This window comes from Gallinula chloropus, assembly GCF_964237585.1.
Source record: "Gallinula chloropus genome assembly, chromosome: 5".
NCBI classification, from domain to species: domain Eukaryota; kingdom Metazoa; phylum Chordata; class Aves; order Gruiformes; family Rallidae; genus Gallinula; species Gallinula chloropus.
Window position 1 is genome coordinate 33,226,230 of NC_140090.1, and position 144,179 is coordinate 33,370,408.

Genomic DNA, 144,179 nt, shown 5'->3' on the forward strand with positions numbered 1-144,179 from the left:
ACTCTGCTTTCAGTGGCTGTGGCTGTAGGGCAAAACTGGGACAGAAGAGCATAATCACACTGTGTGCATCAACGCTGCCCTCATCATAGATCCCCCACACAGCACTGTACCAGCTACTAGAGAGAAAATTAACTCTATCCCAGCCAAACCCAGGACATCAGGGAGACCAGACCCTTCCAGGGTCCTGAACAGCAGAGAGGTGACATCAGAACAGCTGCCTGTTGTGGTAATACTCCTCCCTAGCAGTGGCTTTGAGTAAAGAAGGTCAACCCAAAGCAGTGGTGATCAGCAGACTAACAGACTGGTTGGGGTTGGGAGGGACCTCTGGAGAACATCCAGTCCAACCCTCTGTCAGAACAGGATCACCTCGAGCAGGTCGCACAGGACAGCACCCAGGATTGCAAGGTTTGAATGTCCCCAGAGATGGAGAGTCCCCAAACTCTCTGGGCAGCTTGGCCCAGCGTTTTGTCACCCTCTCAAGAAGCTCCTCCTCATGGTTAGGTGGAATTTCCTCTAGTCCAGTTTGTGCCCATCACTTCTTGTCCTGTCCCTGGGCACCAGTGAACACAGACTGACCCCATCCTCCTGATCCCACCCCCCAAGGATTTATCAGCATTGACAAGATTCCCCCTCAGTCTTCTCCAGGCTAAAAAGTCCTGAGTCCCTCAGCCTCTCTTCATCAGAAAGATGTTCTTGTTCCATCATAATTTCCGTAGCCCATTTTTGTCTCCTCTTCAGTAGCTCCCTGTCCTTCTTGACCTGGGGGGCCCAGCATCACATGCAATGTTCCAGATAAGGCCTCACCAGGGCAGGGCAGAGCAGAGCAGGAGGAGAACCTCCCTCAATCTGCTGGCCACACTTTTCTTGATACACTCAAGGATGCCATTAGCTTTCTTGTCCATAAGGCCTCATTGCTGGTCATGGCCAGTCTGTTGTCCATCAGCACTCTCAGCCTTTTCCTACAGAGCTTCTTCTCAGCAGGTCACCCCTAACCTGTGGTGATGCATGGGGTTATTCCTCCTGAGGTGCAGGACCCTACGCTTGCCCTTGTTGAACCCAGCCCAAAGTGGCCCTTAAGCTGTTCCCTTGAGCACAGAGCAATACAGAGAACCTGAAGAGGGAAGAGCCTGGTCCAGCTGCAGCCCACATCTCTGGGATGCTGCACCTTGTGGATGCTGCTTACAGAGAGGGGCTTCATCCCACCAGGAGGAAAGGAAATCTGCTCCTCCATAACATTTCGTACAACGCTTGCTTCCTCTCACAGCCAGGCCAGCAATATAAGTGGGGCTGGGCACTCACTGCAAAAAGCAACACCCCCTCCCCCCCCCCCCCAACCCTGAGAAATAACACCATTTCTTGCCTGGTAAAGACCTGGGGAGAATGCAGAGTTAAACTCCCTCACTGCTCCCCTCTGTTCTTGCAGCCTGTCCAATGCAAATTCCCTTACCCTGCCCCCAAGAGATGCTCATCACTTGGGGGGATAAACACTACAAAAAATCCCACCACCTTTATTCAGACTGCAGAGCATCAGAAAGGGAAGGATCCTGGCTTGTATCAGGGGGCCCCGTTAAGATCATTATTTGCTGTTAGAAAATCTTCAGGCAGCATGCAGCCTGTTCTAAATATAGACCCATTTCAAGCCTTGCTAGGGAAAAAGGGGGAAAAACAAACACCAAAGTAACTCAGAATGAGCAATGGCATGAAAACAGACCCACAGCAGTAGAGATGAGACGCTATCAAGGTGATTTTAAAACCACAAACCTTTGCTCCCCTCACTCATGCAACTCTTCAGGGGAAATATTTGCAGTAGAGCGTTACGCTTTCAATGCTCTGATGCATTAGATGGCTTAAACCTTGAACAAAACCAGTTTCCTGGCCTTCTGCACTCCACTCCCAAGGGCTGGGTGCCTACCTGTTGCAATCGAAGTCATTAGGAGCATATATCTTGCCGACTGCCCTTGCAAGCAGTTGTTAGAAAAGACAGGATGCTGCTGGCAGGGAAGCTCGGAAGGGTATTAGGAAACACTGCCAACAGCCTCAGTCCCTGCTCTGAACAACTGTGCTTTTTCAGAGCCATGGCATATGCAGCAAGACTGAAGATGTCCAGCACAGAACAGCCCCATCCACCCACAGCAAAGAATTTTATCCCCTTGGGGAGCTGCAAGAGCCACAAGTTTGGGTCTCCGGAGCCAGCCTGGTCATCCAGCTTTGGAGCAGTAAAATTCAGCGCCGCTTACACTGCTGAAAAGCATTATCTAGCCATTATGATGCCAAAGGATGAGCTTCACATTTGTCCTGGTTTCTGTCAGGATGGAGTTAACTTCTTTTGTAGCAGTGGATGGAATGCTGTGTTTGGGTGTTAAAATGGAAGCAGTGCTGATAACACCCTGATGTGTTTAGTTGTGGTCAAGCAGTCAAGGACTTTTTCAGTTTTTCATATTTGTCTATTAATGAGAAAGGAGGGGACAAAGCCAGGACAGGTGACCCAAACTGGCCAAAGAGAGTATTCTATGCCAATTATATCCTGCTCAGTATAAAGGGGGGCTGATGGGAGGAAGAGTGGGGTGGCTCTGGGACGCGCAGTTTTTGGGGGACGGTCGGGTTCTGGGACGGCTCTGGGTGGCACAGCCTGAGCTGTGTGGTTTGGTGAGAAACTGCATTGTGTATCAACAGTTTCATATATTTTTTGCTCTAAAGTCCTGTTAGCGTTGTTATATTTTATCTTTCTGCTATTCTAGTAAACTATCCTTATCCCAACCCACGGGCTTTTGGTTTCTTGGGTTTGGGTTGTTATTTTCCCCTTCCTTTTCCCTTCCCTCACCCCCTCCCTCCACTTCTCCCCTTCCTCTTTTCCTCTAAAGAGCAGGCAGCTGCGTGGATCTCAGCTCTCAGCCGGGGTAAAACCACGACAACATTTCAGACAGAGAAGAGAGATGTCCCCGTAGCTGATGCGCTGCCAAGCCAGGAGCAACGCAATTCCCTCCTGACCACGTGCCATGACCCACAGGGTCCCCTGTGCCTTCAGGCTGGAAATGATGGCTCAGGGTGAGACCCAGCGTAGGCTCCCCTAACTCTTGGGCGCTGCTGTGTAGGCTTGGAAAAGCAACCTCTGTGGTCCTGAGCCCCACCAGCAGCCACCTCCTGTCCCGGCTCCTCTCATTTGGAGAGGCTGGTGTCGGGGGATGGAGAATTCCCACCAGTCTCCTTCAGCACAAGTGTCAGAGCTCCACACATGGAGGCTTAGATCCTTTTCAAAAACCCAGCTTGGGTTAATATTTACTCTGGGGCATATTGTCCTTTGTGCACATAATCCCCTCAGGAATCCCGAAGCCTGTCGGAGAATCCCCAGGGCTGGCTCTAAAACGCAGAAGTGCTTTTGATCACAGGGCCAATGCCAGCGTGCAAAGGTGGGTTTTTCTCTATTCCCCCAGCAGAAGGGAATACAAACAGGGGATCTGCCTTCTATCTATGTCACTCGTGGTGTTGTATCCTTACCCCCCTCCCTGCTCACTAAACTGAAGGTGCAGAGGTGACAAGCTCCCTGTGTTGGGGTGCTGAGAATGAGTCTGCCCTCCCAATACCTGCTGCAGAGGAAGGAGCTATCTGCATTTGCCCTGTACCAGAATCTCAGGTGAGAGGAAGCCTGGAGAGCTTTACCTACATGGTATAATACTGCAAACATAACTCCTCTGCCCATGGAAAGAGAGAGAAGGGTTTGTTCAGACCAAATGCTTCCCTAGACAGCACGGGTATGAGCGGCCATTTGAGAACAGCCACTTCGCTCACTAAGCCAATTAAACTAAATCAAATAAAAAGCCAATCTGATTCCAAAGGAGTGACTGTAATCGTGTTTAGTTTCTCCAATTAATCCAGATTAATTTCCGCTGCATGCATAAGATACAGTATTCTTACGTCAATGTATCGCCCCAGCTAGTCACAAGCTCTTCATTAACACGTCCATGGGAAAGCTCATTCTTTTTCTGCAGCTTTTAAACCCTTCCTGGGTGTCAGGAGCTTATGGACAGGCTGTCAGTGGAACCCCTTCCACACCAAACACCCACCCAACTTGGAGACAGCGGGTCCTTCCTCTGCACAGCTGCCTGTTTATTTACTACTAATAAATAAGGGGGTGTGTTTTTCTGGCAGCAACCATTCCCTCACCTACCTATCTCTCACAGGGGGCTGTTGGCTTTGCTTTGAAAAGCCACGCATACAACCTGAAACGAGCCGGCTTGCCTGCCTTCAGAGCATGTGGGGGGAAGCTCACTGGGAGGCTCTACCCCAAGTCAAGTGTAAGAAAAAAATAAATACATAAAGCTGTTCAACCCAACATCAAATGGAGATTGGCAGCAGACCGAGCCACCTTGCAGGACAGATTTGTGTTGGGATTCCTGATCACAGAATCACAGACTTGTAGGGGTTGGATGGGACCTCCAGAGATCATGAAGTCCAACCCCCTCCCAAAGCAGGGTCCCTAGGACATGTCACACAGGTCAGCATCCAGACAGGTCTTGAATATCTCCAGAGAAGGAGACTCCACACCCCCCTGGGCAGCCTGTCCCAGGGCTCCCTCACCCTCACTGTGTAAAAGTTCTTCCCCATATTGGCACAGAATTCCCTGTGCTCCAACTTGAGGCCATTGCCCCTTGTCCTGTCCCCACAGACAGTGATGCTCCGGAGGCCTACAGGAAAACACACCGAGTCGCCTCCCGAGTCTTTCTGAGAGGGACAAACCATTCCAGTGTTGAAAATGGTTTTTCATACAGTTGCTTCTTCCCTGGCTTTTTAGAAGTCTGCTTTGAGCCTAAGTGAAAGCTTTGAAGCAGCACTGAATGTTAACAGGGCTTGCACGTGTGCAGGCAGCTGCTCGGTGCCAGACTGTGGCTGCATTTAGGAGCTGCTCAGAGATGCATACATCCCATTTGCTACAAAATACAGTTAAAGCAGCCCCTTAAAATACCCTTTTTTCCCTTTTCCATTTGCAACAACAGTTCCACCAGCCAAAGACCATCCCCTCTGTTGCAATCAACTTTCCTGCAGGAGAATAAACCACTGGATCAAAAATAGGGACAGGCAGTAAACCACAGACAGAGAAAACCCAAGGAGAGAGATAAAGCCATGCAAAACTTGGTCCTGCTCCCTCTCTCCAGGAGAGTCATTGCCAACTGGATACCTTTACTGGTCTTAGGAGAAATGTTACGCCATGTGTCCTGTACCCAGCCTGGGGAACCTCGATAGTGCATCTCCCCAGGGAGGGTCAGGGTGAAGGAAGCATCACTACAGACCCCAGATTTGCTCTGCCAGCAGCATAGGTGGTGCAAAACTCCCAGGAGAGCAATCAAAGCGGCCTAGCACAGGATGAAACCCTCTTCAACGAGCAGCTCTGTTCCCAAGAGCCCCCTCCCCTCACACTGGCTGCACTAAAATCAGTTTCCTGAGGAATGCAAGCTCTTCTTGTCAACACTGAGGCAGGCCACACCACCATGCAGGCTCCACCTCAGCATACTTCCCTGAGAAGGACTTGGGCTTCAGAGTTTTTCCCAGAGGTGTTCTGTTGGCTTTCCAGAGCAGATACAGCTTCTGAAGATGCTCCCAGCTTCTGCATCCCAGCCTCTTCCCTTGCTCCCAACACTGAGGGGACAAGTCAAGGCTCAGCTCTATGAACTGTACAAAAGACATTACCAGAGATGTTTTCTCCTACTTCCATACAGTCTGGAGGGTTAAAGATCTCCAAAAATCTTTCTGGGAAGAGAGTGGCTGAGAGGGACTCTCCCAGCACACTGCTTCAGCCCCAGACCCCCTTTCCTCCCATTGAACCATCGCCCATGAGAACTCAAGTGCTCAGCGATGAAGGATTTGCCTCTCTCGGGACTGATGTCCTGAAATCTGTGCTGACAGTTCATGGAGGGTGATTCGTTGCTGCAGAGGCTGCAATCCTGCACACCAGCCACGTAAGGGCAGCGTTTAGGGATGCAGGAATCACCCCAGAGCTTCAAAAAGAGGGAAAGCACTGAGGGAATGACCTCCAGCAGCCCCATAGAGCAGATGATTTACAGGAGGAGAAAGATTTATGGCAGAGAAGGGATGGATCATGCTAATCTATGCCTGTCAGAAACCACTGGCTGCTTCTGCCTTTTTAAAAGGAATAGAAATGCCTCAGATGATGTGACCAGGAAGCAGGTATGAGCTGAGCTGGAGGAGGAAAGCCAAGTCAGGGCTCTGAGCCCAAGCAGCCCTACTACAGTGTACTGCCAAGTGGAGGGAAGCTGCTTGGACAAACCAGCACAAAGAGGATTTCTCTTCGCAGATGACAGCTATGTGAAAGCCTGGGCTGCAGTCTGCTGCCTTTCTGTCTCCATTTACTAAGCCCATCCCACTGTTTCACCAGCCAAACTGTTTCCAGTAAGGCTCTGAAGAGGCAGCGTTCCTGGGAACAGCATCCATTGTGGCAGCAGCCAGCAAAGGGATAGTACTCTAGCACTGCAGCACAGATGTCGTCTCCCCATCCTGCGCAAGCAACCCTATGGTCCCACAGGTCTCCTGAAGGACCTTGGCACACAGCTGCTCAAAGTAGCTGCTGAGAAGCCTTTTTTTTAGCCCCAGTCCTCTGGAAACAGCTGTTAGGGAACACCATTTAGAATAATGGAATGCATTGGGTTGGCAGGAACCTTTAAAGGCCATCTAGTTCAACCCCCTGCAGTGAGCAGGGACATCTTCACTAGAGCAGGTCGCTTGGAGCCCCATCAAGCCTGACCTTGAATGTCTCCATGGATGAGGCCTCCACCACCTCTCTGGAAAACCTGTGCCAGTGATCCCACACCCTCAAAGGGAAGAACTTTTTCCTAATATCCAACTTAAATCTCCCCTTTCCTAGTTTAAAACCATGACCCCTCGTCCTATTGCTCCATGCCCTTGTGAACAGTTCTTCCTCAGCTTCCTTATAGGCACCTTTCAGATGTTGGGACCTTACCCCCAGAGCCTTCTCTTCTCCGGGCTGAACAAGCCCAACTCAGGAGGTTAAGTGAAGGGTGCTGTTGGCAACATAGTTATTTCTCAGCAGGGTGGTCGAGGAAGAAGAGAAGTCTGGCTGGAGGTCTGGGCAGGACAGGTGGCTCCATCTATGTCTAAAGCTGGAGGGTTAAACTGAAGATCAGCTAAGCGTGAATGCTGCAGCACTACGAGCACCACAACAAGACACCACTACCTCCACACTCACTCTATGTGCAGGGACTGTCCATACCTGCTCACCAGCAGACTTCCATTGTCCAGTCACTGAAACCTGGATGATTGTGCATTTCATGACCTTCATTTCACTCATTAAAGCCTCAAAAAACCCCAAGCAACAGACCAACCCCCAACCCCACACCAACGTTATGATCCCCCAACAACCCAAAGGTGTAAGAAGCTCCTTTTGGCCCAGTTTAACGTGACTGATACTAGAGATCTACCTTGCTATGCAAGGCCACACAGACTCTTCCAACTATCATCTCCATCTCTCCAGAAACTATTCTCAGGCAGATATGTGAATCTGATTCCACTTCAATTCCAAAAACAACGACACTAAACCAAATCATCTTCTCTTGCCCACCTCTCAACAGGCACAGTGCCGATCCATACACATGGCACGCTTTCCAAGCAAATGCAGTACTCATTTAAAGGAAGAATTAGGATGGAGTTTTCTCCCCAAGAGCTTGGGCACCACCACAATTTTAGAACAGAAGTGCATACAGCACCTGTCAGTCATGACCTGTTGCAAGCTAACATACTCAGGGCCATCAGACAAGTGATACACACCAACCAAATCCTCCTCACTGGTACAATTTTAACTGAAGAAGTCTACAGACGTGTAGAGTGGTACAGGCTGCATCTTGGCACAAAATTAAACACTATCTAATTAGCTACACATAGGGAATCACAGACTCACAGACTGATTGGGGTTGGGAGGGACCTCTGGAGAGCATCCAGTTCACTTCCCTGACAGAGCAGGATCACCTCAAGCAGGCTGCACAGGGCAGCATCCAGGCTCATGGGGTTTGAATGTCTCCAGAGATGGAGACTCACCAACCTCCCTGTCCAGTCTGTTCGAAACAAAGTTCAGGTGATCTGAGAAATGGTAAGCGTACTCATTTGTGCTGAACACGTCACAGGTTTGAGAAGCAAGTGGCTGCTCAAGTTCAAACCCCTTGCAAGTCGTTTGGGGTTTGAGTGTCAATGATACCACACTCTATTTCTGAGCCAAGTCCCAGAGCTAGTACTGATGATATTCAAGTCTAATACCACATTTCAACTCCCCCCCCCCGCCAAAACATGAGATGACTGAATATTTTCTAATACTGGTACACAAGAAAATTTCTGAACCAGATAACAAAAGCCATCCATCTTCATTTCTAAGTCATGGCTTTTGCCTTTTGTTAAATTTAATTGCTTCCCCCGTGGCTTTAAATCAAGGGCAGATTCTATTAAAAGTAATTATTGCGCTGTGCAGCTGGCATAGCCAAGTTGCTTGATAAAGGTTAATCTACTAAGTGATGGCAGCTACTAAATGAGGGTGATGATTTCCATTAATAACTTCACAGTCAAGAGGAAGCTAGAATTGACACCTAAACTGACACGATAGCCACAGCGACAGCTCCGAAGCATCTTGCCAGTTCACTGTTGAAGTCACCACCGGTGCACCTGGCCACACTGGCCACTGTTACCATGGGGTCTTGCTGCAGATAACAGAATGTCAGGAGTTGGAAGGCACCTCAAAAGATCATCTAAGTTCAACCCCCCTGCCAGAGCAGGATCACCCCAACTAAATCACACAGGAACGCATCCAGGTTTGAAAGACTCCAGAGAAGGAGACTGACTCCCCAGCCTCTCTGGGCAGCCTGTCCCAGGGCTCTGTCACCCTCACAGTGACAAAGTTCCTCCTGACACTCCCATGGAGCTTCCTCTGCTCCAGCTTGTACCCGTTGCTGCTTGTCCTATTGCTGCCATCCCTGAGAAGAGCCTGATGCAAGTTTCTGCTGAAAGTAAAGCAGGGGCAGGAGGCTCCTAACGCTCACAAGATGAAGTGGAACAAAATGCAGGAGGAAGAGGAGTTCTGCTTCAAAAGAACCCCTCATTTTTCTCTCCTCTTCCTCCCAAACTCATTTCCCTACAGAGCAGCCCTGAAAACGCAACACATCCAAGTGCTTCCAGGCAGAAGACCACTCATGTGGCACATATAATGACAGAAAGTCCACAAGACCAAAAAATACACTCTATTTTTTTTTTTTTTTTGGCAACTTGACAGTTAACAGGGGGATTTCACCAGCGTTTTGAAGAGCCCTGCCACTCACTCCAGACTAACTCTGTGCTTTCAGGCACCCAGCATTCGACCCCAGACATAGATGTCCAGTGTCTATTCTGGCACTTTCAGAATAAGTCGAGCTTTTGAATGCTTTTAACCAGCAGCTCCTGGAAACACACAGAACCTGGTTTTACAAGGAAGCTGTAGACATTTCACAGAAAGCTAGCTTGGCCTTCTCAACCACAGCAGAAGTCACAAATGCCTCTGAAACTGGGTGAGAATTAGAGGCTTAACACAGTAACAATTGTTAATGTAATACTGGGAGTAACACCCTGGAAAGTGCCACAAACTATGTCTATGAATGAAGTAGAAATACAGCTTTCTGCATGTGCCTGCTCCTCTGCGAAGGGGGCTGCCATCCCCATGCTGGATGGATTAGTGTCAACCAACTCCACATGGGAGGCCAGAGAAAGAAAATAAAATAATAAGAACCCTGGAAACAATGCAGTCAAAAGGGTGGGTTTCAGCTAGCAGCGGTGGTCCACACGGATCAGATCTGGCAGGGTTAGCTGCTGGCTGTCCAGCCTTAAACCATTAATTCCCAATCCAGCATTTAAGAACCACAGAATCATTAAGGCTGGAAAAGACCTTCAAGATCATCTAGTCCAACTGTCCCCCTACCACCTCTATTACTTAGTAACCCGTGTCCCTGAGTACCTCATCCAAACTTTCCTTGAACACCCTGAGGGACGGTGAACTCCAACAGCCCCCTGGGCAACCCATTCCAATGCCAACCACTCTTTCTGAGAAGAAATTTCTCCTAATTTCTAACCTGAACCTCCCCTGGTACTACTGGCAGCCATTCCTTCTTGTCCTGTCACTGGTTGTCTGTGAGAAGAGGCTGAGCCCCAGGTCCCCACAAACTCCTCTCAGGTAGCTGGAGAGACCAATAAGGTCTCCCCTGAGCCTCTTCTCCAGGCTAAACAGTTCCAGGTCCCTCAGCCACTCCTCATCAGACTTGTGTTCCAGACCCCTCACCAGCTTCATTGCCCTTCTCTGGACACACTCCAGGGCCCCGATGTCTTTCTTGTAGTGAGTGGCCCAAACCTGAACACAGTATTCAAGTTGTGACCTCACCAGAGCTGAGCACAGGGGGATGATCACCTCCCTGGTCCTGGGGGCCATGCCATTCCTGACACAGGCCACCTGGGCACACTGGTGGCTCATGTTCAGGTGAGTGTCAACCAACAACCCCAGATCCTTTTCCTCTGTGCAGCTTTCCAGCCACCCTAACTCAAGCCTGTAGCATTGCCTGGGGTGGTTGTGACCAAAGTGCAGGACTCGGCACTTTACTATGTTGAACTTCATCCCATGCACTGCAATAGGCCAAGGGGGAGCACAGCTTTACCCCCTCTCCATCCCCGGCAGCCACCACCAGACTCTTGGTCCAAGCCCCTCCCCACACCCCAATGCCTTCTTGACATCACCTCCAGGGACTGTATGACCAGTAGGAAAGGGACTGGGGTGCCTCCAGCTCAGATTTACCCATACTCTGAAGCCCAGGTTCCTGCCATCAGCTGAAGATGCACCAAACTTTGCACAGGTGGCCATAAACCTACAGAACCTGGTCTGAAAAGCCACGAGTGCCACCAGCCAGAGGGGAGAGCCTCCCAGCAGAAGCCTTGCTCATCCACAGTGCCCCCAAGGAAACAGCGAGACTTACAGACTCGGAAGCACCCAAACTGGAAGCACATGGAGGTTTCTTAGAACATTTTAGGCAGTGGTAGGGGCGAAATAAGGATTTCAAGCAAAGGTTTCCTTGCACCTCCCATGGGCAGAGAAGACAAGTGTACCTAAACTAGTAAACATCCACCTGTTCTGTTCCTGGAAAGCACAAGAACAGGTACCTTCAGGATGAGGGTCAAGGCTGTGGAGACTCCAAGTTCTGGCTGCTACACCTTCAGTCCACACAAAGGGTGACTGCTAGATCCCTTCAATGCTTCCATATTTACCTTTGAACTCAAAACTATTTCCCTGTCAGCAGGTAACACCTTTCCACCTCTCAGCCCAAACTGACCCTTGCTATGCACAGTTTCAGCACGAGTCCCCATCTCAAGTAGCTCCCAGACAGCAGGTCCAAGCTCCAGTCTTTCTTCCATTAATGATCAAACAACACGAATACCCCCACCACCATCCCAGCTCCTCCAGCACAGCAAAGCCCAGTCAGAGCATCAGCCATGGGTGCCACAGTGGATGCTGCCCCTCCATCCCAGAGCTCCAACTGTTCAGGGGAGTTTCTCTAAGGGGGCAAACCTCTCTGCTTTGCCCTTGTACCCAAGACAAAGGATCCAAGCAGGACTTGTACACTGGGGCTTTCGGTTCCCCTTTGTATTTATCACTCCAGAGCAATACAAATCTCCTCAGGACAGATGCAAATGACATGTGGATTCAAGTGCCTCTAAATCAAATTCTATCAAAAAATCACAGGATGCTGAAATATTCCCAGGACTAGAAAGAGAAAGGAGTTATTTATTCCGGCAGTTACACCAAGTGAGAGCTGAAAAGGTGTTACATTGCTGCCAGCTTAGCTACGCATTCCAAAATAAATCTGTTTTCTGGGTGGTGGTGGTGGTGAGAGAGTGCAAGCCACCAGGGAAAGCAAAATCAGAATGGAAAGGTGGTGAGAAGAGATATTTATTCAGCCTGTGACTGTCAGAAGGGTCTATTCCAATTAAGGGCCGCTCTGCTGCCCACAGGCCACCCGGGAAGTGTGAGTAGCTTAACCTGCAACTAGCAGGGCATAGATGCTCCTCCATCCTAGATGCTCCTCCCACCAGGTCAGGGAAGCAGCCACGCAGTGACAGCTCGCTCTTAGCACACGTGGGATACCAGGAATGAACCTCCATCACCACTTGTGCAATTCAGCAAGGCAGAGCAGCGCCCGCTAACAGCCTTGGCAGAGGGCAAGGGCTGTGTCTGGGCTCCCAATGAGCAGTTTGCTCTGTAATTACATGAGGGAACAAGCAGCAATTACACCAGAGTCCTCTCGGGCTTAATCAAGCCTTCAGGAGAGAAGTGGTCGCAACTGTCCTGCCACAGTGCCATGGCTCTCGCATCGCTGGTCTGGGAGCAGCAACTAATTCCTTGGGACACAAGAGAAGGCTGTTTCCAGGGGGAAAGGATCCAATCTCATCACACTGGTCAGCAACTGAAGCAATTCCTGGCACAGCGATCAAGTTTAAGACAAGGCAGAATGGTCAAGATGACTCCAACTGCAATCTTTGGAAAGAGTAAGGGGGCATTTTAAGCCAGCAGTGTAGTGGGATAGTCATATCACTGGGGTCAGCACACCAGTGTATCCCACTCAAGGTTTGGTTCTGGAGGTGTTTTTCTCTTTTCTTTTAGTGTTCTCACTAGGAAAATTAGAACCTGAACTTCCCAAAATGGTGACAAACTGGCAACCTGTAAGAGACAGGAGGAAAGCAGAAGCTTTCTTGCTCTTTGCAAATAGCAGGAGTGAAGGCAGAGCCCAACCTACACTGTGCTCTGCAGCTCCACAGAGGCATGCCGAGGAGGAACATGCACCCAGTGAAGGCCAACAGAGCAGAAGTGTTTCTTTTTCTGTGAGGCTGAAAAAAGCAGCTTTATTAAAGGAAAAAAAATTGATGCCATCTCTTCCAGCTAAGCTGCACGTCCGAGTCACAGAATCACAGAAGCACAAGGTTGGAAAAGACCTTTAAGATCATCAAGTCCAACCATTCCCATCTTAAGCTAAACCAGATCCCTGAGCACCTCATCTACCGTTTCTTAAACACATCCAGGGAAGGTGACTCGGCCCCTCCCTGGGCAGCCTGTGCCAGGCCCTGACAACTCTTTCAGGGAAGAACTTTTCCCTCACATCTGATCTGCCCCTGCCCTGGAGCAGCTTGAGGCCCTTGCTCTATCTCACCACCACCAACACCCTTTGGAAAGCTTTCAGCAGCAGGGCTGATTGATGCTCCTCTTCCTCCCCTGTTGTCCTGAGATTTGCCTTTGGATTTTGCTGAGACCAATGGGATGAAGTTTAACAATGCCAAGTGTAGAGTGCTGGACATGGGACGTAACAACCCCAAGCAGCGCTACAGACTTGGGGGACATGGGCTGGAGAGCTGTCAGGCAGAGAAGGACCTGGGGGTATTGGTTGACCGCAGGCTGAATATGAGCCAGCAGTGTGCCCAGGTGGCCAGGAAGGCCAATGGCATGCTGGCTTGTATCAGAAATAGTGTGGCCAGTAGATCTGGGGAGGGGATTGTGGCCCTGTACTGGGCACTGCTGAGGACACACCTCAAGTGCTGTGTCCAGTTCTGGGCCCCTCACCATAAGAAGGACACTGAGGTCCCAGTGGTGGTGGTATTTGGCTTCGTTTTCCCTCCCTGCCCAGCTGGAAGCAGGAGTTTGAAAGATGCAGGTGAGGTCCAGGCTGAAAGTACCTACACAAGTAGCTGTTTAACAAAATGAAGTCAACACTGCCACACGCTCTCCTGCAAACTGGAATAGCTTTGGAAATGAGATGCATGCTCTCAGATGAGTTGGGGTTGTTCAGCCTGGAGAAGAGAATGCTCTGGGGAGACCTTATAGCGGCCTTTCAGTCCCTGAAAGGGCCTACAAGAAAGCTGTGGAAGAACTGTTCCCAAGGGTATGTAGTGATAGGATGAGGGGCAATGGTTTTAAATTTGGAGAGGGTAGATTTAGATTGAATATTAGGAAGAAATTATACACTATGAGGTTGGTGAGGCACTGGAAGGGGTTGCCCAGGGAATTGGTGGCTGCCCCCTCCCTGGAGGTGTTCATGGCCGGGTTGGATGGGCCTTGAGCAGCCTGGGCTGGTGAGAGGTGTCCTTGCCCACGGCAGGGGGTGGGACTTGATGATCTTTAAGGTCCCTTCCAACCTTAACCATTCTATGATTTTATATATATATATATGCTGGATCTTACCTTGGTTTTGAGTTTCCAGGAGTTCATCCCAGCCAGCATTCGCCAAGAGAATGACTTCAATCAGTCTCATCTCTTTCCCATCTTCTTCACCTGTGTCCTCTAAAGGCAGAGGACTGATGGGAACTAGTCCTACTGCCTGGGTCCTGAAGAGATGGTACATTTTCAAAGGCATCTGATGTTAAGACATTTAACATTAAAGGGAAAGAGACGCTCAAATGGAGCCTTTTCTTTCTTATTTTTATGACCACTTTATCTTTAAAGCTCTGGGAAGGGCTGTTAATGGAGAGTAATCACTGGCATATGAGCAGAGAACTATTTCTTTGTACCCCTTACCATGTCTCACATGGTCCATCCCAGCGCTCCCTAGAACAGATAGGCTTGGAGAATTGCTGTGCCTGCATTACAGCTGGAGGAATGGAAGGCAAGGACCACGAGGCATTACCATCACCCCTAAAATAAATGAATAAATAAAAGCCTTTCTACACAGAGTTCCTGGTGAGAAGGAAATTATGGTTTACCTACAGCGGCATCTGCTGCTGCTGCCCTCTAACTCAACTGGAGGTCAAGTAGGGACTGACTTGAATGCAGGAGTAGACCCAAAAATAGGCGAAGCTGGGCATACAGTATCCTCTGCTTACAAAAATATTGTTACAGGCATGGGTTAACCTGCTTTGTTCCTACAGCCAGAGCAAGCCACACCAAAAAGACGATGCTTGCTCCCAAAGATCTCCTAGGCTAAGTGGGACAGGCTGGCAACGCAGGTTTGCAGGTTGACACCCCCACCAAAGCCCTGCAGATGCAGAACTGAGGTGATGCAGGAAGACGAGTGTTGCAGCGACCAGTGCAGGTACCACTCCTTTCTCAACTCGCTCATGGTCATCAAGGGCTGACTAGAGACTGACTGCATGTGTCTGAGAAAGAGGAAAGGAATTCAGGGGGGAAACAAGCAGAAATACTTAAATCAAAATGAACAAAATGAATCAAATGAATTTGCTGGCATGGGAATCTGGTTTTAAAAAAATCCCTCCCTGGAGGAAATGTAAGGCTAATTCCAGACCAGTATTTCAGCTCTGAGGCTGGACACCACCCTGGAAGCATCAGCAAAAGATAACTCTTTAGCAAGTGTGTACCACAGGAAAACAAACCAAAACCAAACAACCCACAACAACCTTTCAGATCTTCAGCTAGAAGCAATAGAGCTCCCTCATCTTCAGTCTCTCTATAAATCAGAGGGAGAAAAAGAACACCCAACTTCACGGACACTTGTGAAGAGGGATGCTCATTGGAAGTCAAAATTTAGAGCTAGCTCAAAAGCAGAACCTCTAATTCTTCACATTTTTAATCGGTTTTGGTCCCAAAAGAAATACTTCAGTAAGTGTGAACTGAACCTGGCAGCTCAGAGGGAGGGAAAAGAGGCACAGAGCAATTCTAGAGAGAGATCTTTAAGCCACAGGAATAAGGCCTTGGACTCTTGAATTGGTTTCTGTGGAAAAGCAGTAATGAAATGTTATGGTTCCTTTAGAGCCACAATAGGACTGGTTGAATTTAAACAATCTTCAGTGAAAAACATATAAAACAACCCCCTTTTTTTTTAACCTTTTTAAAGGAAAAAGCTTTTTACTTTAAAAACGAGGCAGGGAGGAAAAGGTAAAGAGAATCTGGAAAAAAAATGCCACTCTTTTTTTTTTAAAAAATTAAATTCAAAGGGGTTTTTGCTCCCTTGAAGTACCAGAAAGTAAAGATAATCCTGAAAAAGCTGAATGAAGCAGAAGTTTTATGGAGGTTCACGTGTGGATTTGACCTAGATACGGCTGACTTTCTTGTGATTAATCCATGGGTTATAATTTATACTGGAGCACTCAAATTCTAGCTCTAAACCAGAGGGCTGTATTAGTCTCTTATATCCCTTGATGGATTGCTAAATATCTGGGTATTTTAATTATTTTAAACACATCACAACTGGTTATTTTCCCTCTGAATCCTGCTAGGAAGCTGGGTTTTCTTTCATGCCCTGCAAACTGCGTTACACTATAAAGGGACTGGGCCACGAAAGGAATATAAAAGCCTTTGGCACGATGGGAAATGTTGTGGGATGCAGCAGGCTCTTATGCCCACACTACACGTGCTGCTCCACCTGGAAGACTGTTTAAAGCTCTTAAGGTTAAAAAAACAGGTGAGTAGGAACATCACTTCATGACAGCTTCAGACCCGCAGGTTTTGCTTGTCCCAAAGTCTTAAAAACAAGCCCAAAACACCTCCAAAAGCTCACCAAGACCTAAACCAGCATTACTTTTCCACTTCTGCTCTTGTCCAGAGCTGGGTTCCTTCTTTTCAAGAGGCAGCTTCTAGTCTGTCACCCCTTTTCTATGCCATCTCGGATGTCCCCAGGGCTATCCCCAAGCAGCTCCTGAGGGTCTCTGTCCTGGCCTCACCCCATCAGTAACAGAAATTACAGCGTTGAGGTGACCGTCGATGTCTTCATGACATTGGTTGGCATATGCACCCACACGAGACACATCCCAGCATCTGAATTAATTTTGCTCCTAATGCAGCTACCCCAAATCTCACAGGCAGCTTCTCTTGCCAACAGGACCGGCAGCAGGCCAATGATGAACATGTGCAGTAGATGGTGTAGGGAAGAAATGAAGTAGTTTTGCTTAGAAAAATTGAGCCTCCTTAGACACAGATTAATTTCCTACAAGATCCTGTCTCTGAGATCTGAAAGCAAGAAAAATTCTCTCCCCTCCCCAACAGGTCCCATAGGGCAATATGTTCTCACCACACTTTAGGCAACCATCTCGCTCAGTTAGATCTAAAATAATAAATTATAGCACCTCTGCCAGGGCTGAGCTGATCTAAGGCTGGTTTGAAGATTGAAACCCCTGCTCTGGTTTGACAGATGCGAGCATCTCATTGCACTATGATTCCTAACCCCACTTGAGCTGGCTGCTGAGGTTTCCTTCGTTTTCACCAGTTAAACTATCCCAGCTCACCTCTTCTCACCTTTGATTGTTTCATTAATATTTTTTAAGTTACCTGAGCAGCCAGGGCTAATTTATGCCATGAGTTCCCTGCAGCGAATGGCTCCATCCTGCAAACACGCTCACTCAGATCAACAAACCTGCCAGCAAGTGAAACAACCCTCAACCAAAGCGCTGCCTGCAAGGTGACTTGCTTCACTCATCAGTTCTTCTAACAGCCTTTAGTTTGATAATAACTTAGGGTTTTCCTTGCTAGCCCAACCATTTCAGTGAGGTGGGCCACCTACACTAGTACCAGCAAAAAAACCACACCAAAATACAGGCTGGATTCACAAGAGCCTCTTTTTCTTCTTCCTTATGTCCCAACACCCTCTTTGTGAAGGCAGCCTCCCAGGATGCGGGGTGGCATCAGCAAGGGCATCAGCAGCAGAGATGAAAAAGTCATTATCCCACTTTACTCAGCTATACAAAAAAAGACATGGACAGGCTTGAGAGGGTCCAGAACAGGGCCACCATCACGATCCAAGGACTGGGAAGCCTGCTGTATGAGGGAAGGCTGAGAAAACTGGGTTTGGTCAAGCCCTGAGAAAAGGCTTAGAGGAGGCCTCATCACCATGTTCCAGTATTTAAAGGAGTCTCAACCTTCTTTATAGCCACCTCTTTTTACAAGGACCCCATGGAGAAGATGAGGGGTAATGGGTGCAAGTTACTCCTGGGGAGATTCCAATGGGACACAAGAAGAAGAATTTTCACAATGAGAACAATTGGCCATGTGTATAATCTCCCCAGGAAGTGGTGGATTCCCCAGCACTGGACACTTTTAAGCTCTGGCTCAGATGGAGTGCTGGTCCAGCTTGTCTAGATGGCAGTTTTGCCAAGAAAGACTGGAAAGATCTTTAAGGTCATTTCCAACCTGGTATTCTACAGTTACCAAGGCACTCATTGCAAGATGCAGCAGAAAGAGGAGTGGTGATGTTCTCCAATGCTGACTCCAGCACAGAAAATGGCACTTCCTTCTCTATGCTGTCTCCCACACTGTTTGACTTTCGCTCTTTAGGTCAACAGCCTGGTATTTCTGTGGGTATCTCACCCAAAGCTCCTACAGTGAAGGTTCTTCAAAACCTTTCTAATCCTCCTGGCCCACCACCTGCACTGCTATCTTACTGGGAAAGAGATGTCTCCAGGCAGGCCACAGCAAAGGTCTGTAGATCTTTCTTCCGGGAGAGAAGGCAGCAATAGGAGGGAGACAGTAATGTCAGCAACAACAGCCAGCTCACATGGGCAACTCCAACCACTTCATGGTTTAGATATTCACCCAATACAAAATTGCTTTGCCCGACAGGCAGCATTTTAGATAGAAAAGGAGAGTCTTTCTTCTTACTGCTTAGAGCCCAGAAAGCCAAAATCAACATATCCCTGCAAACAGACTGGAACAGGTACTCAACAGCTGAGGAATGTACTTTCCCCCCAGGCTATATATGTCTAAGTGACATTTGATTCTGCTAATGGCAGGCTCATTAGTATTTAGAAAAAGCAAGTGTGGGATAGAAGCTTACTTTGAACAGAATCAGCATTGTGGTAGCCAAAGCTCATTAATTATGAATTTTGTCAACTGCTTGCTGAAATTTGTTCTGCTAGCACAGTGTAATTGCCTGCAAAAGCCATGCTTTGGAAGGAAGAAATACAGGGCTACAAAATAACCCACATCCTTCCTTTTCCAGTAAATATCCCATATTTGTTCCAGAACAACTACAATGCTGGGAGAAGCCTCCAGGGTCATTAAAGGATATTTTCTGCTCTTCTGCCACAACTGGACTTTGATCTGAGGGCTATATGCAATCCCACCCTATATTCCCCACTCCAGACTCTGGACAGGGCCTTAGCCACCGCTCAAACATAACGTTGCACTCGCTCTTAAGATTCTGGCTTAAGTGCTGAACCAACAGAAAACATCAACTAACAACTGCACTGCAGGGCACAGGCAACACTTAACATTAGAATTATTTATAGACCCTACTTTTAATCAGCAAGCAAACCTCCCTACTTAATTTCATTTTCCATGCACACACAGAGGCACACAGACACGCACACAGAGCCACCTTTACAAAAGGAGATCAGCATCTTGATAGAGATGAAGAGGATCATCCTCAACAGAGAAGATTCTTTACATTTGGTACGTTGTGAACATGCAAGTACCAAGCTTACATGCTCTTTGGGGAGCTTTATTTAAATGAGTTACCAGCCAGTTTAACCAGCACCCTAGAAAGCTTTAGCACAGAGTATTGGGATGATGGCTTGTTCCTTACACACAGACAGCTAATAGCAGCTTTTCAGATCAATTACTCTTCACCTTTTCCCTGCTCCCAGGTGCGTTTGCCCTTGTGTAAATCCATTTTTAAAGATTTGCCCTGTCACAGGTTCGCTGGAGACAGCTGGGACCTTCACCGAGGCTCCCTGCAACCCTCCCACCAGTTCCTGGGCTCCTGCACCCTCTATAAATTGCTTTCTGCAAAGGGATCGATCACTGATTCCTCTGTATTCAAAGAGGAGCTGTTGGGCTAAAACAAACTACTTCCATCCTCATAGTAATAAAGAATATTCCATGCTATCCCAACAGGTGCTAATGAATTAGAACTAACTGGGGTAACAATGACTTAGGGGTCCTGGAGGTGTTGGTTGGGATCTTCATTGTCCACCTAGGGTCTTACCCCAGGAAAGCTCTCACTACCTAGCTAATGTGATAGCACAGATCAGATAAGGCAACCGAGATGATGACCTTCATGGTTACATTCCTGCTCAAAGATGCTAAAGCCAAGCTGTGAGATTCAATTTGCCTCCTTTGTTACCCTGATGAAAGCATTAATACAGCTGATTATTACAGAAGCCTCAGTCAGGTATGTTAATGATTATGTTAAGGGTTTCTGTTAATCACTTGTCAATGAACAATGGTATTTCTAGGATCATTTCTAGAGGCAAAGCTGTTGAAATATATTTTCAGCAATGATCTGCATTACATTTTCTCCTAATCAAGTTCCCAGTGATGTTTTGATTGGGTTGAAAGGAGATGAAGAAGTATTACCCAATGTGGCAGAGATCTATTTCTCTTGTTAGGCAGAGCCCCTTCAAATAAAAGGCTATTTGAATAGCATGGGATGCTGGCCACAAGGACAGACATCCTACCCCAATGTGGGAGAGACGTGCAGCCAGGAATCAAGTTTGAGCTGCCAATTCAGTGTCTCTGTAGAGGAGAAATATGGCAGTCCTCGCCTGGTGAGAACATAAGACACAAAATGTGCTAAAATGAGATAGATTCACAAAATACCACCAAGCTACAAATAATGGCAAGTTCCTACTCGAAGGATGTGACTGCAGAATGGGCAACCATCTGTGCTTGGCTTTGAATACCCAGCCTGCCAAAGACTGTGATTAACGCTGTCCAGTCAGATCTTCTCTTGTCTGCTGTCAGCAGCGCTGTCTGTTCCAGAGCCTGCCCTTGGCACTAACAACAGATGTCCCTAGCAGTTCAAAAGCTTGCATGATGCTCTGAGTCTGCATTTTGATTTCTACAGTATAAGCTGTATCACTGGAAGGTATAGGAAAGATGTTGTTTAAAAAAATAAAAAAAAATCCCATTGGCATTGCTGTTAAAATATTGGAAAGATCCTGAAAAAAATCTCCCAGGATATATTTTTCTAATCCCAGAATATATTTTTCTAATTACAGTGCTTTCAATAGGATTGTTTCAATTTGCTGATGCAGCACTGTATGCAGTGACACAGCCTCAAGCCCAGCCAGGTTAGATGACTTTTTCGAGCCCATCTATCAAGCTGCTGGTGGGCAGAATTAAGATTCAGCTATGCTCTCCCACTTTTCCAGGGAGAATTCCACAGCCCCCAAATGAATTAAAAGAAAACAAACCCAAAACAAACAACGAAAACCCATTCCACAACTGAATAAACACTTGAGTAGAAAATAGATAGTCCAGAAATGCAGCAATAGCTTGTGCATATTTGAAATACCTGACAGCTACAGGATCTAAGCTGTGGAACAGTGTGGGTAAGACCTTGGGCGAACACTCTCAGTTGTGTGAGCTCAGAGGAGCAATCATCACAGAAGCATGACAGCAAACATTGGTGTGAAAAGCCTCTACAAAGCCACTGATAGCTGTCAAGTTGGAAAGCAAGCAGCAGGGAAACCAGGGGCAAGCTAGAAGTGATGTAAAAGTTGAGAGTCCCTGGAAGATATTTTTGTTACTGGGTGAAATAATCATCTTGCAGTGCAACTGGTTACCACTGTTAATTAATACTTGATATAAAGATCTAATTTAGGTAGCAAGTCAGAGCACTAAGCAATACTTTGGCAAGTAAAAAAGCATCTCCAGCTACATGCACTACAGAGGGGACCTCCTTCAGGCACATAGACAGGTGGCCACACATATCTCATTCCACCCAGGTCCTCAGAAGACATCATTTTGATGCTAAATGAATTTGAAAGGACCTGAAGAGTGCCAGGGATACTGAGTTTTGTTCCTTCCTCAGCAGTGTCTCTCAGGAACCTGCTGCAAACCTTGGTTACTCTTTGCCAAAAGCACCCATCACACACACAAAACATCTTCCCACCGTTTGTGAGATACTGCACCAGAAGACAACTGTGGGAGCCAAAGGTCTCAATGCTGAATGAAATGAAGAAGGAACAAGAGTCTCCAAAAATCTTAGTGAAAACTGTGGTGAAGGCTGGAGTTGAGGATGTAGTCCAGAGGTTTCTACTCAGTGAGTGCTTTTCCTAGGTAGGAAAGAAGGATTGTGCACCATCAGTTGACACTGTTCAATGCTCTTTAGGGATCTGTGCCTTCAGCATGCAACTCACTGGCATTTATTGTGGCCTACCCAGGGTGACAAGAGCGTATAGCATCCTGTCCGCTCACCTGGTTCCTCTTGGAAAATCTGCAGTGCCTTTAAGACAGGCACAGCTGCTTTGCACAGTGAGTTTAATCTTAAAAAATAAACCAAAACCAGGCTGATGTCTCAGGCAGATTTTACTACCTTTCATGTAGGATTCCTAGCATATCCAAGATGACTTCAAGACTCTTTGCAGGCTGCTTGGTGGATCCCACAGGACCCAAGTCCCTACAATTACTGCTACAAAGAAAGCTTTTGAAATCCCTGGCCAAGCACATTCTATGACCTTGGGTGGAAAGTGACGGGCAGCAAAGCTGCCCCTGATTTTGGACCTGCAAGTCAGGCGAATTGCAAAACTTTGGGTAGCATTTTTCCCACTTGACTGTGACTTACTGGAATATAGCTTACCCATGACAAAAAGTGGTTGGGCTTTCAGAAAACTGAAGTGGAGTTGGGACTGTGGGAACAGCATGGGATTTGACAGTCACTCCTCAACATCATTTCCAGATAAGAGTAATGGTAGGCATCCCGGTTAGAGCTTGTCTTGACTCATCCTTCACAGCCAGACACAAGCCAGGAATGTCCGCACAGGATAGCGCCGGGTTCATCCATGGGAACCAGAACCTCCACCAACCATATTACTGACCCGCTTTCAAATGCTGTGGCAGCTCCAGAAGCTGAGGGAGCTGGGCTTGTTCAGCCTAGAGAAGAGAAGGTTGCGGGGGGACCTCATTGCAGCCTTCCAGTTCTTGAAGGGAGCAGAGAAACAGGAGGGGAATCAGCTTGTTCAAAGGGCAGACTGGCAGGACAAGTGGGATGGGGTGAAGCTAAAGGAAGGAAGGTTTAAATTAGATATTAGGGGGAAGTTCTTTACAGGGAGAGTGCTGAGGGGCTGGAACAGGCTGCCCAGAGATGTGGTGGATGCCCTGTCCCTGGAGGTGTTCAAGGCCAGGTTTGATGAAACCCTGGGCAACCTTGTGTAGTTCCAGGCCTGGAGGTTGGTGGCCCTGCCTGTGGCAGGGGGGTTGGAACACTGATCCTTGGGCTCCCTTCCAACCCAGACCATTCTATGATTCCTGGTTTTTATACTGGGAACTGAGTTGGGTTTCGCAGAGGATTATTTTTTAACTGGCATGTAACTGGGTGGTAAAAATACTTCTGGAAACCAAGTTAATTGAAGGGTGAAGTGGGGATTGCCAGAACCTTACGTACACACGGTCACTCTCTGTGTGATCTTGACGCTTTACAGAAAGGCTAATGCCAGGACAGGTAGCCCCTACTTCCCAATGTAACTGAAGCGTAAGAAGGACTGGTAGGTGCAAGTGGTTTTGCTCATCCGAGAGCCACTTCTATTGGCCCAATCAGGAGACTGATAGCAAAGAGCACTGACTCACATTTTGTGGGTTTGCTTGTTTTTTTTAAAGGATGCAGATGATTCATACCACAAGATAACAATTTATTTTGGGGCAGAAAAATCCTGAAGGTTGAAGACACACAACCCGTCCACTCGATAGCTCTACTGGGATTCCTGCGTTGAGTCCAACTCACCCCAGTTATTTACCAAAGTCAGGCCATTTACAGCCACTTCTGTTGTGCACTCCCAAAAGCTTGAGCCACGACCCCTATTTTAAATTCTAGGAAGAGTTTAGAGAAAAGTAGCTGCTGCAGGAAACTTCTGGGAGCTGTACTAGGTCAGCCACAAGACCCATCCCTTGCCGCACACATTTGGAGTGAAAAGACTAGAAAGAAGAGATGCTGTTACTGTGCAGTTGGAGACCAGCAACTGCTGCTCACTGCCATCTGCCAGCGACTCTCACCGAGATGGTGAGCGGCAGTTTTCCAAACACACAGCTTCCACAGCATCTCCAAAGCCACATCCCACACCCACGTGCAACCAAGGTCAGCAGACACCCTATGCATGGCCCAACCGCTCCCTCCCATTAGCACAGCAAACCCTTTCTCCTGTCACAGCTTGGTAAGGACTAAATATTGGGGAAAGTGACTCCTGGCAGCCACAGTTGGCAACAAAGCAGTAAATGCTGCTGTTCACACTGTTACAATTACAGTCTGTGTTTGATGGATAAGGAAGTATGAGAGGAAGAGAGGTTCTTCTTCTCCACTTCTGACGCAAGCAATCAACAACATTTCCGCTTTCATGCAGAGGATGTTCAGCTTTTACATCTGATGAATGCAGAGAAAGTTAAAAATACACAGTTAAGCTCATCTACTTCTGAAGCTTCTGAGCCACAGGTCAAATTTTACCACTTGCTTAAGTCATTCTCAGGGTAACAAAACAGGAACTGTTTCCAGATGGGCAGGAGTGGCAACACTGCAGTTGCCCATGTTCCTGTGGTGCAAAGGGCATCAATTGCTCCAGGGCAGCAGCCAGGAACTGCCTGTTTCCACCTCATATCAAGGTTAGGATCAAAGCCATTTTAAGGTTCCAACACAGTTCCCCCAGTCCTCTCCCCCCTTCCACACACAGGTCTCGCTTTCGAACAGGCTCCTTGTTCCACAAGCTGCTATCCCATTCAGCCTGAATAATTTAAAATTGGGAACACAAACAGCAGCAACCATGCACACACAAGACAGGATACATGCTTCAAGCCTCTCGTGCTCAAAAGATAAGGTGGGAGACTGAAGCGATCACCTCGCTTCAACTTTCACCTGCTTCCCATCCCTGCTCAGCGGCATTCTTGCATGCCAGATTAATTTCGTCATCTCATTAACTCATTCATTTCCGCTTTTCAGTTGGCTATCAGTTATACCAGAGCATTCATCTACGTCAGGCATGACTAAAGGATGGTCTTATTTTTTTTCTCCACAATTCTGCAACCGTTGGCTTCACCTTCTCGTTTCACCGTGGTGCCTCCAAGGTTGTGCCAACCCACAGAACCTCTTACCATCCTCCTAACACATTAGAAGGAAGAATTTTCCTACAGAAATCCTAAGGAACCTTCTTTGTCACAGCTGCTGCAAAGTGGAAGCATCAATTTTCCACATGACCAAAAAAACCCAACAAAAAAAAACCCCAAAACTTGAATAGTATCGAATCTGATAATAGCTCCATCAAATATTTTGAGATCATGACTAAACTAAAGTGTGTCCAGTAACAGAAGGACTGGTTTGAAAAGGGCTCTCTGAAAGATTTATTCAAAGCTGGGAAAATTGTCAGAAACAAAGACAGCAAATGGCTCTATCAGCAGTGCTTTTCTGGAATGGGTGGTGGAATCACCGTCCCTTGGGGTGTTCAAGGAAAGGCTGGATGATGTACTTCGGGACACTGGTTAGTAAGTAATATAGGTGGTAGGGGAACAGTTGGACTAGATGACCTGGAAGGTCTTTTCCAACCTTTATGATTCTATGATTCTGTGACTGAGCACCCTCTGTTTCCAAGAAACCAGTTATGAACTAGAATTTAAGGAGTCTGCCTTAGAGTGAGAAACGTACTTACACATTCAGGCCAAATAAAGATGTTCGCTGTGGATTTTAGAACAACCTAGATGGGGCTTGATACATTGATAACAATGAAGCACAAGAGATAACAGGGACAAGGAGAAACACAGAAATAAATACTTCTGCAGTTTATGACCAAGTAGTCATAGAATCATAGAATATGTAAGGCTGGATGGGACCTTTAGAGGTCATCTAGTCCCAACCCCCTGCAGGGAGGAAGTACATGAGGGTTAAGGAAGAAGTTCTCTAAGATGTAGAAACTAGCTTACAAATATGATCTCAGGATAACTGCAGATAAGAAAATGCACATAAACAGGAGCTCAACATCCATTCTAAAAGGAAAGTCCCTTTTCGTCATCTCCTGGCAGGCAGAAAGCTCAGTGAGTCAGAAGTACAACCACATCACTGCTTGGAGTTCAGCATCTTCTGGAGTCCAGCTGTAGGAACTCCCAGGTTATTTCAGCTCCTTTTCTGTTGTGGAATGAGATCCCAGCTGTCTGGGCTGAAGCAGCAGCTCGTATAGCTACGGCCCATCAGTGGCTGTTACTGCTTAGTAGATGCCAGGAAAGAAGAGAAGAAGTGAGAGGACCACAGACTTGAGGTTGGGTAGCCTGGCTGAACTAAAAGCTACCTATTTTTACCAGCATGGAGTACATTCCTGCGCACCCCACAAGAGAATAAACCCTTGCAGTCTGCCCCCAACCTTGCTTTTGGTTGCTGTGTGAGCCAAGAAACTAGAACTTCTGCCATGGCTTTGGGTTAAGTGCCAAAACCATGAGTGGAGTTATGCAAATGCTAAAATAACATCAAGTGGAAGTGACAACCTATTAAAGTGCCTTTAATTCTCAGTGTTGTAAAGGATTTATTAAACACTACATTGCAAGGCCAGAATGAGCAGGGAAATAGGAATTTTAAATAACGTGGAGATCTCACTACAGCTTCAATTAGGACAGTTATGAATTGAACCCCAAATATTTCACAAGAGAAGGTCAATGTTGCTTCCTGAGCTGCACTTAGAAAGCAAAGCCCTAAGGGCAAATTAATTTGTCCAGATTTCTGATGTCTTCAACCGTTATTCTCTACTGTTGTAGCTGCTCTGCTGCCCTTTGCCCAGTATCCAGGAGGCTCTGGGTGTAGAAAATGCAATTAAGGAAGCAAGTTGCCTGGATCAAGAAAGCAACAGAGGCTGATGTGCAAAGCCATTTAGGGAAGGTTGGGAGACCACCACTGAGGCAGATGCGATGGGGAATCCTGTAGATATGGTGTAGTGGGTGTAAGCCTCTGGGATAACATTTAGGAATGGGCAAAAAAACATCAGAGTGCAGCGAGGAAGAAAAGCATGTGAACATCAGGGTCAGCGAGGATAAGGAGGGGGAAGAGGTGCAGCCCATGGAGGAACCACAGGGGAGCAGGTATTTCTCTGCAGACCATGGAGATGATTATGATGGAGAGAATGACCACACTTGGAGCCTATGGAAGACCTCACACCAGAGCAGGTGGCTACTTCCTGAAGGAACTGAAGCCCATGGAGAGGCATGTTTATTCTGAAGGGTGGTAGCCAAAGGGAAGGACCAACACTGGAGCAGGGAAGAAGCATGAAGAGGAAGGAGCAGCAAGGAAGAGCCGTTATGAGTTGACCACAATTATGCCTAATCCCATGGGGAACCGGGGAGGTAGAGCATTTGGGAATGAAGGATGAAGTTGAGCTGGGAATAGGTGGGTGTGGTGCAGATAAGGTGCTAGTTTGATTTTTGTCTTTATTCCTCACTATCTATTTTAATTGGCAATAATTAAATTAATTTCCCCCAAGACAAGTCTGCTTTGCCCATTACAGTAACTGGTAAATGATCTCCTTGCCTTTATCTTGACCTGTGAGCTCTTCCATCTTATTTTCACCTCCTGTCCTGCCAAGGAGAAGCAGTGTGAGAGCATCCAGGAGGCCGCCTGGAATTTGTCCAAGGTCAACCCACCACACATGGAGAGAGAAGGGACCTCTCAATCAGCAAACTGCTGTCAGGGGTACACCTGCTTTTGGCTCTGAGCTCAGATTTCATCTACTCTATCTTGTCCCCTGCTCCCTGCACATTATTTCATGTTAAGGTGAAAGCCACGAGAGGGGATTCTTCGGCTCCTGCGATGCTCTTCTGACATCTGCACAACGCCTTTTAGCTGGGAATCTGGAGGCAGCAGAATCAGCTTGCTCACTGCCACTTTGAAAGGAGCAGTCATCGCTGCCTTTCACTGAAGCCAAGAGAAGACAAGGTGCAGCCTGCTGCACTGAAGATACTTTTCACTTGGAAAAGCTTTTTCTTTTATGGATAAAAAAAGGCTCTGCTTTATTGTGAGAGCAAGCAGCTAATGAAGCCACCCTGTCAGGCTCTTGCAGTATGCTGCTTTATTTTGACCTGCACCATTTTCTTCCTCTAAACTATTCTTTTTTTTTTTTAAAATGCCCTTTTTATTTTTCTTTCCATCTTTCACTTAACTCAAACAAACCTCAAATTGCAAGAGCATTCTGGCTTCTGAAACCAAATTCAGCAGCTGTCAGGATTCCCAATGCCCTGAGATGCGCATGACACATCCAGCAGAATGAAAGGAGGACTGGCAGGGAAAAGAGCACGAAGAGGAGCTGAGTGTTATCCTCTGCATTCCCAGCGAGCCTGAAAGATGTGCCCTTACAGGAGCCAGGGAATGGGCACTGAGGAGTCTAAGAGCAAAAAACTGGGCCATGACGCTGCTCGCAAGACCTTCCAGGAAAGCAGTCCTGTAGGAAAAGAAGAAAGATGGCTTCTTTGCATCACAAGACCTCTACTGGTACCATCCAAGGAGATAGCAACGCTCTTAGCTTCTGTATGGTTCTTTTTTTTTGGATCTGTCTCATGATGATGACACATCTTAGAGATCTTTGGTCTCAAGGGCTTTCCAGCCTACTCAGCAGCAATCCAGGATTAGACTGTTGGTCTTGATGACACGACACCTGGCAGTTTTCCATGCCCTGGAGGTTTCAGTGAAAGGCAATTACCTGGTTATTTCACCAAGGGACACCTCTGGGGCAAAGGAAAGGCTGCAAAAGCTTTTGTCTTCCCATGGCTCAAAGGAAGTGACACAACTTCACTGCAGCATCAAGGACGTGAAGTGATCACATGAGCTCATTTCTGCCTCCTTGTTTTAATCCCTTAATTTAGAAGAGGTTTACATTGTGTACATGAAAAAAAGAATAAATTGACACTTGGATGCATGCCTCTTGATGTTCAGCCAACACGATGCAGAGCTGGAGTGCCTCGCTGGCATTTAACCATAACACAGCCCAAGCACATGGCAGGAGTCAGAGCAAGTTTCCTCAGAGGCAAACAGTTGTGGGAAATTGTTCACACAAGTCCCACCAAGTTTTGTAAAGGAGCTACCCAAACAGCCCTGTTGTCAGCAGGAGCAAGGGAAGGCAATGGCTCTTGTCTAACACCTCAGCGGCTTTATCTCCTGATGGAGATAAAGAGGGCCTTAGAGGCACTCCTGATGTCAATGCCCTGCAGAAGGTCAGCCAAATTCACAGGCTCTGTGAGCACCAAATTAACAAGTACCTGAGATCCAGCCTGGCATTAAAACGGTGATGTGACCCAGCCCTAGAGCCTCATCCAGGCCTTTGAAAGAGCATGCACTCCCCAAAACACAGTCATACTCTTAAGAAGAAGAAAAGGAGCAAAAGGCCAACACACAACAAGACATAGCTTTTTAACCTTTCTCCAAGTCAGCCCAGAGCTTACATCTAGCCTGGTGAGTAACCAACAACACCCGCACAGTCACCAAAGACACACCCCATTCCCACAGCACAGCTACTGAGGACCAATTTCAGGATTGCTCAAAATTCCAACTTTTAGTCTCTGACAATCCATTCCAAGTAAGTTTATTGCTCTTGGGGAAATCTTCTAGATATTACAGACACAGTTATCTGTAGAGATATCTGTGTATATATGCACATAGATATTTAATCTCCATCCACCCCAGCATTAAATAACCAGAGGTGCTGCAGCATCTGGGAGAAATGGCATCTTCCTGGTATAGCTATTTAGCTGTAAACTTGTACAGGAGGAGGTAGCCACTTGTTCAGACACACTAGCCATGGAGAGCCAACGGTCTGCAGTTCTGGAAACAGAGAAGTCAACTGATGGGCCCAAAGAGACTGGTTCTTCAACTTCTAACAAACCAGAGTTTGATTGTCAGTATTTTGCACTGTAAACATTTGGATTAGAGCAACAGTGATGGATTTGTGTTTTTAACTGGCAAAATACCCCAGCAAACCTCGAGGGCATAGTTATGTCATTCCAAAGTCTGAATCTATTAATGTAATGGCAGATGCAACGAGTTCCCACAAGCCACTCTCTGATTTCTGAAATCTTTCCTCTCCAAGAAGTTGGCAGGGGGTGTAAACATAGATCGATCCCTTATTTAGACTGCACTGACACAACTATCAGCATGGCAGATTAGCTGTTATTTGAACCACTCACACCAACACTCTGCTTCCCCGAAGTAAGCATCTGCCAGGAAAAAAGCAGGAGGAGATCTGGACCCCCAGGGTTGCTACTGCCCCTGCACAAGAAGCCACAGGAAGTCCAGGAGACCCAATGCTCCTGATACACCAAAAAACCTGCTCTGCTCAGGTGTTCAGCGGATGGCAGGGAAGGTAAGACCAGATATCCATGTGTAAGAGGAAATGCCTTCTTTCTGAGCCACCTAATCAGAGAAAGGATAGCTGGGCAGATGGCAAATGATGAGTCCCCTGGGGTGTGATAAAGCCAACATGGCATTTACTTGAGGGATCTACTTGCCTTTTGGGAGATGCTGCTCTTTGCACTCTTTGCTTTACATTACGCACACCCACATGGCTCCTCTCAGTTTCTCTCTGGGCTCCAAACAGTAACGTAATCCCGTGATAGGCTAATCGCACCATTTCATGAATCATTCATTTCATCAATCATTTTGAGCCTTTTCCCTAGGGCCACCCAGCCTTGCCTACAGCTGCCAAATTTCAGGCTCGTTTCATCTCTAACCTAGTTTCAAAGCTGCCTTGTCTCCCTGCCTTTAATGCTTCCAGCTTGCGTTTTACTTGCACATTTGGACTGGCTGTCCCTGCTCAAGGAAGAGCAGGATGAAGGGGAACAAGAGAGGAGATCCAGACTTTTATTATTGCTTTTGCTAAACTCCGTGTCTTGGAACCAGATGGTGGCTGACTTGTTTAATTCTACTCTAAAAAGCGGACTCAAAAGAGCAAGTAACTTCAAACCAGGCAGTGCTCCACTCTAGCAAGTATCTACGGGTCCCTAATAACTGCAAAGGATTTGCTCACTGTATCTTCATGCAACAGCATGTCCTGTGGTTACGTTAACTGGGATGAGCATGAGGGAAAGAGGCAAAGGGTACTGGCTCACGCTAGGCTCAGCTGTTCAGAGCATCACCTACCAGCTCTGTAACAAGCAGTTGCAATGCTTTGTAACACAGAAGGGGCTGGGGAGGTACGTTTTCAGGACAAATTCATGTGCTGCACTCACAGGGATGGCAAGTTGGAGAGAAGACCTTTGGAGAAGGACAAGCAGAAGTGCTTACGAGACTTTCAGCTTAGTCTTTACTAACTCTGCCTCATGTCGTGGGCTGAAGAAGAGTAAGCTTCAGACTGTACAATGGGTGGCACATCTGAGAATGCTCAGGTTGGGAAGAAAAACCCTAACACCAGGTCTCACAGATGCTTTATCCTAATATTGACATCAAGAACCATAGACAACGAGGCAGCTTTAAAACCCAGAGCAATTTCCCTGGTTGCTCAGAGGTGCACATCACACTCTTATGAAGCCAGGCTCTTGGGCATGTTGGCTTTTGAAGCCCCCTCAGTATCATCAGAGTGTGGGTCTGAATGCAAAACAGATGCCAGCGGCATCCAGGCTCCAGCCTACCAGCATCCCCTCCAGCCCTCTGCTCCAAAGTTGCTCTTCTCCACCAGAACCAACACTGCAAATGTCAATCGATGACAGGTACGAGCACCTCACTGAGCATCCATGCTTTTGTTGGCCGTGGGACCAGGCAACGTTTTTGACAAATAGCGAAGTTCTCCCAAAAATAGGATTTTTGGGGAAACCAGGTTATTGGCAACTTTTTGCTGAGCTGTTACAGCCAGGGAGAGACAAGAAACCTCGAAGTGTCAGAACTGAGCCTGTTGCACGATGGCAGATAGCAACAAAACAGTAATTTCATTATGAAACAGTCACAAGGAATAATCATTTTCAAGGTGATTCAGTCATGTCATCAGGGCAGGAAGCCAAGGCCTAACATTTCAGCTTCAGGCTTTTGTTCTTTTCGGTGTCAGAACGGGATCTGTGACACTCCTGAAAGCATGGGCTAATGGGAACAGCACTCAGCCAGCCATTCACTTCTGGGCCTTCCCCAGACACCCTCTCCTGCAGCAGGTCTATCTGGAGGCTTTTTGGACAAAGGCTCTTACGGGTCACTGAACACACTGCAGGTGTACACATCTGCTACACCGACCCTTTGAAAAAGGCCACTCCTGTTCCTGCAACAGTCTCCCGACGCAGTAACCTCATCTTTTTGAGTAATTTCCTTGCTGCTAAGAAAGATGGTGTGGAGCCAGGGTTAGCTTTTGATAACTGCCTGCTCCAGAAAATTCACCATTAGGACCCGTAAATCCTTTAAAAGTGTTTAGGAGCTCAAGAAGCTGAAAACAATTCCATGGACAAGTACTTCAGTCCCTTCCAAGATGATAACAAGTTTACAATTAATAAAACAACAGTTTTTAACCAGCTTAGAAAACCAAACAAGTCAAAGGCTCTTTGCAAATAGTTTGAGCATTTCTTACAGTCAAAATACTCACCACCAGCTGCACTTGCCAAGTGCCAGCCACTCACTTCGTAATTTTTTCAACACCAGTTCCTGACCTGTGGCACTTCCTCATGCCCATTTCACTTTTATAACCTCTTTAGGAGGGCCTGTCCGAAGGCATCTGGGAAGTCTAGATCAGGCCCCTGCTTTTCTGATGCATCCCAAACACTTCTGAGCTTTCCATGGCAGGAGAGCGCTGGCAAGACCTCACGACATTGCTTTACTCCAGGTATACTTTCAAACTAATTTTAGTTTATGTGCTTGGTGTGGATCTGCAGCCTAGTGCTTTAATTTCTGGGTTTAAGTGTTTCTGGCCCCCGTTCATCTCCATAGCACCTCACTTTGATGACATTATGGGATTTTTCTTTTTTATTTTTTTTATTTAAATCAACACCCTTCAGTTTAGGAGACGGTTATTTTTTCCTCCATTATTCATTCCAGATCAGCAGGCTCAGACAGCAGCAGCACCTCCCCACTGCTCAGTAAAAGATTCAGTCTCCAAAAGCACATGAGATTCTTTTTAAATTCTCATTAATCATGGCCTATAATCCCTGGGATCCTGCCAGGCTCAGAGTTGGAGGAGGAGACCACCAGTAAAACCACGAAGCCTGGCAGGCTCCTAATGCCCTAAACCTCTTTGGTCTCTGGAGGCCAAAATCCCAATTTCCTTCTTGAGCTCCATTTTTTCCAGCTTAACCTCCTTCCTTGAAAGATTCAAGATCCATACTTAAAGCTTCCCTTGCTAGCACCAGTCTAACACCGGTTGTCTAGCACATACTCTCTGCAATGTCTGTTATCAACATCACCATCGCCTTTTCAGAAGCCTCCCCCACATTGAGGACCAACAAAGACTATTACCTGGGTCGCAGCTGTGGGAGAAATCCACTGCTGGTCTTTGCAACAGGTGCCATGTGTGCTGATGATCAAGGCCGATGGATCTAGCACCAGTATCAGTCTGGAAAAGAAATGGTATTTGGAAGGTGAGGGGCATGTACCTAATTACTCTGTGATCAATCTGATAGGTCCCCAAGTTTTTAAACAACATTAGAAGAGCAACCTGAGAAAAAAAAAACATGATTAAAAAGTGTTCTCCTAACACTATTAGCATAGCAAGCTCTTGGTAAAGGGTTGGCTTCTGTTTTGCTGCTTCTTCACGCAAAACCAGAGTTTGGCTTGGTGGCTACTGCTAAAGATTCAGAGCTACAGCTCAGTTGGAAGCAGTAACACAGTCAGGACTGGACTCCGAAGTGCTGCAAAGATCACTGATGTAACTTCTTGTTCCACCAAGAAAGCGACATGGAGACAGAATTAAGAGAACCCAAAGTAGGTGAGGAAGGAAATTCATGCTCTGGGAAGAGAAGCAGCAGCTAAAACCAGGACAAACACATTCAACAAACCACTCGACGTTGGTCTTCCTTCCCTGAGAGATATTTTGAGCCACCCCTGACTGAGACCATCAACCAGCAAAGCTTGTGAGAACATCATAAAGGAGAACAAGCTTTCCCCACCAATGCCACAGGAAGAAAACTAGGAGAACACACCACCTCAGCCAAGACCAGCTGGGAGACCTTGTAGGGAGACCATGTTGCAGCTCTGACTGCTGAACCACTAAACGCCACCAGCAACACGTGCAGACGCTCATTCAACAGAACTGGTCTGAGGTTCCAGTGTTCTGCTGGTGTTGATTCCTGCAGAGTCCCCATTGCACCATGGGATGAGGCAAAAATTCATCCTGGGAAGAGCAGGCAAGAAAAAAGAGGATTTAAAAGGCAGCAGGTCTGAAAGGAGAAGAGACAGTGGCAGCTGTGATGTGTCAGACAGCAGCAAGTTTCTTCCAGGTTGTGCATGAATTAATTAGAGCATCTAGTCCTTAAAGCCAGTGTGGTGGCCTTGCTAATGTTAAACGAGCTGCAGCAAATGAGCTGATCTCTGAATAGGAGGAAGGACAGGAGCAGGGGAACAGGTAAGAAAGCTTTAACTGTAAAACTATGCCCTCTCCACAACCAGGCTTCCTCTCCTCCTCCCAAAGGCAGCTCGCAAGGGATGGCTGGGAAATCTGATTAACAGACATTTTATCAAAAATTATTCATTTGTCATGTGTGAGAGAGAAAAACTACTATCTCTAGGAGTAAAAACTACTGTCCCTAAGAGTAAAAACCAAAGTCATCTGCAGGAGAACTTAAGCTCTGTGCTCCCATGTGCAAAACAAAACACTCCAACCTGGCCAGGAAGGTTAGTCTTGGATGTTTTTCCTCCTCATCCCTTGTTCTCCTATCCATTTAAACAGGTCCTGCATTCCCTAAAGGTCCTTTTATCACACAGCAGGGCAGAAATGAGAGGGAAAAAAAGAAAAAAACAGAATGAATTGGGAACTGGGATCCCACCTCCCCTGTGCTGGCCCTGTATTTATTCAATTCTGACATGTAGTGGGCACGGCCACCGGTGGGAACTGGAGCATTAGCCACACTTACTGCCGGCAATGCCACTGCTCAGCATCACCTATGCACTAATTCTGCCACAAAGGATGTTCTCCAGCCTTAGCGATGTCTCCTTCAGACCCTCCTGAGCCTCTCTGTCCAGCTCACACTTGCAGACGTGCTGACAACTGCACGTTGTACAGCAGAGTCCAGACTGGAAAACCCTTGGGTCCTGATCCCAGCATCTCACTACTCCACGTTAGGACACGGGTTTGGCAGTTAAGGCCTATCCTTCGTTTCAGAGAGAGCAGCCAGAAGTCAGTCTGGTTTGTCACCCACCTGAGATTAGGTTGCTGACAGGAGAGCCTATGCCAGGAAATCTCCACATTCCTCCAGGATGAGCAATAACCTTCGTTCTAACCCGGGTGAGGCTCCATCCAGCTTCCACTGGAGATGTTCTCCACCCTTTCAGAACTGTTTTAGACTAGTTCCATGGAGCACTGAACCCCTCTTAGCTGCCAGTAACTCTACTCATTCCCAGCTGGCCCAAGCAAGCAGAACTGCCGTGAGGCTACCGCTGCAGCATGCTTCCCGTGGTGGTAGGAAGCGTGTCAAGCACCACACGCACCAACATCACTCACTTCAGGTTTAGGATTCCAAGCAACTTGAAAAGCATTTGAGAGGAGAAAAGTCCAAATCAATGTAATTCCTCTCTTCTTTCCTCATCTGCTGCAGATGCTCTGCATTGCAAGCTGACTACTTTTTTACCTTCTGCCCAGGCAAGGCTGGAACAAGCTGCCTCCCTCAGAGGGAGGAAGCTCAAGCATTTTCGGAGCCGACCAGCATACCTGGAGGCTGGGAGCCCACGAGCGTGAGGACACATCTGAATACAAACAGAACCAGGACCCCAGGCTGATTTCAGGCTTCAGTCACAGTGAGGAGTGACTTGCTTTTGGACGTGGCTGTGGTATTTCAGACCAAACTCTCAAACATGGGAGTTGGAAGGGAACATCCGTAGCAACTATCAGTTGTATGTTGGAGCAACATGTGCTTGAGTCAGCGATTTGAGACCAGGAAAGACTTGAATAATGCAGACACAGGAAATATTACTCCCCAGGGGCAGATAAACATCTGCACAGCAGATACTGCGTCAGCTTCTAGGTGTGAGGGTATTTGTGTCCACGCAGCAAGGAGCTTCCAGTACCTGAAATCCATTCTGCTGGGGGAGAAAGTGTTTTCTTTGCCTTTTTTTTTTGTTTGTTTTTGAGAGACACACAGAGTCAGAAGTAGCATATAAGTGTCCCATGCATAGCGCAGAGCACTGGCCTTGTACTGCTTTTGTTACTTCTATCAAAAAATAGATGTTACAGCCCACGCTTGCACTTGTGTCAATCCACCTTGTCCCTTCTAGGACACAAAATATGCTCTCCAAAAACAGCCCAGAAAGTTCTTGTGCCCACCCACACCTTTGCCTAGGACAGGAAGACATATGTGTCTACGTGACATGACAAAGGCTGCAATCATCATCCGAGCTCAGGAGTTTCAGAATGCAGCTATACTGTTTCTTTCCACCAACTTTCAAATGAAGAGTCATGGTTCTACCTAAAATCAGCACAAAGGGGTGAACTCACCCCTATTAGGAAGAAGATGCTCAGCAAAAATTACTCAACTGCAGCAGAAAAACAGAAGACGCAAGGACTCTGGAGTTGTGCCTTCATAATGAAGGAAGGGGTGATGTTCCCCAATCCTGTTGACACAGGCAAAACAAAACCACCACAAGAAAAGAAACCAGCCCTTCTTCTGCTGGACCTTTACTCCACACCTTATCAGCACCTTCCACCTCCTCCTGCTGCGTGCTGCTGGTATGGGTAATCATCGAGGGCTCCTCTGACCACATGTCATTGCGTTTATGAGAGAGAAATCCCTACAAATCAGGTTACCTCACTGCAATCCATCAGGAAAATTAACTGATAATCAAACTGGACAGGAGAGTTGCTTCAGAGAGAGAAAGCAGTTTCTTTCAAAAGGAGGGACATCACATAATCACTAAGGAGCCACCCATCAGTTCTGCAGTTCCCGTGCCTGCTACTTGCTGAGAAAGACAGCAGAGTGCTGGGGAGTGTAGCAGCAAAGCTGCAACTCAAGCCAGTTCACTGAGCAAACAGGGAGGGAAATAGATCTTAAAACCCAGCTGGTACCTTTTTCCTAAAGGAGACAGCTTTATTACAGCCACATGTTTTAAAGATTTCTTCAGCACTAAATGGCACTGCTGTATTCCACCTGATAGCCAGCTCATTTTACCACTTCTGCCTCCGAATTTTCCCCTATTACTGTGATCCAGTTTGGCACAAAGCCATCGTGAGCATGACAGAAGGCACCTAGCTGAATCTCCAGTGCTCAGGCAATGGGTGTCACCCCCAGAGGCCTCTTCCCACAGGTACCCGAAAAACTGAGCTGGAAACAGGGAAGGAAAGACAAACAGAGGGGCAGAAAAGCACATTTGGTCCCAAAACTGACATGAGAGTCTTGGGTGGGCAGTTTGAAGAAGGGTCTGCAGCTCAGTCAGGGGAGGGTTCCTACACTGCAGGGCTGCTCAGGCTGTACAACCCTGCTCAGTCCTTACAATCCCAGACTAGGATTGGAAGGGACCTCAAAGCCCATCTATTTCCAACCCCCCTGCCACGAACAGGGACACCTGCACTAGATCAGGTTGCCTAATCCTGCTTGGTCTTTACAACCCTGCTGATCCAGGCACCAGCCCAGCACATGGATGAACCTTGGCTGTTAGCCCAACTGCATACAAAATGACCCTTCAGTACCTTCTCCACAAACAAAAGCCTGTCCCAGATGACAGCTGCTGTTAGAACAGCTCCGGATCCCTCATTACAGATGACCTGTATATGTCCAGAGCAGTTGCACCCATAGCAGCAAACACACTATGGAACCTTATGTTCTCCCTGCCCAGGACATTAACAGGCCCAAGCACATGGAGAGGACCACATAGAGCAGAAGCAGCCCAGGCAAGTCTCTAGCTTCCTCAAGTACTGAATTGTGAAGGACCAGCCCAATAGCTCCTTTCCAGTAGGTCCGTTATCACAGCTCCACAGATAGGCTGGCCAGGGTGTTCCTGAACCATCCAAGGAATGAATGGCTAGGTACACCTACACCAAAACTGAAGAGCAAACTTGGTGGCAAAGCCTTCAAAACCCAAACCCCATACTGCCCCCTAAACTGCACAGTAACCTTGCCCTGCCAAAGGGTCTACAGGAGCAGAGAGAAAGGAACAAGACTAAGATGACCAGCTTTCTAGGAGAGGACCACATCAGAAGTCTCCTCTAACCTGACCTCATTGGATAGCCATTAGTATCTGACAACTGCTGTCCTTAGCTTCCCTCAGCCCCCCCGCCCCCTCCCATTAGTGGTAAGTAGCCAGTAAAGGAAAGTTGCTGGTGGGCTAAAACTCAAGCCTTTGGATTTGTAGCAGGAGACCTTGTCCACAGCTGCCGCACCCCAGAGGAAAAGGAATTAATTGCCTTTATTACTTTGAATGAATCAATAATTAGTGACAAGCATTACAGAAAATTACAAGCAGCCAGAGAGTAAAGCAGAAGGAACAGATGGGATAATGATCCTTTAATAGCATCGTTAGAAGATGGTACAACACACACTGGACGCAGTTACTGGGTTTCTAAGAGTCCTTCTGGCGAGCTCTAACACATCAGAAGGCGGCTATGGACTGACAAGTGCCCGCCTCCAGCATCTCATGAGCTCATCCAACGGCCATTGGGCATTACAGCTGAAAGAGTTTAGGTAAAGACCATCACTTCATGATGGAGTAGTTTTCCATGAAAAAGAAAAGGAAATGACATCAGGTTCTTTCTCCACATGCTGGATCTTTGAATCTTGGTTTGTCTCATGCTCCAATCTACTTAAAGAAAAAGAAAAAAGGAGAGGGAGAAATGTTATAGCCAGAAATTTGTCTTGTACTTCACAGAACTACCCAAACATCCATGGCCTCGGGGAAAAAAAAGTGTAATCCAGCTTCACCAAGTTGCTTATTAATTTGTTTACTGTGGGAATCACATCACGAGGAATCGGCAAAAAGAAACCTACAGATGCAAAACACAAATCAACACACGCTGCAAGGTCTCAAAAGCAGAGATGTTGCAGCTGTAAGTTGATGGATGGTCTTCTGAGAAATGTATCTGAATTAAGAGCTACAATATGCAGAAGAAATTTGAGGTATGTTTTCCTAAGGAAACATGTGACTGCTGTTAACAGTAGTCCGTAGCCTACACTGTATCTTCAGCAAGTTTGTCACCATGGCAACTGGAAAATTTTCTGTAAGACAATTTTGTTAGTAAAATTTGAAGTCTAGATTTGTGCCAGAAAGGAGTGTCCACACCCATGCCGGTGACTGATATGGCGACCCTTAGAGCAGCTTGTCCAGAAGCACCTGGGTCCTGCCCAGTCCAGGAGATGGGGACACTGGCCAAAGAACCAGGACCAGCCACTGCACTCATCACTGGGGACCAAGTCACAAGAGAAGAAACAGAAATGTGCATGAACATGGGAAATTCCAGGTCAGTTTAAGGGAAAGTCTTCCTCCAAGAGTGCGCTGACACTGAACATAAAGCCCAGACAGCAGGAGGCATCTCTATCTGGGGATAGTCAAACCTTAGCTGCACAGCCTCATGAGCCTGGCCCTGCTTGAGGCTGGGCTTCCAGAAGTCCTTCCCGACCTGTGTTATCCTGACAAGCTCATTTCTTGCACTTGCAAAATGCAACACTGAGCAGCAGGTCGGGAGACAGCCCAGCACCTTTCTATTCCTCCAGTAAAGCCCTGCTGGTTTCCTGCAGGAATGAGATTAAGGGACTTGCAACCAGTGAAGGCTAAGGAATCATCCAAGCACAGCACCCTGCAGAAGCAGGAACAATTTCCTCATCACAGAAGATCTAGAAGAGGTGGAAAAAGGGCAAGGCAAAAACCACTGCTGCTCGGAACAGCACCAAGAGATTGTCCCAGTGATTCTCCTCTCTGCTGAACACCTCTGCACCACAATCCGACCCAAGCATCAGGAAGGGGCCGCTTTGGTTTCAGCCCTTCACCTCTGAACAGATGACAGCATGCTGTCTTCTCTGCTAGAGCATATCAGGGATGTCAGGTGGCACCAAGGGCTGAGCTATCACAGACTCCAAGGCAGGAGGAATATAACACAGCCTGTCATTTCCCCCACGTTTCCTAAGCGATAAATCGCTCTAGCTCTCAACTCTTAAAGCTGATCCGATACGGAGCTCATGCACTATGCAACACATCCATTCTGCAGGGATTTTCCTTCCCTCTGATGCTTCACCCTACCCCCTCCCTCTCGCCAGAAAGCAATAAGCTGATTTCTGAGAACTGTGGAAAGTGGGGTGGGTGAACGGAGAGGGGAAAACAAAGAGAGAATATAGTAAGTCATGAGAATACCCAATGGGAACTAAAATCAAGCAGCTTCTTAATGAGGGCACTGGGGATAAAAGCTCTTCTTTCCATGCCCCGGGAGGGTTATGCACCCAGCTCTGTTGTTATTTTTATAGAAGACACACAAACAAGCATGTGTTTCACTCTGAAGGTTGGATCCTGGATTTCTTAGGAATGAGAAAAGGCTCAGTGCTGCCAGTTAATCTTCAACTGAAAAAACCCAACCTCACAACCCTAATACTGAAGGATGACAGTTTACTTCCTTCTGCTTCTGCAAGGCTGTTAATCAGCTTCTAACAAGTGCCATCACCACAAGCCCGCCAGCAGCGAGCAACGCTGGGCCAGAACTCAGACAGAGAGTCATTTTTAAGAAAAAAAAAGTTGAAAACTCGAGGAGGAAATCCCAGCCCCTTGGCTTGATGCAGAAGGAACTTGATTGTAAAAAAAAAAGAGAAATGCTTTCCTTGTCTGCTTAATGACAACAAGAGAAAAATCGGTATTCAGGACCTACATGTATATAGCAAGCAAAGGCAGGAGCCTTCTTAATTCTTCTGTTTGAGGAAATGAAGCATTGTTGGCGGGACTCCCGGCATCAGTTGCAGGTCAGACTCCTCCCTGCACAGAAGACACATCCCTCAAGCAGACAGTTTTGGAAGAGCAGAGCGTTGGGGTTCTTTTGCTAAGTGTTGAGCTGATTTTAGGGTCCAATTTGTGATTCAGACCCCCAAACACTGCTAGAGCAGAGTCCATCTTAATGCAACCCATAATTCCTTATACCTGCACACACTCACAAAGCCTGTGTGTGCTAAACAGCATCCTTTCAGAACAGGAGTCCCTCCTCCCCCAAAACTTCATCAGGGCTTTGACTGCATCACCAACATGCCCTTTGCTGATGCAGCACCAACACGCTCACAGGCCAAGCTAACTAGCGGCCTCAACACCCGCTGCAAGCCAAGGATGTCACCCGGTGATGAGCTGTTGCACAGTGGCTCGCTCTCCTGTCATCACTCACTCGTGTGCCCCAGATATCTGTTGGAAAGATTGGTCAACAGCACGACATGTGAATTTTACAGTCATCCCAGTTCCAGAGATGTGCTAGGAAATGAATCCAGAAAATGTGATTAGGATGAATCTCGTTAATCACTGATGCAGTTCTTTCACATGCAGTTTGCCAACTCCTGCAGGCATTGGCAGACGGGTGGGTCTGATGGCTGCAGACTTGTAAAAGTTCTTCTCTGGGTAACAATTGCACTGATTTCTTTTCCTCTTGAATATTTAAGCTCTTTTGAATAAATAAAAACAGCCCAAAAGCACCAGTGAGATCATTCAGCCTGGCCATGTGAGGCACAGGATTCCCCTGAAATAATTCCTGGAGCCAAAAATGATAAGATCTGCTTCAGAAGAAGTAAAATCCAGCATGAAAAACTGTCAGCTGCTTGCCTTAGTGATTTTTGCAGCAGTCAGTTCCCCATACTGCTGCCTAAAAAAAGAATCACATTTCATTTCTTACCTGAACTTGATTAGCTTTGCCTCTGCCAGGTTCTTTGAGGGAGAGATGAAAGTCTTTATTATTAAACTGCTGTTTCCCCAGCCTTCCCCAAAACATTCTCAGCTAAGCTACTGCCACATCTCAAAACACAGCACATCTTTCCCATGCCCCACCAAACCCTGCCATCCCAGTACAGCTTGTAATGATGCCAGCCATGAGCACAAAGGTGCCAAAAAAGCCATGAGTAAATTTTCCTGGCCTCAAATGTGTGAAATAATTTGGATACATGTGGCCCCAGATGAAACCTATGGATGAAATGCCCTAGTTCTGGATACAAATGCAATTGAGAAGCCAAATCAATAAACCCAAAAGAAACAAGGAGCTTTCAGGGGTTTTGAAATTCCTCCATAATCTCCTGACGTATCTGTCTCCAAGACTTCCAAAACCTAGGATGCTGGTATGAAACACAGCTCCACAAAAGACACTTACTACCTCTTTTCAAAAGGAAGCAGAAAGTATTAAAACTCTAACTGTGCAGAATATCCAGAGCCAGAAATTTCGTATCACCTCTCAAGAAGATTTTTACGGCTTGATTCTGGTTTAGAGATTTGTTTGGCTTAGATGAAGGAACACAAAGCATTTGTGATGACTCCTTAATGGGGATACCTCCTCCTGAGAGTCAAACAATTCATTTAAGGTGTTTTCCAAATAGAAGGAAAAGGAGGTTGGCCCATTCTGAGCTCATTGACCTCCTTTCCCAACTTTTTCTGGAAGATCAGAGGTGGGCCACAAAGATGATCAGAGGGCTGAAGCACCTCCCCTATGAAGAGAGGCTAAGAGAGCTGGGCTTGTTCAGCCTAGAGGAGAGAAGGCTGCACGGGGACCTCATTGCAGCCTTCCAGTCCCTGAAGGGAGCAGAGAAACAGGAGGGGAATCAGCTTGTTAAAAGCACAGAGACTGGCAGGACAAGGGGGATGGGGTGAAGCTGAAGGAAGAAAGGTTTAGATTAGATATTAGGAGGAAGTTCTTTACACAGAGAGCGGTGAGGGGCTGGAACGGGCTGCCCAGAGAGGCAGTGGCTGCCCCGTCCCTGGAAATGTTCGAGTCCAGGTTGGATGGGGCCCTGGGCAAACTTGTGTAGGCCTGGAGATTGGTGGCCCTGCCTGTGGCAGGGGGGTTGGAGCTCTGTGATCCTTGGGGTCCCTTTGAACCCAGACCAGTCTGTGATTCTATGATCTGTTGAAGAAAGTTCAACCCAAATTCCCCCAGGTGGACCAAGACACAGTTTGGTTCTCTGAAGCCAACGATGGTCAGGCATTTACAACATTTGTCCCCTTCTTCTTTTAATCTTCTGTAAGCCTCAGTGTTTCCACACTAGCTCCTTGGATTAAAGGTAGCCAGAAGGACACGGAGCACACCCCACATTCCCACTGCAATATGCTTGAGGAAGTTCAAAGACATTTAGAAAAGGCAGAGATTCCTATGAGAGGAAAGACAGTGATTCAAGCAGCGTATCGCCTTCACCCGCTCACGGATAAACTACACCAGCATATGGATTTAATGAAACCAGTTTTACAAAGAATGACCTGACCTAGCCGAACGACTGGCTTTTCCTTTCATATCTAGTTTCCAGGAGAGCAGGGGGTATATGTCTCCTTCAGCACATATAGGTTTACCATGGAGATGTGCTTATGAGTAACATGTGTGAGTTTTTGGTGAGTCATCAGTGCTAAATTACATCTAAACCCATCCCATTTCCAGTGCAGCAGCCTGAGTTGAGCTCCACACACAGAGCATTCAGTCCTGGCACTCTCTGCTGGGACAAGAGATCTGCCAAGGATACGTACCCAAGTGAGCAGGAGAAACATTTTTAATCACACAGTGCTAAGCAATTTCCTCTTCCTTTCCCAACTGCTTGAAAACCTTTTAGCATGCCAAGGAATGATCTCCTTTCTGTGTTGCTAAAACTCTTTCAAAACCACCTCCCTTCAGATAACTTCTGAAGATGGCAGGTAAAACATTGGCAGGCCTCAGAGCTGCTCCCACATGGAGCCTCAGAGGTGGGTCAGCAAAGGTGGTTTGTGTAGGATAGGCCTCACCAGCTCTACTGAATCATGAGTGCCTTTCAGTATCATTCCTGTTAATTGGGCTCCAAACATCTTCTTCACAGCAGAGTTTGCAGTATAAATAGGCCCAACTAGGCGTGGGTGGGAGCACAGCACCAGCACAAAGGGATAATTTACTGAAGGATTGGGCATCCAAAAACTCATTGGGGTCTGCCAGTACACAGCCAGGGTGTGTTCCAAACCCCACAGCCAAGTGATACACCCCCACTAAGGGCAACTGGTTTGGTTAAAGTGCAAAGTACCCGCAACACATTAGATAAACTCATGTCTGCAAGCCAAGGGAGATGGAAGCAAAGAAGGCAGAACTACATCTCAAGGCTTGAGCCCTGTGCTAAACTTGGGCCAGGAGATTTTGGACTAGATGACCTTTAAAGGTCCCTTCCAACCTAACATGTTGTATGATTCTATGATTTTTTTTTATTGCATGTTGTTTGCACTACCTGCACACCAGGACACCAGCATTTGTGTAAGTGTATGGGATGGGCTACTCAAGAGCGAAAGCTGTGAGCTCTGTAGCTGGGATGTCTTCCTAGGAGCGAAGCAGCAAGGGGAAAATGTCTTCTGCTACTTTGACAACTGGTCAGACTCTGTTCTGTGAGCCCTTCCATGGATGCCAGAGATTGCCACCCCATCAACGATGGTGCAGATGGTCCTGTGTCACTGAATTCCCCACACCCAAGTCCTGCAAATTCCCAGTGGAAAATGTTAACACGCTTGCAGCCAAAAACCGTGTTCACAAAGAGGTCCTTGATCCTGAGGATCCTTTCCCACCCTGCTATAAAAGCTACACTTGGAATCAAACTCACCCGATCCACATTATTCAATCTTGTCAGAGCTGAAATAGCTGGGCTTACGCCAGTCTCCATGGCTGCCACCTCTTCCCCTTGAAAGGAAGGCGTCAGGAACAAACACATCTTATAAAATAAGAACAGAGATGTAGCATGAGTGCTCTGTGCTTGCAAACACGTGTTCGTTCAGCGTGCTGCGCAACATCGGACAACCTCAAGGACACACACAAGTTAGGAGAGCACAGACCTGGCAGTGCAGAAGGCACACACACAAAGCATACAAACCTCACAGAATCACAGAATTATAGGGGTTGGAAGGGACCTCGAAAGATCATTGGGTCCAACCCCCCTGACAGAGCAGGTTCCCTAGGACAAGTCACACAGATCAGCATCCAGACAGGTCTTGAGTATCTCCAGAGAAGGAGACTCCACACCCCCCTGGACAGCCTGTCCCAGGGCTCCCTCACCGGGAAGAAGTTCTTCTGCATATTGGTGTGGAACTTTCTATGCTTCAACTTAAAGCCATTGCCCCTTGTCCTGTCCCCACAGACCATTGAAAAGTGGTTGGCCATTTCCCCCTGTGTCCCACACTTGGGATATTAATAAACATTAATAAGATCCCCCCCTTAGTCTTCTTTTCTCCAGGCTGAACAGCCCCAGCTCACTCAGCCTTCCCTTGTAGGGGAGATGCTTCAGTCCTTTAATCATCTTTATAGCCCTTCGCTGGACTCTCTCCAGGAGATCCCTGGCTTTTTTATAACAGGGAGCCCAGAACTGGACACAATACTCCAGGTGGGGCCTGACCAGGGCAGAGTAGAGGGGGGGAGGATCACCTCCTGTGACCTGCTGGCCACGCTCCTTTTGATGCCCCCCAGGATCCTATTTGCCTTCTTGACCCTGGGGCAAACTGCTGGCTCATGGCCAACCCGTCACCCACCAGGACACCCAGGTCCTTCTCCACAGAGCTCCTCTCCAGCAGGTCACCCCCACCCTGTACTGATTCTAGCAGTTATTCCTTCCCAGGTGCAAGACTCTACACTTGCTTTCATTAAACCTCACCTGGTTTCTCCCTGCTGCCCTGCTTCACAACCTAGAGCTCTCACTGCTTCCTCGACAGACACTCTCTGCATAGGAAAAAGCAGCTGGCCAAGACCTGAGGAAACAGCTTCTGTATTTTCTTCTCCCTCAGGCAGATGAGCTTCAGATAGTCCAGAAGGCAAACCAAGATGCACCAGAACAGTCCAGCATGGCAGAAATGGCTTACCTTCTCTGCGATAGCTGCGTTGCCTGTTGGGGGTCATGATCGGCATATGCATCATCTGCAAGTTAAAGATAGCTCTTTAAAAAGCTCATCTGTCAAGGAGCCCTCCTCTCCTTCATTTCCACAGGTACCATGCCATCACTGAAGTAATTCCAAACATCATTATTAGCCTCTCTGAAAACAAAGATTTCTGATGACAAAGCAGTGATGTCGCTCAGGAAGCCTGTGGCTTGTGAGCCTGACAGCAGCTGCAAGCTGTAGCACTTTAGGCCTTACCTGCCCTCTGCAGGAGAGCAGAGCGAGTCTGCTTAGTCACACCGGGCACCTCCTTGCCTCATTTAGCACATATTACTCCTTTTAAAGCTCTCTATACTCTTTTGTTGGTCTCTATCCTAGTAGTATGATCCCATCACGATTCCTTTTCCAACCCAAATACCACCAGCACTACAGGAGCTACACCAATAGCATCCACCACAGCTACACCACACCACCTCAGCCAGGCTGAGGTCCCTTCAATGAGTTACAACTCTAGAGCAAGAACCAGGGTAAACTCGCTGCAGCCCTCTGCAGAAAAAAAATACCTCCCTTTTCACATGAAATAATTCCCTTTGGCATTTATTCCCTATTAACATGGCAGGAAATATATTCCCCAGCAGGAATATTGGCAGCTGTACTGAATTTTAAGTGATGGTTAAAGAAGACTTGCAGGAGGATGCCTGCTTGCAAAAGCAAGTGTTTATGCTGCGTGCCCTATTAAACAAGAGTTATGTTTAACCCACAGAGAACAGGCTGAGCAGCCAAGACGATGTTACATATTTCAGTACTTCACATACAGTTTCTCTGCTCCACAAGTCAGGGCTTCCCGTGGTGCAGTCGCTACCTCTAAACAGAGATTCTGAACAAGACAAAATTAAATAAAATGACAAGTTAACCTGCCAATTCAAACCAAGAGAAGGTGACAGGGAATCCTGTTGGCTTCAAGTCATTCATTTAACTCACTTGCACCTTCCAAAGCGGAAGCTGCTCATGTCCTCTGGCACCTTGCTGGTAAAACTGTCTTCTGTCCCTGCAGATAACTCTCAAGCCCAACTGCACCCACTGCAGAGGTGCATATTAAGTGAGGGCACCCACTTTCGAGTGTCAATTCGTGGCCAAAGTGACCCTGGCATGATGTGCCAGCAGGAATTTACAGGCTGGGCTGGCATTTAATCACACCTTAAAATGAACTAAGATCTTGAAAAGGGAACACAAATGTCAGTAGAGCAGATGTTCTTCAGCTGTACTGTGAGCTCGCGCTCAGCCGAGAGCTGGGGTGGTAACAGGGCCATCAGTATTTGTCTCTAGGATGTGCCAGGCACATACTCTGTCCAGCCATGAGGAAAGAGCATTGAGTTGGTGGATGTGCCAGACTGGCAGAGATTCCCACTCTCCCCCAGCATCCACCACGTGAGGTCAGTGCTCTCAGCTGATGGGAAGCACTGCAGCACACAGCTGGATTCTAAACCATTTTGCTTTACTGATCAAAGCCTCCAGCTGAGAAGTTTCAGCTCACACAGCTCACACATTTACACCTGACTTCTCCTTAAAGGAGGATGAGTGCAATTTTTCCACCCCCTGAGGCAGCAAAAATTGGTTTTCCTTGCTCCTTACCTCCTCGCTGCTCATCGATTCGGAGCTGGATGTGCCACGATGGCACTGCACGTTAACGTTCGAGATCAGCTCTCCAGAGACTTCCACGAGGCTCCTGCAGAAAGCAGTTGACTGGAAAAGATCAAGACAGAGCAAACCCTGTGAAGAAAGCTACTGTGCAAACCTTCTCACAGGGAGGAAACCTGCACAGGGGTTTATAAAAAATCAAATTCCAAAAGGAAGGAACTCAAGCAAAACCACACACCTAACAAATTATGGGAGCAGACCAGGGCCAGGCTGATATATTCTGGCAGCATGTGACTACACACAAGTTACTGTTCGCTTGCCAACATGCAGGTTATTGTGTGTGAGCTGGAAGAAGCCGTGAGCCTGCTAGAGGCAGCAGAACATCTGCAAATCTTTGTGATGGCTCTGGCATCACCAAGTGCCGACAGAAGAGCTGTTGAGGGCCATGCTGATGGCAGCTCCAGCTCTAGCAGTTAAACTACCTTCACAGAAGTTGTCACTATGATTTGACAGAAGCTCCAACAAAACCTTACACCCAGTTTGGAAAGCAGAGCTCCTCACGCTACCACTCATACCATAATGCTCTGGTGAGAAGAGTAGGGATTGCATCCATTTAGGATACACAGATAACTGCTCAGCAGCCAACCCGTGTGTCTTTAAAAACCAAGCAACAACCAGCTGTTCCACATTGTCCCATCCGCACACACAAACTGCTTAGCTCAAGAGTAGCAATACTCAGAGATGTTCACCTCCCTCTTCATGGGGTAAACCACCCCTTACAGTAGTAGCACAACTCATAAACTGTGAGGAAAGCTTTTACCGCATCTGTTCAGTGTATTACTAGAACCCATCCTCTTCCTAAAGACTATTCCCATGAAGGACAGCTAAGTCCAGCAGCCATTCACAGAGAAAAAAAGGAGAAGAGCCCAGCTTGGAGCAGCACAAAGACCCAGTGGAAGCCTGACACACAGGACAGCATCGTTGCCCACACGGCCTCAAAAGCTACTCCATGTGCTTTGTAAGAGTTGTGTGAGCAGTTAGGGCACAGCCACCCAGAAACTTGCAGTGGCAGCTATGTTCTGTCAAAAATAACCATGCATAGAGAAGCCTGTATTCAAAGATGAGGTATTCACACCAAAGCTGGTCATCGAAGAATCAGAGCACAGCAAGAGCTTTATCAACAATCACAGAATGGCAAGGACCTCTGGAAATTTAGTCCAACCCTCTGTCAAAGCAAGATCACCTCAAGCAGGTTGCACAGGATTGTGTCCAGGATCACAGGTTTGGGATCTCCCCAGAGAAGGAGACTCCCCAGCCTCTCTGGACAGCCTGTCCCAGGGCTCGAGTACCTGCAGAATGAAGAAGTTGCTCCTCATGTAGGCATGGACCTTCCTGTGTTTCAGCTTGTGCCCGTTGCCCCTTATCCTGTCACTGGGCACCACTGAAAACAGTCTGGCTCATCCTCTTCACAACTACCCCTTAGATCAGTATTGATGAGATCCCCCTCCTCAGCCTTCTTCTGCAGGCTAACCAGCCTCAGCTCCCTCAGAGATGCTCCAGGCCCCTCACCATCCTCGCAGCCCTGATCTGTGTTTATTCCATGCTGAAAAGAGAGTTGGATAGCTGAAAAAGATTAGCACAGAGTGGGAATCCGCACTGCAGAAGATGATGAGCCTTGATATGGTACTTAGATGCATGACAGAAAAAGGCAGGTCAAACTCAAGCCTTTTGATGCTCTTACAGTAGAAAACAAGCACAAGCCATACCTTCCTTTCAATAGCAGGTCCTAAAGCACACAGACCCTTTCACTACACACTGCTCCAAGACACACATTCTCTCTCACACCAGTAGTGCCCAACACATCTCAAGAACATCCTGCATGGAGCAGGGGGTTCCCATCCCACTCACAGCAGAAGTGCTTACCACGAAAGGCCCAAGTTTGAAGTCACATGTGAACGGGTCTCTCCCTGAAGCTTTTGTGCACACAGTCTCACGGATGCTGAACTGCAGCTCTAGCCTGTAAGTGTCACTGTCCCACATGTCAACCTGGAAAAATGAAAGTCCACACAACATAAAATGAGTGCCTGACTTTCTTCCACGTCCACACATGGCAACCTCACTTCTTTGACAGGTAGAAGCAAGACATGATGGGTCAGTGCCCCATTTGGAGCAGATTATTGAGTGTGAGAAAGGTTGTTTTACTGTACTTGGGAGTTGCTCGTAGGCAGATTTGGGAACAGCAGCACAGAACAGGTTTCCACAGGGGTTTTGCTTGAAACCCTACTGCTCAGAATCAGTTGGGGGGACCGCCAGAGCTGTCAGAGCATTACCCTTGCATGCTATCCCTTCTTCTATGGGAACTAGAGTACTAGCAGCTTTGTTTTGGGTATCTGAACTGCCAGGAAGTCCATGGGAAACACAGGACTTGGGAAGAAAGTCACACAACTGCAAAGGCATTGAATTAATGCAGTTGATAGTTGCTGCTTGGCAGCTCAGGTGCCTCGGTGGGCAGCCTGCATTGCCACACTGTGAGCTTCAGAGAGTTCAGTGGCTTTTGTTAACACATTACCATCTTCATAGAACAGAATAATAAAATGGTTTCAGTTGGAAAAGACCGTCATGATCAAGTCCAACCATCTATCCAGCCCTACTAGGTCCAACACTAGGCCAAAAAATCACAGAATGGTTTCATTTGGAAAAGACCTTCACATCCCCTTCTCAGAGTCCAATCAAGATGGGAGGCTCAAATAAAACCCCCAACCCCATTACAAACAGCAAAAACCTCACTTTTTCAATCACACTTTTTTCCCAAATTGAATCAATCTCCAAGTCATCACACATGCCATCTATAGAAAGAGAGCAGTTCTAAGGACGTTCAGAACATGGATGTGCTAACTTTAAATTTGGAAGCTTAACTCCTTAGCTCTGGGCATTCAATATAATTCTTAGCAACACAAATTAAAACAAGTAAGGATTTTCTGCCTGTATTTAGACACTAGTAGAACAGAATTGCTGTGCAGACAACACATCTGTAAACACAGATTGAGTAAAGAATCCTAAATGCATCTGTGGTGGCCTTGAGCTGAACATCTGCACTGCTGGTTGAGACCTTCCGATGAATTAGGTTACTTCACACCCAAAGCAAAGTATTTAGTTAGAGGTATTTGAAAATAATGGTTTTAAACAAAAGGTCCCTCAAAGATGTCTATTGTAGGGGTGGAAAATTTAAACACCCACAGTATTTTTAATTATAAACCAGCATATAAAGAATGTGTGGGTTCCTAAAGCCACAGCCCCAAACCCACCCGCTTCTGAACAACATCAGGAAACTCCCAACTAAATTTGGGCTTCCAGAATTGGGTGAAAAAGAGTTTTCCACACCAGGAACGCATATTCCAGGTAAATTCTCTCTGTTATCTGCATACTCACTTTTGTGACGTGGCTTCTGACAACACCATACAGGTTTGTACCCCAAGACCGAGAATTGATCCTTGCAATGGACGCATTGAGAGCTGCTTCTGTGGCAGGCAGGTCATAGTCGTACACCGGAAACCCTGAGGTGAAGCACAGTTCCAAGGTCAGGGTGGTCTTGTACTTCTCTTTCCTAAAACCCCATAAGGGAGGGGAAGTGTCTCCGCTCTGAGCAACTTACCTGAGCATGAGAGAACGCTCAGCGTGAGCACAGCAATTAAGATCCTCATAGCGTGCCTGTCAAAACCCCTCCGCTCCTTTCCCTAGGCATGGGTTTGCAGGTCACGTTCCTCTGCCTTTATATAAAGGCAGCCTTGGTCCTACACCTGACCTTCCCATGACCACGCTCTGCTACAAACATTGCACTTTAAACAGAATTGATCTGGGAGCAAATATTTGCTGCCAGCTTTTCTCCACTTAGCAGCAGTTCTCTGATAAGAGATGGGCGGTGGTGTCTTCTTCCCAGGACCTCAACTAAAAGGGAACACTGAGCTCCTGATATCTCCATAGCCAGAGGCAGGAGATATTCAGCTCACTCTTAGCCATGGGCCAGCCAACTTGTTCCTTAGCATTGGTCAGCACCTCTGTGGCTTGGCAGCAGCTGACAGCACTTACAAGCTGGAGTTCCCCAAGGAGAGGATAATGCCCCAGGACAGAATCCATCCTCTTAGACCTGATGCTACCACCCTGCCAAAGCAGGGCCAAAGCATCCAACAGAAGCCTCTAGGCACACGGTGGACCCTGGGACACCCCAGGTCTGTTGGCCCAGCAAGCTCCCAGGATCTCCACTTTTCAGTTTGTGCCAAAAGAGCTCCCATGTTGCCTTTACCTCTCACCAAACCTGAGCCCAGATAGCAAACACTGGGCTGTGGACATTTGGTTTCCCTTGTCAGATGCCCCTGATGCTCAGGTTTCAGTTTCAGCAGAGAAACTAATGGGATTTTTGGAAAATGATGAGTCATTTGGAAAACAATTACACCACTGAAAACATGACAAAGAATTACAGACACAGGACAGGACACCTCAGTTCTTGGCTAATTGGAGCCAGATTGCAATGGGACAAGGTGCATGCTATACCCTCTCCAACACACAGCATTCAGCTCTTGGTTTCCAGACACCGGCAATATATCTTACCATTCTACCAGAGCTACACTGCAACTGAGCCACTGAAACACTTCCAGTGAGGTCCAGAGATGCACCTGACTTTTAAGTACTCCCATAGGAGCAGCCCAGGAAAGATATGGAAGCACAGAAAGTACCAGGGCTCAGATTCAATAAGAGGACAAAGTTGCTAAAGATGAAGGTTGTCAGATGGCAGCCATTCACCAGGAGATCTGACTCTTTGGGTGACAGAGGAATCATGCTGCAAGTACTTTAATGCAAAGGCAATGCACCAAGACATAACAGAAACAACTGCCCAGGTGTGGGCCTCGATGGCCACCAGATTCACTTCCGAGATGCTAAAGGAACCTGTTGAGCCAGGGTACGCCCCAGGGAGGAGTTTGTGAGCCAGCAGGTAGAGCTGCACATGAGAACAGAGGCTATACCAGGAATGAGTCCTACCAGGGGGACAATTAGACACAGGGACCTCCCCAGGGCCACATGAGTGGCTGGTGCCATGCCACGTGTGGTGCCATTCCACCAAGCTTTGAGAGAGCTGGACATAGGTGACTATTCCAAAAAGGGGTGGGTGGTTTGTACCGGCCAACTTGGATGTCAGCAATGGGAACATGATCAGAAACACCCACTGAAACTTTGCCCAGTCAATATCTGGAGCCCCTTCTGTGCATCCATGCTCCTCACTCACTGCAGCTGAAGATGTTCCTTCCCAGCTCTGGGACACACTCATCTACAGGCTTCTCCCAGTTCTTCTCAATTGCAGCCAGTGTTACAGGGAGGCCAGTAATATTCTTCAGCCACAGCACCACAACGTGGAGGATTTAACCTGAGCTGGAGATTCCCCAAGAGCAGAGCCTGCTGCGCTACACCCAACCTTCCTGCAGCCAGATCCAAGGCCATGCTGCCCCAGATCAAGGAGGAAACCTTCCGATACACCATCAGAGCCGGACCTACAGCAGACCCTGCAATCACTCACTCTGCTGCTGTGGTAATGACATGCAAGAAATGAGATGGCTCAAACCACTCTGATGGAAAGAACTTGTCATTTGGAGCCACAAGATCTGCTTCCCAGCACGCTTCGCCACCACCTTGCTGTGGCAGTTTGGATAACACCTAGCTTTTAACTTCATCCCTAGAAAAGGAGCCACCTGCCTCTTGCTTGTGGAGACCAGATAATATTGTACCAGAATTCCCAGCTGCTGAGCCACAGTGTTGTAGCCGGTCCTGTAGTAATTTTAACTACTCAACGGGGTGTAAAGATTTTCCTCTTGAAGTAGCTGCTAGGAAATGCTGCCAGCAGGACTGTAGCAACCCTGAGAAGGGCTTGAAAATAAAATTGTTCGCTGAAATGAAAGTTCCTCTGCCATGCCCTGGCTTGGCTTTGCAGCATCCAGAGAGAGGAGATGTTTGCTGCTGCACCTCTCGGAACCCTGGCTCATTAAGTCTGAAATGAACTGGGTAAATATTTCTTCTGCCACTTGTCAGATACATTACACACTCCAGTAGATTTGTGTTACAGCAAAATTGGTTTCATTCGCTGTCCATGTCAGAGGTGTGTTTGGGTTGAGGGTGCTCAGCCCCAAGACAGGAGCTGGGGAAGAAACTACTGGTGGGCAGGATGGGGAGAAGGAGAAGGGAAGGTCTGTGGGGAGAACAGGCTCAGGCACGTGTCAGTGCGAGGAAAGGTAAGTGCTGTCCCCACTGATGGGTAATACAGCCACACGGGTACCACCTGCCAAGTGCTGACAGGCCTGGCATAACCACTGAGAGAGAGATGGTTTATTTCTCTTTGAGGAGGGGGGTTGAGGACATCTCTGCTTTCCATAGATTTAAGAAGTGGAACTGATTTTATGTTTTAGAGACTCAGAGCATCCCAAGCTCTGGGTTACTGATGATTGCACCGTGTCCTTTGGACTGGAGACTAACTGAAGTGACACGCTAGAGAACACCACTACGTTTGTGAAGAGTGCCTGAATTCAACCTGAAGTTCAACACTTTGCAGAAGGCCTCTGAGGTCAAGTTCCCAAACCCATGAGCTCAATTATTGGCACATTCAGAACAGAATGTTGTTGTTGTTGTTTCACCTGTGCTAAGGAAACAACAGGCACAGCCAGGCAGACCAAGGCTCTTCAGAGAGCAAAGTATCCTTCCCTCCTGTAGAAACCAGCTCCTGGCACATCCTGGTAGGGACCCTGAAACGCAATACTAGGTGCTACAAGACATTTTGGTGAGCAGAGCCTTTGCCTCAAACCAAAAGCAGGGCAAAACAAAGTGAAGAAGGTGCAAAAAGTGAGACAATGAGCTTTTCCAACGTGATGCCTGCTGCCACCTTCCACATCCCCAGGAATTATACATATGGGCTTTTACGGCAAGATGATCCAGACACCACAGGGTGCTGGTGTCTTCCTGAGAAGACTTTTAGAGAGATCTCACAGAGCAGACAGAAAAAGCACATGGGTACATACACATATGTACATACACATATGTACATACACATATGTCATTTTAGAAACGACAAATGTTATAGGTAAGCCCTCAAGAATATAGAAGCTCTTGAAACTTGGGGGGGGAGGGAGAGATTAAAGAAGACTGTTTTAATTTAAGGACTTAACTTTTGACTGTACTACCAGCAAGTTCCAGATACCAAGCACCTTGGGGCACAGGGAAGGCCTCGTATCCCATTTAATCTACATAGCAAACAGATATGCACTATTTAAGATAAGAGGAAATCAAAGCACTTCTGTGAGATGACTATTTTCAGACCACGTTCACTCCTAGCAATCAAGCCAGAGCTGTTCCCAGACAACTGGGAGAACAATAATTTCTCATTGTGAGTGAAATTTTGATAATTATAAGATGCATTTTCATTTAAAATGTAAATTGCCCAGTATCATCACATGTGTCTGTACTCTGCAAACAGCCATGTACAGCCCCCCAGCACTGAGGAGCTATTCATGATGCCCCGTTTCTTGACCATTGAGGTGACAGATGAAATTAATGATGTCCCTTCAGACAGAAAGAAAACCCAGCTAAATGCAAAACATGTTCTTTTAAATTTTTACTTTCCTTTAGCTCTCACGACATGGCATTGGTGAAACCAATAGTGTCCATAAAAGTTGTCCCTGGTAGCACCATCACACACAAAGAAAGTTGTTGTGTTGACACCAGCTAAGAGAGGTAGGAGAAAGGCTTCTAGATTAAGAGGGCCTTAGAGACCTGATCCATAGCTCAGAGACACCAGACCCAGCTTTGATTCCCTTCAGATCTTGTCTTGACAAACTAGCGTTCAATTGTACAGCCTATGCAGATGGTGCCCGTGTGCCACTGAATGTTCTTCAGCCCTTCACCACCTGGGATGGAGGATAAGTCTTTTTTCTTCCAATTTCTCTAATTACTCTTGTAAGATGGTACCCTCTGCCATGCTGGCTGTGTTTCTCAACCTCAAATACAGCTTTCCACTGAAAAACACTCAAAGGTTTGGTGGTCAAAAAGAAAGTAAGGTGAAGACAAGGTAATATAGTGATGCCTCAGCTTCCCACACTTAGAGTATGAAGGATGAAACCAGATGCATTTCATCCATCTGGAGTTTATAGCATGGCAGCTTTGCACTCCTGCTCTGGGAGACCTCACTGAGTTTTTCTAAGTCCATACTGAAAACTACTGGAATCAATGTCTTATCATTACTAAAATTTAAAGAAGCATTTCAGTAAGCATAGAGAGGTGGTTCCTAACCCCTCTGACACCGAGGGGGCACCGAACATGGTGGTACACAACCCAAACTGATGCAGTTTCTACTGCTGTTGCTGGAAGTGGACTTTGAGAGTGAAGCAACAGAAAGCCCCCATTACAGCAAACAAAGCCTCAGTAACGCACGCTGGGTGACTGCTCTGAACAATCACGGGCTGCAGCAGAACCTTTGGGGTTTCACTTCATTACTTTGAGCCTTTGAAACTTTAAATATTTATATTTCTGGTGCCTGCCAGCTCAGCAGTGATACATCTTTTACAGGGTTACTGGCACAAATTGTAGCTGAGGCAAGGCAAACATTACCTCCAGACCCATTGCCCAGAGCTATGTCTCATATATATATATATTTAAGTTTTGCTGACTGTACTGATAATTTTTAAGGTTTTCTCCCCATGTCCTGTCCCTTCCCAGCTTCTTGTGCACACCCCCAGCCTCCTCATTGTCAGGGCAGTGGGAGAAGCTGAAAATTCCTTGACTGCTTGGCAACAACTAAAACACCCGTCTGTTATCAGCGTTATTCTCATCCTAAATCCCAAATACGGCACTATACCAGCTGCTGGTAACTCTATCCCTGCTGAAACCAGGACAAGAACTCATGACTTTTTAATATGAATTACCTATGAAGAAGTTATTTCTTTGAAGTTACAATCTTTCAGTACAAATAATTAGAAGCTTTTTGTAATTTCAGGGAGGTGTTAAGGTGCACAATCAGAAAACCCAGAAGTCCAACCACACTTCAAGGGTTCTAGATACTAAAGCTGTCTTTTTCATCTCTGGTTTGTAGAGTCTCCAAGCAGTTACACAAGGTTTTAGACATCAGATAAAAAGTCAGTGGCAGTGAGCTCAAGCTTTAAATCAGCATATATTTTAGATAATTTATTTTGTCATGAGCAGCAAACCAAATAATTAGCTGTAGAATTGCAGAAAGGTTAGGGCTGGAAGGGACCTCAAAGATCATCAAGTCCCACCCCCCTTTACCGTGGGCAGGGACACCTCTCACTTGACCAGGCTGCTCAAGGCACAGCAGCAGCCTGGCACTGAGCAGGGGATTCAACAGTCTCAGGGTACAAGAGAAGCCACCAAGCCTTTCCCATGCTCAAAGGGACTAATCTGGTGTCTGGGGTCAGACTGTGCAGAGGTGAGTTCCATACAACAGAGCAAAGAACCACCCAAGGATTCCCTTCTGGTGCTAGTTCAACAGATGTTGCATAGCCACAGTTCGTGTAAAAAAACCCACGTGGACAGAGCACTGCAGCACGCCAGCCCCTGGCCCACAACAGAGGACCTCTGCAAACTCACCTCTTGATGGGAAGCCATCAAACATCAATCAGGTGCCCAATGCTCCTCTTCCCATATGTGCATGCACCTCCAGGCAACCCAACGGCACAAGCATGGTTAGTAGACATGAAATGAGGAACAGCTCGGTAGCTCCTTCTGCCAGATCCCACCACTAAGCCTTGCTCTAAACAATCCTTTCCTCCAGCATGGAGACCACCACAGACCCTGCTCTCCCAGATTAGACACGGCATGAGCGTCTGCATCCTCTCTGCTGAAAAGACCCAGCTAAGTGGTGTATTTTTTTCAAGTAAGACTCATTTAATTACTTGGAGCAATTAGTTTTATGAATTCATTCACTGACTGTGCTTGGGCAAACCTGATTGCAATGGCCAGCTCTAAGAAAAGAAAAAAACAAAACAAGCCACAATTACTTTTGGGGGATTTCTTTTGCTCTTAAATAGAGAGTCCCAAACTGCACGATGCAAGGTCTTAGGGGAAACACACTGTCTTCGAGGAAAAAGCTATCCCAAGTAACTGTTCTACACAAGTACAGCTCCAGCAAGGTAGGAACACTCTGCATATTCACAGATTCACACAGAATCGTAGGGGTTGGAAGGGACCTCAAGAGATCATTGGGTCCCACGGCAAACTTGGCTCTGTCACCGTTCTTCCACAGCATGTGACAAAGAACATAAGGCTCATGGCCACACACCAGAGGGTCCCTAGGACAGGTCGCACAGGTCGGTGTCTAGATGGGTCTGGAATATCTCCAGAGAAGGAGACTCCACACCCTCCTGGGCAGCCTGTCCCAGGGCTCCCTCACCCTCACTCGGAAGAAGTTCTTCCACATATTGGTGTGGAAGTTCCTGTGCTCCAACTTGAGGCCATCGCCCCTTGTCCTGTCCCCATAGACCATTGAGAAGAGGCTGGCCATTTCCCCCTGTGTCCCACACTTCAAGCGTCCCTGAAGACATGTGTGGGAGTCAGCTCTCAAGTGTTCCCAATCTAAGAGCGTCAGTGAGTATGTACTGAGATAAAGTTTTACAGCTACACTCCAGCATAAATACCAGGAGCGTGGCAGGTCACAGGTCCATGCCAAGTAAAAAACACTGTACAAGCATCCTGGATACTTCATAGATTAAATTCTACACTGATACCAGTCGCAAAACAAAACAACCCAAAAACTTCTCTAACACCCATGCAAAGGCTCTTAAAAATAATGTCTATTTAGTTGTGATTTTCTGGGCAGAAAGAGAAAAAAAAGATGAAACCTGTGAATAAATTATTCATTACAAATTAGCCCTTTCTTTTAGCAACTGGGTGTACTCCAGCCAAAAGGGTTTCTTGTAGACACCAAGAAACTCTTCACCTCCAGCAGTTCTGCTTCAGTGTATCGGCCGCGCCGTCACGACCTCATCCCGTGGTTTTGCTCCTGCTGAAACTATCCTGGACTTACAAATCTGCGATTTCACAGAAAGCAAACTTATTGCAATCAAGGTTTAATTACAGCCCACGATTAATTTCTAAGGTACATAGATCCTTTTTTTTCCCCCCACAATACCTGCATACCAGCCACCAGCCCAGGCAAGCAGAACGCTCTCAGCCCTTGCTTACTCATATAGCCTTGCTTAAGCCACTATTTTTAACTCCGTGTCATTTTAGTGTCTCTGAGACCAAGCCCACGTTGCAGATCAAGCACAATGTTTTTCAGCTATTTACCACAAAGAGCAAATCCACATCTTTTAGACAAATACCTCTTAAAAAAAAACAACAACAAAAAAGGCATTTTATATGATCTCATTAATACTCCTTTTCACAAGAAAGATTTCCTGACAGCAGAAAACTCCTCTCATAAATTAACGGGGAGATTATTAGATTTACATGTTTCTTAGATGACAGCTTTACAATGTTGTTATTGGAAATACATTAACGTCCTACACGCACAGGATGATAATAGGAACAGTGTGAAGCAAGAGCTACTACCCACTTACATGGGGGAACGCAGGGAAATAACTCGACACAAAGTTGCCTTGAGACAGTACGGTATCAGCGCTTTAAATCAACTTAATAATGGAAAAGCAGGAGACAGCCAGGGGCAAAAAGATGTAAGCCACCTCCTCTGTGAGGAAACACAGACTGTGTTATTTACAATGCCCAGACGCTGCTTTTGTGCAGAGATTTTGGGCTGAGATTCCTCCCCGCAGGCTGTGGCAGCCTCAGGCGCTGCCTGCTCCACCAGGAGCTTTGGGTATCAGCAGCACTGCACTCCCCCCTACCCCCCTCCCCTTCCCCATCCCTGCAGTTCTCTGACCCATGCCAGGACGTTTCCATGGGATAAGTTCGTACCATAAGACGTGGAAGGTATCCAGAGGGTCAGGCCGGGGGAGGGGGGGGCAGCAGGACAGCTGTATCCTGAGGGATATCTGAGGGAACAACATTGGGTTTGATGTGTGGGTGCCCAGTGAAACTTAAAATCAGCTGCCTCAGCCCTGTCCGGACAGCCCTATCCTGACCAGCCATCCATGCATGGATGGAGGGCTCCAGAAGGACTTGTGGGACCATAGCGACAGGACCAGCCATTTGAAGGCCAACTTCTGTACACATAGTAACTCCTCACATATCCACAACAGTCTGGTGTCATCCTGAAACCAGGCAGACCCTCACACACCAATAGAGAAGAACGACTAGCACCCACCTCCTTTCAGGACACCTGAGCTGTGCTTATTCAAGACCATGTCCTATTCTAAGGTGTGCTAGGACCCAGCAGTAACAGCAGCCAGAAACGCCCCCCTCATTCTCTCCAAGATGCACAGGAAGGACCTCCAAGCATCCAACCTGTTCCTGAGGCCAGGGACACAGATCAGCTGGGGTCTTACACAGAAGGGCTCTCCAAGGTCTATGTGTCCCAGCTCCCACCAAGGAAGATGCTGCAGCTAACTCAGTCTACCTGCAACCATCTCTATCTGCACAAGAAGAGGTGGCACAGCCCTGGAGAGATCAGGTGCTTGAATATCATGACACTACCTTCATGCTTCCTCAGCTCAGGTTAGTGTGTAAAAGGAATAACAAGCAGGATAGATCCATTGCCTCTTGGGGCACAGCAGATGAAGCCAAACCAATGCATGGAGCCATGGATGAGAAAAGCCTAACAAGCTAAGATGTGGGTAAGCGTGCAGGTAAGGGACTTTTAGCTCACAGCTCACTGTTGTGTTGAAGTGACCATGTCCCAGGAGGCAGCCACCTGTGACAAGATGTTTAATGTTGAGTAATTCAATGACTGCAAAGCTGTCCTTTCACCCAGCAGGATTTCTTTTGTTGTGACAGGGGTCACATTGCCTCTCCTTGCTCTGGGGCTCTCAGCTGGACAGAGATGCTGCTGCTCAGGCCTCAGCTGAAAGGTGGGCAACAGAGCCTACTGGGATGGATTGTGTGAAGACCTTGAAGATGACATCAAGTCTGACTGTTAGATGTTTTTGAGTTGATCTCTGCATCTGCAAGGAGAACCCCAGGCTGCTTCACACAGCAGGGGCTGTGGAAAGCCTTCTCCCTGCTCCTCTCTGAAGTGCAATGCGTCACTGTCAGTGGAAAAGCCACAGGGAGATCAAGAAGAGACACAAATCCCGCAGCACAGCATCCCTACGTCAGCCCCACCATATGTTTTCCTCCCCTTGGCAGGACTGAGGCAGAGGAGGGAGAGGGTGGCAGGGACCTTGTGGGACCCAGGTCCCAGAGCCACACGACCAATTCCTGCTGGACCCTGGGGACCCTGGTGGGTTGTGGCTCACCAATGAGCCTGACAGCCACCTCTCGTGTGGGCTCTGCAGCGACTGGTGCATGTCCTCTTCTGCCCTGCTGCTCTGTCACAGCTGAAGAGAGACCACAGGGATGGAGAGAAGGGTTGGTGCAGAGACTCCCACAAGATCGGGTGGTCCATGCACTCAGGACTGGCCTTCCCTGCCAGGACACCCACAATGCCCAGCCAGCATCCAAGGGGCCACACGCGTGTGGGGAGCAGGCTGACAGCAACGGGCTGCAGTACTGGGCAGTGGCTGACACACAGGGTTTGAGGTTTTCAAACACAACTCAAAGTTACGTTCACCATTTTGCAAGAGAAGAGATCACTGGAGCTGCTGGCAAGTACACGGCAGGTTTTATATATGATAGGAATGAGCTAGAAGCACAATTTCCACGTGCAAGGCATACAAGTGTCACAGGAAAAAATAATTCCTAGAAAGAAAGCTTATCTCAATTTATGCTGCAAGGTAACAGCCGCAGAACTTGAAGAAAGGCAGAGTCCTTTATAAACTTTTTAACAGCAACACACAACTATTTCCACGTGTAAACAAGTAACACTGCTACTGGTAGTGCTATATCCCCCAGGATCATATAGCTCATGGTGTATAGCAAAGGTAGGTGACACGAGGCAGTAAGAAGAGAGCTGTAGCCATTCTGCTAATGCCTCATCACAGCTTTCCCTGTAAAACCGCTCCATTCGCAGCGAGGCAGGCAAGTGGAGCAGCAGTCCCAGCAAACGATGCGTGCCTGTGCTGGCCTCCTCAGTCAGTAAGCTGTAAAAACATCCATGGCCAACAGCACTTCATACCCCTGCACCAAAACAAACCCCAAATCACATAAAACGGTCTCCTCTCACCTTCATCTCAGACCAACACGTTCTTACAGCAGAGGTGGAGTGGGACACGCTGCTGCATGTGCAGGCCCGTGCTCAGGCTGCGGCTTCCAGCCAGGCAGATGGATCTTTCCACTGGTCAAGGTGACTCACCTGGGGAATCTTCTGCTTTTGGCAGAAATTCCCTCTCCACCTATCTAACTACTCATCTGGAGAGCTCAAGGGACACCTGTATACTCTGCCCGACAGACCTCAGACTAGCTACAAGTCACAGCAATGTGCACAGACCGTGATTTGCTGCCAGGCAGAAGGAAAATACCTAAACCTTCAAAATCCAGCCTCCTGGGAGATCCTCCCTCGGCACTAGGGATGAAGACAGGCACAATGTTTGGAAGGTAAATCGATGCAGCGGCATTCCCTCAGTTGGTAGTGTGCCTGGTTACACCAGACAAAACACCGCAGAATTCAGGTGCTGTTTTCTAGACAGAAAGGGGGAAAAGCACCCTCAGCATAGCAAGCAGCACAGTGTGGGAAGCTGACCAGCAATCTCTTACCCGTTTCGAAACACAAACAGATGTGTGAAAGACTTAAATTGCAACACTCCAAGTATACAAGTTACCACTAAAGAAACAAACAGGTATTGCACACGAGGCCTTTGGAAACTCTTTCTACATGAATTTAGTCTCTCCCGTGCGGGGTTGTAGTAGCTGAGATCCAGCGTTGCTGCACAGTTCCAGCAGAGCAGGGAGAAGTCCACTCTGTTTGTGCAGAGTCCAAGATGCAGGGGCACAGTTGGACCAAGGGCTGTCTTTCCTCCAGGGGACGATGTGGAAACACATTGTATTGTGGCATGCCAGTGTTACAGACTTCAGCAGGGCTAAGGGACAGACCATGCAAGTAACACAATATCCGGTTACTACACGGTGGAGAGGGAAGGGAGATTGATTTGTTAAGACAAGCAATTAGCAGCTAAAGGAAACCCATGAGCAGGTCCCTTTGAGTAAAACTGAAGAGCAAAGTGATTTTGGCAGCAGCACTCCTGGAATTAGGAGTGCTTTTTAACGGCAGCTGACGAGGACTAATTGCTGCCATTGAACATCAGGGGAGATGTGGAAAAAGGAGAGCTCAGGAAATGCAGGTGTCCTTGCCAGCAGATCAACAGTCATCTTAACACTCTATTATCATTTTACTGCTCTACCATCATCTTGCAACAAGCAGAAAGGGTCATATATTTTCTTTAATAAATATTAAAAAATTTCTAGTGAGTCCTGCTGAGCCACTGACACTCTGGTGCATCAGTTACCATGTGCTTGGTGGTCACTGCCAGCTCAGAGAAATTATTCTTGAGGAATCGATACCTGTGTGAGCAAAAGAAGAAATTTTTAGAGTAGAGCTCCTAGCACACCTCAACGCTTTGCTTTCATCCTCATGACATCAGCCTGGGAAAACTGGATGTCTTGCACAACACTTGGGATGAAGGAGCATTTATTTTGCAGCACCCATCCAGAACATGGTGCCTTAGCAGAGTAGCAGAGACACTAGTGCTTGGGAAGTGAAAGCAAGAGAAACACCTGCATGCAAAATACTAGAGACGGTCAATCCAGCATCTCAAAGTAAAGATGCTCAGCACAGATACAAATGCAAGATGCTAACCTCAGTGTTCATGTTGTGATGTTAGTACTGAGGACTGCCAAGGCTCAGCTTCAGAATCAGCTCAGCTCATACACCAAGCAGTCTCATCACAACCAGGATGCCATCTAGACAGTTTACCAGGCATAAACCACAAAAGGATTCGTCCTTTATCTATGAGAGGTTGTTCCTATGTGCTCCATCACGAACAGGTATCTTCTTTCCCAGGCTGGCTAACCCACTCATTCACTCTTTTCTACAAAAAGTTTTGATTTCAGGTCCTCCTTGTTGCTGTCCAGCTGGTCCATCATCTTCCTTGAAGGTAAAGGCTATTGCTGGATGCTGTACCTGACAGTGGACTCCCTGCCTTACAAGCAGTAGGATTATTTCTTACCCCTCAGATAACACGACACCAGCTATCTAATATGCCAGTTCAGAGACTTATCTGCAAAGCTGCTGTCTCATCAGATTTTTTCCCCATTTTGTGCCTGCATACCCAGAAATTCCCAAGTCACTGTGAAATTTGCATTTGTGCTTACTGAGTTGCAACTTATTCTTTTGCAGCTACCTTTGATGTGAGCTGGCACTGTTTTCAGGGGGGCTGGACTAGATGCCCTCTTGAGTTCTATTATTCTACAGTCTATTCTCTAACTGATTTGGAGTTTACTGCAACCAAGAAGACACCTGGGAACTGGCCATCCTCATAGACTTCTATTAGGCGGTTGTGGGTCATTCATAACTAAACTGAACTTCAAATCAAGAGAATATGAAGTTATGCCTGGAAAATGGTGAGACAAGTGATTCAGGAACCTTTTGTTCAGGTGCAAGTTGTCTTGCAAAAAAAACCTGTATAGAAGAAGTTGGGCTCTGATGTTCAGGCTGATCCAATCGTTCCAGATTATCCTTGTCAACAGCTACACTTCTTAACCTGCTGTCTTGAACAGGTCAGAGTTCTCTCCATCCATTGATGTTCTGCCTGCCTTGCATATCCCACAGCAAACTTGGCTCCGTCACAGTTCTTCCACAGCATGTGACAAAGAACATAAGGCTCATGGCCACACACCAGAGCTCTGGAGGCTTTGGACCAAGTCTTCTCCATCCTCCATAATGCCACACTTTGACAGTGGGAAAATTAAACCATATTCCTACCCAAAATTCTGTCCTATTTGGTTTTTATGTCTTTCAGAGTTAAAATAAGCCAACTGTGAAGGATCCAACACAGCAACTCCTAACTTTGCAGAGGGCCTCCAGCACCAAGGCAACTAAAATAACCTTGGGTTATTCCCAGCTTTTTAAAGGCAAGGCAGCAAAACAAGATATTTTAAACTGTGCCAAAAATTGGTAGAAACACCAGATGGAAAAATTGTGTTTTTCAGAAAAAAAAAAACATGAGGAAGAAAAATCACCTCTTATTTCTTTTCCATTATTCAACAACATCAATACAAGCATCAATAATTAATATTAATTCTTCTTTCCAGAGACACATCAATTCAACATTGCAAATGCTGATAACTTATTCAAGTCAGAGAATGGATTTCAAGAGGCCTTACCCTGCTCAGGTACCTGCTTCTGGATTTCAGCTGGATTCATTTGATTTTGCTGGAAATCTCTTTCAGAAGGCCTTTCAAACCAGAGAGCTTAATAATAATAATAATAATAATTAAAAAAAAGCAGGTTTACTTTTGTAAAGTCAGTGTAATTCATTCTAACAGATGAGCACAGCTTGGGGTGAAGGGAAAGGAAAAGAACAGAAAAGCGAGCAGTAGGAAGCACCTTAAAACACCCTAGAAAAATCAGCAACAAGAGGATAAACTCCGTTATTTGCCCTCCTGCCTACCCTGTGGGTGCCAGCCGGTACCTCGCCAGCAATAACCAACTGCTGGCTGTACACGGCAGTCACGCCGCGGAGGCAAACGAAGCAGGGTTAATATTGCTTTTCAGGGGAAAGTAATGCTAATGAGTGACATGAGTAACGAGTAATTGCCTCTCCAAATATTATACCAAATGCAGCAGTGCTTGAAAGGACACTCCCAATTACAGTTTTCATCAATGCAATTACTGCAGTGAGCCCTAATGCATATGTATTTCACCTGGTTAACAAGCAGGTGTCACGACAACTACAAGCTTCCAACTATGCTCCAATTTCCTTGTGCTCCTTGTCAACACAGACACATGGAGTTTTGTGGAGCATTCATTCTGACATACAGAGCTGCCTTCAGACCTTCCCAATGCCATAACTGGAGTCCATTTTTCCTCAGGACATCAAGTATAAAGAATAGTTTAGCCTATGATCAAGGTGTATGCATAGGATAGCAGGTCTGGAGAAGGACAATGAAGCTGGTGAAGGGTTTTGGAGCCTTATGGGAGAGGCTGAAGGAATTATGGTCGTTTAGCCTGGAGAAGAGGAAGCTGAGGAGAGAGAGACCTGATTGCTCTCTACAGCTCCCTGAAAGGAGGTTGTAGTGATGTGGGGGTTGGATCCTTCTCCCCAGTAACTAGCAATAGGACAAGATGAAATGGTCTCAAGTTGGGTCAGTGTTGGTTTAGATTGGATATCTGAGAAAACATCTTCACGGGAAGAGTGGTCAGGCATTGGACCAGGCTGACCCGAGAGATGGTGGAGTCATCATCCCCTGGAGGGGTTCAAAAAACACGTAGACATGACATTCCAGGTCATGGGTTAGTTGACATGGTTTTACTGGTCAGATGGTCGGATTTGGTGATCTTAGACACCTTTTCCAACCTTAAAGATTCTATGATTCTGTTATATCCTCAGACTTAGTTTTAAGATATCATCACAAGCAAGAGCTGGTGAGATATCCCTGGAGTGCCTTGCTCCCAAGAACCCTACTCCTGAGCACTGGCCTCCATACACTTCTGGCACTACAGCTGAGGGCATGAACAGACAAAACAGCTGGCTGTAAAGCATTGTCACAGCAGGAAAGGCACAGTTTAGGTATTACTTTTCAGCAGAGAATTAAGGTTACCCTATTTCCTTGCAGTTTTGAGAGGAGCATTGCCAGACACACAGTTGGTCAATCACCGTTTCCATTTCAGTCTTGAAAGCAAGCTATTATTTTGCAATCTAAATTGTTTGAAGGCAATTCAAAGAAGCATTTTAAAGTGTACATGGGCCTTTTCACCCTTGGACTTCCAAAAAGTCTGTTCTTCACACCAAAGCAACTCTCCACATCAGAGGCAAAACACATAATTCGATCAAGCCTCAAAAAAATACCCACTGTGAAGGCTTTTTTCAGTATCAGGGCCATAAAATGTATACTTGTGTGACAACTCTGATAATGCCATGCTCTCTAGTAGATTCATAGCTTTACATTGCTTCAGCATAGGATATTTCTGTGAATCTGTTGAGAATTGGTTATTTCAATCCTAATTAACCCACAATGTGCATGGAGCATCCTTTGTTTACCACAGAAGCACCACCAGCCTTGCCACAGGGTATCGGAACTGTGACTTCATTCTATGAGCAGAGGTTAAATAACTATAATGAAGGGGGATGGATTGAAGCTAAAGGAAGGAAGGTTTAAATTGGATATTAGGGTGAAGTTCTTTCCAGAGAGAGTGGTGAGGGGCTGGAACAGGCTGCTCAGAGAGGTGGTGGGTGCCCCATCCCTGGAGGTGTTCAAGGCCAGGTTGGATGGGGCCCTGGGCAACCTTGTGTAGCTCCAGGCTTGGAGGTTGGTGGCCCTGCCTGTGGCAGAGCAAATGGAGCTCTGTGATCCTTGGGGTACCTTCCAACCCAGACCAGTCTGTGATTCTATGAAGTTGGATTAATTAGCTCATGCCTTCGACACTAGAAGCTAAACTTGATGGAAGTTGTGTTTCAGAGGGGTATACTCCAAGGGCCAATGCCCCTTCTTCCCATCAGTATCTCATGGGCTTGTTACACAGCAGAATATTGCTGCTTTATAAAGCAGAAACTCTTTTCTCTTCTGTTCCATCTAACAGTGAATATAGAAAGAAACATCTCCAGTGCTAAGCAAGTATCTTTCTATTTAATTTCCCAGCACAATATGAAGCTATAGATGGAACCAAAGGTGCAAAAGGGGCACACTAAAAAAGCCAAATTAAAATGGGGTCCTGGAGATAGTAAACAAACAGCATGTGTCTCCTGCTCATTTTCCTCATGGACTACTACCTGCTTTACTCAATAGAAGCACAACCCCCCAAAGCAGTCTAAAACACAAGTACCTTTGCATTCAGCTGTCTGAATCGATGAATCATCCTGAAAACAGAAAGAGGACACAGAAAAATGAATCCAAGTACTAAAGAAGCCTTAACTGACTGCCCCAGCTTTGCAAATCTAAAAGTCTATCTGGAGCTAAGAGATCTAGCCTTCATCTTTGGCCAAAGAGTTGAGTTAAGGCAACTACCAAGTCTAAGGTTGTCAGAAGACTGCCAGACTTTCACCCTTCCAAGGAGGCAGGCCTGTAGGTGGTTTGGTATTGCTTTTAATACAATATATGAACTAGCACCTCCGTTTCCTGTATAACAGTTATTTTTAATTTTTTTTTTTTTGTCCTCTTATCCAATACCAAGTGCCTCTGGGCAGTCTTAGCATAAATACTTGAGGGCAGCAATGTCCACAGCCAGGGCAGAGGAGTGCAGAAGAGTCCAGTCTCTCCTACCCTTTCTTAGCAGCTCTTAAGTGTTGGGAAATAGTCAAATTGCTAGAAACCAGGTATAAAAATCACACTATCATGTTGCTGTTGCTGTTTTCTAGCTTTCTTTATATTTCTTTTTCCTCTTATACTATTACTCTGCAAACATGGTGGCAGCTCTCAAAGTTAAAGCATTGTGATGTCAGTCAAAGAAGAGTAGTCCAAGTCACCAACCTCCAGATACCATCTTCCCCTCTCTAGAGGACTTTCCTACTCACACTATTAAGTACAGACCTCCATATAGATTGATGCCAAGGATATTCCAGATCTAACACTAAATATTCTCCACTAACTGCATAACATTATGCACAACGAGCCAGCAATAGCACTGCTTTCCACAATGAGACCTCAAAACAGTATAGGAAGACAGTATTTTTCTCTTCTGGTGGTAAAATAGAAAGGCTCAAGTACAGAAAGGTAAAATGACTTGAGAAATACTGTGACAGACATTTGGAACAAGCATGTTTAGTGCAACTACCCAGCTACTGCGTGCATAATATATCATCATAGCCCCTGCAATATTGCCGTTAGCATTTTAGCAGCTCATTCAATTAGTTTTGAAGACAGTCTGCAGCAGCTGACAAAAAAAGCCATCATTTTACTTAAAAAAAGGCACATTTATGCTGAATTTGTCTACTCATTAGTTTGCAAGCATTTAGAGCTGCTGAAAACTTGCCTTCTCTAAAGATATTCAACAAAAAGTTAAGCGAGTGAAGACAAAGAAGGGCAGACGTACTCTTCTGATGAATCATGTGCTTTGGTATTGACTTTGACAAGGTAATTTTCCTTCATGACAGCTTCCCATGCCAGAATTTCATTGTCCTCATTTTTTGAGCCTGGAAAACATAGGCAAAGAGAAACACCACCACTACTTTGCCTCTCCGATGCTATGATGGAAAAAGGCAGGGTTAGCGGTTGCCTTCAGAGGCTAAGGATACCCTTCTCTGCACCCGAGGCATTTGCAGCCCCACTTCCCATCTGTGACACAGCTCTGAGAAACATGACATTAATGCATTTTACTGTATGCTCCTAGCAACCAGTTAACAACAAAAAAAGAAAATATGAACACACACACCCCCCTCCCGCCCCAAGCTCTTAAAGTCTGGAATTTTGTGAGTCTTGGTTAACTCAAGTGCTTTGTGAAACAGCAGCCACTTCAACAGACATAGGACATGTCCTCAAAGTCACACCAACCGAGGTTTAGATTGGATATTAAGAAAACTTTCTTGACTGAAAGAGTGGTGAGGCTGCCCAGAGAGGTGGTAGAGTCACCATACCTGGAGGGGTTCAAAAACACGTAGACATGGCACTCCAGGATGTGTTTTAGTGGGCATGGTAGTGTTGGGCTGATGGTTGGAATTGATAATTTTAAAGGTTTTTTCCCCAACCCTAATGATTCTATGAATCCAGAGGTTCCTATCCAGGTTTAAGCTTTCTATTTGCATCTATGTTATACCATATGGGATCATTAAGTTTAACATGTGGTAGGAACCATGTTTTGTGACTTATCGAACATCATTACAAAATTATGAAGCATAGTCTTGTCTAAGAAGCATCTTCAGCCAATGCTGTAAATTAGAGTAACACAGAGCAAGCCACTTTGAGGCACCCAAGTCCCCCAGGATAATACTTCTGTGTTTTAGCCTGTTCCAACATGACAGCACAAACCACAAGGGTTTTCATAAAGTAGTTAGCCAAGACAAAAGAAATCCTATTTTATCCACCCTGTACTTCTCCAGCCTTCCATAGCCTCATTTGTTGTCCCAGGTACCAACAGGTATTTAAACATCTGAATCCCAACCATTTCCGTAAGAGTTAAGGATATTTCAATAGTCCATAGAGCGAGTTCTCCATGCAGTTCTCAGTTCCTGTCACCAGCTCAACCACAATGATATTCTGGCTCTAATTAATTCTTTCATTTCCTTTTACAACTGCAACATCAACTGTAAATCACTTGGGCAGAAATATCTGCAGTTAAACCACCTCCCCAGCAAGGAAACCAAGCAGTGATTTGGCCAGCCAAACCGATTTAGTCAGTGCTAAGGAATTTTACACCCCAAAGCACTCTTCTCCTTAACTAGTAACAAATTCAGCCTGTGCTGCAGAGCAACAGTCAGGTTGATGATGGATGGGAGTAAATCTGTCAACAAAATTTATCCTTTTCTCATCTGCTCCTCTATGGCACTTACGAGAAAACCCTCAATTTGTTGGCAGGGGTGGGAAAAGCTTGTTAAAACAAGCTTTGCCTTGTGACACAGCAACTAAGGGGGAGGACTCAGCCATGCCTATGATTGAGGCAGGTTGCCCATTTGGCCATGCCCATTTGGCCAGGAGACCGTGTTCTCTTCCAGGCACTCACCAGGAGGCAAAAGAGCCTCTGAAGATAACTGTGCTCTACCACGCTGCCCTAGCAGCTACTAGGTGTATTAACTGGGAGAGCTTAATGTCAGGGGAAAAAATCCAGTGCAATTCCAGAAGGCGTAGTGGCAAGCAGAGCTGAAGACCACCTCTTGTGCAATTTACCTACACATTGAGAGCACGTGATATCAAGGATCTCTGGGGAGCAGTACAGGAGGGATGCACTATCGGATGCTAATGACAAACAAGACCATTTACATTTTTCATGTGGACAATGAAGACGGCTTTCAGCTGCTGCAGGCTCTGGATGAATGTATTCAGTGCTCCAATACAAAAAAGCCCCCAACAACCAAATCCCAAAGTGCCACAAACCCAAAATGCACATTGTTAGACAGCCCTAAGATGACAGGATTAATCTGAAGACTTAATTGATTTACCTGTGTGAGGTAGTTCTGCCTCGACATGGCTTGGGCAAAAGAGCGCTGACAGCTCTGCAGAGCACTCATCCAAGCAGGGCAGGTCTTATGGTAGAGCCCAAAAGCTCTCTGACCAGAGCAAAGCCAAAGCTATCGGAAGGTGGGGATCACAGTGCTCAACTGAGTTTTAGCATAAGGAGGAGTATAATTCCCCATATCTCAGAGAGTGCACCTTGAGTTCTGAAGGAAGATTACAGATGAGTAGCAGCCAGGGGCTTTGATTTGAATCTAATGAAGGAGATTTCCAGCAACACAGTGGTTTTGCATTTGATGGAGGAAATCAATGAGCTGCTCCTCATTTCAGTACAACCACCTCCTCCAAAGTCTACATTCCTCTTCAAAACTCCCCGACACACTAACTGCCTGTATTCTCTACACTGTGCCATGGAAGAGTTGCAATGCACCTGCCAGAGGCCGCAAGGAATAATGCTACTCACAGCAAATAGATGGCTCTTTACTTTCATTCTTACAGCAGCATTTGAAACACTTCCTCATGACCATGAATATGTAGGCAAAGATGACAAAAGGGAAGGGGATAGTCAAGCGACTGCAGTATTCTTGGACCAAGAAGTAACGCTGGAACTTCCACACCTGGTCATTGTTCTCTTGTACTGATCCAACAGTGTAACTGGCAGGTGAAGTGAGAAAAAATACATACAGCATTAGTTATTCACCAAAGAACTCCCTCCATCAGTATCAGTGTTTCTCCTTATTATACCAGGGTGTGTTTTCATAAAGTCATCCTGGAGCCGGTAACTTTTAATCAATGAGGAGGTTGAGTTTGTCCTCCTTTTTAGAAAGGAATTTGACAACAGGAGGAACTAAGAAAACAGGGGGAAAAAAAGCCTGAAGTTAGAAATAAAATGGAAAAATAGTAACAGGGAGAAAATATTCTACATAGTTTTACTACCTTTGCTCTAGGCAATTTTCTTCCTGCCTAGACACATGAGAACAGGATGCTTCTTTGCAAGATACTCTGTCTCATTAATTCATCACCTAACTTATTTCTAAGCAGAAAAAACCCAACCCCAAAAAAATAGAACATTTACCAAAAAATGTCATACTCCTGAGGTTCTCAGCACAGGCATTAAGAATGCTCCAGGCATGGATCAATCCTACTGTACCAAGCCTGTATGAAACCAAGAAAGCAACAACTGCAAGAGCAAACAGCTCACAGAGTGCCTGACCTTTCACTGCTGACATTCAGTGACAGATGGATGTTCCCCAAATGTCTGTGTTGAGATCCTAATGGACCCTTAGACAAGACAAGCCGAAACCTTCACCTGGTGGGAATTATCTTCTGTTGATAAATACAAACCTGAATTTCAGGGGTATTCAGTATGTAATATTCATCCTTTTCAGCTAATGTATGCTGGATACAAAGTAAAAATTGGGTTCTCTGTTGTTAAAATTAATATATAGTTATAATTACAATACTGACTGGACTGGTGTCTAGGCATTGGCATTATTAAAGACTGACAAATGTTACAGACACACTGGTCTTAGGGAGGAGTCACTGCAGATTCACACATTTCTGACTGCACTGGGAAAAAGACACCTGGGATTGCTGTCTGCCCACTGGCCTTCCTGAGTTTAGCACAGGACAGTACTCCTGCTTGAGCAATTCTCTTCGAGTCTCTTCTTAAATCAAGCCATGCAAAGCTCAGAACATTGTTAAAAGAATTCATGCTGGGTCCTTCCACAACATAAGCTGAACTGGCAAAAAACCCCTATATTTTTACTGGCACAGCTGTATAAAACAGAGTGTTTACCATTAGGTGCCATTAAAATATGTCTTCTAACTGCTATCAAAGGCTTCTAGGGTAGAGCTGGCTTACTGCTAGCCTTGCCTTTGTTGAGGTGAATTGCTTTCACCCTTTCTAGGGACTATTAGCATTGTCTTACTGCCTTCTGTCTCTAGATCCTGTGCAGGTTAGGAAGACACCCATACAATAGACAGATATGCTGCAGCAGGCCTAGCGGCCTTGCCCAAACCCACACAGCTCACTGTTTTGGGGCCTAGATCAGCACAGGAAAAGAAAGGTTCAGCGCAGAGGGGAGAGCACATCCCAAAGCCGAGGGGTTCTCAACTCCTCCTGTTAATCCTCTCAGGCCAGGAAAAACTGGCACTGGCTTTCGGAAGGGAGATCCTCTTGAGGCAAAGCAGGAGTCCTCAGCAGCTCCTGTAAATACTCTTGTTGCCAAAGCAAATGCCTGCCAAGCCTGTCTCTGCCAAAGTACCATCAGACCCCACAAAAAAATAAACAAAGCAGACCTGAAGAATGATGCCCAGGGGATGGAAGTATTTTCATTACACTGCAAGGGAGTGTACAGCTGAAAAGGAACAGGGCTGGGAGAGAGAACAGAGCCACAGCCCTGAGCCAACTATATTCACAAGTCAGAAGTGAGACAGGAGGGCAACACATCCCAGAAGTGTCATGTGAAGGATTGCCCGTTAAAAACTCGACTCCGTGTCAGAGCCTGCAGTGTAAGCAATAAAGATTTCTGGAAAAAGCTGAGGAAACTTCTTCCCTGCTCTTGGTCATCCCAGTGCAGTCAATAAATATGTGGTAACATGGACAACAGCCGCCATTTTTATTTGGCAGTTCAGCACTATGTGGTAAGATCAGCAGTTACCACCACCACCACATTTCTGGTGTCTGATCCATCTGCACAGTGTGACGGCTCACAAGATGCCATAAGAGGCCTCCTGACCAGTAGGACCCAGAGAAAGATTAATTACTGTATAAAAACAGAGCTGGTGGCATTTATTGAGACAAAGTCCTTTTGCACGTCCCAAGGAGATGTGGCCCGTTGTCTGTGCTACGGGTCAGAACAATAAATAGCAGGTCCACCAGAGCAGTTACACACCCATCATCACCACACAGCAGTTCTGGTTAATAAAATCAGAGTGCCATAAAAAGACTGTGATGATAACTCATTTATTCAGCCGTGCAAGGTCAGCGGAGCAGCAGCTCATACTCAGTAAAGCACCGACCCGGCTATCACCGCCCGCGTGAAGCACTGGGGTTTGTACTAAGGCCACTGTGCAAAGGATGCTTAGAGTGGTAGTAAAAGGACAGGCAGCAATCCATCCTCAGGACACTGTAGGAATGCGGAGTAAACTCGCCTTCATTCACCTGCCCATGCCACCCTTCGACTGAGAGGTGTCTCTTAAGCTAGGAGCCCTGTTCACACTACTCCCAACAATTCCTTTGCAAAAGACACAAGCAGACCCCAAGGCCATTTTCCAGGGCTCCTTTTTCTTTCTCAGAGGGATATTAACACAGAGATCACAGTCAAGTGACCGCTTCTTTATTACGTACCCGAACATGGCCACAAGCAGGTTCACAAGGAGGATGTTAGTTGAGAGCATGTAAATGCAGACAAGGGGAATGGTAATCCATTCCGGGAAGCGGGGCTGGTTGTTGGCATCCAGCTCCACACACAAGGGCTTGGACTCATTCCCAGAAAAGGTGCAGCGGTCGAAGTTGTAGGTGGTACCTTAGAGGATGAAAGAGGAGAACAAATAGTGAGACTTCTTGCCCCTCTTTCTGTTGGGTCCAGCGCCTCAGATTGCCACTGACCACAATACATGTAACAACACACAGCCACTCCTCCTTCCCTGCCTCCACCCCAGACATAAAACTACGCTCTGTTGCTGCTTGGAGGAGAGGGTTCAACACAGGACCATCTCTGAATGGACAGAGCCTTCCACCCACCCAGGAGAGCTCCCCACAGAAAACAGGTACCGTCAACATCATCGGGGTACTGCCCAAACATGGCCAGGTATGGCTCGTAGATGACCGATCGAAATATCCACTCCCACCGATGCTCATTCTTCCGCAGGATGCCTTGCCTGGCCACGCCAAAGGCCACCATCCACACAGCGAAGAGGAAGAGAAAGAAGAAGACATCTATCATCTGAAAAAGGACAAGGAGCAAACGTGTGAGTGCCCTGCTGCATGCCTGCTGAGAGCCACACATGCTTCTTCTACTCCCTGATTTGACGTTTGGGTGGAGAACAAATATTAGTGAAGTCTATACAGTTAGTGTCATTTTAATGCATGTTGCCAGGGGATGGCTTCACAGTCACCACCATGCACAAATAACTGACCATTCTCAAATTGTTATGCAGCCAGAAAACCAAGGCACATGTCAGGATACAGGCTATCTGCTGGCATCAGACAGAGCCCACCCACAGATGCCAGATCACCATACGTAGATCACCATATGCAGCTATAAATACACTTTATGGCTTCAAACCAGAGGTTTTAGTCCAGACACTAACAGTTTCATGAACTTCTGGTACTTAACACCACCTGGCTGATGGAAGCCTGGCAGTATTCTGGCTGAGCTTTCCCATTTGTTGCAGATTCAGCCCCACTGACATCTGCCTTTCCACTAGCCCCAAGCTCCTTTACCATTAGACTTACTCAAAACCTAATCCATTTTGAAGATGTACAGGAAGCAATGCTGTGGTTGTGTTTCCATAAGGCACTCTAGGACCAGGTAACCTCTACATTTCAGCTTTGCAGCGGAGGCACAAGGCAAAATAAAGGCTTTCTGGGTAAGCTGCAGACCACACTTTTACTCCCATTGTCACCACACAGCTAGCTTTCAAATTCCATTAGAAAAAGCCTTTGCTACAGCACAAGATGACCCAACCACTGCTGAAATGCGGGAGGACAGGGAAAGCTTCTCCTAAGGTTATCCAGCAATGCCTTTGAGTGCTTTTCCCCAAACCCTCACTGTGCTGAGTGCTCTTCAAATCTATTTCCTTTGGAGCGTATGAGCTGTGTACAGATGTAGCTCTAGAAGGAAGATTCAAGCAGGCATACTGCAGCTCTCCAATGCTCCTCATTCCCATATCTACAGCAAGCCATACCTTCATCATCTGGAACCCCACTCCTTTCCTGTTCCTTCTCTCAGTCTGCTGGCAACCAGCTACAAAGGGCAGAATGGCCTAGGCCACTCCACGAGAGACTCCTGACCACCCTCTTCCTCTGTTACTTGTGTGATGGATATCTAAAATATACAGTGGATATCTAAAATACACCATTTACTGTCATTGTCCTGTTTGGGGAATGCTCACAGAGTGACAAGAGGGATGGAGTACACCACTGAGACATTTGAGACATGTAAGACAAAAGTGACCAGGAAACAAATTTCCCTTTTCTTCAGCTTGATCTTTATTCTCTCCCTGTGCAGAGGGAAGAGAAAGAGGCCCTGCTCTTAATTAGGTCCTATTTAAATCTTAATTAATGCTGTTTAGCAGATTTAAGAGAAGGAGAGAACTTGCTACCATCATCAGAATGGTGGTGATTTTCACTCTTGAAAAAAAAGCAAGGCATCACATCATTTATTTAGACTTTCTTGAATAGCTGCCAGAATCTTACCATCCTCTGCAGCATAATAATTTTAGGTCCTAGATTCCTGCTAACTGTGAAAATATGGATCAGCCTCAGAGTAAAAACTATGTAGTCCAAACAGAAGATGACTCTCCCAGAATACCAAGAGCTTTCATCAGATGAGTGAAGCCTGATGGAGACAGGAAAATAAAAATGAAGAGAAGCGTTGGGTAAAGCATGTAGAAATTGTGTAAAAACATGCTGAAATGGGGAATGGAAAGGAGAACCGAGCTAGTCAGGGCCCCACACCCTCTCCCACCAGATGACACATGGCAGAACTTCATGTGAAGGTAGGAAAGGTGTCATCATCATCGCTGCACCTCCTCTTCCCGCGTACAACCACTGACAGCAAAGAAATCTCACACGTTTAGCTACTCCCACAGCACCCCAAACCATCATAGCGCAACAACCGCCCTGCTGCACCGCGTCAACAAGAGTGAAGCTACAATCGACTGAACACTCAGGCTGCACGGTGTGTTTCCATCATTTCTTTGGCTGTTAACTCACCTGTTCACATAGAACAGGTCATGGGAGCTAATAACAGTCTGGTAGACACTGCAGGTGTAATTACAGCGCCCTTAAATACAACACACTACAGCCCAGAGAGCCCCCATGACTGTAATAAATAGGCAATAACAGGAGTCAGGGAAAATCCCAAACAGCTTCTGGCTCTGAGATCTTAGGCACCTTACCCAGCAACTTAGGCTCCTATGCTCTCTACAGCCAGGACCAAAGGGACTGTCACAAAACCTAAGCCTACTTCAGTCTTCTAAAAGTGCTCATCCAAAGGTAAGCATTAAGAAGGGCTGTCCTGCTGGCCCAGAAAGATCTGAGTTTCGGAAAGCTGCCTTAGATTCCAGGGGTAGACTCAGCTCCCAGTAAACAAAAATATAGTATTGCATGTAGGTGTTCCCTCATCACTTTATTTCTTTACTTGACCAAAACCTAGTTACAGCTTTTGGTCAAAACTCTGAAAGGAAGCAAAGACAGAACATGCCTGCAAGAGAAGATGCTACTCACCTGAACACAATCCCTGCTATGAAGTAGAAGATTGCTAGTGTATCCATAACATTCCAGAGATCTGAGAAATACTTACTGCCATTCATGTACCACTGGAAAGGAAAAAGAGCAGAAATAACCACCACACAGCACTGACTAGTGATGCAGGGGGCTTGTTCATCCCCTCCTATCCCTCCCTTCACAGGCAAATATTCCACCCACTCCAATGGTAAGGATTGTTTCCTTGCCCTGTTAATCTGTTGTCACACGACAGGTATGCTGGAGTGCAGACTGCTTTTAATCACCCCAAAAGAGAGAGTTTCATAGATCCAGCAATGCCAGAAATTACTGGCAACATGTTTTTTACAGTTAACTTCCCACAGGACTATGGGTCAAGATTGTCTATGTTGAGAGCTCCTTAACACATTTCCTTCTGCAGTCCAGATGTCCCCTCAAGTTGCTGTGCTTGCCCTGGGACCAGTTAAACGCATCGGTGACACAAACATTGCGCTGCAGTGCGGGTTGCTGCGCTCCAAGGACATAACACAGCTGCTTGTGCACTGGAGAGAAGCTGGCAGTCCTGATGACAGCCCAGGGGGATGCACTTAGTGCTCACATGCACGTACCCACGCTGCCAGGGGACCTCAGGACAGGTCAGGGTACGTGCCAGCAGAACTGCTGCCAAATGGGTCAAAGGAGGCTTGGTGTGACCCGCTAAGAGTGGGTGAAGCACTGCAGGGAGGCAGGAGGGGCAAAGTATTCTGGTTTCTTTCTTCAGAGCTCAGTCAGTCATCTGTCCCTGGTAACATGCACATGCTGTTGGTCCAAAACACAGATTGAACTGATTGTTTCAATTACCTGGTGCTCTATATCTGAGCTGCAAGTCAAGTGAGAAGCTCTGCCCACTCTCTGACTGGTTCCGCACCCTGAATCCAAAGGCTCTGCAAGAGCCAACTTCTGGATCCAAATCATCAGTGACTTGTTAGAACAAGAAGCTTCAACAGTACAGACCTCCACAAGGCCTGAAGAAACAGAGTCCCTGACCTTAACTCTTTAATTTCCCTGGAATCATCAAAGCTTAGAGGAGAGAGAGAGATTTACTCATCGATACCAACTGGCATGTCCAAGGAAGGCAACTCAGTTCTTGGTACTTTGGGAGAGTTTTCTTCTAAATGCAGAAGCTGCTCTTAGTAGAGCACCTCACTTTGCTACTCCAGTTGGATTTCCTTTACTTGATGGGACGTACTGCTAAAGGTGGACAGTTGCAACAGCTACCAGGGTGTCAGGCTCAAGATATTATCAGATGCTATTTCAGCATCTTGGGACCCATGCACACCTTTCTTAATATTTTGGGTCCCAGAGGTTGAGTGGTGAGGGGGAACAGCGTGTCTGACACATGCCATTAGGCCATCTCTGCCTAGAAACTCCCTAGATCAAACAGAAGCTGTCTTCCTACAGATGACAGAGAGGTGGTGTTTGAGAGGCTAGAGTCTTATGGTCTAAGCATCTTCCAGAAAGCACAAAGCCCTATTACTGCCCTACAGCTCTATTAAGTGCAACAGGTTTAAGCCTGATGCCTCTTCTCTTCCACAGTACAAATTTCGGATGAAGAAAAAGAAACATGACTACAGCAGAAACAAAGAGATGACACAGGTAGATGTGTGCAAACAGGGGAGAGCAACTGAGCCCGCAGTGCAGTTGAGTCTGTCAAACATCAAGTGGTTCCTACTGCCAGGAGTTAACGTGCACAGAGATTCTGCCCAGGTTCCCTCTCCGTGTGAGAAAACGGGGCTCTCCTGCACACTCCACAAGTCTGCCCACTCACCTGGCTGGAGGCTACATCCACGTGGCTAAGAAGGTAGCAGGATAAGAGCATCTCCAATTTCGCTACTGTCATGATGGCTCTATAACAGGGTATGGGAAAGTAGCTCCGGCTAGTTAGAAAACTCTAGGACCATCAGAAGTGAAAACAGGGCTGAGCCAGTGGCTTACAGTTTGGGTACATTTCAGTTATCCTAAAGGGTGAAACAAGCTGCTTTACATTTGGAACAACATCTAGCCTCTGTCATTTCACAGACACACCACTCCTGCCTCAGAGGGCTGATTTCTCCCCAAAGCTTGTCAGGTACTGCGGTCAGACCCTGGGCAACATTACTCTTACTTTTCCTTTGACATGAAAACAAAGTCTGAGACACAGACACACCCTTTATGTTTTAAACATGAAGGACACAGCTACTATTTCTGATTGCAGTTAGACCACTGTGCACATCATTTATCTTGGAGGAAGCCAGGGAGAAAGTTTGAGAAGCTTAAAGGATTGGGACACCAGCCTGCATTCTGTTCTAACAAAGTAGGTCTGAAGCCAGGACACTGGCTTCAGATAACTTTAAATCATCTGGTTTAGCTGCCTCCATTCCCACAATCAAACAGCCTGGTCACCAGTTGGTAATGGGATTATTGGGATCTGAAGGTGTTCTACCCACCCAGGGTAGTGAGGAATAGTGACAGTGGTAGGAAAAAAAAGATTTCTATCCCTACAGCTTCCCCAGGGCTTTTGTTAGTACAGATGGGAAGGGCAAGGTCAGGTCCAGAGACACCAGAACCTAAATCAGCAGAAACAAACACTCCATTAGTGTTTTCATTGGAACAGAGTCTTTTACCTCCCCCCCACATTTTCCTTTGCAAATAAAGTGGCTTAAACAGGCTACCACCTCGACCATTAAAAAGCAGAAAGGCCGCACAGCAAGTCAAGCACAGCATCATCAAAGCTCAGCAACGCCACTTCTCATCTGTCACATAAGGAACAGCACTGCAGGGTGCTCTGATCCAGCGGGTCACCCACCCACACTCACACCAGACCTTGCAGGATAATCAGAAAGCAGTACTGCACAGAAACCAGATTCTCATATTACTCCTGATTTCCCCAGCATCTTCCCATGATTCTGAGCACTGATTGGTAGAGATCAAGTTCCCTGAAAGCCAACATACTCCATATGTCCCCCTTATATATGAAGCAAGAAAAATAACAGCTATGCAACTGGCTCTAGAGGCAGTGACACACCACACCAGCACAAGCAACACAGGCAGCCCAAAGCTGGTCCTTGGGACTACAAGAAACTAGCAAAAGCTGTACTTATGATTAAGATAAATGGAAATACAGAACAATATGCTGCTCACTGGTCAAAAAAAAAAAAAAAAAAAAAGAGAAAAAGAAAGAAAAAGGGATGGGATGTAGAGAAGACACAACAATCACTTGACCTGCAGGGATACATCCAGATAAATGTCTTAAACCTAGACTCCTAGTCTCCACTGCTTTGGCAAGCCAAACCAAGCATTCCTGAGAAATATCTCTGCTGGCATCAGCTTATCCACACCACCTCACAGTCAATATACGTTCCTCTTGGTGCATGGAGGCTGCAGCTGCTGGGGTATAAACAGGAATTAAATATTGGGGGGAAAATAAAATTAAAACATATCCATTGTGCCTTGAGTTTCCTGGACATATCTCCAAGAAGTGGTTCCCCTGTAAATTAGAAGCAGCCTGCATTGCCTTACACTACTAGGGAGCAGAGAAAAACACACACACACAAAGCTTTTCATCTAGCACTAAACATTTTTTGGTTTGCAAGCGCTGCCTACTTGTCTCACTTCATCACAAAGCAGAATGAAGACCAGCACGTAAAGGATGATCTCCAGGGCGGTCGGTTCCTTCTGGAAATCCATAAGCAACACGTAGGCGAAGAGCAACAGGAAAGCGATGTAGAAGATGACATTCCACGAGAAGACCACAAAGGGGGAGGTGAAGAAAGACACATAATACAAGAAGAGTTTCTTACTCTTCTCCACAGGCTTTTTCCTGAGGAATTAAGAGAAATAAAAGGTCTCAAAACATAGCTTTTATGCTGGGAAACATTTGTGCTCTTCAGAGTGAAAAACATAAAGATTTGAGAGTGGCTGAATGTGAACATGTGCCCCAGAGTGTCTGTGGAATCTCCATCTTTGGTGAAAGTCAAAGCCCAACTGAATAGAGTCTGGGGCAATGTGCTCTAGCTCACTGCATTGAGAGCAGGGGGTTGGACTGCCTGATCTCTAGAAGTCCCTTCTGGTCTGAACTACCCTATGATCCTCTGATTAACTGACTTGCTTTGCTTCTGCTAATAAGCAGCCAGTTGATTACCTGAATGAGATGAAACCGCACCCTATTAAAGGGAAGAAGAACAGACACAATATAATCTTCCAGTTCTTAGTATCTCTTGAAATCTCTCCATACCACTGCTTGGAAAGGAAATTCTGCAGAGAAGAAGAAAATTATCTTCATTAGTTCTAACAGCAACAAAATAACCCAGAAATGCTATTAGAGGACATTTGATTTAATAAGAAAAATAAATTCATTGATATTGCAATCAAAACTGGGATTCCTGTTTCAACAGTACAGAAAGCTTTCAGCGTCAGTAACAGCGTGATGGGTCCTTAGTCTCCAGTCCACATGCTGAGGAGTTCAAAGGGAGACTGAGCAGAACTTGACCCAATTTACAAGGCACTTTAGTCTAGGCAGTACATCCACAGTGTGTGTGCATGGGAGTTGTGCCAAAGGAGAAGTCACTTGAGGCACTGTCATCCAGCTCATTATGATTTACAGCTCTAAATCAAGTCTTGCCCTCCTGTCTAAGCAACTTGTAAACAGCTCAGCATTCACAGAGCTGGGAAACCTTAAATCCCAGTGGTTCTGGCTTCCAGAAGGACAGTGTCTGTGCATTGGTCTTCCAATGTAGTGTTTCCACAGCAAGAACACTCACTTTAAGCCACCTAGGTCACAAAAAAGTGCAATCTGTGCACTTCTTTCCACTGACCTTACCTGCACCCCTGGCTGTGCAATGAACTGTTGGTCTTTAGCTTCCACTGCCAGTTCCAGACAATTGCTCCCTCCCCAGGCTTCGCAGGAGTAAGTCAGCAGCTGCTCAGCTAGATCTTCATCATTGCTGTAGCACTCGGTGAACAGCTCTGGAGGAAAGAGGCAGCCCCAACAATGAGCTCCAGCTTCAGACTCAACTTCCCACCAACTGAGGAGCAATGGTCCACAGTGACTTAAAGAGTCTAATATTTGTAATATTAAAACATGCAGATACAAGAACTCTTTCCACATTTTCAGCATGGTAAAATGATGAGTGCATAGCTTATAACCCCATGTGCATGTATTAAGCTTTCATACAGACAGAATTCCTGTCTGGATGGAAAACTGCAATACTAAATCTGCTCTTACAGAGACAGCATTAAACTGAAATCTGCACTAAACACAACTAGCTTCTACTCAGATGACTCAGTCTACTTGTTCCACCTTCTTTTCATTTCTTCAGCTCCGATCTAATGACTTAGTCTCAGCAGTCCGGTATTAACAGCAGGGTTGAATAACAAGGGCAGAACCTGATGCTTTTTCATTGGAAAGCATTGCAAGCATAGCTGTTTTAGAAGACCCAGGACCATCTTACTCAGCCCACAGGGTTTTGCCACTAACAATGCATGCAGAGTGAAAAGTTATTTCACTTTCCAGTTCTGGATGTTCCCCTCACAAAGACAGTTTTGTCAGGGTATCTATGACAGAGCACAACTGTTCTGAAGAGTGATCCAGACTCTTATAAAACACAGCAGCCTTCACCAGGAGCTTCAACAGCCTTCGCTTCTCTTCAACAGTGCATTTTGCCAGGCATTTCACAAACAGCAGCGTTACCAAAACCATGGGGATGCACACAGAAATATTTCTGGCTGGCATTACCACGTACACTGCAACGTGCAGATAGATCTTGACAGACAGATTTTGTTGGGACCTGATTCACTTCGCACTGTCTTGCTAAGCAATCAGGCCTGAGGGATGCAGATACCTTTAAGAAAGTCTGTTTAAGCTGGTTTTGCTTTGTGCAACAGGAGATACTGTTAGTAAGAAGCAAGGTATTTTCAGTGTGGCCTTGGGCCACTCAGCACACAGCGAAACAGCTCTGCTGACATGTGCACAAATAAAATCAGGCTTGAGTTCAACAGGTTAGTCTGGTCTCCGTGAGGCCCGGGAAAGGAACAAACTTGGTCTGCTTTTAGGAGCAACAAAACAACAGCCATCTGCAGAGATTTTCAACAGTTGGCTAAATGAAGCTGTGATAGATTTAGTCCTGGTGAGACTCAATGAGAAGGCCCAACTCAAGGCTTCCAGAAGCCCTTTCCAGCAAGATTTCTGTGGTTCCTTGCAGGGCTATTACACCTTAACATCACCTAACCCGACTTCTGGCAACAACAGCAAGTTGCCAGGCAGTAGCACAAAGCCCCTGCTTTCTTCACCATGCAAGAGAACAAGGCCATTGCCTGCAGTAAAGCCCCAAAGGCAAGAGCGTGATGGATTTCCTGCCAAGTTGAAGAGGAAATGTTGTCCTGCTCCACAGCGTGCACCACCAGTAAGCTTCAATTTAAGTTGTGGGTGCTACAAATTATTCCCTGCTCTGTTATCTGCCAACTGTGCTTTCACATCCCCGTTTCCCTGAATAATTTACAGGAGAAGCAGACACTGAAGAAACACGAGCGTTATTGCTTATGAAATGGAAGTACTAAAAAATCCAGAAAAACAAAAGGAAAAGGAACATCCCCTACTCTCCTGTCACTCATTACATAGAGAACGTTCAGAGGAAGCCACAAAGATGATTAGAGGGCTGGAGCACCTCCCCTATGAAGAAAGGTTGAGGGAGCTGGGCTTATTCAGCCTGGAGAAGAGAAGGCTGCAGGGGGACCTCATTGCAGCCTTCCAGTCCCTGAAGGGAGCAGAGAAACAGGAGGGGAGTCGGCTTGTTAAAGAGGTAGATAATGGCAGGACAAGGGGGATGGATTAAAGCTAAAGGAAGGAAGGTTTAAATTAGATATTAGGGGTATGTTTCTTACAAAGAGAGTGGTGAGGGGCTGGAACAGGCTGCCCAGAGAGGGGGTGGATGCCCCATCCCTGGAAGTGTTCAAGGCCAGGTTGCATGGGGCCCTGGTCAACCTTGCATAAGATCCAGGCCTGGAGGTTGGTGGCCCTGCCTGTGGCAGGGGGTTGGAACTCTATGATACTTGGGATCCCTTCCAACTCATGCCATTCTATGATTCTATGATTACCCTCCTTAAATCAGAAATTATTGGTCTCTCCAGCCCATGCTGAGTCACAGGCAATCCTGGCAAATGGAGAGACCAAAGGTCATACAAAAGAAAAGAAAAAAACCTGAGCTCAATCTGCATTCTCAGTAAGGGACAGTAATGCTTGTCATCTTACAATCGGGCAAATGTATGATTTGGAAATTTAGGATTTGAGCATTCAATACACTTTTCAGCTGCAATTGAGTCTCAGCTCCCAAAAGTACTCCTGAAAACGTGAAGGGTGGCCCATCTCAACGTGAATATTACCAGCACTCATACAGAAAGCTTCTCATATTCTCTATTTTCCTTGCTATTTCTGGGCACCCTTCTTCAGCCTGGCCATCAGAGCTTGGCAGCTTTTCTGCCCAACAAAAGGAGTTCTCTGGCACATCCCCTTCCACCCCCATGCCCCCCCATTTTAGGAGGCAAACTGTTCAGACAGGACACACAGTTTCTACTGGGAACAGATGGTGTGGAAGACATTTCCAAGCAGTAAAAACACATTTTGACATTAAGGGGAAGTATTAAATGTTGGATATCTCGTTTTCTAAATAAAGCTTTAATTCAGCCTTCTTTTGAGATGCCATTTCTCTTCTTTATAAATCAGGCTGAATTTCTGGGCAGTATTTCAGGCAAATTGAATGAATTCTCTTGCCTTGTATTCTGCTGAATAAAACCAGCAGTGTTATCAGTTTGTTTTTCCACACACAAAAATATTCAAAACTTCACTCTCTGATTGTTGCTACACATCAAACCCAGAGATGATTAAAACAAGTAATGTCCCAAGAAAGGAAACAATTTCCTGACCCCTTCTATGAAATTTGTGAAGGAGTTAAAGAAGGCACTTACCTACTGCTCTTGTCTCATACTCATTAGCGAGTTCCTCAGACTCACCAGCAGCGTTTATGTCATTCTTCACCTTTGCCATGCTTTTCAGGAGCTTACTGGCCCCAAGGGCTGCCAAAGTGCAACCTCTGGTCTATGGAGAGAGAGTTAAGTCATGCAAACCCCTCTGTGAAGTGAATGTGATAGGTTCTCTAAAAATTATCCCCTTGTAGTCATGAGCTACACTGCCAATTCGACTTGTCCACCAGTCTGGACCAGCTGGGTATAGCCTGAACTGTCCTGGCTACAGCACTTTGTTCCATTCAAAACATCTAGATGTGCTGTGGAGATGCAAGACAACGTACCCCCATACGTATGGGAAAGAGGCACTCTGCTTCACACGCAAAGACCAACATGAGCAGCAGCATCCCAGAGCCTTGCTTGTGTCAACTTCACCTTTACAGCTTGTGAATTACATATTTGATACAGTGACTGCTAAATGTACTGTCTAATCAAAATTAGAACTGGATTTCCATTAAATACCTGGGATCAGAACACATCCATGTTGTGGAATGGTGGGAATTGAGCATCCAAGCTTGAACACATAGGAGGACATACAACTAGCTGGACTGCTGACTCACACATGACATTAGGAAATGATGAAATCCACACCCAAACACAAGATGCATAATATTAAACCTACTTCGAGCCAGCTAGCAATTATCTCTTGTGGTTTTGAGTTCGAAGATGGATCCAGGGCCTTCAAAAATCTACAAGCCAGAGACAAGGGACACTGCTGTGCTGTTCCCAAAGAGGAATAAAGGAGAATTCAACTTACTTGCTCCCAAATGACTTTAGACAGCTCTTTCTTGTTCTGAAGAACCGACCAAATAAACAGAGCTTGCAGCGGATGCCTCGTGATAGGACACTCATCCTGAAAGACAGAGCAGCAAGTCCTCAGACCTACGCTCATGAAACTGTTTCCAACTGGAACAAATCCTAGGCTACCACGCTGCTATTTTCATATTTTATTCCTTTCACAGCCAGTCCACCGATCCTCTCCCCCAGCTGTCTGGCACTTGTCACACACTAAATTATATTTATACTAAAGCCTTCTATTCTCTATCTGGTGTGGAGGAATCAGCCTCCCTGTTCTTCCTAAAGTGGGACTTAAAGGACATTTGTGTCAAAGTCACTTTCTGCTTTAACCCACGCAGTTCAGATGGCCTCATTCCCATCCTTGATAACATAGATTGACACCCTCTGAAAGGATTATTAGCTTCATAACAGGATGCCTTTTGTGTTTAAAGCAAGACCCTGAACTTCAGAACTTACTCAGTGAGGAATTTCAATACCACCACCTTCTTTGCCTTAGAAAAGCTAGCACCTGAGGATGGCAAAGCCATGACAAAACAACTCCTGGGCAACACAACTTTCCGGAACCACAACCTTCAGTGGAAGTCCTCAAAGTTAACCAGCATTTTCAACCCAAGCTTAGCCCAAATGCCACATGTGTTGCATTGCATCTCTGAAGTTCCAGTTTTGAAGCTTGGATCTGGATCTAATGTTTGTACCTACCATGAAGTGATAACGGAGAAGTCTGGGTTCAACCTGACAATGAAATCAAGGCCACAAGGTGTTTGATGCCCTTGCAGCAAGCAAGGTTTAGAATACAAGAGTCTGTACCAGAACCTAAGAGTTCAAATTCTCCATGCCCAGCTGGCACCTCTGTGCCAGACTCTGAATTTACATCGTATAAGTAACAAGCATAACCAGAGCACTGATTGCACTCATAGAAAATACTCTAACTCAGCCCATTCACAAATGAATGTATGTTAAACGTAACCCAAGGCTGAGACCAGAAACAAAACATGGATTTTTGGTTTTTCCTTTCAGGGGACATGCACAGTGGAATCAAACTGTTCATCACTTACAGAAAGATGTATCTCTGTTTCATCCTTGCTATTTTTGTCATCTCTCTTAAGACCTCTTCGGAAGTCTTCAACCATCTTCCACACAAACGTGAGGAGTGCATCATTGTAGGAGTTCTTTGCTATCTGCAGGTTCTTGAACACCAGGCTGCTGAAGTTGTTTGTGTACAGCTCTCTAAGGACCTCTGTGGTAAGGAACTTCCTCAGATTCAAGCCATTTTCCAGGAAGAGACGGACAAATTTGGGCCTGTCTTTCACTAGAGCTGTGAACATGACATCCTGGAGGTCAGCAGACTGGGAAGAAATGGAAAAGCAGACATTAGAGAGCATGGGAAACATGTAAAGTTTACCTAAGGGTATGACCCATGCGTTTAACTGCCTCATTTTCATCAGAATCAGTGTTTTCTGTATGCAATTGCCTCTATTGGGTGGCCTTCAGTACTTCTGGCATGGGGAGATAAACCTTCAATCAGTGATGTCGCTGCAAGGAGGAACAGACACTACTACTTATCACAGAGGTTGGAATGCTGAGACAGTGGCTGCTGTTCCCATGTCTCTCCTCCCACTGCTCCCCTGTCCCACATCCTTGTACTCAGACAGAAGTGGTCTGTACCTCCCAGTTTCGGTCATTGGTGAAGATCTCATCACTGGCCAGGTCCAACTGGTTCCACTCCAGTAGCAGCTTCAGCTGCCCATTCCAGTTATCTCTGTCATGTTCATTGGTGCTGAAAGCTGTAGAGGAGGAACAATCCTCTAAGTAAAGGACCAGAGACAGAAGAGCTTCTTTGGCATACTTACTCATCTCTGCTTTTCACACTCTACCTGACAAGACCCCTACCAAGTGTCTGTCCCCAGACTCAGTCACATCTTCCTAAGTGCTTTTTAGAAGATGCTGGAGGCTGAGACACATATTTACGGTTGGTCCAATACAGGCCACAAATGAGCTGCTAGGCTCACCTCAACCAAAATCTGCACAGTACTTCCTTCAGGCCCCTCAGTCTCCTGCACCCTCTAGATAAAAGTAATTCTGCAGGACTCCCTCCATGGGCCTGCACAAGAAGCATCACTACAGGCTCTAAGGTTCACAGGCTTTCTTCATGCACAGACGGAAAAATGCGGTCAGCCCAGTCGAGTACCAGCTCCGCTGGAGTAGTAGAGCCCAAGTCTCAATTACTCACAGTAGCAAGTCACTGGGATTTGAGAGCTTGGAAGCAGCCCTGCACCCTGACTTTATTCACTGGTCACCTCTTTCCCTGCTGAATGCCAGTCAAACTTCTCCAATCTATGTACCCCAAAGATACTTGACTTTACATGGCAAAATGTGGGGTAACCCCCTGCTGTAGCACAACCAAAGCCCCTTTTGCTTGGCTTCCTGACTTCCTGCTGTGGTGCATACTCACGTGCCTCTCCCAGATGCTATCCCAGCATGGCCAAAGCTCTGCCAGAGGCCTTCCTGATCATCTGGATGGGTAGATCTCACCTACACTAACAGATCCCATAATGCTGCTGTAGGCTCTCCACATCACTCCAGATGAAGACAAGCTCCAGGTTGCAGCCAGAGCTTAACCCTAGAGAGGTGACACTGCTCTGGGAAAGGCTGTTCTAGAAAATAAATACCCATGTCTTTCTAGCTAAGAAACCCTCAGCAAAACAAAGCAGAAAGACAATTACTTGCCTTTGTACAGCGCAAAACAAATGGCATTGCTCACAATTTCATCCCCAGCCTCTTCTATTTTGATAACTGTCAGTAAATGAGGGTTCTCAAGGACTTCTTTGATCTACAAAAAAAAGAAAAAGTTTCATTTCAAAGCAATCTTGGCTGTTTAGTAGTTGATCTCCTGGAGCATCTTTAAAGGAAATTTCCCCTCACATTGCAGCAAAGCTGCTTCTCATCAGTCCTACTTCCACATAGAGTTAAAATTTAATCAAGTCCAGATAGAAGTAGATAAGATTTATTTTGAAGAAACCAAAGTACAAGATTAATTATCTTCTGAACATACAACAAATAACATGATTCCCTCCATGTGGAACATTGGAACCAAAACAATATCATCTCTGTAGCTAGAAACTACTCAAAGAAAAACCAGTCTGTGACAGTGCCCGTTCCAAGCAATGCCCAGCAGTTTGTTAGAGAGCAGTTTGTACTTCCTCATACTCTGTCATAAATGAGAGGTCTAAAGTTACTAGATGGTCTCTGAAGGCCTCTTCCAACCTTACACATTCTGTGATTCTGTGCTCTAAGGCACCTCAGCAGAAACTGGGAAGAACATGGCCTTGTTGTCCAAGCAGGTAAGGCTGCCTTCAGCATCTCCCCACTCCAGAGCAGGCTCATGGTCTGCTCAGAGGGCAGTTGTTCCTCCTCAGGTTTGGATGCCAAATCCCAGGCTCAAACTGCGAGCTCAGACTTAGTTTCTGCAGGACTGTCCCTGCTCTAGTCCAGTTCCTTTCTCCTCCAAGCTTCCTAATACAGGAGCAGAGAACTGTTGAGGTTATAAGATAGCTCTGGAGATCCCACAGCTCAAGACGGGGTCAAGTGGACCTGGCTGCCCAGTACAACTTGGCAGAGTGAGTCCCTGGGACAACCTGCAAGCTTTGACCAAGAGTTTTGACTCTGGCCTTACCAGAAACAGTAGCTCCTTCAACTTCAATACCAGAAGCTTTGTTTGGTTTACATCAATGAAAATATACATCTGAATTCCTCCCTGGGGCCTGCAAACAATTTGTAACAGCACATTTATAAATCAATAAAAAAGAGTTAAGGGGTGGGGGGGGTGGTGTGGGGAAGTGAGAGAAGGGGCCTTAAGGAGGAGCGATATGAGGGTTTGCCGTCCCCCATCACCAACTTCAAGTGAGGTTTGGACACTCAATCAGTCCCCACTGTGAGCGTGGGTACGAGATAATTAACTAAGACAGGAAAACAGAGTCAGACCCCAGGATAAAGCATTGGGCAGTTAATTGAGAAAGTCAATTAGCTCAAGTTAATGGATTGTTCAGAAAGCTGAAGTGTTGTTGGCACTGAGAATTCTGAAAATTAACACAAGATTTTTCTGGAGTTTCATTTTCTTCTGTTCCTATGAAGGAGAGCAGAAGTGTGTCTAAACCCAGGTCCAGCTGAAGGTCAGGTAACCAGAGTTGCAAGCTTCCCAAGACTGGCCCAAGCAACCCAAGATAACTGATGCTACCTTAAGTTCTCCAGTTCCCTTTTCTCTCAAAAAAACCCTCCTGTAATAAACAGTTACATATAGGATTGCAATGGTGGCTACATCCTGGAGACTCCACCTGTGTTCAAAGTGGCAGAGAAAAGCAAAAGATTTTGCTGGTGTATGTAGTGTCCTTTACCTGCATCCCCCACTCCCACTATTTTATTTACCAACAGCATTCCAATGGAGATGGTATAGGGAGGCTGCTGTGATGAAATATTGACGAAGCTGCTAGTCCTAAAGGCCCTGCTCCTAGTCTGTAATGGAAATCTGTCCTGCCCGATATCTTAAGGGATGCAAAAAGACAAACAAAAACCTTCTGGAACAAACAAGAGAATCCTGCTGCAGACTTGCTAATGTCTATGGTGTGGCAGGGATAACCCTTTGTCCCTAAGCACCCCAGCAGGATTTAGCAGCACGAAGCCCAATTCAGCAAATATTCAATTCTCCACCTCCCCAAAGCATGCAATGGAACCACACCACCAACCAGCACATCAGCAGACACACACCCAGCAGGAACTGCAAGCATCCAGGCAGCAGACCAAACAAAACATCTGGCTTCAGCTCTCCTGTGCCTGGACTTCAACCTGGGCATGTGCTGCTGCCTTTCCAAACTAACAGGATTTCCCCCCTACCTTTTGTTCCAATCCCTACAGCATAAAAGAACCCGGAATTTTTCTTTTTAAAATCCTGTTAAACACATACCTCAGGGATATGGCATGTCATGGCAAGGAGCCCTGCATGTTCTCTAGGAACCACCAGCAACATCCCTGATTTAGAAATCATTGGCTGCTCCTGAGCTCCCATTTCCTCCACCCTCCTCCCAATTTCATCCTCACCAGCTCCCAGCTGTAGCCCAGACTCACCCATTTGATCCAGCTTTCAGTCTCCTCTTCAGAGAGCCTTGAAATGGTGCGAGGCAGATACCTGAGCAAGCTCTCCTTGACACACGAAGAAGCAACCCTGCCTTCTGTCTCCACCAAGCTAGCGATTACATCAGCAATGCGGCCAGAGCCTTCCACCACAACACAGGGAATCTTACTCTTGATGGCCACGTTGATAGACTAGAAAGCCAAAGAAGGAGAGGTGATCACTTGAAGGATGACTGTGTTATTAGAGCCTACTATTCCAGCAAGAAATCCTAGAGATTGTAGGTCTGACTTAACTAGTACAGAAACCCATGGTCCAGAACAATATTTTTATTACTACCTGCTGATACCTTACTAATGGCAGCTAAACAGCACTCAACTAATCATAGAATGGTCTGGGTTGGAAGGGACACCAAGGATCATAGAGTTCCAACTCCCCTGCCACAGGCAGGGACACCAACCTCCAGGCCTGGATCTACACAAGGTTGCCCAGGACCCCATCCCCATGGCCTTGAACACCCCCACATGGCCTTGCCCACCCCCTCTCTGGGCAGCCTGTTCCAGCACCTCACCACTCTCTCTGTAAACACTGTGAAGAGCTCCACAGAAACTGAGGGGCAGAACCCCCCACCTTCCAGATTTGAGAGGTGAGCAGCAGATTAGGAAAATTGCCAAGTGGAAATGGTACTATGTACTGACACTGCTGGTTTATGGCACAGCAGTGCTCAAGTGACACCACAGCTGAGCAGAAATGGCTCTGGCTTTATTTGCTAGAGGTGCAAGCAGCAGTCTTTTATGTGGAGATGGCTTCCGTAGCATCATGAGAACACTGAACTCCAATGTTACTGAATGTCTCCAGGTAGCTACTTATGGGATACCTCACACCATGATGCTGTACCAGCTTATCAGTAAGGAAAAATAAGAAAAAAAAAGAGGTGCTGAAATCATAGAATCATAGAATTGCAGGGGTTGGAAGGGACCTCGAGAGATCATCAGGTCCAACCCCCCTGCCAAAGCAGCTCCCTAGGACGTATCACTCAGATAGGCGTCCAGATGGGTCTTGAATAGCTCCAGAGAAGGAGACTCTACCACCTCCCTGGGCAGCCTGTCCCAGGGCTCCCTCACCCTTACTGTGAAAAAGTTCTTCCACGTGTTGGTGCGGAACTTCCTATGTTCCAACTTGCACCCAGAGCCATTAGCCCTCCCACTGCAAGGAACACAGCATTTATTTCCCAGGCATCACTACCATTGAGTCACCAGCATAGGAGCTGGCTGCCAGGAAATTGCACAAGAGGGGTCAATGCAAGTTCTCAACCACCACTGGAGAGACAGAATGTCCATCAGCTCTCTGAAGAGACAGCTTTGTGAGAATAAAAAAAAAGTCAACCTGGAGTCATCAGAACTCTGAGCACATTTCTCCTGTCAATTGGACAAAGGGTCTGTGACAAAAGCCAAGATGTTTTTTTCTTACCAATTAGATCAAAGTGGTTTACTTAAGAAGGGTCCAGCTAAAGAGGATGCCTCACATCACACACAGTCTAAAGCAGGAGTTTGAAACAGTTTGACTACTTCTCTACTAAAGCTATTTCCTGTCATCATGCAGAAGTCACAAAAGCTGAGAAAGAGGAAGCCTTGGCTGGCCAAAACCATTAAGATCAAGGCATGGCAAGGACAGATGTCAATAGCATAAAGCCTGCTGTGTCTCTTGGGCTGATCAGAGACTATTTACTCATTGAGATGATGGCTTCACCTACAAATGAGCAAGGCAGCAGACATGAATGCCTCTGTGTACTAGTAATACCAATAAATAACCAGTGGACTGGCGTGAACCCTTAATTGAACTGTCATTCAGTTACTTTTCAGAGGAACCCCTTGCCAGGAGTTACACAGTTGACTTAACAAGGTTTTTATTGATTCTGATTAGAGAGGAGGTTAAGTCCATGTTAAGTATCCTTCTTGAACAGTGAGTTTGAGGACTCCACAATGTACCTGCAATCACAAGGCTGCCCAAGCAGCCACACACCATGGTGTACAGAAACATCTCCTTCAGCAGCTGTCAAATCCTCTCTTAAACGTTGGTGATTTGGAACTAAGAGGAGAGATGGGCATGTTCCACATGTCACTCAGCAAAGCTTTGCTCTAAAACCTGAATGGATGCTTTAGTTTCAGCTTAGGTCCTCTGATTAACACACTGAACTCAGCACCTGTGTTCATCTACAACCTACCAGTGGGCAAAGCAAAAATGAATCATGTGAATGGAACTGAGACACCCAGGAAACATCCAGGGAGGCTGGGATAATGGTCTGTAATTTTACAGAGTGGTTCAGACTAATTGCTTCACATTAGTAATGAAGCAGTAACTGAGACAGCGCTTTGAATTCACATTGTTTGCTATCCTGACAGGCAAAGCCTCAATTAGCATCAATATTAACAGCACAGCCAAGGTCAAAACAGGTGGTACCAAGATCACCCCTTCAAGAGAGAAAAATACCATCACACTTCAGTTTTACCAACTCAGACCCTGACATACTCCCTCTATTGTACCCTACCCCCTTGTAAAACCCCGCCCCTGTTCCAGCTCCATCATCCCAGGCTATTGTCAGCTCTTCTTGCTGTCAGTCAGAGCCATCTCACCCTCACTGCTGCTCCCTTCCCACACACAGCCTGACTGCACAGCCCCTCACTTGGAATTGCCCAGCCTTTTTGATCCCTCAGTTCCACCCACCCTGCTCAGGCCACCCATCTTCATTCTCCCAAGGTGGAGGAGAAAGCAATAATCCTGGATTTTAACACCAAGACAGGAACCCATCGCATTTTTCTCCCTTCCCTTTTTTTCCCCTTCCTTAAGTGTTGCTTAAGCATCCACCCTTCTGCCTTCTCTGTTGTGTTCATCCTCTTCCCACCTGTTATCTACGTGAAGATGATGCCTGCTCCCTCTCCTTCTAGGCTTAGGAGGGTCAGCAGGACCCTCCTGCCTCGCTGAGCTGCCTAGATTTGAACTAGCTGCAGCCCACAGTTCTCAGGAGCCGCAATCAAAAGTCAGTTCAAACAAGTTCTGAGCCTGAGTATCTCAGCACAAATTAATCTCCCCTGTGTCTTCCAAGAAAGCACCAGTCTCCACTGAGCACAGGCAAGCCAAGCCTTCCCAAACCAAAGTTGAGGCAAATTTATATGAAAAGGGACCAAGAGCTACATGGCTGAAGAAGACTCTCCTGGTTGCCACTCAAACACAAGGACCAAATGTTCTTGCGCTGGATTTGTGATGGAAGAATTGGGCTACCTGAACTGTCTCAGAGCACTGGAATAGGCTGCCTAGGAGTCTCCTTCTCTGGAGATGTTCCAGCCCCATCCGGACACTGACCTGTGCGACCTGTCCTAGGGAAGCTGCTTTGGCAGGGGGGTTGGACCTGATGAGCTCTTGAGGTCCCTTCCAACCCCTATGATTCTGTGATTCTGTGAAAAGTCTTCTACAGGATGTCAGGCTGAGGTGGAAACATTGAAACTTCATAAGCTTAAATGCAATTATAAGCAGGTCTTTCTCTAGCAAGTGGTGGGCAAGCTTCAGTAAGTAACAGGACTGGCTATCCATCACGTTGCCAGAGGAGTCATCTGTCTTATATTTAACACCAACATCCCCCTGTTGCTCCTGAGAATGAGTAGGAGAAATAAACTTACTTTGAGAGTCTCTTTTCCTCCACCTTGGGCAAAACACACAATCGGAATCTTCCCGCCGTAATTAGACTCTGTGAGACATCCAGAGGAGAGGGGAAAAGATTCAGCCCATTAATGCAGTTTGATAGACTCATTTCCCCTCTGCCCCCCAAGTACAACAGAAGAATATCCAAGCAGCTCCTCCACACACTCCAATGCTAGTGCACCATTCATTGTGCCAAATCTACTAACCACTCTTCCTGCTTTTAATGAAAACTCAGTTTTGACTAATGTTCTGCACAGCTGGCTTCAGATGCCCCCTCTCAGGTGGATGCCCCTCTCCTCCCAGGAAGCATAACTTCTACCAGCTCCGAAGTGCCCCAAACACGTGATTTTGTTGTGTTCACCTACTGCTTTGACTGTTTTGCTTCTATCTGCCAGGTTCTTTTCACACGTTGACCATTCAGAACCTCTGACTTCACATTTTCAATTGTAAAGGAAAGCTAAAAAAACCCAGAACTTGAAGAGTTGGTGTTTAAGAGATGTACCAAGTTTCATAATGATTCCGGGCTGCTTTGTCATGTCTTAGAGCAAGTACATTTCTGCTGAGGCACATGGTAAAAACAACACTGAAAAACCCTATCAAAACAAACTTTACCTACAGAATTTCCTGACATGGCTTTGATTATCTTTTTTTCCCCCATTTTGGCAAATAAGGGGCTGCAAGAGGAATTATCTAGGAGCAGGCTGTAGATGGATCAATCACCATGACATAATGAATATTTTGGAAAAAGCCTAATTTCAGCTACCTGGAGTTCAGTGCCAGGGGGGAAATACACAGAAGAGTCAAGGTCCAGCAGAAAGGGAACGGGGGGGAGTGCTGTACTGCTGTGCCACACAACAGATTACTAGCACTTACAGAAAGACAGATGAGGGGAGGGCTATTGCTCTGAAGAAGACAGGTTGTTCTTAGAGGTACTCGAGGTGCAATGGAGTTGACACACCCCTTCCTGCTCTGCATCCAAGAGCTGCTACGCTTTTGTTCCCAGAAAGCCACGATGCATCAGCCCCAAAGCATGCAAGGACTATGGAGAAGGGGGTCTGCAGCCCAACACTCACACCTACCTGGGATAACGCGCTCCGAAATGTACTTTTCTAACTGAGTCCGTACTTTGGCCTCTATCGTTGGGTGCCCGTGGGTGCCATTATCAACCAGTAAGAGATGGGTGTGATTATTATCCAGGCAATAGAGGGGATCTCTCTTGAGATCATCCATTATGTAGTGGGCCAAGTAGTACCCCTAGAAGGGCAAGCACAGAGTTTAACAGAGATCCAAGGGCAGAGCATGCATCAGCCTTCAAGAACAAGCCAGTGGAACAGCCACCAGCTATTCTTTGTTACTTAGCAACCCGGGTTTCCCTATTCAAGACAGGGCTCATGGCAGCTCCAACTGCAACAGAAGACAGCAAGAGAAACCCCATACAAGAGCACAGAGTATTTGCAGAGAAAGGGTTTTTCTCCAAGAGCGGCCCAATTTGAGACACTCCTCTCATAACTTCACCTCAGCCAACAGACCAGCAGATGTTATTTGCAACAGTTTAGTCCCTTCAGAGATCCCGTTAAGGAACAGATGCTTCCTTCAGCCACCAGAAACATTAAATCTGTGGCAAACTTACTTTCAACACCTCACAGAACCACAGAATTTTTTCAGTTGGATGGGACCTCTTGAAATCATTTAGTTAAATCTTCAAACCTCCTTAGAGCCCTCAGTAAACAAAACTGCTTTTCTTGATCTAGCAGGATAGCTTTTAGCCATGTTCTCTAACTTTTGGTGGACAAAGGACAAGAGTATCTGACAGCATCGATGAGCAAGATGCACCACAGCAGCAGCAGGTACAACATGTCTTAGCTCACAGGGATCCCCACTATGGGCTCCTGTGTGGGGATTCACAGCAGCTAGAACATCAGCATCGCCTAATATTCAGCCAGATACGAAATCAGAGGCTGAAATCACACACTGAAAACATACACTAGTCCCCCACTAGGCCTGACTTGTGTGGCCATCTCGAACATGAGAAGACTTTAGTTTCTTCCTGTCCTGGGAAGAGGATCTGATGTTTTGTCTATGTATGATGGTTCCAGATTGAATTGTTTAGGACATGGTAGAACAGGTTAAGTGATGTGCTTCTACATTAATGTTGCACTGAAAACCATTCTGCTGAGCCAGAAGGTACAAGCAGAGCTTGACTGTCTGCTCACATTGGACATCACATGACTGACAGTATCAGCCTAGCACAGATATTGCTACTGCCAAGAACAGTGGTCAGTCAGAGGTGTAATCTGTGTAACTGACAGCTGAGTCCCCTCTTCCCCCCCCAGCCCGTACCCATTTCTTACATCAGTATCACCAGTGCGAATCAGACTGTCTCGGTTGGAAATCATGCCCCAGGCTGCTATGCCAATAGCCACCACGTTCTCCTCTGAGCTCCGACTGATGGTGTTGTCTCTGACCACTTCCCCAATGTACTTCATCAGCCCATAGTGCGTGCCTCCTGTGAAAATCCAGGCCCCTGGGGACAACACACAATAACCTGGGAGAACTCAGTGGAATATCCACCCTCCTCATGTACCACCTTTAAGATACAACCACCCCATTCCCTCTCTAGACCTCAGAAGAGGCATTTATTCTTTAACCCAACACAAACCATAATGCTACAGCTTACCTTCTGTTATCAGGAGCATCCTGACAACTTGCTCCCAACCCCATTACTTCCAAGCCGTTAGGTCACATTTGCCCCAAGTGCAGCAGCCAAGCAGAAACAAACCGAATGCTCTGCTTCTGTGCTGAGCCTCTGAGCTGCCACCCCTCCAGCAGCATCAGGCAGTGATAAAACAATACAGGCACATATGCAGGTGGTCACCTTTGGACTGGGCAATGTAGATCAGCCTGCTGAATATCTTCCGCATCCGGGGCTTGAGCGCGAAGTTCTTTGCACCCCCAGTGACAGAGATGACGAGGTTGGGGGTTTTCAGGTGCCAGTGCTGTGTCATGAGATCATAGAGTGTTTCAGAGTCCGTGTCGCAGGACAAACGGATGTACTTCAGCAAGAGAAGAGGGGAGAAACAAATAAACAAGAGAGAAATAACAACACCTGGGGTCAGACCAGGAACTGCATTTTCTGCTTAATGTTAGGTCTTACTTCAACAACCGGCAGACACAGGGTAAAGCAATGACAAACTAAGTCTTTATTTCTTTCTCTACAGCATCTTCATCCTCCCCCTGCAACCAGACACCCATTGCTAGGAGCTGCAAGGCAATCTCCCCTCTTGAGAGATCAGTGCACAGGTCTGGAGATAAGGCACAGCCTTATCGCAAAAGCCCTGGCGTCAGAAGAGCTGCAGAGCCCGAGGATCTCCCAGCTCCACCATTTCTACTACCACCTTCTGCCATGTACATCTTGAATTTGGCAGAAGCTAAATCGCTTAGCCCTGGAAGTACAATTACAAGTGTGCAGGCTTCATACTGACCAGTGAGTTTAGGTGCTCAGGAGCTCTCTGGCCTGAGCTGAGCACAGCTCCTGCAGCCATTGTTTATCAGTGTAATAACTACCATCTACATTTGATTGGCTTTAGGTCCTGACAGTAACAGATTGTTATTCTGTGGGGACTGAACCACTTATGACATGTGGCATGGAAGAATGCAGGCACCAGAGGACTGATGTCCTGGTCTGTATAAACAACCACAATGGTCCCTATCTGAGTGCAACCTTGCAAAACAGGTAAAACTATTTTTAGAAACAATAAATACAACCAAAAGAACTGTGTAATTCAGAACCACTGAAAAAGAACACCTTAAGTAGATGGTCTTGAGAAAAATCTATAGAAAGAACTAGGACCCAGGAGGATGGGATCCCTGTGACCAGCGCTGAAGTCCTCCCTTCCAGACTTCAGGAATCAGCATAAAGCCTCCAAACCCTTCCTTCGGCTAGAGGAGGCAATAGCAGTGACCTTGGCACTCAGAGGAACATTGCGAGGGTGGACACCACACCCAGGAAGCCCATGGTACAACACCGCCTATTAGTACAAACTGCCTATTAGTGTTATAAGTGAACTACTAATTATTATAATTGTTATAAGTGAACTTCTAATAATTGCAGCCCTATTTTGATGCTGCTATTAAAGCCTTAATTTGCCTAGCTACTAATTCCAGGCCCCGTGAGCATGGTGCCCCTACCACAACACATACCCATAACAGCATTTTCCGTTATCTCCTCACAACCTCATCACACTTGTAGTAAAGCTTGAACAGCACATGAAGATGCCATGGGTCTACCACCTCTCCATTTCTGTAGAAGGCTCTCTGTTTCTGCTATTTCAGAGCCCCTTTGCAATCTCATCACTGTCAGTAACTTACTGGAGAGCTTTTGGGAGACATTCGTGACTATATGACCAGTACCAGCAGATGAAAAGGAGTAACTTGGACCCAAACCATGGTGGATTTTGTATGGATTGCCCAGTATTCACAGGAGAGCAAAAGCAAGGGATTAGTTTGAAGAAGTAACATCCTATCTTGAGAGGCATTTAACTTTTAACTAAAGAAGATATGATTTCTTCCAGGACATGTTCCCAGGAGCAGTTATTGCATCTGGCTCAGAAACAGCACATCACAGAGGAAGCCTACAGGCTCCAGCAGCTACACAGGACAGCTCAGGGACTCCCACAGCTTCTGCTCGTAGAAGCATCAGCCACAGGAAACCTTGGGTGTTTTTAAGGAGAGAGTCCCCCACAGGACAGGGGAGCCTGCCAGAAACATTTGTAGCTCCACAGGCTTGAGAAGCCATTCCCACAACAGACTGCCAGCTCTGTAGTTCCTCCTAAACCCCACTGATAACACCAAGTACCGTGTGGCTGGATGACACTACCCTTGTTGCACCAACAGTTAAGGTTTCCAGTTCAATGTCTTGTTTTCATTTGTATAAAGCAAGCACCAAATAAGAGATGCTGAAGCTGACTTGCCCACACAGCTTCTCTCTCACATCATCGCGGTGTATAACTGCAAAACCACTTAAGTTTCATTCAGTGTACCAGCAGCTACACCCATCTGGCACTTGCACCTCCACAGCCTTTTGCATGCTTCACTCGAGCAGGTGAGCTCCTCCGTTCAGCCACTTTCTTTCTCCGAGGTACAAGGATGCCATCTCCTGGTGCAGCCAGCTGATGCACCCCAACCATCACTGATCCAACACTCAAACGCAGATGATACCAAGAGTATTTGAGTAGCAGAACTCAAAAAGTTATACAAGAAAAGCTTAAACTACTTTTTTTTTTTTTTCCAGATTGAGGGTTACTGAAACATAAAATACAGCAACTGCCACATCCTTGGCTGTTAGAGGATCTGAGAAACACTGCAAAAACAAGAGTGTGCAAGCAAGACTCATGAAATACAGAGCTTTTATTGGTCTGTTCACATCTAATACTTCTGCTCAGGACTTCTTAGGACTCATCCATCCCAAGTAGTATGGTGCATGGTATAAAGTTTCCAATCCCTCATTCATAACAGTCTGTAACTCTCTGGCTGCCTTGGGTTTGAAGTTCTCCCCTCTGTGCACAAGATAAGAGAAACCATTTTGCAATGTTTAAGACCAGCCAGTGCCTCACAACATAGGGAATAAGAACGTGGAACAGAGACTAACTCCAACTGATGGGAAGGATCAGCAGACTTCCATGCAACACTTGAGCAAAGCATGCTCTGAAGACACACAGTGGCCCTGAGAGCCAGCAACTCTGGGCACACAAAAACCCTCTGCAGGGTGGGAAGGGGGACCCAGCATGAGGAAAGTCATTTAAGCTTTGAGAACTCAGCGATTTTGCAAATAATTTCTTCTTGCAGTAAAGGTACACGGCAGCACTGTGTAGCATATGCTGAGTCAAACTCAATCAATTAACTTAGCATGCTCTCATTTTCCTCATTTATTTGGATTGTCTCAAGCAAGCTGCACTGGTGGCAAATATCTGTCATTTAGAAGAGGCAGATGAGCTCAGCACATGTGACTCCTCACACAGTATCAGTGTAAATCATCAGAAAACACTAACCACCCCTAATTTCTTCTTTCCACCCCTCCACTGTTCCCACACTGAGGAAACACACAGGAATAAAACCACCAAGCAGCATAAAACCTCTGGAATTCCACTGATATTTTACATTCCCATTGATTTCACTGTCATGGTAGGATCTCAAGCCTGAGAAATTCTCAAAGTTCAACTGGTTGTGGGCCTGAGCAACCTGGTCTATGTGTATGTGCTTTGAGCAGAAGCTTGGGCAGGAAAACTCCAGAGAGCACTTCCAAACAAAATTATTCTACAGGGGTGTGGGACAAGGCCCATTTGAACATCCTATAACATCTTTCAGTGTTCAATCCAAGGCTCAAGATACAAACAGAAGAGAGCACTGTAGATTTGCAGACTGTGACAATCTGCACACAGAACAGCTAGGGAGGAAGGGAATATGGGTCAGCCAACTCTGCAGGCAAAGTGTTGGACAACATGACATGCAAGGGTGAAGCCATTACAAAGCATGGGTGATGATTTTATGCAATTGCAAGCAGGTCTGTGCAGTTTCTGCATTGAAGAGCACAGATCCTCTGAAGAAAGGTGTTACATCAGTACAGATGGTTATCAACTCAGGGACCCTGTTGCACCTTCAAAGGCTAAGTGTGTACATGTTCCCCTGTCTAAAGTTTCAGCTCACACCGCTTGCTTTCTCAGCATGTGTTAGTCCACACTTGAAAGGTGCAGTGTTCCAAAAACAAGCTTTCTCTTGGTGTTAAAGTCCGTCAGCATCTTTATCAGGAGCTTGACCATTCAAGCACTTAAGGTTATCACGTTGGCTTCACCACTAAAGATGGGTAGAAGGCCCCTAAGCTGCTCCTGAGCACCATGATGTTTCAGCATAGATAGGGACTATGAAACGGCCACTGTAACTGCACACTGATAGAGTCAGGGCACAGACTCCCAGAGAGAGACATCGCAGATCTAGTTTAAAATTATGTCCTCCAAGCCCATGACCTTCAGAACTGTATTACAGGGCAATTACAACCAACCTAGCTATGGGAAGAAAGAATGAGAATAACTGAGCATCACCCTCACCCCCCCTCCTCCATTCTTCTGCCATGCCTGGAAATAGATAACCTCTTCTTGCTCCCATCATTGGCTTAGGAAACAAACACTTCAGACAAAATTATTCCTTGTTACCTGTTATCAGGGCTTGAGAAATCAACTTGTCTCCTTTGCAGCCCAGTTTCTTTCATCCCCATTAGAATAAAATCGACCTCAGCTTCACCTTCCCTGCTTTTCAGGGACTTTTTCAGGACTCTGACTGCAGCTCACTTAACAGGGCCCTGACCCACACCCTGAATGAAGTCACTTACCTTCCCTCTCTTTCCCAGGTTTTCAAACTGAATGTCCCCAAAGGCGTCGGTAGGAAGTTCCTTAGTGTGCTTCTTGTAGTTCCATTTCTCGTTGGTGTTAATCTGAGTGCCCTCTATGTGCTTGTTTTCAGGGTATCCACATTTACACAAGTTGCCTCTGAAAGGATGAACAGACACAAAACCCCACCATTACCACCCTGAGCACCAAGAAGTGAGCTCTAATACGTTCATTAACAAGAGGTAATTTTTCACAGCTGACAGCACCTTCAAAACTTCTTCTCAGTCAGGACATCTCCAAGAAGAGTCCCTCTGAGCAACCCCGAAGCCAGCAGAACCCGGGGTGCCTGCAGCAGCAGCTACATCCAGCACAAATCCTGGGAGTGGGGTTGTCCAAACACAACTCAACAAGCCAAGCAGCAGCAGGTAAAGCTATGGAACCAGTTGTGGATGGGACTACTGGAATTTGCTACATGACATATTAACAGCTAAGAGGAACCAACTTGTAGCTGAGATCAGCACCTAACCCATGCTTCCTCCTCCTGTAATCTGCTTCTGTCTAGCACCAGGCAATGGAGTGGAGTACCCAGGAACTAATCCATGGGGGAGATGACACTTCTGGAAGGACCTTACCTAAGGGACCTCTTTCATTATCACTACATGATCATTATGGGCCCTTCCAACCCAAACCATTCAATGATTCTATAATCCCAAACCAAGTTAGGTCACCTGCAGCTTCATTTGAAGCCCTACAACTGTGCACAGAAATCCAGAGAGAACCAGACCTTGGCATCAGACTCCATCAAGAAGTGACCTCATCTGCTGCTAACCTCACGTGTGCAAACAGTTTCTTTCCCCTTTTGTGCTCTCAAACAGATAGGCAGAGCTCACCAAGATGATTAATAAGTGTAATCATTTTCCATGCAAACCCTGACTGGTGTCTAAGCACACCCAAGGCACATTCATATCAAGATGAAGGGACATACGGTGTCCTGAGCAGATTTGACAGGCAGTTTGTGTTCCTAGTACACTTCCTACCCACAGCACCTCTGTCCCTGCACTCCATGGTGTGCAAGTCACTACCAATGCCCTCCTCACCAACACTGAAATTGCAGCAAGGGGAGGAAGGTGTCATGCGATCTGGCAATATAATACAGAGAGGAACAAGAAAAATAGGTGTGTTGGCCCAAAAAGATTAAGATAAGGACATGAATTGATGTGCTTACAGTGACCTTTACGCTCAGCTTGCAGACTGCTAACATGAGATGGAGTAATGGCCTCCTGTGAAGATTGCTGTAAAGGTTAAGTCACACCATGCCTCTCAAGGACTGAAAACTTAAATCGTTTCTTCTACTCAGCTGCAGCTTGCCAATAAAACCACATATCCTTAAAAATAGACAACCCCCCCAGCAAGTTATCAAGTATGACTTGCACTCCTTTCCCAGTAGGCTTGTAGGAAGAAAAGCTGATAAGAACCAGCTCTCCATCCTTCGTTGGTCCTTTGCCAGACATCCCATTTTAGATGGCAGAAGAGGAACCTAAGTAAGACTCTGCAATGAGACTAATTTCCCTCCCTCTCTCCAGGGCCTATTTCCTCCCAGCTTCAGAGGAGAATGGAGTTACTGAGAGCCCTCGGAGCTCTATATTAGGACTTGTGCAGCTCCATTAATTTGATCGCTTCTCTCCTGAGACTGCAACAAAACCAGAAGCATCATCCTCACACTGACACTGTGTAAGTCCTCGTGCCTGAACACAGTTCAAGTATCATATCCTCAGAGAACAGCAGCCTGAGCAAAACCTAGCAGCTCTCCCTGCTGTACAGGCTTCTGCATCTGATTTGTGACTCAGGCTTAAAAGGAAACTGAAATTGGGCAAAGCTCTGATATATATATATATACATTATTATACAGCAACATCCAGCACTGGTACTGCATCCCTAAAAGCACCTATACATTGCTGCAGTTGTGCTTCAGGTAGGGCATGTGACTGGAGAGCTGTGGCAGGCAGCCTGGAGGCAGCAGGATGGTCAGGCCTCTAGTTATGCTCAAATTTCATTTTCTTTTTTAGTGATGGGTTGTGCAACCAAAATAGTTCAGAAAGCACTGGTCTGGAGCTGGGAGAAGACTTGCAGCTTTTCCGACCACAGCTGCTGAATACCCTGGGCAAACACAAACAAGCAGGGACAGCACAATGGAAGGAGTTGTACAAGCAAGACAGAGGTGAGGATGCGCTGCTAGATTCAGACTTAGAAGAGACCAAAACATTTGCTCCCCACTCAAACCCTGCCCACAACAACTTTGCAGGCTCACTCAGCTCCCACTGCCTGTCAAACAAGAGAATACTGCTTACGTTGCCTTGGTGTCTTTTGTAAAGTAGACACATTCTCTCTTCTTAAAGTTTTCTTGGATGAAGTTGACCAAATCCTTGAAAATAATGAACAAAAATAATAAATTACTTCTGATAACTCTGAAACATCAGTAACAGCATAGTCAGGTTAAACACAAAGGAAAGAAGTGGAGATTTGTTGTCAAAGTAGATCACAGAATCACAGAACTGGAGGGGTCGGAAGGGACCTCCAAAGATCATCATGTCCAACCCTCCTGCCAAAGCAGGGTCCCTAGGACACATCACACAGGTTGGCGTCCAGATGGGTCTGGAATATCTCCAGAGAAGGAGACTCCACACCCCCTTGGGCAGCCTGTCCCAGGGCTCTGTCACCCTCACTGTGTAAAAATTCTTCCACATATTGTGGAAGGCAACTAGAAAGCACTGATGGGAGTTGACTGGACACAAAAGGCTACTAAAAATCACAAACAAGCATTCCAAAACCCACGTGTTACCAATATTTTTATGTCCACTGAACACAATGTAGAGGCAAGAGAGACAAAAGCTACCCCTTCCCCCTCCAAAAGGAAATCTTGAAGAGCAAACCAGATCTGATGTCCTAATAGCTGCTTGGGAACCTATTTTAATTTCAGTTTTTAATCCACAAGGCCCACATAGAAAGCGTCTTATGGGAATTCAGAGCATTTCTATTGGCTTGTGTTGCCACGTTCCCAAATACCTTGCAGCACCAATGATATTTTTCAGAGTGCTGATCCAGTCTAGACACTGCTTAAAAGGCTAAGGCAAACACCATTTCTTCCCAAGAAAACACACAAACCGACAAACCAGGCAGACCTTAAGGTTTCTAAGGGTAGAGGCTATTTTAATTCAGCACAAGAAAGCCCCCAGCAGGAGACCTGAACAACTGGAGTCATGCTTTATTCCAGCTCCATGGAATGCAAAGTCTCTCCAGCTGTTTAACCATTAAGTCACAGATTAACCTGGAAACTCCACAAGATGCAGGGATGTCTGCAAATTCAGGAGATGCAAACTCACTCCTCATCTGCCTCTGTAAACTAGGAAAGCAGAAATCATGTTTCTCAAGGGCTGATAAAGGTTTGGATTGACAGGTTTTCAGTTGGATGAAAAGGAAAGACATATGGCTGGATAGTTTAGTTGACCATTTTGACAGAACACTTGCAGTTAAACAGCAGGTAGAGGAAGTTACTCCAAGTAGTAAAGCATTCTTTGAGAAGGACTATAATATCCAAAACAAATAAAATGGAAAAGCACATAATTAGCCAGTAAAGCCCACAATGATACAAGACCAGAAAAAAAGGGGATGTGGGGGGGACAGGGACAGGGCACCCACTTGCAAAGCCCTAAGAGCAATCATTAGGCCTCTTGCAAGCCCACCAAAAGCAAGAAATCTGCCAGAAAATCACTGCAATCAGCAAACAAATGAGGCTTTTCAAGGGATGTTTAACATCATGTAATGTTGGCTGCCTTTGCCAGCAAGTTGCTGAAGAGGTCTGGGTTCCTCTTTAGGGGCAGAAGATTCCTAACTGAAACGTGAAACAGGTTTTAAATCCAGAAGTGCCTAAGAAGATATAATAAAGAGTTATAAAATTTGGAAGGAATGCAATGCACCCTTAGGTTTTCACCATCTCAACAAAGCCCCACTACTGCTCGATGGGTCACGGGCTGGGAAAACTTCTCCAAAGGGAAAATCAATCCTCCTTCCCCTGACACGACCCAGTTTCTAACCGCTGCGGCCTACTCCCGGGGACGTGCCAGGTACTCACGGCATCGCTGCAGGACACGTCGATGCTGCGAGACATGCTGGAGTAGAGGAGCCTGGAGCTCTCAAAGTTGCCATTTCTTCGGTGTCGCATGCTGCCCATAGGAACCTGAAAGAACATGGCAAGAGGAAGAGATGAAGGAGCTGTGGCCTTTTCTTTCACCAGATAAAGCCCAGCAAGGGCACTAGGCATGCAAGGGAGAGGTTAGTCAAACCCAGCAATAACAATTAGGATGCGTATTGATTCCTGAAACATGAAATTAGCATTCAGAGAGGTTTTTTCCTTTTATTTTACAGCACAAGAGACTTTCCTCTTCCTTTCCCCATCCAAGATCTCCAAGTCAACAGCTCAGAGACAGGAACATACCATACATACCAACCATTCAATTCATTGTCACCTCTTAACTCTTTCCCTTCCCACCTGTGATGGGCGTGCTGCAGAACTTGTGCTACACTGTGAGCAACCCCTAATCCAGTGTATTTCCAAATTAAAGGGGAGATTAAGAAGAAACACTTCACTTCCAGAGAAGACTAATGGTGGAGTACAAAGAAGTTAGTCTAGCTGAGAGTAGGATGCAACACCCAAATACGGGTCCCTCAGGTCTCCATCCACTTCAGTAACAAGGATAATCAATGTGTCCCACCTGAAGAATTTGTAGATTTACAGTCTGTTGGATCCCAAAGTTAACAAGCCACCTTAGAAGCTGTCACGCTTCAGTTGCTCTCTAGAACAGATAACCTGTATCGACCTCAACGCAACGGCAACATCCATCCCTCCAAGAACATCCAAGAGCACTATGTTTCAAACAGGGCTGGCATTGCTGTTCTGGAGAGAAGACCCTATTCCAGAGGCATGGATCCCTCCAGAAAAAGAAGAAAGGAAGACTGTGTATCTCTGCAAAACATCAAAAGTTACAGATCTCACCTTGGGCCTCCCAAAACAACACTGAGCTAGCTCACGTGCCATGGAGGAATCATGTGATACCACGATTCTGTTTGTGCTGACAGCGAATACTTCAGTTCCCTTTATGTTACGTTGCAGCCAACCAGGACATAAACCTGAGGCTTAAGGATGCTGGAGAGGGGCCAGGGGAACCCTGCCAGCTGAGCAGAGGGGGCAGACAGGAGGAACAAAGGAGGAGCAGGCAGAAAGGGGTACAGAAAGGGCCCTTTGCAAGTGAAACTGGGGTGCTAGTGCACTCGTCTGGCTGAGCCCTGTGCCTCACCACTGCTGCCTCTCCTGTCTTCTTAATTACTTCTTAACAGTCTGGGGAGCAGTGCTGGGCAGAGGGGCCATGCCAGTGCTGGAGGGATCTCCTAAGGTACACTTCTGCACCCCGAGGGTGGTGTGTGTGTGTGCCAGCACTGGTGACCTCCCGTCCTGACTGGCCGAGCAGGAAGAAGGGGTGCTGAAGAAGCACCCAATTACAGTAACCCAGAGCTCCATTAAAGGTCTATGAAGCACTAGAAGGTTGCCAGAAGCAGAGAAACGACCATTTCAGCTCCCTTTTCAGGGCCACTGGAGTCTGTGCTCCAGTGAGGTCCAAGGAACCACCTGTGAGTCACCGAGGGACCCGGCTAGCACCACTCATGCACTGACAGGTGCAAGACCAAACCCTGGTTCTGTCTGGCTTTACAGCCTGACAGCCTGGCTTTACTTCCCCTAAGCACGGGACCACCCACTGTCCGTCCACAGGCCTGCCTGGCTCTTCACAAACCCTCCAAACACCCAGCAAGTCCAAGGTCCTGCTGGTAACGTCCCCCTTCCCTGCATAACCCTGACTTCAGAGCAGATAAGAAGAGGGCCTGGCAGACAAGCAGCCCTCCAGCAAGGCTGGTAGCTCTCATACTGTTTTTCTAAACAAGAAAACATCTGACCTCCATATCAGGGTCGCAACAAGTTTTAGGATTCCTCCTTGCCTCTGCAGGCAGCACACAAGCTTCACACATCTTACCCAGCACGAGGATGGGTTCTGTGCATCAGCTACAAGCAGAGGAGCAACTATCAAACCTCTAGCAGTTCCTAAAAACACACACTACTGGAGGAATTTACCTGACTACAGCCACAAATCAATCATCCTGCTCTTGCAAAGCGTTGTTCCTAAAAACATCAGATTGTTTAAAATAAAGCAAAATCACACACACATACCCCCCCACCCCACCCACTTACTTCACCAAGACTATGCACTGGGAGACCCTGCAAGCAATTCTTATTCCTTCAGATGATTTATGGTTGGTGTAAAGATAGTTTTAAGGCTGTAATTCATGATCAAAGTTCCACAGGGGGGAAATACATTTTGGTCTGGATGTACACAACATTTATTGGCAGTTTTATTTGTTGATTTGTTTAATAAGTTAACACTGGAAAAGTGACTGTGGACATAACCATACAGAGAGGAGATTAAAAGGAAACAAGAGCATTAAATTATTCATTCAAAACACTAAAGGATTTCAAGTTTGTCTCACTCTGTTGGTAAATAATTGATAGAAGCAAACATCCTACAAACAAACTGAATGGAATTGGTGAGAGCACAAAGGAACCCTGAAACCCCTGGATTTATTTACAAATCCAAGTTCTGAAGAGCTACACTGGTATTTGAGAGCCAGGCTCCCTAACTCCACGAGCGTTAGGACTAACACTGCAATCGGAATGCACTTTAAGAGATGAGACAAGGGACAGTCTGTGGTAACAGGCAAATACAGTTCATTTTCCATCCCATTTCCAACCCGTTGAATACACCAAAGGCTGTTTTTAAAGCAGACTGTAACACACCAGCCTGTAACATTCCTAAACTAGACATGATTTGAGAATAACCATCACTGAATACACACCAGAATAACCCTCTAAAGACAAGACTATTAATACAACTTCTGCAGCACTTGAAGGAGCATATTCCAAAGAGATCTTCAGCCTGGAAACGATTAATGAAAAACAAAAGTGACAAGAAGTAACTTGTTCTAAAGAGGCTTTAATAAATAGGCTTTAAAATACACACCACAACATGTGTCTGCAGCTGAGAAAGAAGACTAGCTTCCACTGGCAGAAATGCTGCAGATAAATCTAACCACTACGTGCATGAACATAATCCCAGCAACTGGCTCTAGTGAAAGCCTCCAAGCAGAAAATGATGCTGCAAACTTCAGAAGCACAGCTACCTCCATCTCACCGTATTAGAAGTAGATGCTGGTACAGAAAAACCCCTCTGTGGTAGAGAAAAACCAACGCCTCATCACTTACCGCTGCGGAGCACTTAGCAAAGTCTCCAGGATGTGCCCCAGCAATCTGACTGAAATCATGACTCGAAGGGGAAGGTTTTGATATATTTCAGCTTGCAAAGCCCCACCTTTTTTATCTGTGTCATGCTTTCCTTTTAAGGGAGGGCACGGAGAAAGAGGTACTGCACGAAGGCAGGCACGACGGAGGCAGGACACAGGGAACAACAGTTGCAGGTTATTTGGCAGCAGGTGGGATGGAAGTGTCGCTGTTCTTGTGCAACGTGCTAAATTCATGCCATCAACAGCACTATTAAAAAATGTTTGTGGGAATAAACAATTAGATTTTACTGCATCAAAAGATAACGAAACAGACCTGAAGTCAACACCTATTAATGTAGTTTACAACAGAGTATTTTATAATTGATATTTTGACCCAACAAAAAAAACTTACTCTCAATTCCTTAGTTTGTTTTTTTTTTCCTCTGACACTCATGGGTGCAAAGTCACTTGGTTTCCTTCTGCCTTTCACTGAAACCCTCTCACTTTGGAAAGAGCCACCTCTATTGCTGCGATATCCTTAGAGACTCAGACCGTTCCCCAGTCCCCTCTCTGCAGAAACCAGAGCTATCCAGTGTGCATAGCTGGAGAACCTTCTACACCCTGCTCATCACCCTCTTCGGGGCATGCCACCACCCCACCAGCTCAAGCACTCCCCCACCATCCCACTTGATTTTCCACCACAGTGGATGAGCACCCAAGGAGAAAAATGCATCCAGCTCTAGATCCATAAGCAATCCCAGAGCAGCGAGGGGAAAGAACCAAGGCCAGCCAGTTCAAAACACTGAAACAAAACAAGTTTGTATTGTAATTAAAGATATGCTGTGGCAAATCAAGCCATTAAAAACAAGCTGAAGCCTTCTGGGGCTCTGTTGATGGTCACTCAACAGTGACTGGGGTGACTCCAAACTGTGCAGGCACATTCCTAAGCATGATCCCAGTGCATCCAGACCAAAGAACCTGCTGCCATGTGCAACTCCCTCCACTCAAACAGCTCGGGGCTTTTCTTATCTTGGAAGAAAAATAGAGGAAGTGATGCCCATAGGAATCCATTCCCAGCACACGGTCAGCAGGCTAGGACAGATAACTGCATAACCACCAAAATACTTCAGCTAAAGTACTTCCACAGCTTTGCAAGAGCAGGAGCAAGGTGTCTGGGATGTGCTCTTCTTCTCTGCGATCCCAGTGAGGCAGACCCACAGCACAGAGCTAACCAACTCACCCAAGTCCTTCTGACTAGAAGAGGGAGCAGAGCTGGATTTTCCAGCTGGTAGCCTGGCCTTGGAGCAATCTTTTCCTCTGTGACACAGACAGCTTTGTTTACCTTCAATCTCACGTTGCCTTGGCATATACACATCTGCCTTGGCAGGATTTTTCACTGAGGGGCTTAACTTTACCCTGCAGCATCTAACGGCTCTGTGGCTGCCCGACGATGCACACTACACACAGAGGTTATGACAGGAAGCTGCCAGGGACTTCAGTGTTCCATCTTCTTCCCTCTTGGCTTGGTTACTTTGCAGTTGAACCAAGCAGATAATGAGCAAACAGTGTGAAGGAACGTTGCTGTTAAATGCTACTAGGATCACAAACCCATAACCACACAAAGGTAGTCTTAGCTAAAGCTGAGGATCACAAACCCATAACCACACAAAGGTAGTCTTAGCTAAAGCTGTAATACCTGTAATTTCATACACATCTTTGCTTCCCATGTCACATCAGGGCCATTACCACATGAAGCCTACCTAAGGCTGGTAGGAGAAAGTGCTTGGAAGTTAAAATGCAAAATGCAGGAGGCTCCAATGGTTTCATTTGCTGCATGTGGTGAAACAGATGCAAAAGGTTTTATTTCATTTCCTCACTCAAGCCAGACCCAACAATGCAGGATGCAGGTTCAGCACCCCTGAGAGAAATTTCCCCTAGAGCACTAGATGCCAGGGACCTTTTAAGTCAGGAGGGATCACCATCCTGCCTGCCCCTGCCAACACACATTCAGCCCAAAGACACAACTTATCCAAGCAATCCACTGCTCCCAAAAGATATCACAAGACAGAGCTAAGTTGCTTCTGTCATCAGATTTCATAACAACAGAGGTTTCAAGGGCAGACAGTAGCAGTATGGTCATGCATCAATGCTACTGAAGTACCAGACACGAACCTTTATTGTTCTTTATACCTGCAGCAAGTCCCTTGGTCACTGCCCTGTGAAACCAGTCTGGCTGATAACTCTCAAGAAGAGAGACTACTGAATACAGAGAAGGGGAGCTCAACCATCCCTCTAAAAAAGTAGCTGCAGAGTTGGGAAACAAATCCTTCTCCCTGGTCCTATTACCATACCAAACCTGGGGAGCTGACAGATTTTGTTCTGAATCCCCCTCCTCCCCCAAACCTCAAGTAAGAAACTGGGCATCCCCAACCCTGAGTCAGAGATGCTCTCTGACTCCGTCGGGAAGCTTTCAGTGTACCTAGACAAAGGTGATCAATGTCTTCCAAGGACAAGAGCTCCTCCCTTGGCAATAACTCGCACTTCCTGGCTTTCACAGAATCACAGAACTGTAGGGGTTGGAAGGGACGGACCTCCAGAGATCATCGAGTCCAACCCCCTGCCAAAGTAGGGTCCCTAGGGCAGGGCATACAGATAAATGGTCCTGTGTACTCTGTCTGGGAACAAGCATACAAGTATTCCAAACCTACAATAATTGTACCAAGCAAACAAAAATACACTAATATTTACTGTATTCCAACAAAATTGAGTCTGTCGGCACTGGAAAGCTTTCAGTGAGAACATGCCAAGCCACACAGAATTTGCTGTCTTTGCTAATTCACAGAAAGAACAAAACTGCAGTTTTGGACTAAACAGAGATGAATCTTTGTGAGCAAGAGAAAAGGCATTACTATGGATCCTGGCCCAAGAGCTGTGTTTCTATTATCAATGAAGAGCAAGCCCTCATCCTCAGGACCAGCGTTCAGACCAGGGTTTTTACCTACACAGGAATCAAAATACAGCAAGTGCTTGTATTAGAGTAAGAAATGAAACTTCATATACATGGCCAGCAGACCAAGAGGGGTAATTCTGCTCCTCTATTCTGCTCTGGTCAGACCTCACCTGGAGTACTGTGTCCAGCTTTGGAGCCCTCAGCACAAGAAGGGCATGGACCTGTTGGAGCACATCCAGAGGAAAGCACAAAAATGATCCAAGGGCTGGAGCACCTCTCATATGAAGACAGGCTGAGAGAGTGTTGAGCTCATTCAGCCTGGAGAATTGAAGGCTCCAGGGGGACCTTATAGCCCCTTCCAGTCCCTGAAAGGTGCCTATAAGAAAGCTGGGGAAGAACCACTTCCGAGGGCATGAAGTGACAGGATGAGGGGTGATGGATTTAAACTCTAAAAAGGGAGATTTAGGTTGGGTATTAGGAAAAAGTTCTTCAATATGAGGGTGGTGGATCCCTGGCACACATTGCCCAGAGAGGTGGTAGAGGCCCCATCCCTGGAGATACTCAAGGCCAGGCTGGATGGGGCTCTGAGCAACCTGATCTACTGCAGATGTCCCTGCTCAGTGCAGGGGGTGGGACTAGTTGGCCTCTAAAGGTCTCTTCCAACCTTACACATTCTATGATTCTAGATATGAAATCATTTTCCACTGTGCTAAGAGCACAGGAGAGAGCATAAGGAAGAAAGATCCTTCTGCAAGCAAATAAACCTTAGGATCCTTTAAAACACATAAATGTGCACAAAGCCAGGTACTATGGGATTCATTTCAGTGCTTGGCAGTGAACCACTTGCCATTCCAAGACCCATGAGAGCTTAAAGAGGGCATTTTGTTGATGAAGGCAGAATTTCACAATGCACCTGTGAAGTTATCCAACACATTCATCTTCCCATAAAGTTTGTTTCGGGGTTTTTTTTCAGTTTTCCATTTGTTTGGTTGGTCTGAACTACCTTAGTCTTGCTTCACCACACCAAGTGAAATCCTTAACACTAAGGAGACTCATGGGCTGAGAGCATTAAAATCACCAATACTGGCCACCAAATCCTTCTTTTAGAAACAAGGTTGCTATGGCTAAGCTTTGAGCCATAGCTGCCACAGAATTCAACAGCTGAAAGTCTTCTTCAGTCACCTGTTCCCACTGGAAACTCAGAGGAGGGCCCAAGTGAAAACACAGATGGGTTTTGCAGCATTATGGAAGCATGGTGGATCATCTGGGCAAAATGGTGAAATTCTTGCTCTGTTGAGTGCGAATCACCATCCTTTCCTAGTCTAAATTCTCTCCATGCATGACCAGGGAGAATAAAGTGTCAAACAGCGTGGTAGAACAGCCAGGGAACTTAATAATTAGAGAGGCTAAACCGAAGCATTACCTGGAGATTCACAGCGAACATTCCTATCCCCGAAAGTCCCTCTGGATGAATTTTGCTGTTGCTTTTCCAAGCAGGGAACAGACACTCGATGCAGTGGCACTGAGAAGTTTAATTACTGTGTCTGACCTGCCTCCTGTACCCCACTTTCACTGTTTGCTCCAATCACCCACTTTTTCCCCTTTCACCCTGACAGCAGAAACTTACCTTGAGCAGGGCTAACAGCTTCTGCATCCCCTCACCCTTCTTAGCTTGTGATTTTCGATTCATAATCCCTAGGGAAGAGCAAGACAGTGTCATCACATTTCCAGTTTAGCTACTGCATTTCTCAACAGCATCAGAAGAGAAAAGGGAGAAAGGAATGAAAATTATTCCATGTGAGCTATGAGATAATACACATCCTCAAAAGCAGCTTGAACATGATGACCATGAGCACAAGAAACCTGGGAAGAAATAAGGAGAATTATCTGCCATTCCAACCCCGTGCCCTTTGCCTCTATCTCACCTGGCTTCTTAAATGCCCTGTAAAGATGAGAAATTCCCTGCTTGTGACTTTTACAACATCCCAGCTCTGGCTAAGGAGAACATCTGAAGCTGCTACACGGACGGTAGGTCAATACTCCAGAAACCCCACAAAAGGACTGAAGTAAAGGAGAAGAAACTCTTTGACTCAAGCAAAAGGACAAGGACAGGCTTCCCCACATTTTTTCTTTTTTTTTTTTTTTTTTAGCAAAGACAGACATATCTAACTCCTATTTCAGTGTTCAGAGACCACTGGGTGCACCTACCAGGCACTAGAGGAAGTGAGGAAGTCTCTTTGCTTTCAGGGAATTTATGAATTATATTAAAGCTCAGTAAAATAAGGAGCTGCAGAAGGTATTCTTCATTGCAGCAAAGGTCAACAAAACTATTCAAGCTATACCAGAGTCCTACCTGAAGCGTGGGTGCAATAGGTCCCATTACAGTTCAATTTTGGCAACAAACCCACAGACAGCAGAGCTGCTTTGGGGCATGAGTCTTTAAGAACCTCAGCAAAGCCTGAAGAGGTGTCTCTCTGGAGACACCTGCTCGAGAGACATGGCTCTGTGAGCAGGCAACATGTGCTGGCTGGAAATAAACCCAAGTTTCATAAAGAGATACCCAGCTCCAACACTCGTTACTCATTTTGAATGGAAAAACCTTGCAGAATGGCACATTTCCGGCTGGTTGCTCAAGTCACAAGGATTTAATATTAATTACTGAAAGCAATTTTGAGCCATTTGCCTTTCCAAGGTACACAGCATCCTGTCTACAATGACACACTAAGGGCCACGCTGAAGAGAACATAACCTGGTGCGAAGCAGCAATACTTGGGCAATTACAGATACTTTGAACTGTTCAAGAAAGGATTATTGACAGAGTCCAGATCCCTTAGACGCACCTCAGACGGGTCTGAGTGCCCAACTAATCTCACTTGAAGAGGACAGTCTCCTAGACAAATGTAAGTGGGACTGTGTGAAGAGAGAGACTTAGTGTTATGGGACCTTGAAAGCTGGGTTACAACAGAGAAGAAAGCTGCAGTCCTGCCCTCTTCTCATCACCTACCCCACTGTCTCACAAGCATTTAAAATCCTTTTTAACATTTTAGATTCCTAAATGTGGATGCTTGTATTGACATGAAGTGTGAGTGCTCTGCATTTGGAGAACAAGGGGTGAAATCATTGATATGCATGTTAGCCCAGAAAGCTTTAAAAGTGCACTTTGGTGTGAAATATTAATAGGTATGAACAGAACACTGTCAGATTCTTTCTGGAAAAGCTTTAAAAAGAAAAGAAATCCACCAAAAAGAATTATGTAATTTTCAGCTTATGAATGTTCAGAGTAACTAGCAATCGGGCACCTCAGGCTTTTATGCACTTAATTTGATGGAAATGTTCTGAGAAAGTGTTCATCAAGCTGCAAAAATGAGGAGAGAGAAGAGGAGAGGAAAGAAAAAAAGTGTAAGACACCTTGGAGCAGCTAGCCGCGCCCCCTCCCCCAAACAACCCCCATCTTCAACCCCCCAGTCAGTTGCTCCCACCAGTTTCAATGTGGTAAACTCACGAGCTTTGCTTCAGCTACATGGACAACTTCTAGAACGTGTGTTAACCCAGAACAATCTGGTTATCACAGGGAAATCACTGCAGTTCTTTAAGATACAGACACAGTGATGAAAGCTTTCAAAACTAGAAAGGAACCCAAACAACTAACACCCCACAATCCCCCAAAATTAAAAGTAGTGGTAAAGTCTCTTCACCTTTCTGTCAAAACTAAAACTTAATCCAATCCACCTTCTTTAAAAGGAACCACATGGACTTTGCTAATAACATATATTTGTGTACAGCCAGAAGGTTTAAGAAAGATCAAGCTCATGGTTTTCAAGGCTCATTGTGATATCGTTGCAAGATTCAGATAATTATCTTTAGTAGTAACTGGTATCAGTCACAGTTTAAAGCTTGTAACCACAATCTAGCTTTATATTTTGAGGTTTTTTTTTTTTTAAATGCATGATATTCATTGGCCTGTTTTGCACACACTAGGATCATACAGATAAGCCAAAGCAACATGGCATGAAGACAAGTGGCAGTGCCAAACAAAATGCTTTGATAAACTTGAATTTAAGCAAAAGAAGCTGCTCCAGTGAAGAAGTATGTCTTCCACAGAGACATGTTACTGACATACAGTGTCAAATGTACCTAATGGCTTGTGCCTATTTCGGTCTCTGTTCTGCACAGGCCAGGTGTAACAGGGACAGCTCACACATCTATTCCCATTTCACTCTGCTGTGCTGAATACCATATGTTTGGCAGGCATGTGAGTACCCCCCAGTTAATCAATTCAGCAAATACAATCTCTCCAGTAAAATGCCTTTAGTCCATGGAAACTGGAGTCATATAAGTGAGAAGGTCCCTCTAGAAGACCTGGTAAATCAGAACCAAAGTACACACAGCTCATTATCTCAAAGAACATCAATACAACAAGCTGTCAAGATACTTCTTCTGGTCTTTGACCACTCTCAGGCTGATTTTTTCCCCTACTAGCTACTTGCAGCTTCCTTCTTTCCAACATGCATGCACCCTACTCCCATGCACCCAGAACCCTGGATCCATTCTCTCTACAAGCTCCCATCATAGGCACTTGCAGATACCACTAAGATCCACCAGCACCTTCACATTTCCACCTCTCCTCATGCATTATCTCCTCCAGCCACCTTGGTCTGCAGTAGATCCAGGTCTTCTGATGAGACAGGATTTGCCAGGGAGGGGACCAAAACATGCAGCCAGGCAGTTACCTACTCCCAGCTAACCTCTGTACAAACCCAGCAGCTTTTAGGGACATGACACTCATTACCAATCCAAGGAGGTGACTGGTCCACCAAGAATAACTGACCCAAGTCCTATTGCTTTCTGTTTCTGTTTTCCTGCTGCCCCAGGACAGAAAGGGACAGTGATTACTGACTGAGTGCCAGGGGAATTGTTCAGGGAGAAAGTGTGGGTGGAAATGCAAGTCACCCTGCGTGATAAATTTAGGGTGCCCCAACTTTGCAAAGCCTGCACTTCAGGCAGCAAGGGCTGGACTGGTGCTGCAGCAAAACAGATGTGGGCACAGGCTGCAGTGCCTCTTGGAACTGGCCCAGGTAGGTGCCAATGCAGCTGCTGTACAGGAGTGGGACAAAGACTCTTATTTTTCCACAAAGATACTGACTCACTTTTCCTCAATTCAGCTGCCGCCTCGAGGAACCCTACTTTGCATCCACCTCAAGCCCTTCTGTCTGACACCATGATTCCATGGTACATTTTGTGGGAATCTGTAACTTCCCCCAACATGTTCCAGCAGTCCAATAATCAGGGAGAGAGCATCCAGCAAGAACCTGGATTTACAGTCAACCCGAGGCCAATACACACAGGCATGCAGAATAACAGTAGGTGCTCTGAGGGAGAGAAACCCATCTCTAATGCTGGCAGACTCCTGTTAAAGCTGTCCATGTGACCACAGAAAGCATCCACCTCTGCACTGCAACAGCCTGTCCACAACCTTAGAGCCTCCCTGTGATGCTTCCCAGCGCACAGTCCAACCAAACACAGTAAACACACACCTTAAGGAGCTCTGCAGTCGGTGCCTCACTTGCCAGCAGCTCTCCATACAACATGGGGACTCCAGAGCAGACCTGATGAACAAAAAAAGAGAAAACTAAGTCAGATGAAACCCCTGGTCATCGACCCAGTGAGCCCATGTGTGTCACAAGTAAACGAAGAAAGGGATGACTTGACACTGTTTAGCCTGGAGGAGGCTCAAGGGAGATCTTGCTCTCTCCAGCTACCTGAAAGGAGGTTGTGGGAAGCTAGGGGTCAGCCTCTTCTCGCAGATAAGTAGCAGTAGGAAAAGAGGGAACAGCTGCAAGTTGCACCAGGGGAGGTTCAGGTTAGCAATTGGGAGCAATTTCTTCTCAGAAAGAGTGGTTGGACATTGGAACAGGTTGCCCAGGGAGATAGTGGAGTCATCGTCCCTTGGGGTGTTCAAGGAAAGGCTGGATGAGGTACTCAGGGACACAGGTTTAGTAAGTAATAGAGGTGGTAGGGAAATGGTTGGACTAGATGATCTTGGAGGTCTTTCCTAATTTTAGTGATGCTGTGATAAGCCACCCTTCATACTTTGGATTAGTGAGCTCCTGTTTGAGAGGAAGCACCATACCTTGTATCAACAGTGCCCTTTTGCTTAAGGAATCTGATTGCAGAGCCAGAAGCATCTCAAACCAGCTGCACCATTCACCCCAGATCACTCAGAACAACTTGTTTTCCAAAACCAGTGTTGTGATGGGAGGACATGGACACCCTTGTGTTTGGCAACAGAATAGCTGGAATACATGTAATGAAAAAGCAGGTGGCAGGGAATGCAGAGAAGACAAGCAAAATGCCAAGTCCACAGGGAAAAAACCCCCAAGAAATCCAAACCAAAGCCCCCGTAGCCACCCTTCAGAGAAAGCCTGACTGAATTATGCAGTCTGAGTGGTCTTCACAGAGAAGACCTGACTCTGAGCCCTATAAAAGTCCTTGCATTACTTTGTGTTCCGTTCTTAGCACAGCTGCTGCTGGAAAGTCAGGCTGAGAAAAGTAGGAGGGCAGAAGGAAACTGTTTCCAAGAAATTTAGCTCAGGTCAAAGTCAGCAAGAACTGCCCACTGAGACAGGAATGGTAAGCAAAGTTTGGTGCTAAAAAGAGTCTTAAAATCATCAGCACTAAAGGCACCGTTAATAGACAGAGCCAGCAGCTCTGACAAGAATTTCAGCACGCAGGGAGAGGCGGGAGGAAGAGATCCAGTCAATGGAAAAAGATCCCCAGGAGGCTGAGGTCAGACGGATTAAGATGCTGTTTCAGTCAATATCCGCTGAAAACCATAGTTGAAAGCAAACAAACACTAAATATACTTTTCCACTCTTACAAGGAAAAGACTCTCAGGGAAAATGTATGAAGAAGCTTCCAAGTAATTATAGATTAGCAAAGGTATATTTCTTTCATTGACCATTACTTTAATTATTAATCGGCTGCTGCTGTCAAGCCGATGTGCTTAAAAACACTAAGCAGCCCGATCTTTAAAGAGAGGGAGCTTATAAATTTGATTTTATGTCCATCACACAGCATTATAATGAAAGGTAAGTGATTTAGAGGAAACTGTGAATTTGATCCACTCACTTATACATCTCATCATACTCCAAAGACTGTAAAGGAGCTTGGTGTGTGGGCAGGTGCAGGCCTTTGGCAGATGTAAGGGGAAGAACAGCATAAAAAGGTCAGGCACAAAGTGTAGTGCACAACTCTGCACTTCTGCAGAGCTGCTTCTTCCAAGACATCCCCTGGACTTCACCTGCGAGAGTGGAGAAGAATACAAAGCATCCCCTTAACCAACACAAGGATCTCTAGCTGCAGTCACAGACAGCAGCAAAAAGGGGACCAGAAACATCCCTTCTACTCCCCTGAGCCTGAACAGGTATCACCAACTGACTATCAGTGACTAGGAATGCAGTGGCATTGCATACACAGTACACATTCTTGTTGTTGTTGGGATTGTCTCCAAGTCTGGTCTCACTTGCCTTGATTTCAGTACCTCACTAGCAATTCAGGAGTACACAGCCCTCACTCATTCCTTCTCCAGCATGGTGTATGCACAGGACGCCTCAGAGTCCTTGGACTGTAAGCTTTCTACCAAGGACAGCAAGTAGGGTTAAGCGTGCTACAGCCTGGTGCTGCGCTTATTGAGAGCTCCAGCGACCTGCAGCGATGGTAGAACAGCCCTCTGGTGTGTGTTTGGGGTTGTTCAGCCTGGAGAAGAGAAGGCTGTGGGGGGACCTTATAGCAGCCTTCCAGTCCCTGACAGGTGCCTAAAGAGAAAGCTGGGGAAGAGCTGTTCCGGAGGGCATGGAGTGACAGGATGAAGTGTGATGGTTTAAAACTAGAAAGGGGGAGATTTAGGTTGGGTATTAGGAAAAAAGTTCTTCAATATGAGGGTGGTAGATCATGGACTCATAGAATGGTCTGCATTGGAAGGGACCCCAAGGATCACAGAGTTCCAGTCACCCTGCCACAGGCAGGGCCACCAACCTCCAGGCCTGGAGCTACACAAGGCACAGTAGATCACTAGCACAGGGTGCCCTAGGAGGTAGTGGAGGTCCCATCCCTAGAGAAATTCAAGGTCAGGCTTGATGGGGCTCTGAGTGACCTGATTTATTTAAAGTGCAAGGGGGTAGAACTAGCGGGCCTTTGAAGGTCCCTTCCCACCTAATAAAATCTATGATTCTGTGCTCACATCAACCTTGGTGCCAGCTGGAAGCCTTTCCTGAAGAAAGAAGTTTCACCATACAGCCACAATAACGAAGTCATCACTGCAGGGCCATCAACAGGGCTGAAAAAAGGCAAACATCCCCACAGTTTAAAAGATGTTACTTATCATTGCAATTACTTTTACAATTAGAACAGACTTGAGAAGAAAAGGTTCACCAACCTCTAAGCTGAAGGGGAGACAAACGTGCCTTCAAGCCAAGGATCTGGGTTGCCTGACTGACTAGAGAGCTCTGGGAACAACAGTCAGGGACATAGGGACACAGTGGGTGTTCAGTCTGCTAGGGACACTATCTGAGAGCAGCTGCTCGGGGGTAGAGATGGGACACCACTCAGCAGGGCAATGGTATTATTACCAGTAGGGTGGGAGAACTGGTAAAGAGAGTTATAAACTAAGAATGACCAGGGAACAAGGGGATTATCAGCAGCTCTGGCAGGGTGAGATGGACAGGGTTACTAAGAATATTGAAAAAAAAAAAAAAAAAAAAAGAGATAAAATTATTTTAAGAAAATTTGGAAGCCTAGCCAGTCACACCAATTGATGAGGGTAGGGAAGACCATGAGATCATTTACTCTAACCAGGTTACCTGACTGGGTTCAGTGGGCTCCTCCCATTACACCCAGGCACCTCAACCTCCCATTGCTCTGAGGACACTTGAGGTCAAGTCTATTCTTTGGCTGTTTCACAGCAGCTGCCACCAAACACCCCAGCTTTGTGATTCTCACAGCCACTACACAAAGGTTGAACCCCCGTACTACACTGATTGAAGCCTGTGGACCTCAGAGTGATTGGGAAGTGGTTGGTCTATGCTGAGAGCTGTGTGCTGCAAAGGCTTTTGGAAGATAAAGCATGTCATCAGGTATGACCAAGTTGGATGGGGCCCTGGGCAACCTTGTGTAGATCCAGGCCTGGAGGTTGGTGGCCCTGCCTGTGGCATGGGGGGTTGGAATTCTCTGATCCTTGGGGTCTCTTCCAACCCAGACCATTCTATGATTCTATGATAGATTATTTGAGAAAGCCTAGATCAGGGAGTCATTCTGCACTGGTCCTGTGGCAACCACAACTTTACAGCCACCCTCCATAAAATCCTGCATTAGGAGAAAACATCCTGATGTGTTGCATAGATGCAAATAATCTGAGCACACAGAAGAGCAAGACAACTCCATTTATCCGGTCTCCAAAGTTAGCCTGGAGTACCACAAAAGCTGCCAGCTGTAAAGTGCTGCAACCACCTGGTCTTTCACTGGAGCATCCTGACCCACCAAGGCACCAACAAGCCTAGTTGCCCTTAGTGACACTTACATCTGCTACAGGACAACAGCCATCACAAACAGGCAAAGCCTTCTGTTCATCTCACAATGAAGAATCTCCAGAGGAACAAAGAACCACCCAGTTCCACCTGTGATTATCCATCACCTATTTTTTATTCTCCTTCCCTCTGCTGATCTACTTGCTTGCCTCTGATGCTGTGAGCTCTAAGGGGCGTGAGTAATTGTCCTAGTTCCTCGTTCCTCCCCATTTGTACAGTGGACACTGGAGATGTTAAAGATGGATTTGAGTCAAACATCCCCCTGAATTAAACTTCTGCATGTATAAACCCTTGAACATCTCCGGGCAGCACTAAGTCTTGGGGTTAGTGATAGCAGCAGTAATCTTTCAAAGACCTGCAGCTCTTCAAGCTATTGCCACCAGTAACATTTTTTTCATGTCTCAGCAGAAGATGTGCACCCCAGAGACGTGGCCCTGAATGTGATCAGTGACTGTGATTATTGACAATTAATAGGCCTTTAGGAATCATAGAGAGATTACCAGACAAGGATCATCGAGACATCCTACACAGACCTGTGGAAGGAAATGAGAAGGGTAGTAAATAAGTGTTAAAATACAAAAAAAGGATATTAAAGACAGCTTCAAATGCTCAGATTATAAATGCATATATCACCTCTTGGCAATTCTTTTGCATCTCAAGAAGAGTCTCAATCACATCAGCATCATTCAGCTTTTCACTCTGCAAGCGGACGCGTTTGAAAGATTCGTTCTAAACTTTCACATCATCTTCAGCTCTCCAGCTTCCCCAGTCCATCAGATGGCTGAAACCACAGAAAAAGAAAGCATGTGTGTGTTTGGAGCTGCTGCTCCCTAAGTTGTGAAGGGAATACATTCTTGATCAATTGAAAAAAAAAAAATAACCAAAAAATTTCTGATTTCCAGCTTCTCTGAAACTGCAGAGAAAGGTTTTCACTCTAACAACTTGTATTAGCCAGCCTGGAATCAGCAACCAGCAACATTTAAGAAGTAATTTGAAACTGAGAGAGTACTTTTGGGGAAAGCATCTCAAATGTCAGACAGATCTATTACAACAGCTCAACGGACTAATCTATAAGCCCTTCTTTTTTAGTGTGATATTTGTATCGATTTTTAAAATAGCAATCCCATTACTACACATTAACAGCATGGATAAACATCTCTCAGAGTATTTAGCATTACAACAGGACAAAGGGAGAACGTGAGGGCAGTAATTTTCCATCACATCAGGAAGGTGGTGAGGTTAAATGGTGAAAGGACCAGTTTAACACTAGAAATCTGAGGACCCAGTCCATCCCTACAGCAAGTTTTCAGCACAGCAGCTGTGCTGACCTTCTTGGTTACCTAAATCCACTCTATGCATGTTCCTCTGCTCCCATCCCAGTGACCAGCTCCCATGTCCTTCTTGCAGTACAGCCTCTCCTGCTGTTGGCCATGGAAATTCCCTTCTTAATGAGCCCAGTTGTCACAATTTTAAGGGCAATAGGGGAAAAACCAGGAGCAAGTGTATATATACATGGGGCTGAATCAGCAGGAGGAAGAAAGACATCCCAGCAGTGAAGTTGCAGAAGGTATTTCTCTGCATAGGAGTTAGGATTTCCAGGGCCAGAAAAAACAGTTCCTTCTCTCACAGAGCCCATTAGCTGCCCTATAGACTTGTCCCAGTCATTGGAACCATAAGGCTGACCAGATTCCCAACAGCACCACTGCTACAGCCACCTTAAATCCAAAAGCAATGCACCCTATTGCCTTAAATCCTGCCGCTCTCCAGCCCAAATATGCCTTGAGCTCAGCAGGCTCGTGGATGTCACAGCATCACAGTAGATATACACTTGTCTCCACCAGTTGCCAGAGCTGAGTAAGGACAACCTACCTTACTTCTCCTCACCTCCAAATGTTTTTTTGTAATACAGAAATCTGACAAAACCAGGCCAGTCAGCATGACAGAATTGAAGACCTCAGCCTGTGGCTGTTCAGCCTGGAGAAAGGAAGGCTAAAAGGGGCTCATATTAATGTTTATAAAGATCTCACGTGTGGGACGCAGGGGGAAATGGCCAGCCTCTTCTCAGTGGTCTGCGCAGACAGGACAAGGGGCAATGGCCTCAAGTTGGAGCACAGGAAGCTCATTTTCAACCAAGGCTTTGGAACTATAGTTTGGATAATCCGAAAACACAACTCAAGGGGTTTACAGATATTCCCAGGTGTCGGCGCGTTAGACAACAGGAGGACATTCAGAGGGGCACAATGCTTCTTAAACTCACTCAAGTCTTTGGTCTATTTGGTCTATTAACTTCCAGAAACATGCCATACCAGAATCACATGCAGAACATGAACCACCAAACCAGTGCCACCACTTATTGCACATTGTCTGAGCCGGGAGGTGTGGTCATGGGCTATTATCTGTTCAGTCTGATGAACTATAGAGAGAAAGGGATTACCTAAGGATACACCAAAAAAAGAGAGCTGATCACAGAATCATAGAATGGTCTGGGTTGGAAGGGACCCCAAGGATCACAGAGCTCCAACCCCCTGCCACAGGCAGGGCCACCAACCTACAGGACTGGATCTACACAAGGTTGCCCAGGGCCCCATCCAACCTGGCCTTGAACACCCCCAGGGATGGGGCACCCACCACCTCTCTGGGCAGCCTTTTCCAGCCCCTCATCGCTCTCTCTGTAAAGAACTTCCCCCTAATACCTCATCTAACCCTTCCCTCCTTCAGCTTCACTCCATCCCCCTTGTCCTGCCATTATCTAGCCTTTCAAAAAGTTGATTCCCCTCCTGTTTGTATGGTCCCTTCAGGGACTGGATGACACCCATTTCAAACTCGGTGAACTTGAATGGTCCCACAGGCAAATGGCATCTCTAAGATGGATCTGAAAGGCACCAAACAGCAGTTTAAGAAAGCCTTTTGGTGAACTTTTCCAAAACCAAGAAGAGCCTAGGGAGAACATATGTAGAAGACCTGAAGAAGGAGAAAAGCACAATCAGCTAGGCTACAAGGGATGTCCCATAGAAAACAAAGGCTACTGAAAGATGAACAACATAGCAGTTATGGAGTTCTACAAGAGGTTGCCAGCAGACACTCCTGCACAGAAGTCTTTGGAGGTCTGTACAAGAAGGGTGCTGCTTTATCCAGACAATTGTGTGCCAAGATTGCCTCTGAAATGAGGACAGAACACAACCCAACTGCCTCAGGTAGGCAGAAAGCCATCTTCTTCCTAGCTCTGCTGAGGATGACACAGAGGCAACAGTCCACTACAGGTTTATAAAGGAAGAAACACTCTGAGGGGTCTCTGCAAAAAGCCTTCTCTCCTTACAACAGAAGGTGTCACAGTACTGTGCAGTTTATGTTTGTATGTGCACAGCACACATCTACAGGGTGGAGAGGTACAAGGTGCAAATGAAGGAGAAGCAGCTAGGCTGGCTATAGGGAAGGCTGCCACTTACCCCCAAACCCCAGCATGTCTCTGAGCACGAGAAAATTCGATTAAAGACTTGAATGATGCCCAAAGCCTGTCCATGGTAGTGTGCTGTTCACAGGAAAACATCTTAAGCTTCCTAGAGCAAGAGAGGACACATTCACAGTGCTAATTACAAGACAACATCCATTAAGTGCTTCAAACTTTGGAGACACAGGTGCCTGCTGCCCATCATGCCAGTAACAGCAGCACTGTAAGACTAGAGATTCATCTGAAGGGCTGAGAGTTTCTCCCATCTGCTTATTCTCCCTAACAGCTGGGGCCCAGAAAACCTCAGCTGTGTAAAACCTGAGACAACAGGGCTGAGCCTGGGACAGGGGTGGTGCCACCACTTGGGATGCAAAAGAGCTGAGCAAGAGATCCACAGTGGGACTGCCTAGGTTACTCTCTGCTTTAAATACTGAGTTAGCTTAAAATATTTTTTTTTAACTAGAAAACAATACCCATTAGGGAAGCACAATCTAGAATTGCTGCCTGATCAACCAGAGACATGATGAGTTGGCATGAAACAAGAGTTGGCAGAGAATGCTCTCTCTGGTCCTTATGGAGCTCCTCTCCCACACGTGCCCCATGGTTCCATCCCAGAGAGCCGTAGAGCCGCACCACCTCTCCAGGAGGGGTTGACAGGACAGCCTTCCTCCCCAGTGTCCAAACAGAAGCAGAGTCACAAAACCATGCCAACAGACTTGGTGCCTCCATCACACAGACTGTGAGGTGAGAACACACCTTGGGGACCCATGTAACTGTAGCAGAAGATGGGCTGGAAGAGACATGCCAGTTCCCAGACAGACATGAGCTGTGTGCAGCAACTGCATCAAGGAGAGAGTTGCCTGGGTCTTTTAGTGTCACCTAAAACACAGGGTACCTTGAGAGTCCAAATCTGCTAAAGCAGATGATGTCCATCAGAAGAAAAGGTACCTTGGCTCTGCTTTCACATGACAAATCTGAATTCAAGCCCAGCTGCCCCAGTATGGGATCCTAAAGATTCAGAATAACCCACTGTCCTGGTTTCAGCCAGGATGGAGTTAATCTCTGAGTGGATCTTGGCTCTCAGCTGGGGTAAAACCACAACACCCACAGAAAAATCCTTCTCTCCTGGAGCTCCCAAGTACAGTCTGTAGGACTTCACACCATCTAGAAACAACAGCAGATGATTTGTAGGGTGCATCACAGCCAGGCAGTTGGGAGCTCACACCTCCCAGCAGAGGACATGCAAACTTGGAACCAGGGACAGAGCAGATCTGCACTACACCAGGTCTGGGTCACCCAGAGGCAGCATGCTGCACACACACCTTGCCACGACCTCCAGTTACACTGACTGCAAGCCAACATTTTACCAGCAGGATGAAAAGAGATGCTGCTCCCTATGTACTTTCCCAGCTGAGCACAGAACACAGAACTGTGGAAAACACCTAAGGAGGTAGCTCTGGCCACCAGGCCTCCTGCTCTTAGAAGTCTGCTGCCACCCTGGCACACTTCTTTCTCACAGAATCACAAGGTTGGAAAAGACCTTTGAAGATCATCAAGTCCAACCAATCCCATCCTAAGCTAAACCATATCCCTAAGTACCTCATCTACCCTTTTTTTAAACACATCCAAGGAAGGTGACTCAGCCCTTCCCTGGGCAGCCTGTGCCAGGCCCTGACAGCTCTTTCAGGTAAGAGCTTTTCCCTCACATCTGAGCTGACCCGGCCCTGGCACAGCTTGAGGCCATTTCCCCTTGTCCCATCTCCTGTCACCTGGCTGAAGAGACCAACCCCCACCTCTCTACAACCTCCCTTCAGGTAGTTGTAGGTGGTGACCTGTCTCTCAGACAGGTCCCTTCCTATCTCCTCACACAACCTCTGCTCACGTCCTGCAGTTGCTTTTCTAAAGTCCCCTGTCACAGAGGTGGAAAAGGGTAACAAGAATGGGGTTAAATGCTCCAATTTCTCTTGGGTAGCAAATACCCTTGAACATCAAGCTGGAGACAGATAGCCCAAAGCATGGACATCGTGCCCTACACAGCTCCTGCGTGAGTTAGCAACCAAGACCACAATTTTCTTCATAGCAGTCCGGATGCTGCTGTGACTTGGATGGCATTAACAACACAGCAGCGTGTGGGGTACTGCTGAGCAGTGCTTGCACAGCACCAAGGCTTTCTCTTGTTCTAACTCTGCCCCCCAAGTTGGTTGGACATACACAAGAAATTGGGAGTGGGACACAACCAGAAGAATAGACCTGAATTCACCAAAGGGAGAGTCCTCAACACGTACCATCATGCTCAGCCAAGAGAAAGAAAGGGAATCTTTTGCTCTTCCCATTTTGTTCCCCAAACAAGAGAGACTGTGTGTCTGTGGTGCTTAGGTGTCTACTGGGAGAGCCTCACTGGGCTCCCAGCAATTCCATCTTCTCCAAAGATGCTATGTAGCACCTAAGTGCACATCAGCCCGTGTTCTGTGGCATTATGTGGCACGTGCTGGTTGAGAGGGGAAGAGCCCTGGCCTTCTTTGGGACTGGAAGTGCAGAGACCTACTGACAGAGCTCAGAAATGCTGAGAGATTTTTCAGCCCATCTTTCCATTAGGGCCCTGTTACATAAACTCCCAAAACTTGGGGTCAGAGGGATATCAATTTGCTTTCTAAATGGATTCCGTGCCCTTAAGGCTACAGAACATAATGGAAAAAAGACAAAACCCTCAAACAGGTCATGTACTAGAAAGGTGATAAAAACCACACCATTAAAGCAGTTACATTATCCTACAGGTCTGCTATGAAATACCTGATACCATTAAGGAAGTTCAGATTAGCCCTGCCAACTCCAGAGATGACAGTTTGCAGGGGCTTTGCCAAGAAGAGTAAGAGTTAAAAAAAAGCAGCAGACCAGTGCTCAACCTCTCACTGTGCAAACCCACGACTGTGCAGAACCCAAGGCTGCTGCCTTTCAGAAGATGCCTCCTGCATCTGTTATTTGGCTGGCGCTACCTCTCCCAGGCCTGGAAGAGGGGAAAATCAAAGGGAAAAGGGAGTTGTAAAAGCCTCATAAAAGCCTGAGCTTTCTTGCTACCAGCAATATGCTGAATGTCCCACAGACACAGGGAGATTAGTGAACAAAACATCTTTCCCTGCCTCGCTGCTCACCTGTGTTCCCACACTGCTTACAGCCAGAGTGAAGGCTGCTCCAGCCGCTGAGGAGCCCCACATCTGCTCTGAGCAACCTTAGGGCCAACTGTGGGATGTACTGGAAAAAGAAACACCAACAACATAAAACAAGAGGTATAAAGAGGTTCTGGAAGGAGTGGTCATGTGTCGAACACAAGCTTGCAGAAGTGAGTTGGAATAATGAGCTATCTTATTCAGGTAAAACTGCTTCAGGAAACCTTGAAGCTATTTCTGAACAGAGCAGCACTAACAGAACTCGTGGTTTGTCCTTGCTGCTTCCACACAAACTGCTTTTGTGACCAAGAGCTAGAACCACTTACAAACATCAACATTTAAACCCCACACATTTCTTTCAACCTTATAAACTGAAATGCAGAGAAAAATAAGGCTTTTCAAATACCATTCTGCCTTGCAAGAGTCCACCTCCTTTCTGCCACTAGATGTCCCAACAAGTCAGAGCAGAACCCAGATGGGGAGCACTGCGAGCAGGATACTCAGTAACTACTACCCACAGCAACAACCACCCTGCTGCTGGGAAACACACGAATCCATTACTCAAATAACTAGACACTGCAGTAGCGATGTGGATACGTAACACATGATGCACAATTCTTGCAGGCATAGTGCTGGAGATTTCTGTGGGTGTAGAAAGGCGTAAGGAGTAGCAGCTCTTAAAAATAGGGTCTGTTGTGAGAGTGGGTTGCGTGGTTGGTTTGGGATCTTGTCTGGTTTTGGGGTTTCCATTTCAAAAGCCCTCTGCCTGTGCCAGTCACGATGCATGTCTGCATTAAAGGAGCTATTCTACAGGAGCCTCAGAATTGCTGAGTGGTGATTTGGAGTTTCAGGGGAGCTGCTCTGTACTCTGCATCGTTATTCCAAGAGCTTCCTCCAATTCTGGTAAATACAAAGTGAGAAATACACTGAGATTCTTACCCTACTGATACACTCATCTGACAGGCATTTTGGTGGGGTGTGGTGGGTTTGCCCCAGCTGAGAGGTGGGCACCACACAGCCACTTGTTCTTTAAGAGGGAGTGCGTGGGGGGGTAACTGAGGGAGGGAGAAAGGGAGTGAGAAAACCCAAGGAACCAAAACCTCATAGGTTGGGATAAGGATAGTTTACTGGGATACCAGAAAGATAGATATAACAATAACAGGACTTCATAGCAAAATATATGAAACTGATGATACACAATGTGGTTTCTCACCAAACCACACAACTCAGGCTGTACAGCTCAGAATGTCCTGGAGCTTCCTGCTCCTTCTCCACCAGCCCCCACTTTATGCTGAGCATGATGTAATTGGCATGGAATACCCCCTTTGGCCAGTTTGGGTCACCTGTCCTGGCTGCATCCCTTTCCTTCTCCTTAGCAGGGAAATATAAACAACTAAAGAGTACTTGATTGCTTGGCAACAACTAGAAGCATCAGAGTGTTATCAGCAGTGCTCTCAACCCAACTCCCAAACACTCCAATCCCTACTACAAAGAAATTAACTCTATCCTAGCCAAAACCAGGACATGGGGTAATGTTAGCTATTAACCCCATATTCAGGTTGTTTCTACTCTTACCATGTAAGTTCTAAATGTAACACAATTCTAGCAGGGAAGCATTGCAATGAAGGTATTTCCCTTGGTTGATGTTAAAATAAATTGCCAGGGGTTAGAAGTGTAAGGTGTCATTTAAAAAGCTTTTTATTGGAGCTAATAGTGGTACATCCCCTGTGATGCTGGGAACTGCAGGTGGTGGGACATCAAGCTGTCCTCCAAGCCAGACACTGACTGTTGAGCATACAAGATACTCTCCCATTTCAGTTACTGGAGGTAGCAGAAGACTTTCCTTGCAGGAACACAACTCAATGCATCGCTTCTGCAGTCGAAAAGAAGCGACAGTCAGTCGTATGAGAACTCCCTGCTGCACTGAGAGATGTACCCAGCAGATGGTACAGGCACCTGCATGGGGTGGCAGCTTCCCATCAGAGCCCCTCTCTTACAAGGAGGTGGTAACTACAACATGGCCCTGGGATGTGCAGAGCACAGTGCAGGCTTGAAGGCCTCACTGTATGCGCAGTGCAGTGCAGCACAGGCCTGACCAAAGGCAGGTTAAATGTTACATGGATTTCTCAGCTCCTTCATGCCTCCAGGTGAGGACTGCTGCAGAAAGGCTCTTCAACCCAGCCCCCGCTTTGGATTTAAGTTTTCTGCTGTTTGTGAAGGCACAAAATGAGGAAAACGAGCCTTCTCCACTGCAACCACACCAGAGCCTTCTGTAGAAAGCCTCTCCCATAGCCCAGCCTTGATGCCACACACAGGTTTGGTTCTTTCGGGGTCCCTCACTAGACCACACATGGCAAGAGAAATCCTGCCCTGCTGCATACCTCATTCTTCACTCCCTGCAACGTGTCAGCCCCTCTAAACCTTCCTGAAAAATCTGGGGAGAAGGAAGAGACACTTCTAACAGATTATCTGTTACTTTCTTCTCCATACAAGATGCTTCCCACCCGTGTCTGGCTATCACTGCTGGGTCTGCTGTGTCTGTGGACCCCAGGGGCTACAAGGAAGAAAAGAGATAGCCCAACTGACAGCAGAAAGCTCAACCCCAACTCAACCCACCCAAGTGCATGAAGTTTGACTTGAACTGGTCAGCCTGTCATGAAGCAGTGACATGACGCCTCACCGCTGGCGCAGCCCCACAGGCAGAAGATATTTCCTGCTACAAGGGGTGCATAACTTCAGCCCAGCGTGGACACCAAACACTTGACAGCCCTACAACTAAAACCTATTTTTATTTCACAGATCACTCTCCTGGCTTTGCCTCTGTCACCACTGATGTCTCAGCTGAGAAAATGCATATAAATAAAACAAGGCAGGAGATATTTTATTCATGAGCACAGAACCCAGCTGAGTTCTGAGAAAGCTTACTATGGCTTTTGAGGTGTCTCATCGCAGGGCATCGAGCTGTGTGGTACGCTGCATGGAAAGCATCACAAGTCCCCAGCACAATAAACCTGGCAGAACATACACAGCCAGCCACCAGTGCTTGAGAAGATGCTTCTGTCATCTGTTGTCAGGCTGAGATTTTGTCCCTGTATTTTGTGTATTCTAATTGTTTGATGCGGTTATAAGGGATGACCGGCTAAGGATTAGGTGAGAAGGTAGCCAAGAAAGTGAGCTTTGGACCAAGCTTCAGCTGACAGATGACAAATTACAGATTACAAATCACTTGGTAAACCTGTAATTATTTCTGCAACAATTATCTTCAGCCAAGAGTCCTAGCCACAGGACACAAGCAACTCCACAGCATCCTTAGCTGAGGAGCTTCATCCTCAAAAGACTATCTGTTGTTAAAACATTAAGCTTAGAAAGATCTCAGACTTCATTAAATTAGGGTGCTGACCTACATAAGCAACAGGAAAGGCTGCCTGTTGTATTCTGCCCTTGATTTTCCAAGTGATGCTGATAACCCCACTTCAACCTGGAAATTCAGAAACCAGGGCTTCATTGCCTAAGCAATATTCACCTGTGAAAAAACATTTCCCATTCTTACAAGCTTGGGGAGCAGCCCACAGAAGAGCAAGAGGAGACTGGGCAACAAACTGGAGCTCCAGTGCTGTGCTGTAGTTCCTTGTTTGCTGCAAGAAAACCGGCTGGGTTTGTTTGCTCTGTGCATAGTAGCATGTAAGCACTACATCAATGCCTTGCAGACAGAATAAAACCACTCCATTTGGTAATAAGAGCAGATTGAATACATATTTCAGTCTCTCTTGCCAGCTCTACGAGCTGAACAGAGAAGCAGGCAATGAATATTTGGATAAATATTCTAAAGGTTGCAGCAACACCACCTGATGGAACACATTTAAATAGGGAAAATATCTATTTCGCATTATTGCTGCCTTAAACCACAGATTTGCTAGTCAAACTCTTTTGAATAACATTATTTAAATTAAGTGCTTTAGTTACACTTCCAAAAGCTCTCACCCCACGTGCACACACTTTGCATTATAACAGAACCTGTAATTTCTTCTGGGGATCATTCTTCCTTCAGAGATAGCAGCGTGTGTCTGGGAAGGTCATCGGTTTGGCAGTCCTTAAGCTTAATTCAATTAAACCTACAAGCTCCAAACCTTATTTCCCTCCCCGCACCCCGATTTGTTCAACACCTGACTTGACGGAAGGTGGAGCTGTTTGGGTGCATGTCCTAACTGGCCTGTGAAGCAGATGGCATTTTTCTTCCCCAGCTGAGACAAAAGCCATTCCCCTTCCCAGCAGGCTGAACACAAACCCTTCCACGCTGCCGCCCTCCGGCAAGAAAATGCATTTGCAATATTAATGATCGTTATTTTTGTGCTGTGGCACGTTCAGTCTTAGAATAGCAGCAATCTTTTCCTAGTCTTTTCTCCAAGAAAGTGCTGTATCCTAAGGAAAAGATGATCAGGTCTGACGAGAAAGAAGAGGGGTGTCCCCCACATCCAAGGTGCCTGCTTCCTGCATTAGTTTTATGCAGACCACCAAACAGCTGGTAACACATGTTTGTAAGAGGAAATCTGAGGCCAACACCATTTAATGTATGTTTTGCAAGCTCACAAGTTACAGGGGGAAAAAACGTTCAATGCAGAAAGTTCACACAGCCAGGAGTTTGCTTGGGCATGTTTGCCCAGCGCCAGACACCACAAGTCCATATACAGTGGGTTTGTCTGGAGGTCTGTCCTGCACAAGGATGAGAACCAGCTCTATTGGGACCTGCTGGAACTTGCTATCAACTCGGGCACCGACACAGTTACCTAAACTAACGGGATGAAACTGAGATCCCGGTGGTAGGTGGCATTGCTCTCTCAAGTTCACAGCTTTAATCCAGGTCACCAGAAGACCTGCAGAAAACAAGGAGAGCATTTCCTTCCTCACAGACAACCAAGCAACAACAGGGCTTACCATAAAGCCAGCTGCAGCAAATACACATTAAGTAATGTTATAGCATCACTCTTAACTAGCTCCACTTGCTTTTAAGAAACCAAAACACAAGCTCGAATATCTGACCCAGCAGTGCAGCTGACGAGCATCACACCACATAGACGTTATGTCAGCAGAAAAACAGTCTTTTCCTGCCAGCTGAAGAGCCACTCAGGGAAAAGAACAGCTTCATATGAAAGCAATTACAGCCAGCTCCCGTGTTGAGTCCCAGGAAAGCACTAGCCCTACCGCGCTACGTCATGCCTAGTGTAGCAGTGTGCCTGTATTTCGGAGCCCCATGAAGCACTCAGAAAGAAGCTGTCTGAAGGGGAAGTAAGGTAGCAGAGAAGGAAACAAGCTAAATGCAGAGTGATTTATTTGCTCTGAAATGAGGAAATCCTACTTCACCCAAGTAGCTCCATGCAAACTGCAGGAGATGTCAGTTCAGAAAGCTCCAGTTTCCATCTCTACATCGCGGATCACTTAATGAGGGGAGATATGACACTGGATCTCCCCTCGCAGCAGCCACAAAAACCTTATGGCCACTGCACAGCTTCCTCCCTCCCAAACCCGTTACCTCTGAACACCCAGTGAGGTCCTTTCTGAGCTAGTCTATTACCAGTGCTCCAATAAAGATCTTTTTCCAAAGTGTAAAAAGCAGATTTGCATCTGCCTCCCATCTGCACATCTTTAATACGAAGGAGTTTCCATGCACATAGAGCAGTGACAGCAATAACTAAGCAGGGGAAAAATATACATGGGAATAAACATAATAATAAGGGGGATTTTCAGCTTTTTAGGGTTTTTTATTCCCTCTTCCCCAGAGGAGGAAGAAAATTGAAGTATACGCAACCACATTGTTTCCTTAGGAGTATTTTAAAACTCCAGCTGTAAAAAGATGATGTTGGCTGACTAGACACCACTCACTTCCTTTAAAAGTGATGTTACAGCTGGTCCTCTTATGGTCAGAGATAAAACCAAACCAGACCTCAGGGCCAGAAGCTTGCACCCATTGTCAGGGGCTTCTTCAGTCGCACAGGGTGGGTCAGTTCACCCTACCCCACGTAATCGGAGGGAAAGCCACTTCCACCCACCACCACGAGATAGCACCGCATTGCGTCTCTGGGAATCAGGATTTCCCAGCCAGCTTGGGAGGAGGTGTAATGGTACCTTCTGAGAGATGCTGGGCAGCTCCATCCCTAAGCCATAAAACATTTCTGATTCTAAAAATAAGGCCTGTTTCCCAGAGGGAATCCTCTCATGCATGCCTGGGCGCAGAGCTCCTCTCTCTGAGAAAGGACACCTTGCACCACCAGCACAAAATCCTGAGCCCCAGCCAGCCGAGCTGGAATTAAACCACACATAAACCATGTACCATTCGAGAGGAAAAACCCAGCCAAATAACTGATCTCAGCTATGCCAACCTGCACACAGGCTCCCTGATGGAGCCAGAGGTAAGGCTTGCAAATATTTCCTGGGATTGGGAGGACAAGACAGGCAGTAAAGCTGCTGTGGTTGCTAGCCTGCCTTCTTGCATTCTTCCTGTGCTTTTTAAAGACTCCTGCATAGGTAGCCCAGAAATACACAGGTCAGTACTCTGACTTGACTAAATCACAAGCAAATTACCCAGCATTTTACTTGCATTCAAGACATCTCATTTGTCAGGACTGGAGCTACTACTTCAGGGCAGCTCCCACTTACCCTGATTAGACCCACCACATCCAAAGAACAACAAGGGTCTGCAGAGGGTAAGAGAGAAAAGTTTCCACCTAGAATTAAGGTTTCACTACTTCATTAACTATGGATTTGGAATTCTGCAAGCTGCGCTGGGTTGCTGTGGACATCATACCCATCCATACTAAGTGCTTCAAGCAGGATGCTGATAAATTCAGAACCACACACAGAGATCCTATATATACATATATATGACATATATATATATATACACAGCCTCAAATAATTGACATGTACAGCTAATATTAACTGGACCAAGATTCTTGTCTTAGTCAAGGAAGGGAAAGCAGCCACTGCTGCGTGTTTATCTTCTGGCAAGAGTTCATTCCCTTCAGGATCCAGCACGTCTCTTTTGAACTCCCCTGATAACAAGTACATTGTTTACAGCAAACATTAGCACAGAAGTGCTTAGCACCCATCTTAGGGCAGATGTTTTTTAGCACAATGAAAAACAGCTGAAGCATGTAGAGAGGTAATTCTGGCTATTTTTCTCTAGCATGAAGCAATACAGGACTATATAAATCCTTAGATGCAAGTTTTCACGCTGGTCCCTGTACAAGTGAGTTTGATCTGTAAAAAACATAAGGAAACTGACTACTTGGATGCTTCTGGAATAGTCTGATGTACCAAGGAAACAGATCTTCCGAGACGTGAAAGAAACCCAGCACCAGTTGGGTAGTTAGCACTGCTGTTCTGGGAAAACTTAACAACTCCTGTCCAGAGGTGGAAACCCAGAGCTCCTAAGAGAGGAGCCCCAGGGGGGTTGGACAATGCAACCTCTGGAGGTCTCTTCCAACCTCAGCCAGTCTGCGATAGATCGTGGATGGAGACAGAGACACTTTGGTTGGAGAAGCAAACACCCTGTGCTCAAGGAAAGCAAAACAAGGCATCTACTCACTCCCCCCTGTCAGTAGGCAGATGTTGAGCCACATCCACCTGTAACTTCCTTCATAGGGCAAACACCATGACCATCAGCAACCCCCTTCCTCCTATTTCCCTTTAGATTTATTGCTAAGCACAGCATCATATAGCACAGAACATCCCTTTGGCTGGTGCAGGTCAGATGTCCTGGCTGTGTCCTCTCCCAACTTCTTACACAGCCCCAGCCTACACCCTGGCAGGGACAAAGGCACAAATAAAAGATGACATCTTTCACACTGTGCAGGCATGGCTCAGCAACAGCAAAAATAGCAAGAGCTCCTGCCTTGTCAACACTGCCTTAGCCACAAATCCAAAACACAGCACCATACCAGCTGCTGGGAAGGAAGTTAACTCCATCCCATCCAGAGCCAGGACGAAGAGACAGGCACCAGGACCTTCCTCTTCTATCTTTTTACACTTTTTGCTTTTAAATAAAAACAGCTGAGTCTCAGCATTACTTCTATATTTAACCCCTGAGCTTTCCAAATGGATATTGGTACTGCAGGCTCCAAAACAAAGTGCAGCCCAGAAAAAAAATAGAAATAAAAATAACTGAGTATGCCACATCTCTGCAATGACCCTGTTCCTAAAGAATTAACCCAGCAGTAACTACCAACAGAATCGCTGGGTTGGAAAAAACCTTTGAGATTATCAAATCCAACCATATCCATCCTCTAACAAACCATATCCCTGAGCATCTCATCTACCTGTCTTTTAAACACATCCAGGGTTGGTGACTCAACCCCCTCCCTGGGCAACCTGTGCCAGACCCTGACAACTCTTTCAGGGAAGAACTTTTCCCTCACATCTGAGCTGACCCTGCCTTGGCACAGCTTGAGCCCATTTCCCCTTGTCCCATCTCCTGTCACCTGGCTGAAGAGACCAAGCCCCACCTCTCTGCACCCTCCTGCCAGGGAACTGTAGGTGGTGATAAGGTCTCCCTTCAGCCTCCTCTTCTTTAGGCTGAACACCCCCAGCTCCCTCAGCCACTCCTCAGAGGATTTGCCCTCCAGTCCCCTCCCCAGCCTGGTTGCCCTTCTCTGGACATGATCCAGGACCTTGATGTCTTTCTCATAGTGTGGGGCCCAGAACTGGACACAGCACTCGAGGTGCAGCCTTACCAATGCTGAGTACAGGGGCACAATCGCTTCCCTGGACCTGCTGGCCACACTATTGCTGACAGAAGCCAAGATGCCCTTGGTCTTCTTGGGCACCTGGGCACACTGCTGGCTCATGTTCAGTCTGCAAATAACAACCACCTTCCTCAGTTGATGGAGGTCCAGTAATCTAAAAATATGATCATGTCCTCCATTGCACTGAGCGGCCCCACCTGGGACCTCTACCCACAGGCATCTAGTCCTGGCCTGAGTGATGGCAAAGGGGTGTGCCCTTCTCCAGGATGAACCTCTGGGACCCACATTGCCCCTCCACAGCCAGCCTCATCCATACCCCATCTGCTGCTGCTCCTGGCTTGAGCCAGCTCACGCCCTCACCACTGAGGCAGGCAGCGACCCCATTGTCACAGGTAGGCTCCCGCTGTGTTCAGAGGCTGCAGGACCACAGCCTGGGGGTGAGGGTCCTCACTAGGGTCCCCCTCAGCCCCTGGCTCATTGCCTGCTCTCTGTACTCACTGACACAAGTTTTCCTCACCATGCTTCAGTTTGAAGTAGTTCAGCCACAGTTCAGTACAGAGGCATCTGCCTCAGACCATCCATAAAATAAACCTTTCCAGATGCCAAAGGCAGTCACACTTGGACTAAAGCACAACTAAAGCATCATTTCTACCCAGGAAACCCTGGTCCCTGCCACCACCATCTCCACAGAGGTTGTCCAACAGCCAATGAGGCTAAAAAGCTCAGGATTGCCTCTTAAACTTTTCCCAGGAAGAGCCATACCTCTGCAGGAAGCCTGGAGCGTGGCTGCATTAACACACCTTCGTGGGACCATCTCACAGCATGAACCACAGAACTCTCCAGCTCACAGTGATCCATCTTGCCAGACAGCCGCTCTGGTGCAACAAGCCAATGAAGTCCCCAGGGCAGTGCTCCTTCTGGCTAGGGTCAGCTGTCAGGCAACCTGCCAGCAGAGCAGGGGTTTGCCTTCCTATCTTCCTGGGCCACTAACATAGCGGCTGTGAGGAGAAGGGGGACGTGCCAGGGACAGCTCTGACGGATTCAGTGCAAAGCTCATCACAGTGCATCTGACAACAGGCAGCAATAGGGACTGAAAGGTTTTCTTGAGTGAAACAGAGTCCACGCCAAGGCCATCTCTTCAGCCACCCCAAATCTTATTATAAAAGCTCTTGAGCCATCAAGCCCAATTAGACAGTGCTCCTTTTCTGGCAGGCTGAATTCTCCTTTGCCTCCAATCAAAGCACAATTAGATTCTGCTGAAGCAGAATGCAGACAAACTATGCAGATGGAAACTATCCTCCTCCTGCAGACGGCGGCACCATACATTCTGAGAGCAGCTTTGCCTGTTATCATCCTCCCTCCACCGTATCAAAACACACAGGTCTGAAACAAGGCCACTACACAGCACTCACCCCTGGGAAGAGGCTGGAAGAACAAACAGCACGTGACAGATGTTACTCACGTCACCTACCACGTTGCCAGGCTGGCGCTGGGATACGGCACCAAGCGCAGGCTGGGAATGTGTGAAATGAGCAGCTTTGCACTGTTTTGCTTTTCATGTCCTTCCCACGCTGTGGAAGAGGCATCAGGATCTCCAGGATGTGAACACCTCCCTGCAACAAAACGTGACAAGATCAGGTACTCTGCTGGCCAAGCAATTACAGTGATCCCCCAAAGTGAAATTGTATCTTCAGTCACTCAGCACTTACGACACCAAATGCTCAACGAGGTAATTAGGGCTCAATCTTCCACGTCACAGGGAAAACAGTCTCCCTCCCCTGCCAAGCTAACAAGCTTCTTCAGCCAAACACGCCTGAAGTCTTAATTACAGTTCGGAAGTGCCAAGGGCAGAGGTTTAGGTGCCCCTCTCCAGGCTCTGGAGCGATGGCATACCTTTTTTCACCATTAAGTGTCTACATTCACAAACAAATCCAGTGCAGAGCTCTGGAGCCTGCTGCTTTGAGCCTTCTACTGTAGTCAGACAGATGAACCGAGGTGTGTTAGCACCTTGGTATAATGGAGCCAGGCTGCAAACTGGCTGACAACGCTGCTGCCAGCAGACTCATCCTACTTAAGAGTGGAGGGAGCAAAGGTTTTTGTAACGCATGGTGACACACCGCAGCCAGGTCCCAAAAATGAGAACGAGAGGACTGCAGTTGAAGGAGAAGTGCCACTCCAGAAAGGGAGCAGCCTGGTATTTCCTGGGAAGCTCCCTTGCAAACAAACCAACCCTGAAGCTGACCAAGCGCATGGCTCGGTCTCCAAAGTGTTATACTTGTGGGGATGGTCTTTGCCTACTTTGAGGACACTAAAAGTTGGGATTGATCTCCTGTTTTAACACATTCCAACAATAAGTGCAGCTTTCAGCGTTAAAAAGACAATACTTCAAAGCCCAGATGCAGTACCAACCGTGTTTCTGCAGAAACAGGCATTTTAAACCCGTGCTGCTCGCCAGCCTTCCAGCCCTCCTCTCAAGGCAAGGCACAGCTCACAAGCCCAGGCTCCTTGAAGTGCATCACATCTGCCTTTTGCCTTCTACCCTCATTTTCTACTGCCCGGCAAGTCATCGGCATCCCTGTCCTCTCTTACTCAGAAGCCTAGACTCAGCCTAGAAGAGCCCACAGCTGCAGAGTACGTGCACTCTCCTGGGAGGACGCAGCTTCCTATGGCACTGACCCCACCAAAGCTAAGAGGCAGAGAAGATTCCTACAAGATGATGGTCTTTTAGTGAGGAAAGGAAGACTTTCAGGCTCAGAGCCACCTCTGTCAGTGGGTCACATCTTCAGAGCCTATCTCTGCTCTGAGGCAGTAACAGAGCTGAAGGCATTCAGGGCAGCTGTCCGCTCACATACCATCACACGCCCTGGCAGGCAGCCACCAAGACAGCCCAAATTCCCAACACAGACCAGCCTGTGCTTGTCCTTGGTTGCTTCACACAGTTGCCATTATCTTTGTTTTCCTTCACGAGTCCCTGCTGTTTCAGCCAGTCTTTTCAATGCTTTTAGCAAACCATGTCACATACCTGCCTGGGGGAGGAGCACGTCAGTGTCACCTATGCCAACATGCCTACTGCTAGAATGAAGAACCTGCCAATGAAGCACTGCCAGGAGCCACCTCAGAAAGTTCTGAAGAGGATTTCTTCCCCACTGCCATCAGGCTAAGCTTTTGGGGCCAGAACAACATCCACCTAGAAAGGATTTGGGCCCTAGATGGTAAGCATCTGAATCAAGATTGTTTATCCAGTGCTGAAAAAGAACTTGCTTCTCTGCATCTTTACCTAGACCACCTCTAGTACTCCCTCAAAACATAACACTGAAACAGATGCTTCCTTTCCTTGCAAATCCAATCATGTTTTTATTTGTAAATGCCAGGAACACCAAGTGAAAGTCACAACAAATCTGTACAAGAAACCACTTGAACTATCCGTACAAGAAACCACTTGAACTTCTTTCTAACCCCTTATTTTATTTGCAGCCTTTGGAGGACATGCTGAGCACATCACCAGATGTTTCACCTGATGCACACTACTGGCCAACAGCTCACGTGTTTAGTCAGGGGCAGGGTCTCCCTTCCCACAGCTCTCTGACACCAAATAGTCATGTTTCATTATGGCATGATTTCTCAACACTTTGGATGCACACTGCAAGGAAAGGCACTGAGAGGACTTCCCTTACAGGACAGAGTGCTTTTGGACAGTCTGGAGGAAGCCACACAAGCCCTCCTCCTCCTCACAGCTGCAAGCGTGAAGCTCATGGCGAAGGCCATTTCTGGCCCTGGTCTTACTTAAATGGCCTCAAAAAGCAAGAGTAGAAACATTTCAAGTCCACTTCAGCATGTTTAAACTTCCTGCTCCAGCTACTACACATTCGCACTTAATAATAAGAAGAAAAGTAGTAGGCATCACACACAAGCGCACATCACAAGTTCCCTGGCATTTCATATAATAATAATCACAGTCTCCTGAGCTGGAAAGGACCTATAAGGAGCATAAAGCCCAACTCCTGGTTCCACACAGACCCAGTCAGAGTGTGGGACTGAGCCCATCATCCAGACGCTTCTTGCCCTCAGCCCAGCTCAGGGCTGTAACCCCTTCCCTGGGGAGCCTGTGCCAGGACCCGACCCCCCTCTCAGTACAGAACCTCTTCCTGACATCCAACCTAAACCTCCCTGGCACAGCTTCACGCCGTTCCCTTGGGTTCTATTTCTACCAGCTCAAGCAGCAGCTCACACAAATGAGCAAGACCAAAAGGCAGAGAGCCCAGCAAGATAGATGTGGGTTGTCACATCTCATCACTCGCTGAGCCACTGAGACCAGAGAGACACAGCAGAGCAGCGCCCAGGTCCCCCCACATGCCGCTGACCCATACACATCTCCAACACCATTTCTCAGAGCTGCTCCATGTGAAGCAGTTATTTGTGCCCAGGCACTACTGTGCACCAGGCTTAGAATTCGTATAGCCACCATATCCCTGTGCTCTGGATAAAGCGAAGGGTTGAACTTGGCCTCTCCTCCCATGGCACGATACGCTAGGAGAGACAGGTCACTGGTGTTCACAGAACAAAGACCCAGCATTGAACCCCAGGAGCAGAGCTGACCAACAGGCTAGGAGAGACCCAGCTAAGGATGGCCTCTGCTGAAGTACCACCAACTCCACTGGGTGTGATCAGTGCTGAGCATGGGATGGCTGGGATTTTTTCCCCTTTTAAAGCCACATATGAGAGTCTCACTGAAACCTCTACTCCATCAACAAACTTAACAAGGGAATAGTGTCCACCTTCAGCAAGTACACCAATGATAAAAAGCTGGGAGGTGTGGATGACACACAGGAACATGGCACTGCCATCCAGCAAGGCCTGGACAGGCTGGAAAGCTGGGCAGGGAGAAACCAGATGAGGTTTAAAAAAAGCAAGTGTAGAGTCTTGCACCTGGGAAGGAATAACCGTTGGAATCAATACAGGCTGGGGGTCACCTGCTGGAGAGGAGCTCTGCAGAGAAGGACCTGGGGGTCCTGGTGGGTGACAGGTTGGCCAGGAGCCAGCAGTGTGCCCTGGGGGCCAAGAGAGCCAATGGGATCCTGGGGGGCATCAAGAGGACTGTGGTCAACAGGTCACAGTAGGTGATCCTCCCCCTCTGCTCTGCCCTGGGTCAGGCCCCACCTGGAGTGTTGTGTCCAGTTCTGGGCTCCCTGGTATAAAAAAGCCAGGGATCCCCTGGAGAGAGTCCAGAGAAAGCTACAAAGGTGATTAAAGGCCTGGAGCATCTCCCCTATGAGGGAAGGCTGAGTGACCTGGGGCTGTTCACCTTTGAGAGAAGACAACTGAGAGGGGATCTGATCAATGGTTATCAATATTTGAAGGGTGGGACACAGAGGAAATGGCCAGCCTCTTCTCAGTGGTCTGTGGAGACAGGACAAGGGGCAATGGCCTCAAGTTGGAACATAGGAAGTTCCACACCAACATGTGGAAGAACTTCTTTCCGGTGAGGGAGCCCTGGGACAGGCTGCCCAGGGGGTGTGGAGTCTCCTTCTCTGGAGATATTCCAGTCCCGTCTGGACACTGACCTGTGTGACCTGTCCTAGGGAGCTGCTTTGGCAGGGAGTTGGACTTGATGGGCTCTTGAGGTCCCTTACAACCCCTACAATTGTGAATCTGTGAAGGATCATGCCCAGTGTATGTTAGGGAAAGAAGGTGAGCAGCTGCTTGGTTGTAGTCGGTTGTTTGGTTTTTTTTTCCCAGTCATGCCCTGAAACTCTAACGTAAGAGCCAAACTCACAGCTGCTTTTCATGTCTAAAAGCAGATTAAAAGTCTCTTCTTACCTCTGGTTTGGGCATAGATTTCTCCAAACTCACTTCCCCCACTTCTTTTATTACCAGTTAGTGCATGCAAAAGGCAACACTGAGCTTGGCCACCAATATTTATACAACTTGGAAGTGAAACGGCACTGAGCCCTACTCAAAACACACCTGACACAAGGCTGGAAATATTTCTGAGCACTGAACTCCAAATCAGAGCTATGCACATCAGCAAAATCCTCCCAAGCTGGTTGGCCCTTCAAAGCCAATCTCTAGGTTTAGCACAGTGACAAAAACTGGACCCAGGGTGGAATTTCAGATACATGGGGCTGCAGAAGCACCCTTAAGTTGGCCCAGGCACTGTTAAAACAAGATCTGGTGCAACACCAGAGTTATGTAAACCCTTAAGCAACAGCATGCTGGAAGATGAGAGCTTGTCAGGCAGGGTGGCAGTGCCTTGACTTCTGCAACCTGGCACACAAGCTCCCCACACACTTCCCTCTGCTTTGCAAAAAGCATCCTGACCTCAAATCTCCACCTATGTACGCGGATATGAGAATATCTGGACCTCATCATAGCCTCCAACACACAGCACTGCAGGTTCTCATTGTAGCC

General features: G+C 46.6%; 2 protein-coding genes across 2 annotated transcripts; both read right to left on the reverse strand.

The window, feature by feature from the left end:
* Positions 1–38,401: 38,401 nt before the first annotated feature.
* Positions 38,402–51,402, reverse strand: SPP2 (secreted phosphoprotein 2). Its single transcript, XM_084265463.1, has 7 exons — positions 51,322–51,402; positions 51,099–51,223; positions 49,593–49,715; positions 47,664–47,774; positions 46,017–46,071; positions 44,771–44,878; positions 38,402–38,810 (listed from the first exon to the last, which is right to left on the reverse strand). The coding sequence occupies exons 1-6, from the start codon at positions 51,368–51,370 to the stop codon at positions 44,781–44,783; spliced, it is 561 nt and encodes a 186-aa protein (XP_084121589.1). The 5' UTR covers positions 51,371–51,402; the 3' UTR covers positions 38,402–38,810; positions 44,771–44,780.
* An 11,683-nt stretch (positions 51,403–63,085) lies between these two features.
* TRPM8 (transient receptor potential cation channel subfamily M member 8) lies at positions 63,086–106,738 on the reverse strand (the record flags this gene model as incomplete). The annotated part of the gene is made up of 25 exons (XM_084265572.1): positions 63,086–63,269; positions 65,091–65,177; positions 67,750–67,783; positions 68,956–69,055; positions 71,491–71,681; positions 74,380–74,557; positions 74,806–74,977; positions 76,453–76,594; positions 77,485–77,576; positions 81,103–81,319; positions 81,641–81,753; positions 82,319–82,464; positions 85,459–85,588; positions 86,273–86,368; positions 87,369–87,659; positions 87,979–88,097; positions 89,041–89,143; positions 91,432–91,629; positions 95,110–95,177; positions 96,211–96,385; positions 97,483–97,655; positions 98,007–98,184; positions 102,513–102,669; positions 104,859–104,932; positions 106,640–106,738. The coding sequence occupies 24 exons, from the start codon at positions 106,736–106,738 to the stop codon at positions 65,127–65,129; spliced, it is 3,297 nt and encodes a 1,098-aa protein (XP_084121698.1). The 3' UTR covers positions 63,086–63,269; positions 65,091–65,126.
* Positions 106,739–144,179: the final 37,441 nt, after the last annotated feature.

Coding starts and splice junctions, on each gene's coding strand:
- SPP2 (XM_084265463.1), bottom strand. CDS start 51,370: ATGAGGATCTTAATTGCTGTGCTCACGCTGAGCGTTCTCTCATGCTCA. Junction 49,716..51,098: donor TCAGAAGCCACGTCACAAAA/GTGAGTATGCAG, acceptor TCATTTTTCCAG/GTTGACATGTGGGACAGTGA. Junction 47,775..49,592: donor TCAAACTTGGGCCTTTCGTG/GTAAGCACTTCT, acceptor GATCTTTTCCAG/TCAACTGCTTTCTGCAGGAG.